Genomic DNA, 127,072 nt, shown 5'->3' on the forward strand with positions numbered 1-127,072 from the left:
TTTCCTCCTTATCACAGAATGGCTGCCTGAAGCACCACATCACACCTTCATACCACACAACATCCAAAGGCAGGGTGCAGGTGCAATCTGGGTGACCAAAAGGAGCTCTCCTTCTATGAAGGAGGAAAATTCTTCTTTAGGAGTCCCCAAGTAGATAACCCCTCCTGTGTCATGAGCCAGGATGGAGTCACAGGGCCACCTCTCACTCAAAGAGAGAATGGGAAAATGAGCGCTTTCTCCGGTCTCTTTATAGAGCAGAAGTCAGGTAAGACATAATGGAAGGAGGGACGGGATGGCCAGAACAGGAGGGCAGGTCTGCCACAAGAGGTCACGGGGAAAAGCGACCTCTGGGGGGCATGGGGGAAAAGGGACAGGGAATGGAACCAGCTGGACTCCCAAGGACGCTGGAGCCCCACTCCACAGACAGAATGCAAGGGGGACCCATGGGCAGCCCCAGGGCACTGGGCCCTCCAGGGAGAAGGTCAGGAAGGGAGTGGGCCAGGACAGACCAGGAGGTTTATTCCCTGGGCTGTTACCTCCAGAGGCTGCGACCAGAGGGCCTGCCTCTCACAGGAGACTGACAAAGTTGGTGGCTTTTCACCTCAGCCAAGCAGGCAGAGGCTGTGGGGGAGATCAGATGGGAAGGGACACAAAAGAGAAGCGAAAACCCTGCAGATTCTCCAATGAGGAAAAGACATGGAGGTCCCCAGAGCACACAGAACACGACACACATGGCCGGGCACACATGGGCACTGTGGCAGGCATGCTGACGTCCTGCCTCCGCCCAGGGCCCCTGGCCCCTGGGACCGTGTGTGTGCTTGTCCCGGCGGCAGGGCGCTGGGGAACAATGGATCCGACTGGCCAGTGTGGAACACGCTGTTCCCACAAAGCTCAATGCCCCTTCCTCTTGGGAACCAGCACCTGTGGAGGCCAGAAGTGCTCTGCCGCACCTGGGACCCCGTGGACAGTTGTCCAGGTTGTGCCCATAGCAAGGACACCTGAGAGGAGGGGCCACTGTGGGGAGCAATGGGCTTGTTTCGCTGAGCTCCTGGGCAGGATGACAGCCCAGAGCCAGTGGCCTCTCCTCGCCCTCCCTGCAGCCCCGTCGGGGCTGGGACGTCTAAGGCTGCCGAGGCTGCCAGGTCTGCGCTGCTGGCCCGCCTGGCTGGTCTGTTCAACGCCTGGGTGTACTTGGCAGGTCCAGTCGGCCTCCTGCCCTTCCATGTTGCCTGTGTCGGTAGTAAGGGGACATGAGCCCTTCGTATCCTTCTCTTTGGGGCGGGGGGTGGTTCTTTAAGGTATCAACTCATGTCATGCTCAACAACCTTTTATTACTAACACTATCAGACTCCGCTGTGGGTTTTATCTCCCAGTTTCCACCTGGGGGGATGGAGAGAAATTGAAAGGTAGTTTTCTCACATGGCAGCTGACCATCCACAGTGAATTTTCCAAGAACGTTAACAGAGTTTGGCGTCTATTATCCTGACTTGAAAGGGGTGTGCCTTGGAGTTGTTTCTTAGACTTTGCAGTGAATGGCCTTGTGCATGGACCCCAGCTGCCAGCAGCTACGGAGTCAACTTCCACGACCCTGTTGCCTCTTCTTCCTCTTATCTACCCCTCATACCTCACCTGAGGTAGTGCGAATTAATGTATAAACCAAAGGGAAAAACAGGACACTTCTCTTTGAAAGAAAGGAAAATCGTTTATATTTTCTCAAAGAACTAAAAGCGAAACTAGCATTCATCTGTTTTCATTGTTAGGCCAATGCTGAGCACGAAAAATCAGCAGTCAATCCATGTGGGGAGCTAAGGGCCTGCCGCAGACGGGGGAGCCCCGAGACGTGCGTGCGGTGGCAGGGGCGACGGGGCTGAGCTGTGGGCGCCGGGAAAGGCCGTTCTAAGTCCAGACGTGTGACTTCCACCGGGACAGCGGCTAAAACACACACTCCTCTGAAAGGGGAAAGGCGGGGGCGGAGAAGAGATGTGTTAGTGCGAATAAGGATGTTCTTTCACTCTTAAATAATTCCAGAAGATTTGACTTGAAAGTTGCAATGGGGAGAGTCTTTAGAAAACACAGACTGTCTTCATATTTTGTCTTTCCTTTCAGTCCCACCAAGGTAAGCATTGCAGGGATGATTCCTCACTAAGTTTGGTTAGAGATGTGAAGAAGAGGCAGGGAAAAGACAGGGTTCCTCCCCAAGCCGTCTCTCAGCCCTGTCTTTCCACCTCGAGACCTGAACTCTGCCTGGGGGACACTCAACCACTTCTCCACATGCACCTCATGGCTACTGTTCTGGATAAAAACACAGCTGGCCCTGTGGAGTAGGGTCCCGTGGTCCCATGTGTTTTTTTCTCACTGATTCTAGACCGTCAGCCCCTACAGCGTTGTCATGGACATACCTTCTGGAACGTTGTCGTTGATCTTCAAAGGAAAGAAGCACCATGGGTAATTGGGGATGGTGCTGTCAAAACAGCAGCCCCTCTCTGCACACTGGGAAGGCGTGACACCAGGAAAACCACAATTTGTTCTTTGTTTCGGGTCCATGGTACATGTCTCTGAAGGTGCATGGGGCAAGAGGCAAAGGTAAGTCATAGGCTGATGCTGACCCAGGACTCGGGGTCCAAAATGGACACCTTGTCCTCATTTCATGACCTGAAAACACGTAACCTCAGGGAAAACCCAAGATGCCCAGGAATTATAAACCTTGTAACTACCTGGACAATTTATTCATTCACTCTTTAATTTCAACAAACAATTATTAAACTTATTTACTCAATCAATATATATCTACTGAGCACTGTGTGTGTACACGCGCGTGCTAGAAACAGGATGTCACACAACAAAAACAGCACAGGTCCCTCTGAAATCAAGCTCATGCCAAGCTCCCTGGCAGGTGGTGGGGGACTGAGAAATCAAAAATAGAGACATATTTGTTAAGAATCCAAAAGTCAAGTAGAGGAGAAAGCCAAGTATGTGTACCAAACAGCAGAGTGAGACCATCCCAGTGTGTCCAGGGCAAGCACAGAAGGGACAGTTGACAATAAGCCTGCGCAAAGCAAGGAGCTCTTCCTGTAGGAGGGGGCTGGCCACATGAGGATGAGGCAATGGGTGTTCCAAGCAAGAGGAGCAGAGTACTCATTGGCAGTGAAGGGAGAGAGCAAGGCGGGTTCAGGGGGTGTGAGTCCATCTGCAGGTACGGTGCAGAGGGTGGGGTGGGATTGATCTGGGCGGGGCCAAGCTGAGGCCCAGGGTGGACGGTCTCAGCCCGAGAGCAGCAGTTTTCCCAGGAGAGCAATGAAATGACCCAAAGCCGAGTTTAGCGGTCAGGGCAGATGGGCCAGCTGACAGCTCCCACGCGGTCCGGATGCAAGATCTGCAGGGTCTGCAGCCAGGGCCAAGGGCTGGGGCTCTCAACAGGCAAACTCGGCAGGCCAAGGCAGGTCATAGAAGAGGAGTCCGGAACCCCTTCCCTGTCCCTGTCTTGGAATTGGGGACATAGGAGGGTGAGAAGTTTCTTTCTGTCACATGGGCTCGGAGGTATTCACGGCTGTGTGCCATGAGTGAGAAGACAAGGGGGACAAGGAGCAAGGCCTCGGGGGCATCGATAGTAAAGGGACGGTGGGGGCAGGGGGGATCCTGAACGGAAGCGGGAGGAGAGAGAGAGACGTGGACTGAGATTCGGGGCAGAAGTGGTCGCAGCTGGCCTTGACCTGGGGCATCGGACTCTGCGAAAGACAGCCCCTCCAGAGACAGGGGGCTGTGGGACACTGCCTGGACTGAGAGGGCCAGATGCCCACACTTATTCCTTTGAGAAATCCTGCAAAGCATTCTTGCAATAAGAAGTAATGTTTATTTAGCACTTTGTAGCTTGCAAAGCACTTTTTGTGAACACTGGCACACCAAGTGTTCTCGGCAACTCTCTAAGGCGGACTATTGATCAGACACTGAAGAGAAAGGCGATGAAATACCAACAAGTTCAAAGGAAGCCCTCTCTCACGGGGCCACTCCTGTGGACTAATATTGATCATGTACCAATGGGACAGGTGGTTTGGGGTCTGGAGAACATGGGACCCAGGAGAGCCCACGCACATGCCAGAGAGGTTCTTGGGCTCCCACCCATGGAGCAGGCACTTGGACACATGTGCAGGCTTTGAGCAGGTCCACCCCCTGTGGTAGCGTTTGGCTGGGACCCTCAGAAGCGCTGTTCCTGCAGCCTACATCAAAGCTTGCTCTTTGAAACGCAATATTCAAGAACAGCATAATATTCCAGCATCTGTACTGGAAGACAGCACAGACCAAGGGATCCACTTTCTCACAGCAGTTTGCAAAGGGCTCCCTTTCCCCTGAGGCTCTCACCGCCTGCTTTTGCCTTCTAAAATCTTTCAAGGGCCTAGAGCAGCGCTTGGCTCAAAGGTGACACGCTGTGAAACAAAGGCCCCATCGAGCTGCCTCTCTGTGGCCACCGAAAAGCGGGAAGGGGCTGTCTTACCGGCCTGGCCCTGGGCCTGGGTGCTGAGGGCCAGCGAGAAGACCACGAGCAGGACACAGATCACCTTGGGCTCCATGGCAGCCTCCACCTTCTCCTCTCTGTTCCCCAGGAGACTCCAAGTCAGGGGTGAGAGCCTGTCGGAGCCCTCAATTTTAAGCGCGGGCTCTGTTTGCCGAAAGAGCATTGCATTTGCCTAAGGAGGGTCTCACAGTCTTTCATGCCAAGTAATCTCCACTGATTACAAGGTGTTTTCTAAACACGGGCAAGCCACACGGACAAGGTGGCTGATAGAGGAAAATCCCTGTTGCGTAGTCATCTTGGGGAGGGATTTGAGAGTCAGCACATCGCGCCCTTATCCGTGGGAGTCTCCTTGGTCGTGACCCAGTCCGGGTCCCCACTGTATCGGCTAATGTCAACATTACACCCACTGGAAAGTGATTCATAGCAGGAGATGGCCCACAAAAGGCACAGGTGTGTCAACAGTGGCTCACGGGGTCCCTGCTGCACAATTCAGGGGGAAGGAGAAGGAGCAGATGAGGCCAGCCTGCCGTTCCATGTGGTTGTGCAGCCATTTTCAACTAGTTTGAGACTCCAGGGCCAGGGAGGAGGTATCTGAGCCTGGCAAGGCGAGCAGGAGGATGACAGGCCTGCCCTCCACCCACTGCCTCTGCCCAGGACTTGAACTGCAAACTGCATCTTTCCTCCCTTTGTGTTGTCTTGTTAGACGTTTCCCTGGCAAATTCGTGTGAGAGCAGAGCGAGGAAACACACATGCGCGGACGGGGCTCACGGGCCCACTGGCACTGGCGTCCTGTGCACAGGAGCGAGTGAGCATTTTTACTTATTTATCTAAACTCCCTTCTTTGCTTTCCTTTTCTTTTCCTTTCAAAAATGAGGCTGTGTGCACAAGAGCAGATATGGAAACTGATAAAATGGGGGTGCTCTCCCCTCTAGCGGGATCCCTCTCCCTGCACCTGGGGGGTCTGTTGCTCGCGTCCTCCCAGGGAGGCCCCCCGGGACACAGCAATACAAGGGCCACCTCCGCCCCAGCTGCTCTGGGCCCCTGCCCAGCTCTGCCTGTCCCTCGCTCGTGGCTCTTACCGTCTTCGGATGTGCAGAGAGATTTACTCACACACTGCAAGTATGTTTATCACTCACTGCCCCTCCCGCAACAGAGTGGAAGGGCCGCTGCGGGAGCTTCGCCTGCTCTGTGCATTCAGGTGGCCTCAGCTCCTCCGATGAGGCCTTGTTCAGTACTTAGCCATGGGAGAATGGACGACTAAAGGAATGTTTTTCTTCAGTGAGAGATTGGGCTCCGGGGAAAGTGACTCTCACCTGGGAGAAGAGCTTACTTTTAGGCAAGCTGCAGCCCCTCCGGGTCAGAATAGGGCCGCCAGACTCTTCCTCACTCCCGGTGCCGCCTGGCCCTGCCCGGCCCCGCCCGCCAGGGCTGCGGCTCCTGAGCTGGACACAACTCAACAACGCAACACAACGCGATGTGCGGGACCGGGGGAAGGACCAGGGTCCAGAGAGTGCTCTGTGGGCCTGGGTACTGTTTGCCAGAGACAGTGGGGCCACCAGACCTGGGTGAGGCTCATGATGACGCAGAACCACCATGCTCATTTCTCACACAGACGAAGACAATCCTTGCAGCATGATTCGCCACAGTATTTTTTAAAGAAAATAAATAAAATAATAACAGAGAAAAAAAAGTAAAGAAGAGAACGAAAAATGGAAGGAAGGAAGGAAGGAAGGAAGGAGAGAAAACAATATAAATATTCATAAATGTTCATTATCAGAAGAGAAAAAGAATCTATATATGTATATCCTATACCATATATGTATAGGATACCTTGCAGAAGATGAAAATGAATAAATAAATTAAAATAAATAAACAAGCCCTGGCTGGTGTGGCTCAGTGGATTGAGCACCAGCCTGTGAACCGAAGGGTCACGGGTTCAATCCCCAGTCAAGCCCAAATCAAGTCCCCAGTAGGCAATGTATGGAGAGGCAACCATGCATTGATGTTTCTCTCCCTCTCCTTCTCCCTCCCTCCCCCCTCTAAAAATAAATAAATAAAATCTTTTTAAAAATAAAATAAATAAATAATAAAAAGGATAATTATTGAAAACAAAGTTAAATTTAAAAGATAAGTTAGGAATGGTTCCTAAAGTATGATATCATTTATGATACAGATTTCTGAAATATGTCAAACAATACAGCATGTTCCTAGAAGGGCATCCAGATGAAATACAATGAAAAGAACACAGAAGGAAAGGGGACCTTCTGACCTCTGCCTCACGGGCCCGCGTGGGAAGGGGAGGAAGGGAATGGGGTCAGGGAGGGCACAACGGGCCTCCAACTTATGCGTAATGTTTTCTTTTGTTGAGAAAATATAAAGGGAATATGGTACAAAGTTTGGCATCTATTAAGTTAAGGAGGGAGACATGGATTCATGGATGTTTGTTACATCATTCTCTGTATGTGTGAAGAATGATCTACTTTTAAAGCCCAATTCTTGCCTCCTTGGGGAACAGTTGAGAAAGGACCTCCAAGGGTCCAACTCTGCCTTCCTGTGTGGGCGGTGTGGAGGACCTACAATGCTAACACAAGATCCCGTGACAACCGTACATGTCCTATTTTAAAACATGACATGTTAGGGAAGAGGATACACTGAGTTGAGTGCTGGCCCAACGTAATGAACTGGTCACCTGTACAAGTATTTTAATGACCAAGTATTTTAATGTCCAGTTCCTGCTGGACACCCCCACTCAACGCATGGAAGCCTCCCTCCTCAAAGGAGGCTGGCAGAACCCCACCCCTGGGATCTGGATGAACACACTCCTTCCCAGACCTCATGGAGTCAGATATACATTCTAGAAAGTTCCCAGGTGCTTCATATGCATGGTAGGTGTGGGGGCCGGTGCTGCAGCCAAAGAGGGGTCCCAAGCTCAGGGAGGCTTCAGTGCAGGACTGTGTCTGTTTTGTGCACACTTCTCAGTCACCCAGGAATGCCTAGAGGGTGCTCCCACCTCTCAGATGAGGGGCTACCAGCATCCATCACAAGTCCTGGGGCTCCTCCAGCCTTCGTAGGCCAGAGGTGACGTGGGGCTCAGTACCTAAACAAGAGTGGAAGCCAGGTCCCTTGGAGGAAGGGCTTTACAGCAAGGCCACAGTGCATGTAATGAGCCTTCCTCAAAATGAGCTGGGCCATTTACTAGAGCTGTGAGTTAAATTGCATCCCCTCCCTAAAAGGTGTTGACGTTCTAACCCCCAGTACCTGGGAATGTGACCTTATTTGGATATAGGGTCTTTGCAGATGATCAAGTTGAGATGAGGTGATGGGGTTGGGTCCTAATCTGACTAGTGTGCTTATAAAAAGGGGACATTGGACGCAGACACACACAGAGGGGAGGGGAGGTAAAGGCACAAAGAGAGTGCCACCTCTAAGCCAAGGAACGTCGGAGGCTACAGAAGCTAGGCGAGGGACACCGGACAGAAGGACGCGATGCTGGCGACGCCTTGATCTCCAACTCCTACCTCCCAGGACAGTGAGACAGTAAGTTTCTGTTGTAAATTCAGTTTGTGGTACTTTTCCACAGACCTAGGAAACTAACACAACAGGGTGGCTGTGTGCTGGTGAAAGGAAACTCTCTGGACTTTCTGAAGGTCATTAACTATTCGCTCTGAAGGCCATGAAACATTAGCTCTGAAATGACACTCATCTTCAGAGACCCAGACCCTACATGGCTCACCAATCAGAGAAACCATGAATTTCAGGATCTGTGAGACAGAATCTTGGCCCAAGTCTGTCTCGTACAGATGCAGTGACGTCCCGCCCATCCTGTGGGGACACCCCGGCCCAGAGGAGATACACGTAGGAGCTACATCACTTCTATGATCTTTGGAGTGAAGGCTATTACAGTGGAAGTCCCTTTCACTAAGTGAACAAAAACCAGCATCACAGTCCAAGAGGGAACTGCAGAAATCAGTGCCACCATCAAGGGCGGGAGAGTGTAGCACTGGTCCTTCCACACACCCGCTGACCGCACCTGTTTGGCCACGTGAGTTGAGGAAAACGACTTTAGAGCAGAGTCAGCACACTTCCGCGGTAAATGTCCAGATAGTCAATATCTAATCTTTATTCTCTTTTTTATGGCCTTAAAAAATGTAGAAATCATTCTTAGTTTGCAGGTTATACTAAAACAGGCCACAGGACTTGTCATTTGTCAAGCCCTGTGTATAAAGTATCACACGTTTAATCAAGTGGTGATGACAATAGCAGCTGGGGAGCTGGGTGTGGTGTCATTCCCGGAGCAAATTCCCTGTCACTTGATATTGTCACTATTGACCTAGAAAATGTTTGCTTCCCCATTCCTTTCAGGAAAGATGATCAGATGTATTTTGCCTTCACATGGCAGGGGAAACAATATACCCCTAAGGCGCGGACTTGGGTTATGTCAAGTCTGAGTACGCAGAAGAGACATTGAACACTTTGCTAAACGTCTTTCTGACCCATTATGCTGCAGACATGATGTCATATTAACTGGATTTGGAAAACAGAAGATCAGGTGTCTTGGTGAAGCACCCATATGTCAGAGGTTGGAGCTGCAAAAGTCCAGGGACCTGGCCTATTTATTAGTGGACAAAGCTTCTCCAAAGGGAAAGACAAATTTCTCTACCTGTACCACTCTCCCTGGTAAATACTCAGGGCTTCATTGGATTTTGGAAGGAATAGATACTACATCTGAATACACTGTTCTGGTTCATTTACCGGGCTTCCAATAAAGTAGGAAATTTAGAGTGGAGTCAGAATTATTAAATGGCTCTGCAGAAATTGGTTCAGGTTGTCATGCAAAACGCACTGCCACGTGGGCCCAGAAGTTTCTAGAGCGTGTGAAGTATTTGTGGCAGGTATCAACATTGTGTGGCATCTTTGGAAAGTCTGATGAGAAAAACATAACACAGGTTCTGTATTAGTTCTCTGTCACCATGAGACAAATGACCCCAAAACTTAACAATTTAAAACAAGAAACATTTATTATCTCGCCGTTACTGTGAGTCAGGTCTTTGGTAACAGTTTTGCTGGGTTCTCTGGCTCACAGAACATAACCAAGGGGTCAGCCTGGGCAGAATTCAAATCTCCTGGATGTGAAGATGTCACCTTTCTTTTCCCCCGCCATGTACACACGCAGCCAATTAAAAAGTAGGGATGGCGGCATAGGCTCGAACCTGTGAGGTTCCCTCATTGTAACTGACACCGCTTCAGAGTCCCCACCCTTCCAACGGCATGGGCTGGTGCATGATCCTAGTTATGGCCTTGTTCCCCAGGCACAGCGCCTGGCAGCCTAGTGGCAGTTCAGTTCCAGGAATCTCCCTATTACAGAGGGGCAGGCACCGCAAGTCTGGGTTGGGACACGCCCTTCCTCTGAGCCTGCAGCTGCTGGCCGCCCCGGCCCTGTGCACTCACAGAACGTGTAACCCAGTGCACGGGATGCGTCACGATACATTTTAGGGTAAGGAAATACAGCAACGTCCAAGCAATTCACTGGCCTTTCCAAGAGCCCATCACCCAGGAGCAGACAGCTCGATTGAATAGTGGACTCGTCTGCTCAGCAGGTGGGTTCCAATTCAGCACGCGCCTGACACCAGAACAATGCAAGGTTCCTTCTCCCCCAGTGTGCACATGCCCAGAAAGCAAACGACGGAAGCAGGAGTGACTTTCCTTATCATCGAACAAAGTAACAGCTGGAAGAAGTTTTGCTTTCCATCCCCAAAGCTGTGGTCTTTCTTACGGGTTGGAGTGCTGTTGTCCCAGAGAGACTTGGGCCCATTGACTCAGCAGGGGAGATGCGCCCTTCTGGCCTCGTCATGCCAGTGGACCAACAGTCGGAGGAGGAACGTCCCTAGAGGGATCAGTCTTGGGTACCACGGGAACCTCATATAACTGCTCCACAGCGGGGGTGAGGAAGACGATGCTTGTAGCCCAGGGGAGTCACTGGGGCTTCCTTGAGTGCTTTCCCACCCAGTGGTCCTGGTCAATGGGAAACTGAGGCAACTCAGTAACTATAAAACCACATCAGGGCTCAGAGCCAATAGGTGTTAAAATTTGGGTCATTATCACGCTATCAGGCAAATAACCACATCCCGCTGAACTGATAGCAGATGATAATGGGGCATAAAATGGGAGGGGAGCTATGACCACTGACTTTGACCTCTTGGCCAACAACTTAAGCAGTGGTTGCAGCAGCTGTGTTTTACATAAATTGAAGAAAATAACAATAAATACTTAACTAATTTCTGGAAGATTTAGGTTATTTCTAAGCCTTCTAACAATAAAGAAATCATCTAAATGTATATAACACATGGAAGCAGGGAGCATATTTATGTAAAATATTTTAAACTTTGAATATAAAATTTTTTTAACTGTAATGAGTTTATAGTATATATGATGAACAAAGGTTTAAAGACATTAGGATATAAAGAGCTCACACAAGTTGAATTTTAAAACCCTGGAACTCCAATAGATAGACAGAGAACATGAACACCAAATTCTTAGAAGGCAATATACAAGTACCTAAAATTGTAGGAAAGATGAGAAAAATTATTAGTAATCAAAGAAATAATTTAAAATAATAATGTGCAAGCCAATCAAACTGTCAGATTTTGTTTTTTAATCAGAAATTTCAATGCTGCTGAAAGTCAGGTGAAATAGAACCTCCCATATTTTTCTGTGTATAATGTGCACCCACATTTTTGGCCCAAATTTTCAGGAAAAAATATCTTTCATTTTAACTTTTTAATTCAATATTTTATTTATTCATATTCAGAAATAAAACCAATTATCATATTCCAGGGTATTATTTTGCATATGGATATTGTTATTGTTTTCTAGAGTTACACTTTTAACACATGAGCATAAATAAAAGAATTAACATTTATATAGATACCCAATCAGTACTACCCATGTATAATCCACATCCTTATTTTTCCTCAAAAATGTGGATAAAGAAGGGCGCATTATACACAGCAAAATACAGTGCATCCGTAGCGGGACGGCTCACCTCGGGGCAGGCAGCACAGTCCTTTGTGTCGGGGGCCTTAGAAAGAGCACACGCTCTGACCCACTAATTCTACTTTGGGGGGCACCCTACAGAAAGAACCCTAAACACAGAAAAATCATTTTGCATGAAAGTGTCACCAAAAGAAATCCTAGCAATTGTAAAACATGGCAGACAACCCAAATTCCCAGTAACAAAACATTGGTAACAGACATTGGTGTGATGCCACATGATGAAATATTCGGCCGCCATCAGCGCTGTAGTGGTATAGAATTTGTAATAGCCTAGAGAATTTTCATGCTCCAGTGTTAAGTGAAAAAGAACAGGATAAAAGTTTACAAACAACTCAGTAGAAAAAGGAGAAGAAAGAAGCCACACCAGTGTGTGGCCTTGAGGGGCGGAAGACTGCCACGCTGTTTTCTTTGGACTCCCTTTTCCTAGTCATTGAAATGCTTCTGTAGTGAGCAACCCCTTTTGTCATTGAAAAATACTGCATTTTTAGAAAATTAAATGTAATGGTTTTGCTGGCCCCAAGCAGAAAGAAAGAGGAACATTCCCCCGTCTCCCCTAGTCAGTGAGCCATGAGTCAGTCATGGACCCCATATTTGACCTTGGAGGGGCTCCACTCAGTCCACACCTCACTGACACGCCTGCCTCACAGCCTGCTTCCTCCTACCGTCCCTGAAGTCAAACACAGGAGTGGGGCTGACGTGAGCTGCCTGTTATCTCTTAGATTTCAGCAACCCCTCCATTGAGGTCGCCCATTCCCACCCACTCAGTCCTCGTCCCACCCAGCAAGTCCCAGGCTCCCATTCGGGGCCTGCCGGTCAGAGGCAGACTTGCCCGGGAAGGGAGCAGGACACTCCGGGTCCAGCAATGGTAAAAACAGGGACTTCCCCCGAAGCCCCTTCACACTCCTCCCCACTGCCCCGGCTCGAGCGTCCCCGCCCTTCTCGCCCAGCCCCGCGTGGCGGAGCCAGGGCCCCAGGGTCCCTTCAAGGCTCCCAAGCCACTGTTCAGTCCTAACTGTGGGTCCTGGGCGTTTAAAACTAGGAGTGAGAGATGGGGGCTCGGAGACTTCATTCCTCACTTCCAAGCCGTCCCGGCCGGCCCCCTGACTCTGCCCACCTACAGCCACTTAAACCTCCAATACGCAGCTGGACACCCACCTGGCTGAACAAAGCCCCGTTCCTCCCCGCAGAGGAGCGTGGGACGAATCTGCTCACTCCTGGCATGGGTTCCGGGGAGCCTGGGGTAACGGTGGGCACTGCACCTTCCCTCCCTAACCTGTACGTCAGTCTCCGTGGCGAGCAGGCTGGCCAGCGCTCCCCCGGGGGGCTGACTGCGGTCCTTCCCGCCTCCCGCCTACCCTGGCTGGAGTTTGCCTCTCTGGGCCTCAGTGCCTCACCTCCCCGGACCATGGGTGCTGGCTGGTCCAGCCCAAAATCTCCTGCTCGCACGATCTGCATGTTCCCTCCTGCATCTACCCCACCTCTGATGGGGCCCTTTGAGGTGGCTCTTTGGTCAGTTTCAATCTATGTCTACCCAGATGCAGGTGTGTGGGCAAGTTTTTTATTTCAGGTATGAGGATTTTCTATCTGGCCTGGACCAAGGGTGAGCAATCCTGCTGAGAAAAGAAGGAAAAGAATTACAAATGTGTAAATTACTCCTGAGTAAAGCTTCCCAAGGACGCCAGTCACCAGTCCCTGTGTTACATAGCTATACGTCCCTAGCAATACATCCGGGGACTGAGGCACAGGGAAGAGAAGGCCAGAGCACCCGCTGGTTTAGGGATCAGTCACGGCTGGCCAATAGGGAGACTTTCATTGACTGAACAAAGGCTGTGAACTTGACCACCTCTAAAAATCCTCACTAAAGTTTATTTCTGTTTTGTACCTTTCATTCATGTCTTCCCATTTTTAATTTACTTTTTCTCAGTATACTTGCTGAGAGCAGGCTCTAGGACTCAGGCAAATCTGATGGTGTGCCCGCCGGTTGGGTGATGGTGTATAAAGGATCCTGATTCTCGGGCCGGGTCCATTCTCATCGGGTGTGTCCTTGTCTGGTCTTTGTGACCCTGCTGCGCAGTCCCTTCCTGAGGACAGGGGCCCCTCCTGCAGATACGACGCTGGTCAGAGCGGCTGTGGAGTGGGCCAGTCTCCGAGGTCGTTTTTGTCAGTGTTCCAGCTTCTGTGCAAACTTCCCATCTGCTGGAGACAAAACCAAGAACGTGTATGCCGCTCTCATCGTTAGAGTTGCTGCTGGGAGTTCATTCAAAAAGAAACGACAGGAAGAGTCTCCCCCAACAAGGGTCCTGCCTCCTCATCCTAACAATCCTAAACGTTACCCAACACAGCTTACATGGGGGGGTTCCAGGGGGCTGGGGCGAGGTTAAAAAAATACCTGAGCCCTGCGGTTGCTCAGAGACAGGTGAGACCTGGAGCCAGGTTTCCTCCTCCCCCCTTCATGTGCTGACATCAAAAGGATAATAAGAGAATATGATGAAGGACTTTTATACCCGTAAATTTGACAACCTAGAAGAAATGGGCTAATTTCTTGAACACTACACAGACACACACAAACATGCACACACTCAGACACATACACACACAACACACAGACACACACTCAAACACATACACAGACTCCCATAGACATAGACACACATAGGATAGTCATCAGATATGTGAATATTTAACATAAAAAACTGCCAAACTGCAATCTAAAATAATCGTTCGCTTTCACACACCCACCTGGAATGGGTAAGAGCGCCGTTTCTTCCACACCTTTCCAATGTTTGGCAGAGTCAAACTTCTGAATTTAGCCTTTTAATAAGCAAACAGTGGTCTTAACTGCATTTCAAGACATTGGGCATTTTTGTCGTGTGTGTTTGGTCGGTCTATGGATCTCCTTGGTAGGAGGTCTGTGCTTATCTTTTGCCTATTTTATTGTTTATGGGTTGTGGCTATTTTCCTTTCCATTAACAAATAAATAGTTCTTTTTTGTTCCTTAAAACACACATATATACACCCTCAGACACATAGATACACAGAGACACAAAGACACACACACATACTCAGACACAGACACATACTCAGGCACACACAGACACATGCCCCCAAACACACAAGTGCAAGTAAGACTGGAATGTTCTGAGGTCAGTGGACTTTATCAATGTCAATATCCTGCTTGTGATACTGTTTCACAAAATGTTATCATTGGGGAAAATGGGACAGTTTATGAGACACTCTCTGTATTGCTCCTTATGACTGCATGTGACTCTACAGTTATAAAAATTTCCATTGAGACATGCATTAGTCCAATAAGAATGTTTCCAAAATCATTTTCATTTTTTATTGACACCTGTCTGTGTGAAGACTCCTGTCCTGGTGGAGTGAGCATGTACCCCGAAGCCGCAGAACCGCACCCTCAGCCGCGCTATCTCTGTCCCCGGGCACGACTGTACCCCGACCCCACTTACCCAGGACCCGCGGGGGAGTTCCTGCCCGAGCCTTCAGGAAGCCAGGGCTGCAGGCGCGTCCCTACGATTCCCGGCCACTGGCTGGACTTTCACCTTGGGGCCCCGACGCCTGCCTGCGGTCTCGCCCACTTCCTATGGCTGGCTGTGACTCGGGTAGGCACCTCCGGCTATGGCCTGGTGGCCCCCAGCCCTGTGCCATCCCCGCGTGTTCCTCCCCAAGGGGAGCTCTGGCTCTAGAAAGTGGGATAAGGCACCAAGGTCACAGGTCCAGAAGGCGGCTGCCTGCCCCCACCCCCGACCTCTGGGAAACAGTCTTGAATTTTCCAGGGACCAGAAGGAGTGGGTGGGCATGGCTGCCCCCCCCAGGGCCCCACCTGGTGGCCAGACCTGGGAAGTTTCTAGGTCCCTTTTGAAGAAGGCTCTCGATGTGGGCATGACGGACCAGTAGTCACCTGGGCCCGAAGACCGTCCCTGATTCTGCCCCATCATTTTCCTTGCCTTGCCCTCTGGTGTGTCAAGACAAAAAACAAAATTCTGAGATGCTCTAAATTAAATTACAGTGCGCTGGAGGGTGCAAGGAAGAGACCAGGGAGGTTAATCAGTGAACAACCCTGCTCGCATTCCCAAGTGTGTGTGGGAATTTTGAATTAGATCCCAGGTGGCTATTTCTGTGATCGTATAAAATAACCAGGCACCACCGACCCCTAGCAGCCTCCACTCCTTGCTTACATATCACAGAACTTTCCAGACTGTTATGACCACCAAACCAAAGGAGCCAACAGTTCTTCCTTCTGGACACGCCCCGTCTCAGAACTGCACCTTCCCCTTCTCCCATCCTGTTTTGTCTACAGCCACTGTGAATTCTTTCAAACCAAGTTACGTCCTCCTTCCCCAGACTGTTTCCATCAACTCCAGGACAGCGCCCCTCCACCTCCTCCTGGCCCTGCTGCTGGTGGCTCGGACGGCATGCTCCAGGCCCTGGTCCCTTTCTGGGTGGCATGTGGCTCAATAAACCCTTTCTTTCAGAAAAGCTTTCAGCTGTGAAAGTTTTTTGTTTACCAGGGCTTTCAGGAAATGAGCACGAAGCGTTAACACCGGGCTGGGAACCACACGTGTGTACAAAATCAAACGCACTAACTCGGGCACCGACTGCCGATGGCCCTGCCTGGAGGCGACCGCCTTCGTGGGGACTGGTGAGAGACAGGAGAGGGCACCTCGCAGGCACAAGTGCCACATCTGTCCACCAGCCCTCCAGGGGCACAGAGGGGTCTGCAAGTGACCCAGGCAGATGGGAAGGGCAACAGCAAACCCAGCTTTCCCGGCAGCCCTCCTGCCGTCCCCCACCCCCGGGGGCGGGGGGAAGGGTGGCGGCCTCTCGTTGGCACCTAAGCTGAAAAGGGAAGAAAAAGGGGGAAAAGTCAAAAAACACTTTTCGAGAAAATATGTCTTCAGAGTCCCTCTCCGCAGCTCTGAAAGTGTGATACCGAGTCTTAGTAGGTGGATTTTTATCACCATTGTTTTCTTTTCATTCTTTAAAGAAAAAACCTCATTTTGCAGTGTCTCACCCCTTGGGGATATTACTTGGACCATTTTGCTGTGAAAGAGACTAGGAGTCATGTTTGTTTTGTTTTGTTTTGCATGATTTTGTCACTCTGAGGCAGGTCAGAAAACAGGAGAGCAATGGAGATGTGGCAATTTTCATTCATAGAGTCATTTTTTGTACGTGCCAGGGGAGAAAGAGGGAGACCTTTTAAAACCACAGTATTAAAGTATAAATGTTATCTTTAAGTTGATTTCACCTCCTCCCAAACCCAACGTGTGCTGGCTTATGGAACAACAGAATCTGCACCCAAGTCCACGTTGGTGGCGTGTTTATCTTATTGTCATCATTCACGTGTTGCAGCTGTGTTCACGGGCAGCCCTGGTTCCCGGGCCTGGGTCGGGTGCTGGGCAGCACAGGGGAACGGAGGGCGAGAACAGCCTGTGTCTCGGAGAGCTCCCGGCGTAGGCAGACAGACTGAGGCAGAAGCAAGTGATTGCGATGGCAGTGCCACTACGTGTGTACACACGCACATGCACACACACACATACACTAACAAATGCACACACGCACGCATGCAGACCAAGTCCTAAGGGAGCCTAAAGAATGATTCCTTTCTCTGGGTCCACAAATTTGCAAGAAAATTCAGATTATTTAGGCAACACAGAAGAGGTGCTTGAACCAGAATGCCGCACGTCTCCAGACGTCGCCTGGGAGCAGGTACACAGGTGGTGGCCCTGAGTGCTGAGCCCAGCCGGCCACCATGCAGACACAGAGGACATGGTGTCCCAAGTCACCCAGACAGCAGCCAGCTCAGCGAGGTTTTCTTTTCCACACTGTGGGGGAAAATGTAGCCCAATAGGTAAGTGCATCTAAATCAATGGATTTGAAGCCGGCGTTGTTTAATATCATGCAGTGGGAACTTTATTCTTCTTGGTTATCTCTCTGTTTCTACATCATGGTTGTGTCCCTGTGCCTCCCAGTGGCTGGAGGCCGGGTCATCAAGGACTCATATCTGCTTATGTACAGGACACGGTTCCAACCCACAATCCCGCACCCGGGGCTACTGTAGTGGGAGTTCTCAGACGGTACCAGCCTTCGGACACTGAGAGCAGGACAATGGCCCCCACACCTGGCACTTCTTGGGTAGTGGGTGGGTGCCTGTGACAGGTGACAGGTCTTCACACCCAGACCTCCGCGTACCTTCCTGCATCACTCCAGGGGAGGAAACAGATGTCAGCAGGTGTCTCAGATCCTGGCTGGACGACCTCCTCTCAAAAGAGGGGGACAAGAGACACATTCCAATGGCCAACTACAGCATTTACGTTGTTGACCAATTTTTAATACTTTTCCCCCCAAATTTCTATACTATCGTTAGGTCTTCTATAATTCTTTTTAAAATGTTTAAATAAGGCCATATTAAACACTAACGTACAACATGAGAGAGAGGGAGAACATTTCCCATGATCCCACCCTGGCTCTCTGGGAGCAGGTGGGGTCGCCTCACTCACTGACTTGGGACCTGGGCTCCCCATTGTTGCTTCTTCAGGTCCAAGCCACGTGGCGCTGGCTGTTTCTATGGCTGCATGTTAGCAGTGCTGTAGCTGTGACTCTCTCCTTGGGCTCCCGTCCTCGCCTGGCTGTGAGGTGTGAGGTAGGGACCAAGCAGAGTCCGGGGAAGAAGGAGCAAACAGCCCCACCATGACCCTGCCGCTTGAGCCAGCAGCTGTCTCCACTGAGACCAAACGTTTCTGGAGGAAGGGGAAGCGGATCACGAACTTGGATGATTCATATGTCTCAGAGGGGCTCAAACTGGTGCTGCAAATATCAAAGAGCGTAGTTTTGCAATCTGTTAATTGCTTTAATTCCTGCTGGTATGATGTGCTTGGTGCGAGTCCTGAATGCCCCACCGGCCTTGGGAAAGCCACTTCACGGACATACTGCAGTGTCCTTGTCTACAGAATGGGACTATAAGGATTCCTGTCTCACAGGGTGGTTGTGACAATAAAACACGTGGATATATGAAGCATGCGAAGAACGGTGTCAGGCACGTGGCACACACTGATTAAATCGCCTGCCTTTAGCATCACCCAAGGCCCTTTGGAGGAAGATCTAAGAGAGCAACTACCTCCTAGGGAAGCTCAGCCATAAGTAAGGACAAATGAAACCACGACGGGCTGAAAACGCACGTCTGCCGACCCTGCCGTCAAGTGTTCTGAACCGAGGTTGTTGTCACATGTAAGATCTGTCTTTTCAGTGCTTGGATCCTCAGTCCATGAGCTAACACAGCTTTCAAAGAGACCTGGGCAAAACCACTTAAAACGAAAATAGGCTCGTCCCTTTCTGACACACACAGAGGCCTGCGTAGCGACCCTGAGAGGGCGGGGTGCCTCCCAACACGGTTGAAGACTGGTATTCCTTCCCCTCCTCCCTCCATCCCCACCTCCGCCTCAGACCACCCAGGAGGGTCTCAGGAGCAACCACTGAGAAACTCCCCACCCTCTGTTGCCTCAAGGCAAAGGAGCACGTCAGCATGCTCATGACTTCATCGGGGAGGGGGCATCCCATTGATTACTTACTGAGTAACCTCTGTGCGCTGTGGGGACCACAGTGTGTGGGTCACAGAAGGGGTCTCTAACCCTGCAGGTGCCTGGTAGATAAAAGAGACCCTGCAGAGAGGTACAGAAGGCTATGGCCCCTTGAGGGCACGTGACTGTCTGTTCTGTTTGCCTCAGGACCCACTGTGCAGGGGGAGGTGGTCCTGGCTTATCCCTGCTTCTGAGTCTCATGCTACCCATGATGCATGTAAAAGAGAGCAAAGTCATCGAGCCTCTGCAACCAAGCTGATGATTTCCATTTACATGGGCAGCGCGCGCGCATTCAGACAGGCTCCGACTGAGTGACCGAGGCACGTGTCCGGTGGAAGCGAGGGGCAATAATACATCAGGGACCAAGTGCTGCAAAATAGAATAGAAATAAACCTTAAAACCAGTCACTTGGAGTTTAAGGTACCACATGCAGAAAGAGATCTCGGAAGCGGGAAACCTGGGTTTGGTTCTGGTGCTTAGGGATAAAAATGTGTGCACGGTGACATCTACAGCGACAGGGTTCCTGCAGCTCTGGGCCGGCCCTTCTGCACCGCGAGGCGGGCAGTCCGTCGCTTTGCATGGGGGACTTGCTTGTGCCACCACCCGCGCCGAAGGGCGGCTGTAGAGAAAACCTAATCAACAAGTGGGGAAGGGCAGCACTTCGGAGACATCCCTGTCTTTGTTCTTAGTGAAGGTCAGAAAGGCACTTCAAGGTCATTTTAGTCCAACGCCCCAGTGGCTTGTCAGAGGTGTTAGAGGCAAATTGTTCTCAATGTGGGGGGGCTCCTCCTTTCGGCTCTGCGGTTGGTGCCAGGAAGCCAAGCGCTGAAGGCATTTGCTCACGTCCAAAGTTTCCAGCCAGGAATCCATGGAGGGACGGGGGCGTCTCCATTGTGGCAGGAACTCAACGTGGTGGCTAATCCCCTTTTGCTTCAGGTTTTCAGGTCCCTCTAGAAATGAAAACATGGGCGGTGTCTTTTTCAGCACACATCAGGAGCGAGGGGGCCCCTGCGTTCTACCTGGAGTGGAGCGTCCGCTGTCCTCCACGGTTAATGGGGACAGGGTTGGCCTCGGCCGCAGGACGCTGCCAGCTCTACACAGATCTCAGACTAGTGTCCCCAGATGAGGGTGACATAGCTCTCGTCCCCGTGTGCACCTCCCCTTCCCCCACCCCCACATTGTCCAGCAGCAGCCCCATATGATTTCCATTGTCCCCATGGGGATGTCCCAGCTTTTAGCTTCATGCCCCCAAGTCGTGGCCTGAGGCACAGCCATGTTGTTTGAAGCCCCAGTGAGAGAGAGGGAACCAGCGGAGGAAATGAAGATAATCTAGCAGGAAGTCCCGTTCGCTAATAAGTGGGCATTTCCCCTCGAGATGTGTGGGGGAGAAAACTTTTATCCTTTGCGACAGTATGGCCAGACCTGGAGAACACTGAGCTGAGTGAAATAAGCCAGTTAGAGAAAGACAAATGCCATGTGATCTCAGTCCTGTGTGGAATCTAAGGAACAAACTGAACAAACAAGCCAAACAGAGACAGACTCCTAGATGGAGAGCAGGCTGACAGCAAAGGTTGGAGGGAAGGGTAGGCGGTAGAGGGATGGAGCAAAAAGGAAAAAGGACTCATGGACAACAGTGAGGTGACTGTGGGGGGCCGAGGAGGAGGAGGGGGCTAATTGGTCATCGAAAAACACAAAAAACATGTGAGCTCTTGGAAGGCCCTCGGGTCCACATTCCGAAAGAACAGCTGACAACGCAGACCCCCAGGGAAAGGCCTCATGGGAAGGGAAGCCGCTCTGGGTCTTCCCCGGGGACACCTGGAAAGAGCCTGGCAAAAGCGGGAGCCTCACGCTGGCCTTCCAGGGGCTGGAAGCTGCTGAATGCTCTCAGGCGTCAAGGGGGCCACACACCTGTCACAGATGAAACGGCTCCGGCAGCGTCATGGGAAGTGGAAGCTCTTTCTAAGCCTGATGGGGAGCCACCTGGCCCAACTGTGTTCTCAGAGCCTGCCCGGAAGACCCTGCGCATCCAGACCACCAGGGCCCTCACCCTACACGCCCTGCCACGCCCTCTGGAGAAGGGTCCTGGGGGCTTCAGTGTCCACAAATACCCAGGGACGGTCCGGTGCACCCCCACATTGGAGAACTGCCAGTTCTTCTGGGCAGCATGTGCCGGGGCTGGAGTTGCTCTCTGGGGCCTTAAGCAGGTCCCCTGACCTGCAATAGGAGGCCAGTCCTAGGACCAGGCCTCCAGGATGAAGCGGCGGTCGGGGCGGGGCGGGGGCGGGGGGCGGCGGAAGGGGCTGAGACGTCATGCAGCGCCACTGTTAGAGGCTCTGCAGGTGACTTGGGAAGCTTGCCCCTCCCCGGCCCTCCTCCACAGCTTGAATACTGGGGGTTGGTTTTTCCACTGGCACCTGTTCCAAGTTCAACTTTCACGACCAGTAGCCTGGCCACATGGACCCTCAGCCTCTGCGTGCAGCCCCACGAAGGGCGCACCTTCAGGGCTTTGTGGGTGAATTTGGGCGCCTGCTCCTGCCTTCCTGCCCTTCACCCACCATGCCCACACTGCTGCCCACACCCCAGGCCCCCGTGCATGGGCATCGAGGCCACTGCAGCGAGAGGGCTGCTCTTTAATCCATCTTCTCTGGTACTTTGTTACAGGCTGATGGGTTGTGGCTGAATTTCATGCAAAAGAGCTGAGTGCTGAGCCTGTCTGCCAATTAACAACACAACGAGCACCAGCGGATGCCTCCCTGCCTTCCACGTTTGCTGCCCCAGCCAGCAGCCTGCAGCCCGCAGCCCGCAGCCAGCGGGGCACGAGGCGGGGACTGCCTGCCCCAGCAGAAGGCACACAGCTGTGTGCATGTGGCAGGGCTGGACCGGAAGCCACACTGCATCCCAGGCCTGGGCCTCACCTGGTGCAAAGGGAACCATTAGAAACTTCTCATTTAAAGCCAAAGTGCCCAGGAAAGACATGGAAACGGACAACCAAGGCACATGAGGAGTCTGCTGTCCTTCTTGGCCTGTTGTTTCACGTGAAAAAAAGCCTTTGAAAAAGTGTTTGATCCACAGGGACAGAAAGCAGATTACAAGATGCCAGAGGCTGGGGGAGCAGGCAGAGAGGAGTGACTGCTTAATGAGTTTTCATTTCGGGGGTGACGACATGTCCTGGACCCGGAGAGGCAGTAGCCGCACGACACCAAATGTGTTAAATGCCGCTGGACTGTTCACCTAAAACTGATCACTTTTTTGCTATATAAATTTTGTCGCAATTTAAAAACAATAAAAAAGCTTTTAGAAACTGGTCCAAAGCGTGATGTGGGGCTCAGAGTCTGAGACAAGGCAGCAACTATTTGCTGAGTGCCCACGAGGCGCAGGGCACCTCACTGTGTGGGTTCCTGTGTGGCCTGGCTGCCCCCCGCCCCCCACGGCCTCCCCGCCTGAGTCCCTGGGGCAGGTGTCACCAACACTCTGCAGGGGGCTGTGGCACTCCCTCCCCTTCCCTGGGTAGCCCATTCTTCCCCCCTCCATCTCCAGGGTCCCCTGCCAGCATCGCTAACTTGTCCCTCCAGGCCCCCTGTCCAGAAAGGCCTTCCCAAAGCACAGAGCTGCCCAAGCTCCTCCTGGTCAGAGACTTCCATCCCATCCCTGGCTCCTGGCAAGGTTCCAACTCGTCCGTGGACACTGGGTGGTCTGCCCCCACCGGTCTCTCCCTCACCCGCCCTCTATTCCACGTGTGCACATGCCAGCTCTACTTGTCCCCATCCCCGAGGTCCTCACTGCTGCCTCTCCTCCTTCCCCTGATTGGCAGAGATGCAGTCACCCACGTGTGCCCACCCCGCCAGGGCCACACCCACACCCACACAGAGCCTAGCGGTGGGTGAGCCTGCCCACATCCGATACCGAAGAGCCACAGAGTCACTGCTTGATGAATCATCAGCTGACTGGTCACTCCCTGCCTCTCTACAGTAGGACTGCGGTCGCTAGAGGTGAACTGAGCGGGACCCGCGGGCGCAGGGTGGGCACTGCCCCCACCTCCAACTGCTCGTGGATCCAGTCCAGGAAGGAGGTGATGCGGGTGTAGACCCCAGGCTTGTTCACGTCTGCACAGCCGATGCCGAAGCTCGTCGCTCCCACCAGCTTCCACACCCTCCTCTCCTGGCACACCAGGGGTCCCCCGCTGTCTCCCTAGACAGCAAGGAAGAGACTAAGGGCAACAGAACAGGCCCCGCCATAGCTGTCCCTTGTTCTAGTGCAGGATTCCCCTCCCACCGCATCACAAAATCCAGCGTGATTACAGCTCCGTGCTCCCCTCCCACAGCCCTTCCAGAACTGACTCAGCATTTCTGATGGTAGGTCCTTTATCCCTCAGGATGAGCCCCCTGCCCAGCCCTCTCCTTGCCAGATTCTGCACACACTAAGCCCAGGAAGCTCAAGGCAGCTGTGTGCAGCTGAGGGCATTCTCAGAGGGAGGGTCTGCCTGGCCAGGGGGCCTCAGCTGAGCTCTGGACACAGGAAGAATTGGGGTCTCACCCACTGTGGCTTTGGAGGCCCACATTCACAGGTTCCCCCTGCCATCCACCCCTTCTGTCCCCTGCAAACTCTGGGAGCTGAGGTCAGCATCCTCGAGACCCCACCTCCCGCCCAGCGCCTGGGCGCTGGGCAAACACGGGCTGGCCAGGGAAGGGCCTGATATCTTGAGCAAACTTCTTCACCACACCCTGTAAATTTGCTTTTCAGTCAGCCACAGGGAAATGCTGGCAGTGGCTTGTCCCACGGGCTGGGTCACCATAACAGATCCTCCTTCGCCTTGCCCGCTGCCGTGGCCCCTGGAGGTCACCACGGGTCCCTACCTGGCAGCTGTCCACACCACCTTTCAGGTAGCCAGCACAGACCATGGAGGGGGAGATGATGCCGCCGTACACGTCCCTGTGGTTGCAGACCTTGTTGGAGAGTAAAGGCACAGCTGCGTGGTTGAGGACTGGGGAGGCGTCACCTGTGTCAGGGGGGAGGAGGACGTGCAGTGAGGAATTCAGAGGGCCAGGGCACGCCACAGACGCTTTGATGGCGGAGACGGCCATGCCTGCGAGTGGACGGTGGGGGGTCTGCCACGGGCACCAGCCGGCCCCAGGGCTCCCTCCTTAATGACAGGTCATGCAGGCCCTGCTGCTTCAGGCCAGAGCCCCACACTTCCTCAAGGGGGCCAATGTGGGGGGAGGTGAGAGCACCTGTCACCACCGTGAGCCTCCCCCGGGCCCACCCTGGGTCAAACACTCGATCACGCCAGCCTGTTTGGCTCTAGGGCAACCCAGGTCACAGAAGGGAAACTGAGGCTCAAGAAGGTCACACACAGTTCTTGGAGGAACCTTGGGGTGGTCAAAAGGTAAACGTCCTCCCAAAAGCACCCACATCCCAATTCCCAGAACCTGTGACCGCGTCACTTTACATGGCAAAGGGACTTTGCAGATGTGATAAGACCTTGAGATGGGGACATGATCCTGGGCTATCTGGGTGGACCCTACATGCAATTTCAAGCTTCCAAAAAAGTTTCAGAGAAGGATACGTGATGATGGAAGCAAAGATCAGAAAGGAGAGAGATGGAAGGTGCTGAGCTGCTGACTGTGAAGAAGGAGAAGGGGCCACAAGCCCAGGGGAGCAGGCGGCCTCAAGGCAGGGACCCGACTCCTCCCCAACACCTCCCAAAGCATCGCAGCCCTCCTGACACCGGGGACCCAGCCCACCAGGACTGGTGGGGGACTCTCAGGCTACACAATCCTGAGAAAACGTGTTCATGTTGTTTTAAGCCACTGAGTTTGGGGCCATTTGTTGCTGCAGCAACAGGAAACTGATGCACCTGCCATGGATCAGCCCGAGCACGAACCCGGCAAAACTGAAACCCTCTAACTTGGCCTGTGTGTAAACCAAAGTATGTGTACACTTTATAGGGTTATAGCAGAGCGTACCCCACGCTCATTCCTACAGCACGTCTCTGCAGGGGCGGTCTGCACTCCCCAAAACCCTCAGTTTTACTGCTCTATTAGCATGAGTTACACCATGTTTTCTGCAAAGGCTTCCCCAATCTGCTACGCAGTGGGGACCCCCTGTCCATGGGCTTGGGCTGAGATGGTGGTACCTGTCCCTACTCGCTACACAAAGGTCCACTAAAGACAAGACAATCCTCTTCAGGCTCTCCGAGGTCATGGATAACAGCAAAAATAGGGACATGGGGGCAGGACATAAAGAGAGAATCCCAGACCTTCCACTACCTGGTCATGTGAGCCCAAGCAAGGTGCTCAGCAAGATGGGCAAGAGCAGCATGCTCCCCTCAGGGGCTACTGGGAGCACAGACAGTAGTGCCATGTCGTTCAGCTCTGCACCTGGTACCCAAAGCCCAAAGCATTCTGGGAGAAGCTTCCACTGCAGGTAGGAAGGCGTGGTCAGCCAAAGGCACTGGGGTGGGACCGGCCTTTAGATATGGTTAAGCCCCACGTGCCTCGGGCATGCAGGAGGGGACAGACTCAGCTAGCAAGTCTCAGAGGAAAATTCTGAACCTTCTGCCTTGGGTTGAATTGTGCCCCCCTGAACATGTCTGCCCGCACCCTTAGAATGTCCGGGATAGGGTCTTGGCAGGTGGAGTTAAGGTAAGAACCTCAAGATAAAATCATTCTGGATCAGGGTGGGCCTTAACTCCAAAGACTGCTGTTCTTATAAGAGAAAGGAGAGGGAGATCTGAGACAGGGACACACAGGGGTGGTCATGTGAAGACAGGGACAGAGGCTGGAATGACGTCTCTACAATTTGAGGAGCACCAGGGAGTGGCCAGAGCCATCAGGACCTGGAGAAGGGCCAGCATCGCCTTCTCCCTCCGAGCTGGCACGGAGAACCAGCCTGCCACACCTGGGTTCCAGACATCTGGCCTGCAGAACTGAGAGTGAATCAGTGCCTGTTATCTTAAGCCGCCCTGTTTGTGGTAATTTGTTACAACGGCCCCAGGAATCTCATACTCTTCCTACTAACAAGGGAAGCAGTCAATGGAAAACCCAAGAATTGCGACTCCAAGTGTGTCCCATGCTGGTGAAAGGGTGACACAGGTTTCATTGGCATGATTTGTTTTTTTTTTTTTGTTACCATTACTGATTATATTATGATTATAGCAATAAGGTCCTGTTGGTTTGCTCTTTCTACTTGATCTTTGTAGGAGGAAATAACATCTACCCAAGTCACCCAGGACAAAAATTCCTCACCAGTTACAAATTTGTCTTCTGTATAAACCTTGGGAGGGGTCTCCACCAGGTGCCCGTGCACTTAGTTAACACGGCTGGAGAAAGAGGACAGACGAGGGGGGAGGGGCGCCCCTGGCGTGTCGGTGAAGGTCTCTCTGTGGAGTCCTGTCCACAGTTCTCCTTCGTAATTAATCTCTCTCCTGAGAAGGTCTGCAATTTCATGACCCAAGACAAATGGAACCGCGACTTGTGACCCACAACGACTTGGCTGACTGTGTGGACTCATACCCCCCAACAGGGACATGTGGGTGTCCCACAGGAATGTGACATTGGGACCTGGGAGGGGAATGTGTCGGCGTGGACCTCTACCCTGGCCCTCTCAGTTCCGGGCTCCCTGGACTCAGAGTCCTGATTTCAGGCCACTGACCTCCTTCCTCGGTGGCCCCCCACCCTGACGTCCAGCACATTTTTCCATCAGGAAAGTACTCTTCAGAGTTGGGCAGACAAACTGGTTGGATCATCTCTGTGTAAAGAGGAAACGACAGCTCTCAAATCTGTCTGGGAAAACAGTTAATCTCATCAGCGCTTACCTCTCTGAGGGGTGCTCGCCAACTCCCAAAGGAAGGTCAAGCCCTTGGTCATTTGAAAGCTATCAGCTCAGAGCAGGGACCCTCCCCCCCAGAGCCCCAAAACCTCAGAACAACCCTAGACTCTGGCAACTTCAGTGAGTCTAGACCAGGGGTCAGCATATCTTCTGGAAAGGCCAAATGCTAACTATTTTAGGCTTTGCAGGCCAAGCGGTCTCCATGACAACCACTCAACTCTGTCACAGTAGCATAAAAGCCCCCACAGTAGCATAAAGGGTCGTATTTAGCCCATGGGCCACAGTTTGCCCACTCCTGGTCCAGACTGTGGTACCTTGCTTTACAAAACACACCTCCACGGATATCCTTACCCATCCTGACACACATGGAGGCAACAAGCTTGCCTGTCCCTGTGGGCTGTCACATAAGCCTCTGCCAAAGTCAGTGTCATGGCTGTCACGGAACTTTCACATGAATACAGTCTGACCTGTGCTAAGCTACTCTGGGTATGACAATAATGGAAAGGTAGAGAAAGACTAAGGGGTGAGTTCATTTTAATTTTATCAAAGTACAAATGTTGACACCTCATTTGGTATAATCAAATATCATTAATAATAATTAACCAACGAGCCCCACCATTACAATTCCTCTTTGTTTCTCTAGAAGCCTTTGTTTCAGAGCATTACGTGCAGAGCGCTGCCGGTGCCATGTGGCAAGCGCGCTGACAACGGCCAGGTCAAGCCTGCCGCTGGTCTGGTGCCGGGATTCTGCTCCAATACGGGGCCTTGTCATCACACTGCCTGCACCCCAAGCTGCTGCGACCCTTGGGAAGGAGGAGGGAGGCTATAACTGATTTGGGAGTAGGCTCATGATGCTTTGTTTTCAGGTGCAAAACGTTTGGAAGTTCTATCCTGTGTGGCTTTTTCGTAACCTCCAGAGGTCAGGTGTTGACATAGAGAAACGGAGCCTGCTGAACTCCCCAATCAGCAGCTGATTGGGAAAGAATGTTCCTGAGTATTTTGGGGAGCTAAAGATGCCCAGTATATACCAGATCATAAAGAAATGGCTGCAGGGAGGACCACACTACAACAAGCTGGCTGGCCTAGGAAGCACTTGCTGTACCAGTCAAGACTGAAACACAGGGCACTGGCAGGAGACCTCCCCACAAAGCTCTTTGTGCCCACAGGCAGGAGACGCCCTTTCACCACCTAGAGGCACACCAGGTGACCTGGCCTGGGCTTGTCCCTTTTATTTCCAGGTGGCACACACAGGCAGACGGTGGCACCAGCGGGAGCCCCAGAGGGGCCAGACGAACCAAATTGACCCAAGTGGAACCACGAAGGCTCTGAAATCAAATTATCATCAAGACCTGCACAGTGAACCTAAACTGGGTGACCGCCTGCTAAGACTGAAGATGTACGTAGGACCCAGCGCCTCTTAACATACTAGCCTGAATGTCTGGAGTACAATGAAAGGTTTCTCATCATACCAAGAACCAGGGGAATCCCCACTTTCATGAGAAGAGAATCAACGGATGCCAACACTGAAATGAATCAGATGTTGGAATTTCCAGACAAGGACTGGAAAGCCGCTGTCATAACAATGCTCCAACAGTCATTGCAAATTCTCTGGAAACAAAGGAAAGCAACAGAATGACAAAGAACCCCGGGCGTACCATTGAAGGCGAGTGGCTCCGCCAGCTTCATGAGGGCAATGTCATTGCCCAACCTCTTCGGCTTGTACTTGCTGTGATAGATAATTTTTTCTACCAGGTGGGAGGGGGCTGGACTGTCCGGCAGGGAAACTAGTCCCACCTGGATGGTCCATGACTTGGGGAGGTACAGGCTGCAATGAGAAGGCTGAGAGGTAAAGAAGGAAAAACCCAGCCACTTTAAACCCCTGGACCTCAGGTGTCCCCAGATCCAGCACCAGGGGGATGGCCGATGTGTCGCGGGCCTGCTTGCCTGTGTTTGGATCTGCCTTAGAAGCATGGACCCACACTATGCATTTCCTACAGCGGCCTCCCTCCCTGCACCTCTGAGGGAGGTAAAAACAACAGGGAGTACAAACAGCCAGTATTTTCTGTGGTTTTCTTCTATGGTAACTTCCCTAGAGAGAGAGAGAAGACTGCTCTGGGGAGACTCTGCGCCACCCCCCTCCCCCCGCACCATCTCTCACCTTCTCGCACAACGCGGTCCGCCACAATTAGCTACAGGGTGGTACGTCTGAGACATTTACGTGGGCGGGTTTCCTCCTGCAGGAGAGCTTCCTTCCTTCTCTTCCTACCTTTGAATAGCCGCGGCTCTAAGAGCTACACAGCCAACGATGATGGGTTCACGGTGAGAAGGCAGGGTCCCTCCACGCAGATATTACTTGTGAGGAGTGGTCTGTTGCCTGTTTTCGGGACCTGCCTGGCCACCCAAATCCACCCTGTCCCAAAGTGGTCTGGACTGGACGGGCCTATGGGAGACGAGGACCCCACCCAGGAGGTCAGGAACACTCACTCATAGACACAGTGGGCAGCGGTGACAATCCACACTGGGGTGATGACAGAGCCCCCGCACAAGTGGTAGCCCTGGAACTGAAGGCTGGCCTGCCAGGGCCACTGCGCAAGCGAAGACATGTTTCCACCCACGATGCGCGAGCTGTAGCCCATCCTCAGACCGCAGGCTGCCGGGGGAGGGGGCAGGGTTGGGGGCCCATCCCATAGACCTTTCCTCTCCCGGACATCCTGCCCCCGCCCTCCCCGCGCAGAGCTCACAGCCCAGGAGGACTGGGAGAGGAAGCACAGGGGGCGGGGCGGGGGCAGCTCAGGCAAGCATGGGGGGGGCGGGCACGGCGGGGGTTGTGGGGGTGCAGAGGGAAGAGTCCACCAGAGCACATAGCCTGATGCTGGCAGTGCCCCTCTGCCAGGTGCCCATGCCCCCAGGATGGTGACAGCACCCAGGAGCACGGGGAAATTCCCACAGCCCCTCCTCACGAACCCTCCTGGCTGGTGGCTGCCTGACTTCCCCAGACCCCACCCCCGCAGCGTGCTTGCTGCACCGCCAGGAAGAAGGATCACCTGCCTGGAGGCGGGGTCTGGCCTGTGCACAGCTTTCCCTCACGTGGGGGGCAGTGGTACAGGGGGCAGGAAGTCAGGCCCCTGGAGCCACGACTGTGACAGGACATCATATGCCATGGACCTGTCTGCTGCTGGGAAGCCACTGAGGGCCGTCTCCCCCTCCTAACAGGGCTGCCCCTCCTCCGAGGGAGAGTCCACAGAGCGCCCACCTGGGAGGAAGGGACCCCGCCAGTCGGAGGAGGGGAGGGGCAGGAGCCTGTGAGCGAGCTCTTGCTTCCATTTGTCTCTGTGTTTTGAAACTCTTACCTGTGCACTTCAAGGTGACCACACGGCCTGAGGGGCATCCTTCCCTAAAGTGGAAACAGAGTGGGCTTCATGATAGATACCAAGTCCTGCGCAGTGAACATTGTTTAACTTAATCTTGGAGCAAAACAAAAATATCCTCTGTTCCCTTGCTCTTCAATACAATTCATTTAAAAAACAAAAACAAACAAAAAAAAAACCTCTTCACGACAGCGCAGTCCTGTATAAATGACAGGCCTGGAGCACTTGTCAGCTTTGCGGGGCTGATGTCAAAGGGCATCACAAGCTGCCACGTGTGCCAGGGTGCTGGTGTGTCTGTTTTACGCCAGTGTTCTCCACGGCCCCTGGGGACATGAAGTGCCCACTGACAGATGGCAGGCTCTCCTGGCATGAAGTCCTTGCAGCCTGGGACACACTCCTGGGAGAGGACACCTCCCAGAGCGGAGATGTGACTGTCCTGGGAATGACAGGCATCCTACCCGTCCAGGGTGGATTTGGGTGGCCAGGCAGGTCCCAGGCACCTGCTCTTCTCATAATCCACCTGGATGCCTTTGTAACTTTTCCTGCCTTCGGAGCCCCGGTCCCATCACAAGACCAGCTGTCCCTGTGCATTGCATGTGTGTCCGGGGGTGGGTATCCCTTACAAGATGGACAAGCTGCCGAACTGCTGTTTCCCAGAGCCGAGGACCACTCCTCTTGGGGATTGGCCAAGATGCCAGGAAGAGTGCCTGGAACCTGGGTTCAGCACGCCTGGTTGTCTCCACTTACCAGGCAGGTGACCCTCTAAGCTTCAGGTGCCTGCCTGTCATCTAAAGATGCCTCATTTCACCTTCCTCATGAATTGTTGGGGAAAACATTAAAGGGTTTTGTGAATAAAGACAGATACATTTTTTCTTCATCTTTCTTTCTAGTTTTCTCCCCTCCCTCCTTCCTTCCTTCCGAACACATTGAGCACCTCCTCTGCGAGGTGCAGGACTGCGTTTATGACGCACACCCCGCTACTACTCCTTTACCCTCCCTCCTCCCTTTCCCTGCTGGCTCATGGCTGGCTTGGGGCTGGGTTCTTGCCATCCGGGGGTGTGCACGCCCAGCCTAACCACGGCGGCCCCACCTTGCACTCACGCCTTCCGGCACTGCGCACGGCACAGCAATGGCATGATGACAGGGCCGACTGCCTGGCCCTTACCTCAGGTACACCGAGTGGTGCAGAGCGGTCACTTTGTCGTCTGGCAAGAGGTGATTGATGGAAACAAAGACCTCTTGGAACTCTTCCTCCAGCAAGTTCACTCTGAGGGTGTCTGAACTGACGTAGCTGCAAGCACATGGAAAGGCAGGTGCGGCGTGACAGTTACCCTGCGCTTCCAGTCAACCCGTGCCCCGGTCATAACATTATAGATATCCTACTGAGGGACACATCACTGTGTCCCCCCAAAGCATCAGCCTGCCCAAGGTACACCGTTACAGGCATACCAGGGGCATGTCACTGTGCTCCCCCACACCACCAACCGTTTCCTCTTGCCAGCACGTCAAGGCATTTCAAACCCGGTGGAGTCTGCAAGGGTGGACCCATCTGGCCCCCAGCCTGTGGCTCCATCCATGAGCACAGGCTCTGGGCCCCTGGGCAGGAGGAGCACTTCTGAAGCAGCTGGGTGGGACACCCTTGCCACAGTCAGCCGAGCTGACCTGCTGGGCCTGCAGGGGGCCCCGGAAGCAGCAGAATGCAGAACTAGGCCGGTGTTGTCAGGGGGCACCGCAGCTGTGATGCTGAGCACCCCAAGAACAATAGGCTGGGGAAAATAATCTCCCAGTCTGCCCAGAGTGAGCCTGCATCCCCATGACAGAGACAAACACGTAGAAGGAAGAGAGTCAGGTGACACCAGGAGCAAGCAATCAGTGAGAGTGCCAAGAAACAGGCCTTCTGGAGAGCAATGATAAAGAAGGCCTGATTTTTAAAACATCAAGTGTTTCGAGAGTTATGTGATGGGAGGCAATAAACAATGGCCATTCTCCCCTTTCTCTGCGCGATGAACAAACCAGCCCTGAAGCAGCCGCCTTGCTTCATGTGCTAACGCACCGTCTGCGTGGAACACAAAGTTCAGTCAAGGTTGAGCCAATGACCTGCCCAGCCCTCCCAGGTCAGTGCTCACTGCTGATAGGGCCTGAGCCCTGAGAAAGAGCCCCTTGTCACCGAGACGCAGGTCCTGGTGCGGTGGGCTGGGCTACTCACAGGCCGTGAAATGCAAAGGGACCCCAAATGCTGCAACTGGAGTTCCATAAGTCATCCAAATCTCCAAGTGCAGTGACAACTACAGGTACAGACCCCACAGACTGCCTGTGTGCCGGGCTCAGTTCTACACACTCCAAGGTCACTTGACCCTCGGGCGACCCTTTAGACTGGTACTGTTATTGTCCCTATTTTTGAGGGACAAGCTGTCGAAGTGGCCTGAGTGTTCCCTGGGATTTGAACCCAGGAAGTCTAATCTGACAGCCTCTCTCCTTTGTTAACCACAGATATCTGACACGGGGTACAGCAGAGCAGAGACAATCAAAGGAGGCCCCAAAGAAAGAAGAGGAATAACCAGGAAAGAACACAGAAGCTAATGCCAGAATGGACGCAACAGACAAGGAAGAAAAGGACAAGGTGACAGCAAAGACATCAGGCAATGTTGAGGGAGACCCCCCCCCCCCGCAGGAGGGAGCTGTTCCGGGCGGGAGGGACCATTCCACCAGATGGCTGAGGTGGACGGAGACACAAGGGCTGCCCAAGAGGAGCAGGTGCGGGGAGAAGAGGGGACTAAAACCTGGTGCAGAACAGAGGGGCGGCCTGGAGGCTGGGGACAGGGGCGATGCTCCAAGAGAGGGAGGGGGGCACCAAGACGGAGGACACCCCCTGATGAGCCTGGAAAAGGGCCTCCAGAGAGAACAGAAGCCCTGTCTGCAGTGGTGGAGTGGAGAGTGTGTGTACACACACACAGGTGTCTGAAGTGTGTGGGTAACGTGTGTGTATGCATGTGCACACAAAAGGTGGGATGTGTGATGCATGTCCACTGTGTGTGATGTGGTGTATGTGGCATGTGAGTGGGGGTATGTGTGCCTGTAGTGTGCAGGTGATGTGTGTGGTGTGCCTGTGTGTATGCATGGATATAGGCTGTACGATGTGTGTGATGTGTGAGTGTGTAGTGTGTGTGCGTGGCTTGTGTCTGTGTTATCTATGAAGAGAAGGTCTACAGGCGCCTGAATGGGGATGTTTGCTGTTGCTACCAACTGGAATTGCAGCTGATTTCTGAGTCACCGGGGGAGACAGAGGCAGGTCTCAGGGGTGCCTTTGGGCTGGAGGGCCTTTGGGGTTTCACTGGCTTCAGGGAAAGGAGCAGAGAATATGACACGGGATTTGAAGTTGGAGACTCCTCGGGGACTCGGAGCAGCAAGGCTGTCACCACTTAACTCGTTTCCTTGGAAACAAACAGGAATGGTTTTCAAGTTCACCCTTGTCACTGTGCTCACTTCCTGGGAGGCACATGTAACTCAGGAGCCTGCCTGCTTTGAACTCAAAATCAAGAGCAAAGTGGGAAGGGTGACATCCGGGCCCCCATGGAAGACAGCGGCTGTCATGAGTCAAAGGAAGGGGCAGGAGAGGGAAGGAGGCCCCCACCTCAAGGAGAGAATGGGCCATTCCACGGCCAAAAGCCACACAGACAAGAGCAAACACTAACATGTGAAGATTTCACTACCACAGTTCTTTCTCCTACATGTTGCTAAACTACTGTGTTTAAATAACTGTTTTCACCCAATTGCTGACTGTTTGCACCTGCCAGCTGTTCTCTGGGGCTCCCTGGGGAGAGTGTGTGTGGATGAAGACATGACCCCCAGGTCAGAGCGGGGTGGTGTCAGGGGGCGGCTCTGTGGCTGTGGCCTGAGGAGCTTGGGGAGCTCGCCCTTGTCTCAGAAGCTCTTCATCTCATGTTTGCATCTGGGCCTGTCCTGGCCCTGAGACACTCCCCAAAATGCCATTTCTTGTGTGACCTTAAAGTGCGAGTGCTATCCAGCATTGCGGGGTTACCATGAGGATGCAGTGCAAGGGGAGGTGAAGCACCCTGTGAGCACTCAACTTACAACAGCCGTCTGTCTCCACTATGATCGCTAGCAATGTTTACCCGTCGCCCAGAAGTGCTCTTTAAATTACCTTGGGTACCCCAGCTGGGCACAGGCGATGTTAGCGTGATGACTCTTCCAGTCGTCAGAGCACACGGTCCTCCAGGCGGCCTCCGTGAACACCTGGAGCACGCCATTCTGGCCGCTCACGCGGACTGGCCGGCGCACAGGCACGACAACCCGTGAGTGGCCAGCAGAGCCCTGAGGCCGGGGCAGAGGGTCTCTACAGCCGGCTCAGACCCTCCTCTGCGGAGCCTGGCCTGCCCCTTGCCCACAACACCCCACCCTCCAAGACCTTCCCACTGCCAGGACCCCCCCCACCGAGCACACTCAGAGGTCACTTATTGCTCAGGGGGTCTCCGCAGCCCGATTTCAGCTTCAAGGAATGCCCCTCTCTTAACACCCAGCCTGGGATCTCCTGCGGGCTGGTTGGATCGCAGTTGAGGACATAACTTGACCCTGGCCTTGCCTCAGACCCATTTCACAGATGGGAAAGGCCAGGGCCAGGTAGTGCTGACTCCCTCCCGTGTCCATAGTGAAGAGGCGTGACCTTACCACATCGGTACTCATCCTCCCCGGCTTTGCAGTCTGAGACACCGTCACATCGAGCCGTCAGTTCAATACACTTAAAAGACGACCGGCACCTGTACTTCCCGGAGCAGTCGAAGTGGACTGAGGACAGGGGAGGACAAGAGTGCGAACAGAGGGCTCCGTCAGTGTGCGGCGCTGGCCGCTGCCCACTTGCCCCACAGCCTTGCCCTCGCCCTTTAGCAATGAGGCTGCATTGAAACTGCACCCAGTTTCTGTTCCAAATTCCAGAGGGTGGAGCTGCTGCCCCCGACTTTGTCCCACTAAGTGGCCTTGAGGCACAACTGGAGGTGAATTTAGACGCTGCAGGGCTCCAGGGCAAAGGAGAAAATGTGTGGCTGCAGACTGGCCAGCTGAGCCAGCTGAGCAGGGAACCCTGAGTGAGGACTCTCACCCCCAGCGCCTGCCTCCTGCTGTCGCTGACTCAGGGCAACAAGCGAAGGGACCACAGACCACACACTCCAGCAGGTAGAGAATTACACTGATCTGTATTCCAGTTATTTGAAAGAGAAGATGCGAAACCATTCCCTATGAGAAACCATCCAAATGACTCACTTTCTCAAAAGCCACGGGCACCTTCTTTTAAAAATAGCAGGCGTTCCTGGCCTGGCCTGAATGGCCTCCTTGTCTTCGCCCCCCAGCCCTGCCCCGCCTCTGCCCGAGGATTCTATTTCATCAGCTGCCCTCCTCACTGGGCAGGTTCCCTGGTGACGAAGCCCCGAGCATGGCCAACGGCCCCTGTTGGGCCCCAGTTGGCTTCACATTCACGCAGGCAAATAAAACTGAAAGCCAGCAAACCTGAGGGCTGTTTGCCGCCAGTAATTAAGGCCGGGTAGGCGCCCCGCGCAGGCGCCGGCGGAGCTCATGAAAGTTTAAGTGCCTGAAGGGGTAGCAGAGCGCCTACTAAATAATGAATCATACTCACTGCCCAGACCGATGGCCAGAGCTAGGATCAGTGCAATGACCCCAATCACAATGATTGGGAAGAACTTCAGCGGCAACAGTGACAGGATCTGTGCGGCCACAGCATCCGCATCTGAAAACCAAAGAAGAAGGGGGAGGGGCCGAAAGCCACAGAGCAACACGTTTGAATAAAAGGAAACTCAAAATGTAGCTATTCATTTTCCCTCTCTCTCTTGCAGAAAATATTTCAGCTCAAAGAGAGGAGCCTCATGCAGTGAAACGGCCACCAAGCAGAGGCATGTTCTCTGGAAGCCCAGCCCCACCCTTTCCAGCCCTGACCTAATTCCATTCACCTTGAGTTGAGGGACAATATTATGGATTGAAGGGGGTGTCCCCAAAAAGATACGTTGAAGTGCTAACCCCAGCACCCAAGAATGTCATCTTATTTGGAAATAGAGTCTTTAGGAAGGTAATGAAGTTCGAATGAGGTCATTAGTCTGGGCTCTAATCTGTCTGGTGTCTTTGCAGAAAGAAGTTTGAACACAAAGGCGGACACACACCCACACACACACACACACAAACACACACGAAGAGACACAGGGAGAGGCCATGTGAAGGTAAAGGCAGAAATTAGGGTGATGTGTCTCCCCGTCAGGGAGCACCAAAGATTGCCAGGAAAACACCAGAACCAGGGAGGGGCAAGAAGGATTCCCCCGCAGGTCTCGGAGGGAGCGGGGCACTGTCAGAGCCTTGGTTTCAGGTTCCTGGCCCTCAGAGTGGTGAGACAATATTTCTGTTGTTTTAAGCCGCCTAGTTTGTGGCACTTTGTTTCGGTGGCCCCAGGAAACCGAAACAAAGGGAAAGTAGGACGCCAACGTTCAGGGCCATTTTCTCACAGAGGAGGGTGACATGTAAAATCCAAATAGGGTACTTTCAGGAGAGGGAGAGCTGGGACCTCTGAGAGGGTCACCAGATGACGTAGCAGCCCGTTCGTCATGGGTCTGGTGCACAGAGGCACCGATGGCCTTGGTTCCAGAACATCTTTCCAAGGATGTTGGCAAAGCAAGCAGCCTTAGAGAACAGAGATAGAGCAAAGTTTGTGTAGGTCTGCTTGTGTTCCATTACAGAGATGCAGGTTCCCTTCGCCATGGGTTCCTCAGCTGGAATGCAGACCCCCTGTGCGTGCAGCGTGCACTGGGCTGCTCCACGTCACCTCCATGGGGCTTGGTGGGCAAGCATGACAACTCGAACAGGAAGTATGTACCACTTGTGCTGTGAGTAATAAAGTCCTTTGTGTCTGACCCAAGAATCTAGTGTCTTCTGCCAGCATCCATGAAACTCTGATACGCTGACTTGTTAGTTCGCGCCAGACTCTCCCCAGTTGTGGCCTGAAGTCCCAGGCAGCTTGAGGGGAATGGGGATGTGAGAATCATGAAGACACCCAGAAGTGCGAGTCTCTGCATAACCAGGAAAAGCTCACCAGCACCCTTTACTCTCCGAAGAACGGGCCATTCCATGCAAATCATCTCATCAGTCCTGAAAATATGTCCACGCCCAAGGTGTCTTCCTAAAATTAGGAAGATTGGAATGGAGGAAGGGCAGAAAGCCTCCCGGGGGCCATGCCATCGCTCAGGACGGAGACGGCCTTGCCTCCGCCTCTCTTGCTCTTGGAGATGTTGAGCTGAGAGGTCTCCCACAGGAGACTCAAAAAAATCTCTCCCTGCCTGTCTCCATGCACACCTTCACCTTCTGGCAACAGTGTGATTGCAAAATGGTCAATATCACTGATGGCTGCCTTAAAAAGACAGAACTTAGATACAAATATACTGGGGGAAGAGGTGGAATAGGAGGGAAAGGAGGAAAGAGTAAGCAAAAGGAAAGGGTAAGAGGGAAAAGGGAAAACACCAAGGGAAACACGGTAACACATGCTACTGTATAATCATCAGTGATCCTGAGGGACCCAGAGCAAGAAAGGAGAACGGACAGAGAGACGAACAGTAAGCTCTTTGCTTTGGCCCAGATGAGCAAACGGTTTGTTCTCAGTTGTGTTCTCAGCACCTAGAACAGCACCTGGCGCCTAGTAGTTCTTGATAAATATTAGTAAATTGAAGAGATGGATGGATAGATGAATGAATGGATGGCATCATGATAATGAAAGCTGTTTATCTCAGGGTTACAGACCAATTCCTTTCAAGGCAACAGGTGCCAAGTCTTGAGTTCGCAGAGCAGACGCCTCTTGTCCCCATTCCCCATTCCCCATCCCCCAGAAGCCTGCACCAAGTGAATAAGTCTCCCCTGTTGAGATGTGTTCTCTCCATTTACAATTTAAAAATCAGCAGGAACCCCAAGAAAGACCTCATATCATTCCAGTTGTTCTTAATTCCAGTTGAGTTAGTTTCAGAAACAACCCAGACTGTAAAGTCACAGATTGTTGTTCAGTTAGAACCTCTGTATGAATTCATTGGGCCCCTTCACGGCTCTGCCCGGGTGTCCTGTGGGCGCTACCATAGCCCTACCCGCTTTATCCTGCCTTTGAGGGTACGCTTAGAATAAAGAGCAAGATGCATAGCATCTCTCCAGAGAGGAATGCAAATGATAAATAAGCATAAAGAAAAAACCTTTCAACCTCTCTGGAGGTGAAAAAAACAAATTAGCATAACTACCTATCAACTTCCCAATACAGTGTTGTTGCTGCTGTTGTTGTTGTTGTTGTTATACTCACTACAGTCCAAAGTGAAAGGAACCGGACTTCCACATACAGTCAGTAGGAATTTGCATCGTGTGAACTTGTTGCCCGTCAAATGTGAAATATTGTTTCAAATGTCTAAAAACGGATGGAATTTTTGACCTAGTAAATCCACTTCCAGAAATTTATCCTAAGATGTCACCATAGGTATACACAAGTGTCTACCTACAAGGATGCTCGGAGGAGTGGCGTTGATAATACCAGTGCATGGGAAACAGCCTCAATGACCAGCGGAAGAAACCGGTGAAACCGCAAACAGGAGAGAGACACTAAATGAGAGAGAAGGAGGTCGGCAAGCTTTTTCCGCAAAGGACCAGATAGTAAATATTTTAAATTGTATGCACCGTATGGCCTCTGTCACAACCACTCAACTCTGCTGTGGCAGGAAAGCAGCCATAGACAACGTGGGAATCAATGGATGTGTTCCAATGAAACTTTAGTTATCAAAGCAGGCAGCAGGCCAGATTTGGTCCATGGGCCATAGTTTGCCAAACCCTGCAGAATATCTAATTATTAAATGTCATGGAAAAATTAACATGATACTGTTTAGTTTTTTCAAAAAGCTTCAAAATGATGCAAATAATATATGTCACAAAGGGAAAAAAAATGCGTTGATAGGAAAAAGGCAAGAAATCCCCCATAAAGTGCTGATAGAGTCGTCCCTGAGTAATGGTGAAACTGGGCAATTAAAAATAAATCTTTTTGAACTGCATTTTTCCAAATTTCCATCATGAACAACACATTGCTTTATTTAAAAAGAAAAGTTTTAAATAGCTTTTGTTCCTTCCCACGACTAGGAATTAATCATGAAAAAAATAATAGAAATTAGCATAGAGAAAAATGTATAATGCTCTTCATGTTCAGGTTATTTATGTTATAAAAATATTAGAAACAATCATATGTCAAACGATGATAAAATGGTTATGTAAACTACACATAAGCTTGAGGGAATGATGTTATTTTTAAAAAAGACATTTATGAAAACCAAGCAGCACACGGAGGAACACCTGCCTTGGTCAGCACTGCGAAAGGAAGCCTATTTATAGGCAACAACAGAAGAAAACCAATGCAGGTACAGAAACCAGGTAAAATTTGGGGGACTGGGGACTGCAGGGCACTTTTAAAATTTACATGTATGTCAGTTTTGGAGAAGTTGTTTTAAACTGTGTATCTTTTACTAGAAATATCTCCTCCCTCCTCCCATCCTCTCCTCTCCCCACCCCACCCCCACTGAACATTAATTGTGGTTTAAAAGGAATCATTAGGGTAACCCCCAACTCACGCTCTCTGGAGCCTCAGCCAGAGCCCGCAGGCGTCCCCCTTCCCAGCCCCAGGGGCTGGCATTCCCGCCTGCACCCAGCACCAGGAGTCCCTGCTCACTGGGACAAGCCCTTGTCATAGATTCTTACCATAAAGATCCTAGCTGGATGGGCATCAGAGAGTCCCCTGTTTCTCCAAATATTTGTAACCTGTTTACAAAACCAGCTCTGTCGCCTGCTGTTGGATTTTAATCTAGGCATCTAATCCTTTCAGTGAAGTCCAGCTGATTTTAAGTTTTCTGGAAGGGCTGGTGAGCAGCGGGTTCCCGGGACTCCCAAGAGGGCTCAGAGGTTCTGGCCAGCATCTGACCCCTAACTGCCAGGACCCGTTGGAGCCTCCACTCCTGAACCTCTTCATCCAGAGAATACAAACACCCGTGTGCACGGAGTCAGCAAGGGGCTGACCAAACCCCTCTCTGATGCCTCTTCTCTCCCATAGTCTATCAGCGAAAGAATCGCACGTGTTCAGCGTGTGGGGAGTTAGGACTCCTGGTGAGACATTTCCTCAGAGGGAGACTCAGCCCTCAGCCACAATGGCCATCTAGATGGGGGTGGGGGCACGGAAACCACACCTGGTTCCACCTACCTGGTGTGACAGGACTTATTTTCAGATCGTCGAGGCCGAAAAGGGATCTGAAGGAGAAGGGGGCTTCAGCCTCCGGAGGGTCGTTCTCCCCCATGGTGACTATTTCAGGGCCTCTGAGGTTCGGCTCCACCTCCACCTCCACCTCCTTCGCCAGGAAGGACAGAAAGTGTTTGCTTCCCTCTTTATAGTCTCAGCATCAAATGCATCTTTGTTGTGCTAAATCTTTGAAAGCTGACAATCCACACATTAAGCAAATTCAGTACCAATTAATCAAAACTATTTGACTGGTGAGAGCGCATATTTTTTCTAAGCCACAGCAGATAACAGAGAAACGACTAAAGTTAGCAAAAAACAACGTACTTAATTCTGCTCAAATAATGACTTCCCCAACGTTCGTTCGACCAGTCTTAAAATCAACTGAGTACACCTCTCTAGAGATACGTCCTTTTGCCAGTTAGAAGTCACCGTATGATGATTTTACAGCAGATTTTCAAGACACATTCCCTCCCTTTTTTGTCATTGACGTTTGTCTCACATAAACGCGACCCTTTGCCTGTGTGCACAACACACCTACCATAAACATAAGAAGTTTTGATACTCACATAATGTCTGCGCCCCTAAAATGTCAACGGCACCAGGGAAGGGACACTCGCTCAGAGTATTTGTAGCTTTCCTGGCTCCACAGCCATGACCTAATTAAGGATGAAAGTATCCCGGACCTTGGGGTGCCCAGGCCCCGCCCCACACTCACAGAGAAGGGAGGAGTGGCTGGCGCCCCGGAGCTACACTGGGGCTCTGTTTCCTCCAGGAGAATTCCTCCCATTGCAAGGCCCCAGAGGCCAGGGCCTTGGGAAGTCACTCCCGGTAACTCTAAGAGGGGTGGAGGGAGCAAGGGAATGGCCCAGTGTCCCAGCAGCATCACGGGCCGCTGTCCGGGGCAGTGGGCATGACTTCCTCAGGGACCCGCTGCCTTGTCTCACAAAAATCCAGAGGTTCCCACAGGCCCCGGAACATAGACACTTAGAGCGTCTTTTTTATTTTATCTTTGTTTACTTGTTGTAATGTTTGATACTAAAAAGGGGACTATCACGCTATTTAAAACAAACTTAGCCCTTGTGCTGTTTCACGTGGCCACAGGTAAATCTATGCAAGAGTTGCACGCTAGAACCATTCATTTCATTCCTCTCCTGAGAGTAGCTTTGAAGAGCATCTTAGAAAGCTGCTGAGTTCATGGTCGGCACTTTCGACTTTGACTCTTGCTGACACTGGCTGACTGACTATCAGCATGAAGCCAATTAGACAGCTTAACTTCACGTCCAGAAGGCTAAATGATAAAATGCTTCCTGAAACATGGAACCTAGGGGAGGAAGTCCCTCCCCAGGCAGGCCATCGTTGACAGGTTTCACACACCGAGAAATGTTGAGGAGCCTTCGCTCAGCAGACTCTTCTTCCCCCACCTCCCACTTTACTCACCATTTCTGGAGCCGCCATCATTAAAAGCAGAAATAATTTCCTTTTTCATTATAAAAGCCAGCAGGACGGTGAGCAGGCGCCAACAGTTCAGTCCAATCGGGAAATGTTTCCACCAAGTCACTCAGCCTTGTCGACTCAGTCATCACAGCAAATGGCATGGTCGCGGGCAACTGTGTAACCCAATCTGCATGTGGTATCAGGTAGCCATCGGGGGTAGGACCGCAGGGACCAGGGAGGGGAAAATGTGGCTTCCCTTTAATTAGTAAGTAAGGTAAGCAAACCTTTGCAGTAACTCCACAGAAGGGAGTCTTTGGAACACAAGCTCTCTTCTTATTTAAAAGAGCGTGTAGGTCCTGCCCCGTGCTCAACAAGCACACCGAGAGGGCAGGAGAATGCCCCGCGGTGGGTGGGGGGTTGTTCTGTCCACCCCGCCCCCCACCATGTGACCAAGCCCAAGTGCAGACTTGCAGCTGCTCTGAAGACAAAAGGCAGGGAAGCTGACATGTCCTTGCGGCCAACACTCCACAGAGACACAGCACACTCCATTCTTTAGGGGCTGCTGTGTCCCAAGGAGGCTTTGGCACACAATGCAGCTTGAAGGTGTTTTAACGGGAGAGAAACAGCGCTGCCGCTGTGGGCTAGGGGGCTGAGAGCCCCTTCGGAAGGCGGGTGGGTGTGAATGAGGTGTTCATTTACTCAGCAAATATTCACGGGCCATCTGCCAGGAGCCAGGCGTCCAGACACAGCGCAGTGGCAGAGGGATCAAAGCATTCACCTGTGGTCTCAGGCATGACAAACGCTAGGAAGGGATGAGGCTGGGGGAAGCCAGTGAGGGATGGGACAGGGTGCTGGAGGAAGGCCTCTAGAAGAAGTGACATTTCTGGCAAGGCCTCGGCAATGGGCTGAAGTGGGTCTTGCAAGCGAGGAGGGGCGGTTGTTCTAAGCGCAGGGCCATCAACACCGAAGACCTTAAGAAGATGAGCTGGGCTGAGGAAGACTAAGTGCCTGTGGAGGCTGATGGGCAGACCATGGAGGGCCCTCCCTGAGAGGAAGGACTCTGGTGGATATCTGTGTGGGGAAAGCCGCAGAGCAGCTGAGCAGGGCAAAGTCTGCCTCTGCGCATGTGCAGTGAGTGCAGGAGCAAGGGGGGCGGGGGATAGACAGGCAGAGAGTCAAGAGGGGCTGTGGAAAAACTCCGCCCCAATGGCTGTGACTTGGCAAGAGGTGCCAGCGGTGCAGATGAAGATGAGGGCTGTTTGGGACTGTTTTGAAGGTAGAGTTGGCAAGAGAGTTGGCCATGGCAACAGTAGCAAAAAGACACGGTCGGCCGATCATGGTTTAAATTCAGTCTCGTGTCCCTGCCTCCAGCACCTGCCCCAGCACCTGTCCGTGTCTTTCGGATTTAACACAGATTATACTTCAAGCTCACAGTCCCTTCTTCACATCTTTCCTAATTACTCTCTCCATTCCCTAAATGAGCGTTCGCCCTCCCAGACAGAAAGAGGAAACATAGAGCCTTACTTTTGCTGCCTGTACCTGAGCGGTAGGCACTCTCACAGTGCCTGGCACAGCAGAGCATGTGACGGGCCTCCGTGTCCACTGATGATCTGATCGTAAACCAAGGTGGACTAACAACCCTTTGTAACACGCAGAAAACCAAGAGCCGTCAGGAGGTCACATGGGCATGCGTTAACATGTTGGGATGAGTGTAAGACAGGTCAAAGGGGCAGCTAGTTTACCAGCGAGGAACAGGGAGAGGACCCATGCGGGTGCTCAAACATCCGCCACCACAGAGTAGCCTCTCCCGGCGTTCACCTGCAAATCCATTTCATCGAGCTCATCTGATTTTTCTGTGACTTTCCTGGTCTTAGTGCCGAGAGTTCCCAGCCCAGGAGCCCTCTCAGTCTCAGGTACAGGAGGACAGTTGGTCACCCTAAGTGTCAGAATTATTTTGGCCTCATAAATGAGTTGGGAAGTATTTCCCAATTCTCTGAGTTTTTGTAAGATTGGCATAATTTGTTTCTCAAACGTTTGAAAAGCTTTACCAGTAAAGTCATCTGGGCCTAGAATTTTCTGTGTTCAGATGTTTTAAATTATGAATTTAAGTTATGTAACAGGTATAGGAGTATTCTTCTTGTATCTGTTTTAAGTTGTTCTTCCAAAGAATTTGACCATTTTATCTAAGTTGTCACATTTCTTGGCATAGAATTGCCAGGTCTCCTTTATTTTCTTTCAGTTCTATTACTTACATTTCTGTGTCTAGGTCTTGCAGTATTTGTTAGATTATTCTTAGGTGTTGGGTCATTTTTTATGCCACTGTAAATTACATATTTTTAAAATTTCACTCTACTGTGAAATGTTCACCCTAAAACCTAACGAGGAAATTATAAGAAAGGAAAACAACAGGCCAGGCTAATTCACAAATATCAATGCAAAAATTCTAAACAAAGTATTAGCAAATTGAATCCCGCAGTACATGGCAAGGAGAGCATCCTGTGACCCAGCAGATTTTATCTTAGGAGAACAAGGTTGATTTAACATTCAAAAGTCGATTGGTCTATGTTACCTCATTCCCTGAATAAAGAAGGAAACCAATGTGATCATCTCAATAAATGCAGAAAAAGCATTTAATAAAATACAATATCCACTAATGAATCTTTGCAAACACCTTGGCAAGCTAGGAGCAAAAAAGAATTTCCTTAATCTGTTCAAGAGTAGCTACCAAAAAAAGGTACTTTTAGTCAACATTGCACTGGAGGTCTTTGCCAGAATAATATGGCAAGAAGAGAGAAAAAAGTTTATAAGTATTAGAAAAGGAGGGGGAAATTGTCATTTACTTGAAGATTACATAATTATGTACATATAAAGTGCAAAAGAATCTACAAAATATTAGAATTAATAAGTGATCTGAGCCAGACTATTATGTGATCATCAATATAGAAAAATTAATTGTGTTTCTATACACTGGCAACAGACAAATGGAAATAAAAAATGTATTTAAACAGTAGCATCAGAAAGAAGAATAAACACATAGGAGTAAACTTAGCCACAGAAGTACAAGACACCAGAAACTATAAAACATTTTTATGAGAAATTAAATAGAAAGATATACCATATTCGTGGATTGAAAGATTTAATGTTGTTAATTTAATCTATAGATTCAACATAATCCCAAATAAAATCCCAGCAGGCCTTTTTGTCTTTTTTGGTGTAAATTAACATATTGTTTTTTATTGTCCTAGTATTTCTTCCTTTTCCTTTTTTATTTTATTTTTTTCTTTTTCTTTCTGGAGTATCAAGTTTATTTTTTTTTAAAATTTGGAAAAATCAAATAGTTTAAGAACCACCCCCACAAACATGGGAGCAAAGGAGAGCAGGGGAGGGGAAAAGGGTCCCAGAAAAAAACAGTCCAGTCTCTGGGTTTCATTAGGTGGGGGCTGAGGAGTGGACCCGTAGTGAGGGCGGCCTCTCTTCCTGACCCCCAGAGGGTTCCAGGCCGTCCTCTCAGCTCAGAAGATACTTAGGATAAGATGCTCCTGAAGGCCATGGAGAGGCTGGATACCCTGCTGATGTGACTCCCATGTGGGAACGTAGCGGCGCTTTGCACACCTCCATCGTCCACTGGACCGGGTCCTCTTGCCTGCACATGCATTCTGTGTTTCTGGCACCGCTCGTACCTACAGCTGTTTGCGTCCAGCCTCTGGCTCATCTCCCGCACCGGTGGCTGGCCTCGCTGGAGTGTGGCCCTGGCTGGTGTGGCTCAGTGGGTTGGGTGTCATCCCGCAAGCCACAGGGTCCCTGGTTCGATTCCTGGTTTAAGCGAAGGCCTGACCAAGCCCCTGCTTCGGCCCTAGGGTCCTCAGGTTTTTCTTGAAATGCCTATGCTTTAGGCCATCCACAAGTTTAAATTACATTGGTCTGACTGTTGTTCTTTTTGTGATGGCGCCTGTGAGTGGATGGGCTAAAACATAGACATTTTAAGAAAAACCCAAGGACCCTCCTAGCCACCCTCCCCCGGCCATGGCTGGGGCCAGACTGGGCGGCTTGTAGGCAGGACCTGCCGTTGCGGTTGCTGCAGGCGGTGGCGGAGTCCCCAGGGCCACCCCGGAGGGCTGGGAGCGGCGTGGTGGTCCCGGGCCCTGGGCTGTGCGGACTGGCTGGGGGGATGGCCATCCTTGACGGCAGGCGGAGGTGGCTCAGGGGAACCGTCAAGGTGGTGCTTCTGCCCAGGCTCGGGGGAAGAGAGCTGGCCCTCCTTGCCATGCGGGGCCGGGGGCTGGGCACCCTTGCTTCCTTGGAGGGTGGGAGGCTGGCAGACTTTATCAATTTCTTCCCTAAGGCCTGAACCCCCTTGGCTTGTGGCAAGACCGCTGCTGGGGTCAGGGGAGGTGAAGGGCCTCCCTTGCCCTTCATTTTATTTTTGCTGTTGTACAGGAGGATCCTGTATGTGCCCGTGATATTACTGTATTTTCTTTGTGACACTGAGTCCTCAACGTCTTCCTTCTGAAATCCCAGGTGTTCCATGGTTTCTATCACTTCGGGGTCGATGCCGCCCCGGGATGGCTCGTTGTATGGCATCACTGCCTCCTCCGGCCCAGGATTCGTCCACTGATGGCTCAGGACACTGTCTGCAGTGGTTCTTTGCCTGGGGGGCAACAGTTGGAATATTCTTTAAGGGTCTTGACAGCCTACAGATAAAAACTCCGGCATCTGGAAATCGCCCCTGGGTATCTTGTCTTTTCGTTCCACGTAGCTCATTTTCTTAAACGGCTATTTCCCCGTCACCGTGCAGTACAGGAGGGCACCCAGGCTCCAGGTGGCAGCCTTCGGGCCTTTGTGGGGCTGGTGCTGCAAAATTTCTAGGGCCGTAGAAGACATGGTACGGCAGAAGGTGCATAGTTTTCAGTCTGAAAATTTTGTGCTAAAACCAAAATCCACCGGTTCTATGTTTTTTCTCACCATCTAGGAGGATGTCCTCCGGCTTGAGATCTCGATGGGTGATTCCTTGAGGGTGGCAATAGTGTACCGCTGCTGTTATTTGTCGGAACATCCTCCTGGCTTCCTCCTCCGGCAGGGCACCGTGTTCCCTCAGATGCTCAAGTACACTCCCTCCGCTGACGTACTCCATTGTAAGAAAAGTTGGGTCTTCGGGGTTAATCACCTCGAGCAACTGGGTGACGTGGGGATGATTTAAGCTCTGAAGACTAGCAGTTTCCTGAAAATCTTCCCAAGAGACCTGCCTATCAATGATTTTTCACAGCCACCGTGGTGTCTGTGACAAGATGACGGGCCAACATCACCTGGGAATAGGACCCCTTGCCTAGAGGGCTCAGCAGGACATATCCACCAATGTGGTGCTCTCCGGTTAGAGGAGGCTGCGGAGTCACCAGACATAGTGACTTTAAAATAAAAGCAATAAACAAACAAACAAACAAACAAATAAAATAATGGAGAAAAAGAAAACAAAATATAAAGAAAATAAACCAAAACAAAAAACTGAGAAAAAATTAAAAATAAAAAGCAAAATAAAGATAACAAATTAAAACAAAAAATGTGAAAAGGAAAATAAAAAAACTGAAAAAAAATAAAAAACAAAACAACGTCCTTAAATTTAAGGAAAAAGGAAAAGAAAAAAGAAGCAAGAATACGAGCGAATTTATCCACCTCCAACATGTCACCACAACTAGCTCCCTGGGCTCTCAGGGACAAAGGCCTCCGCCCAGCCAGGGGCTTATATTATAGGAGCCGTTGGTGACCCATCACAGTGGCACCTTATGAGGTCAGAGCGGGACGTGGGCCAATCCTGGCTGGGGACAAACTACAGTGGTTTTCTCACTTTTTGGTCTCATGATAGTTATACTCTGGAAAAAAAGAACATAAGGATCCTCAAAAAGCTTTTCTTTATGTGAGATATTAAAGACTGATATTTACTTTATAAGAAATGAAAATCCGTAAGATGCAAAAAAGAAAAAGAAAGAAAAATCTGACTTGTCCCCATGCACCAGGCCTCCGTTCAAATACCAGCTGCTTGGAGAGGGCGTCCCGGACCCACTCACCCTACCCGCCTCGCCTCGCCCCGTTCATCATGTTTGTCATCTTCACAGCACTGACCACAGGTCACTGTGGTTCTTGGTCACTGTCCGTCCTTCCCGCGAAGGGAGGAGCATGACTGCAGTGGTCGCTGTGTCCAGCACAGTGAGTGGCTACAAAGTAAATGTTTAATAAATATTCGTTCACTGGATTGCCAATAGAAGAGTTTGGGGGAACAAAAAAAAACTATGTCCAACTATTGAATCAAGGTGATTCTTAAAGTATCTTAAAAATTCATGTCTGTCCTCACTTACTGTTGGGACATTAAATAGGAAAGAGGGAGGCTGAAGGCTGGGCTGCCAGCTTTGTGGACACTCAGTGAGCCTGGCGAAAGGCCGACTGGAAGGAGTCTTGCTGTAAAGGTTAAAGAAGATGATTCGTCCCTCCCTCCGGAGGCACTTGCTAAGGATGCGATGAGTTTGGATCTGCAGTGAGGCTGCAAGGTGCTTTTACACTCTGAACATCCATTCGCAGGTTCCACGGGGGCCTTGAGTAGCCGGTTAGTAAATGTCTATGCTACTGAAATGAATCCTCTATTTATGAAACTCAGTTCCTGAGCATAATGGTCTCTGTTGCTGAGCTGATTAGGATCCACTGGGCTCCACCCTGCCAGCAGCTTGCACAGTGGGCTCTTCCAGGTGTGTCCAGAGCCAAACAAGCTGTCTTCCGGAGCAGCACAGGTGAAGGCCTCGGGCTCTTGTCTTTGCGCTCACAGAGAGGAAGGGCCCTTTCTCAACCTGCGTCAGGTGTAGGCCTCGCTGGTTTCCCTTTGCCTAAAGATCACAGTACTGTGTGTTTCCAATGTCGGAAAACAGTTTTGTTTTGTTTTTTCTTTTTCCAGTTTGTGACTCCATGGTATCTGGTAATAGAAATCAGAACTTTTTCTGTGGAACCTTCTGGACTTCGGGATGCTGTCCATCTTCTCAGCCTCCTTCACCGCGAGGTTCATGGCCTTCCTCAAGGCCAGTGAAGCCCAGCTGTACGTGGAGCAGCACATGCCGGACGACACACTTCACAACGTCTCTCTCCCCTTTCCTTTGTTAAAAATCAGGCTTAATTTTCATACTATAAAATGCACCCATCTGTTCAGTCAGACTTAAAGATCTAGGCACCCATATAGTCACCACCAAATGAGGTGATGAACCACCACCATCACCCCCTAAAACTCTCTCAGGTCCTAGCTTTGGACCACCATGATCTCCTTTCTGTTTGTATAAATTAGTTTTTACCTTTTGTAGAATTTTATTTCAATACAATTATATAGTACATATAATCCTGTACTTGGCTTCTTTTATTTGTCAACACAATGTTCTTTTAAATTCACCCGTTTGTGCCTGAATCAGCAGTGTGCTCCTTTTTACTGATGAACATTAACCATCAATTAAAAATACATAATTTAAGTATCTGTTCACCAGTTAATGAACATTTGGCTTCTTTCCAGTTTGGCTCCACTGTGAATGACATCCCCATGGACATTCATATAAAGGTCTTTGTATGGACATACACTTCATTTCTCCTTGGTAAGCAGCTTAGAGTGAATTGGTCATATGGAAAATATATGTTTAACTTCAAAAGAAACTATCAAACATTTTCCGAAGTTGTTGAACAATTTGGCATTTCCACCAACAATGCATGAGTGTTCCAACTATTCCACAGCCTTGTCAACACTTGGTATCATCAGTCTTTTCAATTTTATCTCCTCTAGTGAGTGAGTTGTGGTATCACACTGTGGTTTCAATTCACATTTTCCTGATGACGAGTAGTGTAGAATAATCTTTTCACATCCTCATTAGCCATTCATGCATCTTCTTTTGTCAAGTGACCATTTAGATCTTTTGCTTATTTTTAAACTGGATTTTTTCTTATTATTGATTATAAAAGCACAGAGACACAATAAATACATATATAAATTATGCTGTATTATATTCTGAACATGCTGAATACAAGTCCTTTTTCAGGTGTATATATAGTGATACTTTCTCCCAATCTGTGGCTGCATTTTTTTTGTATGTGTATGTCTTTTAAAGAGTAGAAGTTTTCTATTTTGATGAAATCCAATTAAAATCTTTTATGATTTATGCTTTTTACATCCTAAGAAAACTTTGCAAACTCCAACATAGCAAAGAGTTTTTCTTTTAGAAGTTTTAGCTTTTACATTTAGGTCCACCACACATTTTGAGTTAGTTTTTGTGCATGATGTGAAGAAAAGGTTGAGGTTCACACTTTTCCCATATTAGTCCAGAGTGTTCCAGCATCATTTGTTAAAAATATTTAACCTTTCCCCTATTGATTGCATTGACCCCTTTGTTGAACATCACTTGACTACACGCGTGAATCTTTCTGCACTCTCCAATGGCACACTACAGCAGTGGGATTTTCATATTTATATGAAAATGTAAGGGTCCCTTCAAGGTAAGATAACCTTGAAGAAGACAATATCAGAGAGATTGGCCCTATAGTAATTAGAGCAGTGTAGTATAGACACAAAAATAAACAAATCACACAAGTGAACATAAGAGAGTCAGAAACAGTCTAATATACAAGGTGGGGCAAAAGTAGGTTTATAGTTGTTCACATGGAAAATAATACATATTTTTGTATTATTAATACAAGAATAAACTGTGCTTCATGTAGTCATGATTGTAAACCTACTTTTACCCAACCTTGAATATATAGTCACCTGAATTACAGTAAACATTCTAGTGTGATTCATTGGGCAGATAATGGGCTTTACAATGAATAAAGTTGTGGTGAAATACATGAACCTTACCCCTACCTCACAACCATACAGAGAATTAATTCAAATGGACCATAGAGATAAATGTGAATAATAAAAGTGGTACAGCTTCCAGAAGAAAACTTGGGAGACCATCTTCATCAATGTTGGATTAACAATGATTTCTTTTTTTTTATTATTGTTGTTCAGTTACAGTTGTCCCTGTTTTTCCCCATTACTCTCCCCTGCCCTACCCACCCCCCACTTCCCACATTCAATCCTCCCCTGCCCCATGGTCTTTGTCCTTGGGTCCCTTATACATGTTCCTTGACTTGACCCTTCCCTTTCTTTCTCCCATTATCCCCCTCCCTACTCCTCTCTGCTTACTGTCAGTTTGTTCTTTATTTCCATGTCTCTGTTCTATTTTGCTCACTTGTTTGTTTTGTTGATTAGATTTCACGTATAGATGGAGATCATATATTTGTCTTTCACTGCCTGGTTTATTTCACTTAGCACAATGCTCTCCAGTTCCATCCATGCTGTCGCAAATGGTAGGAGTTCCTTCTTTCTTCCTGTTGCATAGCATTCCATTGTGTAAATGTACCACAGTCTTTTAATCCACTTATTTACTGATGGGCACTTAGGCTGTTTCCAGCACTTGGCTATTGTAAATTGCACTGCTGTGAACATTGGGGTGCATAGATTCTTTTGAATTGGTGTTTCAGAATTCTTAGGGTATAATCCAAGCAGCAGAATTGCCAGGTCAAAAGGCAGTGCAGATGGCATAATAGTGTACATAGAAGACTCTATAGACTCCACCAAAAAACTACTTGACCTGATAAGTAAAGTTGGCAAAACAGCAGGATACAAAGTCAATATTCAGACATCAAAGGCATTTTTGTACATCAACAATGAAATATCAGAAACAGAAATTAGGGGGTAAATCCCATCTGCAATAGCAATGAGAAAAATAAAGTACCTAGGAATAAATCTAACCAAGGAGGTAAAAGAATTATATGCAGAACACTACAGAACACTGAAGAATGAAATTAAAGAAGATGCAAATAAATGGAGGCATATACCATGTTCATGGATTGGAAGAATTAACATCATCAAAATGTCCATACTACCCAAAGCAATTTATAGATTCAACACAATCCCTATTAAAATACCAATAACATACTTCACAGATACAGAACAAACATTTCAAAAATTTGTATGAAACCATAAACAACCCCAAATAGCCTCAGCAATTTTGAGAAAGAAGAACAAAGTAGGAGGGATCACAATATCTGATATCAAACTATGTTACAAGGCTACTATACTCAAAACAGTCTGGTACTGGCATGAGGATTTACAAAGATTTCTTGAACAGGATACAGAAAGTTCCACCCATAAAAGAAAATATTAATAAATTAATTTTCATTCAAATTGAGAACTTTTATTCCACTGAAAGGCATTCAGAGATTAAAAGGGCAAACTACAACCTGGACATAGTTATTACCATTAAATGCATTCAACAAAAGACTTATACTTGGAGTTCCCTCAAATTAATACTAAAAACCAAACAATCCAATCTTTACAAGCCTGACGATTTGAACAGGATCTTCCCCAAAGTGATTATTTAAATGGTCAATAGCCTGTCTCATGGTGCTCAGTGTTGCTGCCACTTAGGGAAATACAAATTGGAACCACAGTGAGATACAACTACATACCTACAGACTGGCTCAAACTGAAAAGGCTGGCACTGTCGAGTGTGGACCAGGATGTAGAGCAGCCGGAAAGTTCCCCCACGGCTGGTGAGAGGGCAAACGAACCACTGCTTTGTGAAACCATTCCATAGTTTCTAATGCAAGGCGCACATACACTGGGAGCTGCAACTCTCGCCCCTGGATAGTTAACCTAACAGAGGTACACATCGGGCACCAACAGGCATGTGTAAGAATGACCTCAGCAGCAGAACCACTAGAAACCACACCAACGACATAGACAGGGAATAACCCATGGTGCCCGCATCTCATAGAACCCTACCCAGCAATGCAGCGCTCTCACTGTGGCTACACACAGTAATGTGGACTAATTTCATAGATGTAATTTTGGGCAAAAGAAACCGGACAGCAAAGAGTACCTGCTGTACAGTTGTATTTGTATAAGATTCAAAAACAGGCTTAGTTGATGTACAAGTTCGTAGAGCGGTTACCTTTTTAGGGGAGGGAGAGACAACTAGGAGGCTGGGTGGGGCCGGAGGACAGGGCAGCTCCTGAAGTCCTGGCAAAGTTCCAGGGCGGGGTTACTCAGCTTTGACACTGTTGGTGTACTGGGCTGGACCCTTGTTTGCTCCCACCCGCCCTGCAGCATCCCTGGCCTCCTCAAAGGCTGGATGCCAGTAACAAACACCCCCGCCTCACTGGGACAACCAGAACTGTCCCCAGGCATGGCCGTGGACCCTGGGGGAGGGGGGCCAGAATTCTCCCAGTTGAGGACCACTGATTTATTGCTGGTCCTGGGGGGGTTAGGGGTGTATGCTCACTTTATGGAAATTCACTGAGCTGCACACATACAATTCAGCAAGCTTCCTACACACGTAAAAACTTTTTTAAACTTCAGCATTTTAAAATTGGAAAAAATAAGTCAATGAATACTTAAAGGACCAAAAGTTTTAGAGGGAGAATGGAAAATAGGTACAGTGCTGTGTAATATCTTGTCTGCACATAAGGAGGCTGGGATCCAGGGCGTGAGGGATTCTGCAGCAGGGGGCCTCAGGGGAGAGCCCCCGCCCCAGCTCCTGCTTCCTCGCCTCTCCCCCTTACCCCTTCTCATGCAGACTTGCTCCCAATGCAGCCCACGACTGAGCAAAGGCTGGGTCTACACAGGGACCTCTGGAACCCGAACCCCACTGTGGGAACAGGGTTGATGGATGCTGCTCCCCAGCACCCTGCAAAAAGAATTCTGAAAACCAGTATCTTGAGCAAACAGGATATTAGCTTTTGTCAGAAAGATCAAAAAAAGTCTTGAGGTTTTTCTTCACAGCCTCAGCCTCTCCCTCTCTGGCTTCATCTGCTCATTTCAGCGTGCAGGCAGGAAGAGATGGCAGCCGGGGAGACGCAGGTCTACGCAAAGGTCAACAGCAAGCTCAAGGGCCGCAGTGCCGCCTCGCTCCTGGACCCCCTGGTGGGGATGGGCTTCCCGGCACACACCGCGTGAGTACGGCCCCATGGGCGCCTGCCCCTGCCTCCCAGCCTGGCCCTTCTGAGGTCCCTGCCGCAACACAGCGGGCGGCTCAGAGCACCTACTTCCTGTAGAAACGGTGTCCCTGGAAGGGTGAGATACTGGCTCTACATCAGGCGCTTCTCTGCCTTTTATAAACCATATGATCAGGGCAAACTCTGCTGGCTGGTTGGTGGGGGGCCTGGATTTGTGGAAATGAGAGGTCAAGTGTTACAGCAGGACCCTGTTTCTCGGGGTTTGGAGGAGCTTGGGACCTGGTCATACCCTCTTTGTGAGGCAGTGCAATGACTCTGAGGTGACATTTCAAACTCTAATTTGAAAGACCCCAAAGCCCAATGAGTCTCTAATTCTATCGAGATGAGAATGTCTCCAAATGGTGCTGGTAAATCGTTTGTCCTTAGGAAAAATCTCTTGAATGTTCGATAATGGAAAAAAAAAAAAAAAAAAAAAAAGGCTAGGAAACTACTGGGTTAGCACGATCCTACTTGCCCAAGGAGAAAGTCCACATGTAGAAAACTTTACCTTTGGGAGTTACCCCTCTCGGAGAGAGAAGAAACCCCCAAAGCCATGAGCTGGGATACTTACCCTGGGTTACAGCTTCTGTGGGAAACTGATTTCTTAGAGCTGGTCCTCTCAAAGGGTTACCCACACGGAAAACACAGCAGAAGGCCCCGTGGGTGACCCTGGACTTGGAGGGGGGCAAACTGTCAAACGTTAGAACCAGTGCCCAACCACACTGGATGAAACGATGTTGAAGCTAGAGCTGTTTCTTCTGCAACCCAAACAGGACTTTGTCCTCACGTTATGTTCTCAATAAAACGGGGCCTGTGAAACGGGGAAGAGAAGTCAGCGTGAGCAGAAAGCACGCGATGTGCCAGACCCCGTCCTGAGCACTCTCCATTGGGTGCAGGCGGGGACCCTGAGGCCAGACAGGGCAGGTGAAGGTAGAGCAAGACCCGAGCCCCACTCGCTAAAGCAGGGGTGTCCAGCCCTGTGGCCTGTAGGCCGCATGCGGCCCAGGATGGCTATGAAAGTGGCCTAACACAAAATTATAAATTTACTTAAAACATTATGAGTTTTTACTTGTTACAGTCCTGATCTGTAGCATGATCGCATGTTCAAAATACCTTCTAATTTAATCATTAGCCACATGTTGCGGGTAGGAAACATGTGTTAAGTTTCTCACTAGTCTGAAGCACCCCATGCAAGGCTCCGTGCTGAGGCCTCTCTGTGGGAACCTCGCCAGGGGGCGCGTCCGTCAGCGCTGGCCTCGGAGCAACACTGGGCTGCAGCCTCCCGGCTCCTAACCACCCTCAGCTACTGCAGGCTGAACCCCTGAACAAATCCCCTCAGCCACATCCTTGCTGAACGGTTTGGTCTGGTTCAGTTAAATTCAGCTCATGTGCGTATGTCCTGGTTAAAATGCTGAGGGAGGCACAGCTGGGCCTCTGGGACCCGCAGTCTGGAAACGGAGGCAAATGGACATGATCTCATTGAGCTGATAAGCGTGTCGACCGTGTCTGCCGTGGGGAAACAGAGGGGCTGCACGTCTACCCTGCTCGGTGGTTTGAGGAGGGCTTCCTGGAGGAGGGGGTGTTCGAACTGAACATGGAAGAGCCATGGACTGTTGGCCCAGGGCCAGGTTTGGCAGGGAGACACAGGCAAGCCAGGGCTCGGGCCCTTCACAGCCGACAGCCGCATCTGAGGGTGGGTCCCTCTGGCCCTGGCGCAGGGTGCCTGGGGCATGGCGGGGGAGACGGGACTGCCGGCGTGGGTGGACCTCAGGGCACGAGCCCTTGGACTCCAGGCCAGGGATTGGAGCCGGGAGCCCTGGAAGGAAAACGAGCAGGTGTGCATTTTCCAAAACCACAGTGAGGCCGTGAAGGGGACAGAGGCCTGGGTGCCGCATGCAGCTAGGAGATGAGCCGCCGAGAGCTCCTCGTTGCAGAGGAGGGCTGCCTGAAGGCCAACATGAGGCAGGGCTGCCCCTGCCTCCCACCCTTTGCCCAAAAATGGAAGAGAAGGTTCTGAATGCTCCTCATGTTCTGCTTTCTTGTAGGCTGAAGGCGTTGGCAGCCACCGGGAGAAAGACAGCAGAAGAAGCAGCTGAGTGGTGAGTGCGGCGGTCTTCGCACGCTGGACAGTGTGTCGAGGGAGGACTCTCCAGGGGGACCCCGCGAATTGCTCGGTGCTGTCTGGACAGCGTCGGGGCGGGGGGGCCACCTCCGTGCATGCCCACCCAGCACTGAGGGAAAGGAATAAAGAGTCTGCGTTTAAAATGAAACACGAAAGAGCGAGAATCTCAACAAGGTTTCCTTCACTTAAAAATCTGATTTAATCCAACTGTGGTTGTCCAGAGAAAAGAATTCACGTGGTTTGTTGAACACAGGGGAGAGCCCTTCTGCTGGTATAAAATAGAGGCCGCCGCTCTCTCTGGCTGCCTCTGATGGGGAGAGAATTTACTGGGGTTGTGAATGTCCTCCAAGGCGTCGATTGGCATATTGCATCTTAAGAGGCGCCATGTGGCCTGGGGGCGGAACGAGGAGCTCTGGTTCCAGGCAGCACCACCACCCACAGGCTCCGTGGCTCTGCACACCGCCCACAGCCCTGGGCCTCAGACATCTTATCTGGGAATCTGGAGAAGGCACCCCGTTCTCTGAAACCCAGTCCCGCCTGAACGTGCCATGATGCCATCCTCCTGCCCCAAGGCGGGAAGTCCCCTCTCACTCTGCCCCAAAATAGCCATAGTGAAACTCAAACAGTAATAGCCGGGTCCCGCCAGGCTGCGGCGCCCTCGCAGAGCAGGATGGCGGACACCCACAGTGGGTCTCTGTGTGTCCAGCATGGTCTCCGGAGGATGCCCTTCCTCCTCCAGAAACTCTGAGCCGAGAGCCAAGCAGGCGGCCCCTCTGGGACAGAGAAACAGCAGGACCCCGGGCCAGACCAGCTCCAGGCAGCTGCACTTGAATTAGAAACCACGCCCACTGCTCTGAGGGCCCTGGCTGGTCAGCCAGTAAGACTAGGAGTCCCGCCAGGGAACTGGGAGACAGTAGGATCCCCTAGTCTCTGCCTAGAGTGGGCCCAACCTCACTCATAATCAGGGAGGTGCAAATGAAGACACCGTTAAAAACAACAGGCACCTTCACAGGTTGGGGAGGAGGAGGGGTGGTCACTTCCTTTCCTGGTTGCAATCCGGGCTGTCCATCAGCACTGAAAGTGTGCGTAGCCACCCAAACAAGCAGTTCCGAGTCTATGGCCATCCTCTGGAGAATTACAAAGGGCCTAAAAAACATATACAAAAACCTTAATTACAGTGTTAAAAAGAAAATTTAAATGCACAGCAGTGGAATGACTGTGCCAAGGTGTACATATGTCCGTAATGACATGTTGTACAGCCCAAGAAAGTTCCCGCTCAACTAGATGTATAGTTATTAATGTGGAGGAATCAAGGAAACACTGCTGAGTAAAAACTGCGAGTTATTGCCCGGGCTGGTGTGGCTCAGTTGGTTGGGCATTGGTCAGCAAAGTGGAAGGTCACCAATTTGATTCCTGGTCGGGATGCAGGCCTGGGCTGTGGGTTCAGTCCTCAGTTGGGGCGCATAGGAGAGGCAACCGATGGATGTTTCTGTCTCTCTTCCTTTCCCTCTCTCTAAAAATAAATAAAATCTTTAAAAAATGCAAGTGCAGAGTAATTCAAACAGTGGCTGATGATATAGATAAAACACACACAAGTGCTACTTATGAATATTACTCAAATGTCTGGAAGAAAACAAATCAGCTTACCCACTGAGGTTGCCTCTAGAAGGGAGGAGTGAGCCAGGGTGAAGAGGGGTGGGTGCTTCCGTTGGTATTTTTTATTATTAAGGAGATGTATGTGCATGTAAATAATGTTTTCCCAAGTGGTTGCATCCTGTGTTCTAAACTTAGTATTGTCTCACAAGCACTTTCCTGAGTCATTAGCAATTCTTCAAAACCACAATTTCTAACGAACAGATAAATAAATGTATTATCATTCATTTAGTTTTTCCTTCTTATTATAAATAACTCTATCATAAATATTTTATATGAGCAGTTTTCTTTTATACTTGTTGTTTTTCTACTTTGGTTAAGCTTCTGGAAGTAGAAATATTAGTTCAAGTGGTCTGGGTATTTTAAAGCGTTTAACATGTACCGGCAAATTGCCATACATAGAGATTGCACGAATTCATCCTTGACTCTCCCTGTACCTTTGACACAGTAGAGCCAAACTGTCACCCTTTGGAAAACATTTTGTTCATTTGACAAATGAGAAAAGTGGTTGTTTTAATTCTCATTTTTATTATTAGTAAAAATACACTGGAATTATGGGTTGTATGTTATTTTCTCTTGTTCCTGAAATAACTTTTTGTGAGTTGGAAAAAAATATGATAGGCCCCTAAATTTTGTCTCATTCTTTGTGGTGTTGATTTTTACGGTTAATTTGAAGTGTGAGATAAAATTAAAATGTGAATTTTTTTTCCACCAAATTTTCAATGCTAAGGAGCTGGCTGGACCACAGCGGTCATTTGAAGACCAGGTCCTGAGTTTCGCTGTCACCTTCCTCTCATTTTCTCGGCCTTTGACCTGGGAATCAGATGCACCTGAGTCTGAGACTCAGGCGGCCACACAGAGCGCCATGGTGGGTGTCCCTCACCATGAGGGGCCGGGGGACCGATGTGCGTGGTGCAAACCACGTACCGTGATCGGCATGGCCCGTTGCTCTGACTGTCCATCGTCCAAGGGGAAAGAATCTCTTTGTCACGACACCAGGTGAATGTGACCTGTTCTCTGTTGCAGGCTGCGCTGTCATTGCAATGACCCTTCTCTAGACGACCCCATCCCCCAGGAGTTTGCCCTGTTCCTCTGTCCCACGGGGCCCCTGCTGGAAAAGCTTCAGGAGTTCTGGAGAGAGAGCAAGCGTCAGTGTACAAAGAACAAAGCGCATGAGGTCTTCCCTCACATAACGCTCTGCGACTTCTTCACGGTGAGTCGTCCCCTGCCTGCCGTTAATGCTGTTACCCCAGCAGCCCAAGTCATTTCCTGCAAAAACTAGGCAGTAATGGGACCAAACTGAGAGCGGCCACACAATTTATTTTCATGGGGTGGGCTGACTTCTTCATGTGAGCTGTCCTTTACTTTCTTCTTCACCTTTATCTGGTCAACTCCTATTCATCCTTCAGAACCCAGTTCATTTATCCCTTCCCATTTTTAAGTCTTTCCCAGCTTCCCAGACAGAAGGAATTTTTGCTCTTTGTGCTCCCACCTTCCTTTTGTTCCTGTCTCTAAGTGCCATTTGCCCTGTTGTCTGACAATGTGCCTGGGGCATCTCTGCATCCCTCGCCAGAATGAATCCCTCAGGTGAAGGTGCCCCCAGAGGTTAGCGGGGGGCCTGAAACAGAGGAATGGGTGGGTTTGCACCAGTCACAAACGCAGGACTGTTCTCCACCTAGGGGACCAGCCCCGACTTAGACAATGGTCACACAGACAGCTCCACGGGGTCCTGGGATGGTGAGAAGGGCCTGGGCTGCTCTAAAGACAAGGAGATATGAGAATAATGTGGGGCAGGGGTGGGGGAGGGGACAGACACCACTTCCTCTGAGGTTCCCATCAACCTGGAGAGGACACGCCCTGGCCTAGCCCTGCTGTCAGCCAGCTCTGTGGGCTCCACCCGGCGGTGGCCGCGGTCAGGCCAAGCCGTTTAGACGATCCTCTCCAGGTGACAGAAGGGGGCACACCTGCAGCTTTGGGGTGGGGAGGGGCACTGTGGCACTAGGAGGGGTGTTCATATGGAACTGGGGGTGCGGCAGGGAGGCGGGGTCAGAGTCTGTGTTGGTTTACGGTCGTCCTGGAAGCAGACTCCAGGCTGAGCAGTGCCAGAGGTTTCTGTGGGTGAAACGCCCATGAAGGACAGAGTAGAAGGCAGGATGGGCAGCGTGAGCCTCGCGGGCTTGACACCTGTGCGGGGAGCGGGAGGAGGGCTGGGGCCCAGAGCCTCCCGGGTGCGTGCTGCTCCCAGAAAGAGGGGAGCCTGAGAGCCGAGACCCCCTTAGGGGCCGTGACCAGCTTAGTCCCTGCGCACGCGTAGCCACCAGCCCCATCGGCAGGCCAGCCGCCGGGGACACAGACGGCCCCCTCTTCGTTGCCTGCCGCACCGTGGCTGCCTCGGAGTCTGCGGAAACCTCCAGAAGCTGAATGACGCCCTGCCGGGCAGAGCTCTGGGCCATGCCCAGAAAAGGGGCGGGTTCAGGCTATGATGCGGGCAGTGAGGGGCTGTGGTTAAAGTGACAAGGAACTTCCCACCAGGGCATTGAAAGTATATTCCATTCCACAAAGAATCTTACCCGAAATCCCTAAGAAACCGAGGACCAGGTATAGAACAAATCCGTGACCCCAAATACATGAACCAGGTAAATTACGTTATAGCTACAGCATTGTGAACAGCAAAGAGGTTTGCAGGGCTGCATAATTTTCATTAATTACATTAATAGATGTTTAAAAATAATAAATGAGCTACTTTGAAACAGAGCCAGGGCTGCCGTCCCGGAGGAGCTGCCCCGCCCGTCTGATGCCTCGAACCTCAGAAGCTTAGACCAGGGCGAGGTCACCTTTGACCCGGCCTGAGCGGCCTCATGCCCCCAAGGAACCATTTGCAAGGCTCACAAGAAAGCAGATGTGATGACTGCTAGCTTAAAATTGTTTTGATTATTTAGAAGTACATGATTGTGGTATGTTACCTGCGCCAATAGCAATGCCTTCTTTCTTTCGAAGTCATTGTTCCCCTTGCCTTTCTCATCAATACCTCTGGCCTTTGTCTTCTAATTGGAACAGCATTTGGGCTTTTGCCTCAATCAGTGCTCCCCAAAGAGCTGTTCTTCTCTTTGATCTCAAGTAAGTGCTCGTTGCCTCCCACTTGGAGAGGCCTTTTGTTTGAGGCTAACATGGGGGATCTTATAACGAGACCTGAGAAAGCACGTGGCTGCCTCTCCCCTTAGTGTGAAGACCAGAAGGTAGAGTGTCTGCACGAGGCTCTGAAGAGAGCTGGAGACAGGATGCTGGGCTCCTTCCCTTCGGTGGTCCCTCTCGTTCTCCATTCTTCCATCAGCTACCTTGGCTTCTTCGTGACTGAAAGCGCGGCAGAAGTCATCCGGGAATTCGCCACGATATTTGCCACAGAAGCAGCCACCTTAGCAGGTAGGCAGCCGCGACCAGTGTACCCACAGGGCCTGGTTAATAGAATGTGGCCCGGTTCTGTCCGGGGCTGTGCTCGCCACACTGGGGCACAGTGGGTGGATCGCAAGGACAGGAAGCACATTCCTGAACACAGCGATGGCCAGACAGCTGTCCAGGCTGGGCTCAGGGGTGCACCCCCGCTTGCCTGGGCCACATCTGTCCCCACCTCTCCCTGGCCAAGGAACTTCTTTGATACGGCCTTAACCCAAGGCTGAACAATTTCACTAGATCCTCCCTATTTAGCCCAGTGTCCTTATAAGGGTAAGCAAACAGATTCTGAGAACCGGCAGTGGTCTTGTCTCTAATTAGGAAGAGCCTTGTTTGCATTGATTTCAAGGTGGTTTTCCAAACACTTGCCGTATTCCAGCTGCCGGGGAACTGTCCCGTGGGAACGTTGCATGGCTGTGTAACGACAGGGATTGTAGGCTGGTGCACACAGAGGGGGATAGGGCCACATCCCAGCTCCATGCCCAGCTTGGGCATCTCTCCTAACCACATCGGCGCTGTGTATAAAACACAAGCCCCAGCTGACTTATTTTAATTTTTTAACATTGAGCTTAGCCCTCTCTTCTTGGCCTTTTGGGGAAAGAGTATCCAGACTCACTCAGGGAATCAACACCGTTCCCTTTTCTCCAGACGCCACCCAGGTCTGGAGCCTGAGGCCGTCTCTGGCGGGCATCGGTGGGGAGAGTTCTCTGGGCTTGACTTCGAAGATGTAAATTGCTCCTGCGTCTCTGGTTAGTGATGTGCCTGAATCACAGCACCTCAACTCCCTGAGTCATTTTTCTCTCTCTGAAAAATGGCGAGGCTCTCACTCTCGGAACAACGTAGCCTGTTTTGGGGGAAACTCCCTGTTGTTCCTGGTGCTGCTCAGTGTTGTGGTGATTTGTTAACGCGGAAACTCAGAGGACACAGCCCTGGCGGGAAGACCCCTCCTCGCCCCTGCTCAGGTGGCCCCTCTGCCCTGTCCTCAGACGTGTATGATCTCAGATCCATGGCTCTCAGATGTCCCCTGGGAGGCTGCCTTGTCAAGTCTGGGGATCGATGTGCTGGATAATTATGAACTTACCCACCGTCTCTGTGGATTAGTCTCCTTTACATAAATGTGAGCTCAAAAGTTGGCTCTTTAACCTTCTGCCTCTGAAAAGACAGTGTGGTTCTTGTCCCGGTGCGATGTGACAGCCACTTGCCTCAGAGCTGGCACAGTGCTTCACTTCTTCTTTACTTCTCCCCCAAAAGTGGGTCTTGTTGCCCATTTCACAAATAGAGAGACCTAGGCTCTGAAGGGTAATATGGCTGCCCAAGGCCACTCTCATGGGTTGAATAGTGTCTCTTAAAATTCATGTCTCCCCACAATCCCAGAAAAGGACCCTACTGAAAATAGGGTCTTTGCAGATATAATTAGTTAAAATGAGGTCATACTAGAATAGGGTGGACTCTAAACCCCATGACTGGTGTTTTTGTAAGAAGAGAAGAGGACACAGAGACACAGGGAAGAGGCCACGTGAAGACAGAGGCAGGGATCCAGTGTTGCAACCACAAGCCAGGGAACACCTGGAGCCCCCAGAAGAGTCAGGAAGGACCCCCCCTAAAAGGCCCACAGAGAACAGATCCCGCCAACACCCTGATTTGACACTTCTATTGTTCAGAACTATGGGGGAACAAACTTCTGTTTTAAGCCATCCAGTCTGTGGCAATTTATGACAACAGTCCAGGAAACCAGCAGAGTCCCCTCCCCAGTGGGTGGTGGAACTAGACCTGGAGCCCAACTCTCTCCCACTCCTTACCAGCTGGGTTTCATACTGAGCAGCCACAGGGCCTGCGAGATAGGCCTTGACCTCAAGTCTGTCGATTGACCCTGAGCAGGCTCCACCCTGCCCTTCCACTGCCTGCGCCCTGCGCCTGACCCTGAGGGCTTCACAGCTCTGTTGTCCCTCCCCAGTGAAACGTCCCCATGGGCATGGGGACACAGAGAGAAGAAAAGACAAGAGCCCATTCAGGAGTCGGAGTGACTCACTGATGGCTCCGATGACAGCAGCGGTGGGTCTCGGGCCACTCTGACTCATGTGGCGAGGCTGCCCTGCCCCTACTGCTAAATGAAGGAATTTCCCCGCCACCCACTCACTCTCTTGCCCCAAGCTTCTCACCTCCACAGTGGTGGGTGAAATATGGGCGGGGGCTGCCACATCTGGGCTCCAGGAAGTGTTCACAGCACCCTCGACACTTTCCAGAGAACAGATCCTGTCTGTTGCTGTGTGTCGCCTGTGGGAGGGGAAGCAGGTAGCTGATATTAACTGAAAGACTCCTAGAGATGGTGAGTTCAGAGACTGGTTTCCGCGGCAGCCCCAGCAGGCCACCTTCGCCATCCTCATGCCGCTGCGGTCCAAACGGAAGCCGAGCCAGGCTAAGGTGGCCCTGCCAAAAGGGGCAGGGTGGGCCTAAAGCCAGGTCTACCTGATACCAAACTCTGAACTATTCCCGTTGGCCACTGCCTCCCCAGAACATGGAGCATTTTGTGGCCCAGCTGAAATCAGACCCTGGCTGGCCTGAGAGCTCCCAAGTGAGGACCGAGGGGCAAGACCCCTAGAAAGACCGGGGCCAGCCGAAACAAGCCGAATGTCAGAGAGACTGTCATGTTCAACAGAGTTGTGTTGCCTCTGGCATTTTCTTCCTGAGACTCTGCAGCTGAACAAGAGGCCATTGGCCTGGAGAGTGTGCCCACTGGGCCAGGCCACTGAGTAACGTGCACTCCCCAGGGAATGCAATGCCGGCTTCGTACATGTTCATCAACTGTTTGGGCAACCAGCTTACAAACTAATAGGTCCCCAACATCCCTTCCCCCAAATTCGCATCTCTACACCCACCTCTTTTATACATCCTTGTAGAATCTGCAGGTACCCAACCATCTCCTTTATAAGGTGAAGGTTGCGAGCTGGCGTAGTCTGGGTGGGGTCCTTGCCTGGCCAAGGGAGCCCTGGTGCAGAGGCTGGGCGGCCTCGTGTACAGGCTTGTGCTGATGAGCCTGCGCGCGCATAAAACACAAGCCCTAGGTGACTTATTTTAATTTTTAGGTTTGTGCTTAGCCCTCTCTTCACTGGGAGCACAGTGCTGACGGCGGGCATCCCTGTGTTTACCCGGTTTTACAGACTGCACCGTGAAGCCCTGCACCAAGCAGCTGCATCTCACACTGGCCCACAAGTTCTACCCCCACCACCAGAGGACGCTGGAGCAGCTGGCCAAAGCCGTGAACCCAGGTCACAGCTGCCAATGGACCGCAGCCCTGTACTCACGGGACATGCGCTTTGTACACTACCAGGTGAGCGGCCTGGGCCGGGCGGGCGGACCGCATCCTCCTGCAGAAACTAATGCATGAATGGGCTTCCCAACCAAGCACTTACCCCAGCTGCCCTCCTGGAGGGATTTTAGTGGAAGGAAGAACTTCTTTCTCTAAAATTATTTCCTTTTTTTTTGTGCAATTTGCAACTAGCATTCTTATACACACACATACACACACGCATATATATATAGAAATATATATAGAAATATATACATATATATATATGTGTGTGTGTGGAGTGGGTGAGGCAAAATAGGTTTAGAGTTGTGAGTACATGAAACATGGTTTATTCTGTATTTATTAATTATTGTATTATTTTCCATATGAACAACTACAAACCTCCTTTTTTCCCATCTTGTAGAAGTTGCAGGCACACAAATTTGGGGGAAAAATGGAAGCATTTCTGGAAACAAAAAAAGAACTATTGTAAAGATTTATTAGTATGTTGTGTTGCTTATTACTGTATTTTGCCTCATATAATGTACACATTTTTGCCCGAATTTTTGAGGGATGTTCATTATACATGGTCAATACTAATTCCATATCTATATAAACATTTTTAATTCTTTTACTTATGTGTTAAAAATGTAACTCTAGAAAGCAATAACTAGTATGCAAAGTAATACCCTAGAATACGATAATCAGTTTTGTGTCTAAATATAAATAAATAAAAATTGAATTAAAAAGTTAAAACAAAAGATTTTTTTCCGAAAGTTCAGGCCAAAAACATGGATAGGCATTATATACAGCAAAATACGGTAATTTGCTTAGACAGTGATTTGGGTGAAGCCTCATTCCAAGACTTTCTCCCACTAAAATGATTCGTTCAAATAGAAACCATGCATTGCTGCTTACAGACCCACAGAATCAGTATGAATGAATCCACTGTGTTCTGTGTTGTAAAAGAAGCTATAAAAAACTTCACTGCAAAGAAGGTAGATGTGAAAGTTTGGTTATGCTTTGAGATATTTCATATAAGAAATAAGTACAAAGATAGATAGGTGGATAGATGGGTGGGTAGATAGATAGATAGATAGAAGATGAATGATAGAAAACTAGAGAGATGATAGACATTATAGAAGGATGGTAGAAAGATAGATGTATAGATATATGATAGATACATGTATGCATACATGCAGAGATGAATGATAGATGATAGACATGATAGAGAGATGATTGATGATAGATGATAGATTGATGATAAATACAGACATATTGTACATACAAACCTAGACAGATGATAGATACCAATATTCATTTCTAAATCTAGCCAGAGACTTCTGTGCTGCATTTTGTTATATTCCACGCTATCTCTCATGAGACAAAGGCTCAGGTAGCGCCTTGGAGACATGCAGCCCATGAGGGAGGCTGAACGCCAGAGACAGACATGAGTCCACTACCTTTGTCCCTCCCAGCCCAAGTCCCTGCTTGAGACAAGAGAACATTTTCCTCTTTTCCAGACCCTGAGGGCCATATTTCAGTACAAACCCCAGAACGTGGACGAGCTGCCACTAAATCCTGGTGACTACATCTTTGTGGACCCCACCGAGCAGGAGGAAGCCAGCGAGGGCTGGGTCATTGGGCTCTCACAGCGGACCGGCTGCCGGGGCTTCCTGCCGGAGAACTACACGGAGCGAGCCAGAGAGTGTGACACCTGGGTGAAGCACAGGTGAGCGTCGCCTCGAGAGGCAGCCCACAGGCCCCTGCGTTACTGTCTGAGAGTGTCCACCTGAAAACAGTGGCCACGGTGTTTGCATGCTTCTAGACCATTCCATCGTTGGTATAAATTGCAACATTATCCCTGCAGGGGTGCAGTAAGGATCTTGGTTGACTCATGGTTTTCTGCTGCTAACATTCAGAAAACATAAATTATTATATATGGCTTCTGAGGTCTTAACCTCAAAAGACTACAAAATACTACTTCCTTATTAAGGACATAAGTTACAATCAGAAGTCCTGTGCTTGGTTTTTCTTATCTCTTTACCCAGCCGCAAGGGCGTCCAACCTTTTAGCATCTCTGGGCCACACTGGAAGAAGAAGAGCTGTCTTGGGCCACACGCTAAAAACATTGCAACACATAATCACAAAAAAATCTCATACTGTTTCAAGTAAAGTTACAAATTTTGTATTGGGCCGCATTCATAGCCATCCCGAGCCACATGCAGCCCGCAGGCCGCAGGTTGGACACCCCTGTTCTAGAGTCCCCTGGCACATTATTACTTTCCTATTGTTATATAACAGATGTCCTTAACCTAACAGCTAAAACCATATACATTTATTATCCCGCAGTTTCCACGGGTCAGGAGTCTGGGCGTGGCTTAGCCCGGGGGCTCCCAAGGCTGTGGTCAGTTTGGGCTGGGGCTGGAGGCTTCCCTGAGGCTGGGGGGTCCCCCACAAGTACACATGATTGTTGACAGCGTTCATTTTCTTGAAGCTATAGGACACCCAGTGGTTTCATGTTCAGCTGGAATTTCTTAATTGTAGCATCTTTAGCATCACCTGAACAGTCTGAGGATTTTCAAAATCACCAAATACTGGCTCCTCTTATTTAACAATTCTTCCCTCAATTTCTCAGACTCCTCACACCTCTAACACTTGGCGTGGAAATGCGCTTAGCTGCATAACCAACTTCCTCACTTACGAGTTCTGCTTTCCACGCATAATTTCACTAAACTTTTTCCCACTGCATAATAAGGACCCATCTTCCTTCAATCTCCTATGACCTATGCCTCACTCCTTCTGAGTCTTCACCAGCAACGCCTTTAACATCCATATTTCTATTTACAGTCTGGCCAAGGTCATGTAGACTTTATCATGCTTCTCAAAATTCTTCCAGCCTCTACCACTGCTCTGTCTCAGGTATTATAGCAACACCCTACTCCTGATACCAAATTTAGTATCGATAAAGGTTTAATCAGAGAATATTTATATTATAGATATATATACACACATACATATTTATAATACAAATACATATAAGTATATTTTATATTATTCTATACATATATAAGTATTATTTATAATATAACTAATCTATATTTTGTTATATTATCTTGTTTTATCTGTATTATATGCATACACTGCAAGCCATGTATCTACATACACATGCATGGATTTATTACAGGGGATTGCCTTGAGCAGCTTTTGGGGCTAGCTAAGCAAAAGCAGGAAAGAAGGAAGGGAAGGAGCCCAGGGCAGCCTGGAAACCATGGCCGAGTGAAGGCCCCTGGTCTAGGCGGGACAGCTGGGAAAGACCACCCACCCGTCTGGTAGACAAGGCCGCTGCTTGAATCTCTGAGCTCAGGGAAGCCCAGGCCTTTTTAAAAGACTTTTGAACTGAATAAGTCAGGCCCAGCCAGGACACTCTCCCTTTTGATTAACTTCAGGTCAACTTGATTAAGGACTTTAATCACATCTGCAAAATCTCTTGCCAACAGCACCTAGATGGCTTTTGATTGGATAACTGGAGAAAAAAAAAGTGTGTGTACGCTTTCAGCCCTGACCTAAATGCCTATAGAAGAGATACCTAAATTTACAAATAAGCCAGTGAAATAAATTGTGGTATAGCCGCACAATAGAATACTTGAAATTTTTTAAAACAGTCATGAGGAAGTATTTTAGGTACTAATATGAAAAAGCCCTAGGTACATTGCAGGACAGTTGATATAGTACTGTTTGTGGGGAAAGGATGAAGCTAAACATACTTATTGGTGCATCTATAGATTCGTGATGTGTATTTATATACAAGTCTACGCATACAAGTTCCCTGGAAAGGAGACTCTTTAGAAGCTTCTAACAGTGGCTACCAAGTGGGGGTTGGGGATTGAAGCTGGAAGAATGAACAGGAATTGGACAAAGACTCTTCAGTACCATTCCATAATTTTTAAATTTTGAACCATATAAATGTATTACTTATTCAAAATAGAAATTAATCTATGTTAAATGTAAAGAAAAGAATACAAGGAAATTGGGTCAAAAGGAAACAAGTGAGACAACCCAGAGCTGGGGTTTGTACACTAGGTGCATGCTGGGAGATCCCTGCTCCAAGCTTTCCCACAGCCGAGGTGAGCAGGGCTATGGCTGCTACCATCACAGCCACGCCATGAGCGGGTAGACCAGTTGTTCAGGGGAAGCACAATTTTGCAGATGTAGACAGGGTCATGGGTCCCCTGGGCCACCACAAAATCACAGGATGTTGGTGCCACCTGGGACTGCAGAAATAATCAACTACCTCCCTCCCCCTGGAGGTTCTGAGCACTCTCGGACTCAGGGGGAGGAGGGGCTGGATGTTGCCACTCATTTAAGGAAGCACTTGTTTCCTTTTAGTACCAGCTCCATCCTCATCTGATCCAATACACGGTTTAAGGAAAGCAGCAGAGAGATGCTGGTTCCACCTTAACTGAGTCTCGGAGTTCCAGAGGCGTGGGGCATCCCTACTGCTCCCGTCCTCCAGCTGGTCCCCCACTCCCTGCTCCAGGACAGGAGCCTCACCGTCACCAAGCAACTGGCAAACCTGGGTGTTTCTAAAACTAGGCAGTCAAGACTCAGTAGAAAATAAGTTTGTGGCTGTAACATCTTTTGCTGCACAATTAATCTGTCGGTCCCCTGTCACCAAAATAATCATTCCAGCCTTTAAGCCTGATATTTCTGGGACTATTCTTCTTAGAGGTATGTCTCCCTCAGGAATTAATAAGTGTGAACAAAAGCTGCAACAAAAGGAGAGAAAAGTAAGTGCTAGGCGAGGCTGGGGAGTGTCTGTGTGGCCTTGCTTTGGAAGCACCCCCATCCTCCCTGGAGGAGCAGTGAGACAAACTGTGACATGATTGTTGGCCAGAATGGCAGGTGTCAGAACCAGCCTGCTGTCAGACTCGGGGGCCCTGGCTCAGAGTTGCAGAACTGCCAAAAACGTGCTTTCTTAAACACCGAATGCTTTTTAACTTAGGCAGTGGTCCGTGAGTGTCTCGACATCACCAATCTGTTGAGTAGCGGAACATGTAGAAATGAATACCCCTGCAGGACTCACCCTCTGCGTGTGCGACCCAGGCCGCAAGAACTGCTGGCCTGACAGCACCTGCGAGCAGAGTACAGGCCTACGGGGAGGATGCCCCCGGCCTCAGGGGACACGCTCATAGGTGTGAGTTTGCAGCTACAGTGCCATGGTTGCCCATCGCCAGTACAACAGCCTCAGCTCATATGTCCGTGGTTCCGGGAGCCGGGATTCCCTCAACGGCAATCCACATGGCAAAATTCGTGGGTCCCTGTGAAGGGAAAGGGCAGAGGTGATCGGGGTGACCATCCTGGAGGAGTGTTTTCCTGAATCACAGCACTTTTCAACTCTCCACGTGGGAGAATGTATGCAGGATAAGCGTAGGACCAAGAGCAGGGGGGCTTGAGTGGCAGGACTTAGAGAACACCTTGTCACCCTCTCACCAAGATGCGGGGTCCAACAACAAAGCCCTACAAGCCTGTAACTTCGCAAAACCACAGGGCGAGCTGGAGACAAGTAGCTCCAATGCAATAATGGTGGTGTGCTGGGCTGAGCTGTGTCCTCCTAAAATTCACACAGCAAAGCCCTGACTCCCAGCCCCTCGGGGTGGGACTGTATTTGGAGATGGGATCTTTACAGAGGAGATTTGGTTAAAAACGAGACTGTTGGGAGGGCCCTAATCCCGTAAGACTGGCGTCCTTAGGAGAAGAAGAGATCAGGACACAGGTGCACACAGAGGGACCACCACGTGAGGACACGAGGAGAAGACAGCCACTCATAAGGAAGGAACCAGCCCTGCCAGCCCTGTGAGCTGGAATTTTCAGCCTCCAGGCTGTGACAGAATACATTTCTGTTGTTAAGCTGCCAGCCCAGTGTATGACATCTTGTTACGGTGGCTTTAGCAACTAACACGGCAACGTCATCCATAGGACCCCACAGACTGCAGCTGAGCCCCTTTCAGAAACCAGAGTGGATGCAACTACATCGAGGGTGTAAGTTAACCATGAAGGGTTCCTTTTAAGTTAAAGAGAAAAACAGAAATATGAAAATGCAAGGTCCTTTCCTTTCTCCTCTCGTGGCCCACATCCCATCATCATTTTGATGGCATTGCACTTGAAAGACTGGCAAGAGAAAAAAAAGTCGATTCTGTCTCTAACTGTAAACTGCACAGGTGTTATTTATAGATAAGGAGGCTTTGCGCTCTGCACGGTGAGCCGCAAGCAGCGTGCTGGTGTCCCCGCCTCGCCTCAGGAAGGCAAAGCCGACCAACATTTCCCAGGTCGATGGGGGAGTCTATGAATAGCACCCTCGCTACCAAGAGTGTGTTCCTTTGAAGAGGGAAATGTCAATGGTTCGAATATAACATCAGTGTTCTGAGTCTCTTTATGATCAACTAAAGCTCACATTTTTTAAAAAAAAATGTTTGTTTTTAGAGAGGGGGAAGGGAAAGAGAAGGAGAGGGAAACATCAGTGTGTGGTTGCCTCTTGTGCACCCCCTACTGGGGACCTGGCCCGTGACCCTGACTGGGACTCAAACCTATGACCCTTTGGTTCGCAGGCTGGCACTCAACCCACTGAGCCACATCAGCCAAGGCTGAATAGCACATTTCATGCAAGCACAGTGAGTCTCTGACCTAATTACCACTGATAGGAGTTTACAGCTCAAGACAGGACAGGCACCAACATGGAAAGAGAAGGTACAGGCTGCAGACAATTTAAGAAATGCATTAACTAAAGCAAACCACCGCGAGGGCAATGAATGGTCCAGGGCGTATGCAGTGGTGGTGAAAGCCGCGACCGGAGGCTGTGGGTGGTTGAGATGGAGGACAGATGGCCCCTGCGATGCTCCCAGCTCTGTTCTCCCTGAGGGTCTCTGGATGGAGGGTGGGGAGCTATTGGTTTAATGAGAATTGACGGGCCCTGATGCCTCTGTAAGAGAAATGCAAAATCTACAAATGGGCTAATAAGTAGAAACACACCACATTCATGAGTCAAAAGAAGAAGAAGGAGGAGGAGGAGGAGAAGGAGAAGAAGAAGAAGGAGAAGGAGAAGGAGGAGAAGGAGGAGAAGGAGAAGAAGAAGAAGGAGAAGAAGGAGAAGGAGAAGGAGAATCACGAACATGTTCATGTCTCCTGGAGTCATTTCCAGGTTTAAAGAAATTTCAGGAAAAAAATCCCTGTGGCATTGTTTTCTAGAACTTCAGTGAATGACTGAAGAGTTATCTGGAAGAGTAAACAGGGGAGAAGAGCTGAAAAAACTTCAAAAAATAAAAACAATCAGAGTAGAATGTTACCCTGCCAGATGTTAAAAATGACAAATCTATGACATGGCTTTGGCTTGAGGGAAAGAGAAGAGAGAGAACTGGTGTAACAGAAAAGCCAACAGACAGGAGACCTGGCCTGGGGCAAGTTCACGTCTAACAACTGCATCAGGAATAGGGAAAGAAACGGTATAGAATAAATGGTACTTTACGTGACCTCCCATCAACGCCAAGAATTATACACAAAAAGAAAATTATTTAAAACTAGAAGGCAGTTCAAAGGAATGCATTTCTGATTTCTGGACTCTGGGGAGAGGTTTGAAAGCATAGAAGCAATGGAGGGGATCTTAAAGGGACATTTAGTTCTGCCTTTAATAGTGATCATTAAATGCTTGAAGTTTAATGTTTCTCTGTGTTAAAATTCACAAAGAATACTATGATCCAAAGAGCCAGGTGAGAACAATGCTTTTAAGAAAATAGTAGCAAAGGCGCTGGTCCCCTACCGGTCACCCACATGATCAGATTACCTGCCTCCCTCTCTTGCTCCATAAATCACACCATCTGTGGCCAGGCAGACCTGTATACTCAGCCCTCGGGCCCTCCTGCCCGCCAGTTGGCCTGTGTCTAACTTTTCCATTTAACCAGAAGGCCATCTACTGTATTCTTCATTCCTACTCACCATGACAGCTGAACAGTCAGAAGAGTGTCCACCAGCTGTCGCCACCACGCCACCCGCCTGCAGCCTCTGCTCCAGCTGCCCTCCTCCGTCAGACTGTCCTGCCCAGTGCGCTGTCCCAGCCCAGGGCCCCGGCCCATGGTGCCTGTCTCTGTCCCTCCCGGGCAGCCCCTCTCTCCAAGGGCATCATGCCAGTGTCACCTGCTGTTCCCAAGACCTTCCCAATCATTCCCACCAGCAAACAAACATGCTGTTACCTTAAAAACAAAATCGAGCACAACCCTTTTTCCCATGTCCATCTCTAGTGTCTTCCCCATTTCTCTGCTCTGCTTGTAGATTATTTTAAAATTGAGTTTATAAAGATGACCTTTCCTTTTACAAGATGAACTTCTCCCCGGGGGACATGATCGTTTGCCTGCTCTTCCCCTTCCCAGTTCCTTCCAGACACTTGCATGTAGGGCACCCTGCCGTCATCAACCCCCGCGTATCCTCAGTGTGTGTGTTCTTTTCTCTCAGTCATCCCAGAGCCCCTGAACCCCACCCACCCCTGCACCTTTCTTGACTCGCACGATGGGTAGCAGTTTCCTCACGGCCTGCAACACCTGGGCACTGTTTGTACCCGCCCTCCCACACCATCCGTCCCTTTCCTATGTGTGTCCATAGCTCATTCCTCCCGGCATCCCAACCACGCCTACCTTTACACTTTCGGCCACTATCGAAGGTGATGCTAAGAGACTGTTGCATTAGTCTGCTCAGGATGCTGGAACAAAGTACCACAGGCTAGGCGGACAAATGGTAGAAACCTGCTTTCACAGTCTGGAGGCTGGAAGTCCAGGATCAAGGTGTCTACAGGGTTGGTTCCTCCTGAGGCCTCTCCCTTCGGTGTGCAGATGGCTGTCTTTTCCCCGGCCCTCACACGGTCGTCCCTCTATGTTTGCCTACGTCCCAGTCTCCTCTTCTTACAAGGACACTGGTCATATCGGATTAAGACCCACTCTAACGACCTCATTTTACCTTAGTTACCTCTTTAAAGTCCCCCTATCTCCAAATACAGTCACAGCCTGAGTTCCCAAAGGTTTAGGACTTCAACATATGGACTTGGGGTGACACAGTTCAGCCCTTCACAGGTGGCACTATGGTGACCAACAGCCACCATTTACTTGGGATTTTTTATGTGCTGAGCACTGAGCTCTTTGAACTCATCATTTGGCTGGTCCTCACCATGACCTTCTGCCTTATCATGTACATTCTTGAGCACACGCATGACCCAGTGCTTCCCACGGCCATCATGACTCAGGCTCTTGTTTCTTCACCCACAGGACATACACCTTCAGTCTAGCCATGGACCTGAACTCCAGAAAGGATGGGGAAGCCAGCAGCAGACAAAATGGGGAGCTCCATCCTCCACCAAGGCCCCGGGGTGCCGGCAGCATGCAGGCTTTACAGGTGATGGGCTCCCTTTTTTGTAAAGTGAGGGCAGCAACATCACCCTTTATGTTAACTCTGCTTAGACACAGCCTCACAGGTGCGGCTTTTATAGACACACACCCCCTTGCTGCCCCGGAGCAGAGCGCAGACCCGGGCGGGCTGGCAGGAAGCCCTTCCCTCCGGTGCCAAGGCACCAGGTTGCCCCATCCACCTGGGCACAGGGTGAACCCCCGATGGCTGTGAGCCAGCCTACACCCCACAGGTACCTGCCAAGTGTGCGAGAACAGGGAGCACGTGGCTGTAACTTGGTCACGGGGCCAGGACACAGGGCAGGGAAGAGATGGGGACACAGCCCTGCCAGGAATCCAGAGCTCTCGCCCTGATTCTCTCATTACCAAGCTGGGTAACTGTGATGGAGTCCCCCCACCCTTGGGCCCTAAAAGATGGAGCTTATGAGCTTTCAAGGCAGGCTGGGAGAGACAAGGAGGCTCATGCTCGGTTAACAGGGGGCAACGGCAGCCTCAACAACAGGATCCTGTGGACCCTAAATCTAATCACAATTGTCCTTGTGGGAGGAAAACAAAGGGAATTTGATGCACAGAAGACGAGAAGACGAAGACACACAGGCAAGAGGCCATGTGCGTGTGAGGCAGAGATTGGAGCCATGCAGCCCAAGCCAAGGGTTGCTGGGGCCACCAGGCACTGGAGGACACAGGAAGAGCCCTCCCCTATAACCTGTGAGGCAGCGCCTTGATTTTGAGCTTCCATTATCCAGAGCTGGGAGTGGTTAAATTTACTTTGTTTTAAGCCACCCAGGTGGTGGCCCTTGGTTACGGCAGCCACAGGACACACATACTGCACTTTACGACTGAGGAGTCACGGCAGCCCTGTTGCCCTGTGGACCCTGGGGTTCAGCCCATTCCATTCCCCGTGGGCTTTTCACCGTGTCCTAATATTCTTGGTGCCAAGCTCTGCTTTTCAAAGTTGAAATGCTGCAGGCTCTTCCACGGAAAAAAATGCCCCAAATCCAGAACCTCAGCCCAACACATTCATGGTACTTCGAGGATGTCAGTAAGCAGACGGCAGCTGGGAGCACATGTGTGCCTTGCTACCTACTTGTAGATCAAGTAGGGACGAGAGGACAGAATGAGATATTTTCATATTCTTTCTTGAAGGGGAAGGTGCCCTGGTGTCAGCATAGGTGATCCCCAAACCACCATGCTTCAAAACTGTAAGACAACAAGACAGCCTTCCCCCTGATGCCCTGCCCTGGGAGGGAGCTGTTTGCATCCAGAACTGAATGGCTACACACTCCATCCAGTAAGAGACGGTCATGCTATTTGCTTTGCCTTGTCTCTGTGCCCAGTGTGATGGTGTTAAGAGGTGGGGGCCTTTGGGAGGGGCTCCGGTCCTGAGGGTGGAGCCCTCATGAACGGGATTAGTGCCTTTATGAAAGAGACCCCATCGCTCCCTTGCCCCTTCCACCATGTGAGGGCACTGCAAGAAGCCTGCCACTAAGAAAAGGAGCCTCGCCCTGATCTATGGCACTTCTGACCTCAAGAACTTGGAGAAATAAATGTCTGCTGTTGTCAAGCCACCCTACTGTGTGGTATTCTGTTAGAGCAGCCAGAACAAACTAAGACAAGGGATAAGGACTTGGGAGAGACCGAAGAGCAGAGAAGTTAACGTGCTATGGTTTGGGGCATTCCTGCTTCTTTTCATTTCTTTTATAAGGTTATGATGCCCAGGAAATAAAAAGTTGCAAGAAATTAAAGAGATTTCCAGCTGCAATTCCTAGTCCTCTTCCATTGCAATGCCATTGGTAAAATGGGATGTAGCTACAGAACAAGAAAGGAAGGGGACCATTTCTAGGCCAGTTGTTGGATGACTGAGAGATGCCTTTTTTAAGTCTAATAATACGGGTGTTAATGTGCACATTTTAACCACGTTTGGCTACACTTCTCAACTGATGGACAGATCTTTGAACATGTCCACTGCTGACCGCAACTTCTCTTTCCTTCCACCGCCTTAGGCCACCATCGCGAGGAGACATGTGCTGGTGGTGCGCCATGGGGAGAGAGTGGATCAAATCTTCGGGAAGTCATGGCTGCAGCAGTGCTCCACTCCGGACGGTAGGTCAAGTCCTGGCGGCCTCCAAACCCAAACACAAGATCAACCTGACAAGTGAGATCACCGCCCGAGTCTCTGAGCTACATTCCCCGTGGTACCATTCTTTAGAATGACTCCATATAGATCGTATGTATGGGATGGATACTCGCTACATCTTTCCCTGTAGGCATGACATGGAAGCATTCCAGTGTATATGTTGTCTTTGGCTATCTCAGGCCAAATGCTTTGTGGAAGATGGAGGAATGGTTTCAATAAGAAGCAAGTCTGCTGGCGCGACACAGGGCCAGTCCCCTCGATCCAGTGCCACACAGGGTACTTGGGAAGTGGGCGCAGCACTGACTTCCGAGCAAGCCACCCTGGCCCGTGCTCTCTGACCCCTCAGCTGCTGGCACACACCCTACCTCACCATCTCATCGCTCTATCTCTTCCAGCTAATCTTCACTGCGGTGGCCATTTCCGTAAATTGTTTGGTTCTCTTTCTCAACTGAAGGATATATTTCTGAACATGTCTCTTGCTCACTCCAGCTTCACCCCGCTAGATTCCAAGAACCAAGGACAGTGCTTGGGAAAAGAGCGTACACCCAAGCCCGGCTCTGTTCTGAGGGCCCACATCCGTATCTGTGCTCATCTGTCCCCTAATGGACAGCCACAGTTTCTAAGCCAAGACTAATTGTGCACATGAAAGTATTGAATGAACACAGTGATGAAATCCATTCACCACGGCTGAGCTAGCCGGGTCCTTTGGGATCCCTCCAGAAGCCCAGCAGACCAAGAAAGGGGGGCATGAATAGGGGAAAAACAGTGGCAAGTGCCCAGCATGCACCAGAAAAATTCTGAGCAGATCACATCATGACCGCGTATTTCTCAAAGAACCCATGGAGACAGTGCTGTGGCTGTCTCTATAAAAGAAGGTCAGGTTGAGACACAAAATCTTGGAAAAGAAACAAGAGGACAATAGGTAGATGTGAGGAAGAGTATTTGGTCATCTAGAGAAAAGATCAAGCCACCTGTTAGGGAAAATATGTTAAGGCACTGGAAATTACCAGGTTAAAGAAAGCTGCTGGTGGGTCTCTTTACAGGGTAAAGAATCCCTTAATAAAGTAAGAACTGGCAGTCTAATTCATCTGCATTTCACAGACTGTACTGTTGAATGAATTACAACAGGGCATCTGGGGGTGCTGCCAGCCTCTTCTTTGCTTCCAACTTTCCTCCTGATTCCTGTTCACCTCTAGCCCAAGCACCCACCCCCTCGTATGATCCCTCATTCCCAGTGGTGCTGGCCCAGGGCAGCCCCTCTTCTGCAGATTCCACTTCCGTCAGAACTTGACCTTGCCCCATAGCCTTCTCTTCTGAACTCTGCTCTCTGCCTCTCGAAGTGACCACAAATTGTCACTGAAGGCAAAAATACAAAATGGAGCAGCTTGACATCTTTCGAATCACAGATGCCTTTGAGAATAGGATGCAACTCAGGGGCCTTCTCTTTGAAAAAAAAAAAAAAAAAACTTCCTTTCCCAGCAAACACAGCTCATGCTTTGGCATTTAATAAAGGTCTTTAAGAGGAAATGGGTGGTCCTTTCCAAAAAGCCAACAAGATGGTGCAAATGGAGCAGAAGAACAAGTGAAACTTCCACAGATTCACCTACCGCGGGTGGGATTTATCAGCTGCCTGAGCACGTGCACAAGGCCCAGAAGGAGGCCTTGCCCATGGAGAGGCCCGTGGTGATAAAGACACATCTGCAGGACATCGTCATCCTGTGGGAGCCGGTGGGCAGCTGGTGGGCATGTCCAACAGCAAGTCCTTCAACCAGGTGAAAGCTTGAGATGACTGGCCACTACCTGGGCGACGTCTCCATCACCTACAGGCCCGGGAGCCACCACCAGCCAGGCATCAGGCCCACCCACTCCTCCTCTTCATCCGTCTCTAGCAGCCAAAAAAGACACAGACTTCTCTTAAAGTCTTTGCCAATGGAATTTCCAGGGAGGGGGCTTTCATAAAAATCATGCTTGGAAACTAAAAAACAAGGCATGCGCACTTGCCGTTGCCCCCCCACCCCCATGCACTGGGGAAGGGCCAGGGTCCGGGTGTGGGGTGCTCGGGGCCCGCTGTGTGGTATGTACAGGCCGCAGGAAAGGTGGCTAGGCTGCTAGAACCTGCTGTGCAAGGAGGTTTGGGGGTGACTTGGGTGAATGCGAAGGCTTGGTGTGGAGTGGTGTCCCCTGCAGGGTAATTGATAATCTGATAATGAGATCAGACTTACCACTTCTTGACTTCTTACGGGACCTGTGTTCTGGGCATTATCTCAATAATTCATCAAAACTATGTTTTCCCTTTTACTGATAAGGAAGATTAAGTCATTTGCTTCTAATCACACAACCAGTAGCTGGTGGTGCCAGGATTTGCACCAGACTGTCGGATTAAAGCTCAGACTGTCAGGTTCAAGCTCAGGGTCAGAGGGCACCACGGCACTTTGCAGCCTCTGGGTGGGTGGGTGGCGGGGGAGAGTCCAGGGAATCCTCCAGATTCCAGTCCCGCCTCAAGCAACTGACTGAATAATGGACAATGCAGGGCATCTCCGGCCATATGGATTCTGTCCCCATAGGCAATACGACACTCGACACTTGTAAGCTGTGGGGATGGGTCGAATTTCACCTAATTAATTAATGCCAACTTGAGATTCTTATCAAGTTAAGCTCTGTCAGTCATGGAGACACTTGGTTCTTCATTAGGAAAACTGTATGAGCGAGGCGAGTCCTCAGGAGGGGTCCGAAGAGGACAGAAGGGTCTCGGGATTCCTGGGACCCTTTTCTGTATTTGAGGAAATGTGTGCACAGTAAAGCAGCATTTTCTCCTGGAATTGAATCCACATCACAGAGCACTTTCAAGAAAAAAACACAGTCGACAACAATTTAAATGCTAACGCTGCTTCTAACGTGTGTCTTGATCTTGGGTGTGTTGTGAGACAAATATGCACTAACTTGAGAGGAATGAATGTCTGGTGTGTATTTGTGCTTTAGGAAAATACTACCGGCCAGACCTGAACTTCCCTTGCAGCCTGCCCCGACGGAGCACTGGCCTCAAAGGCTTTGAAAACGATCCGCCATTATCGTCTTGTGGAATTTTCCAATCCAGGATGGCAGGTACGTTGGAGCGCCTTTCTAGTAGGGATAGTAACGATAACCAATGGTTCTCATTGATGTGTACTGAGCCCTTGCTACACGTCCTTTGAAGTCAGTATTGGCATTATCCCCAATACTGCTGATGAGGAAGCTGGGGCACAGGGAGGTTAAGTAAGTCACCCAAGGTCACACAGCTAGTAAGTGGAAATTCCAAGATTTGGCCCAGTAACAGATGGTTGGGGAGGTTGGGAGGCATGAAAAATATGGAAAGAACAGAGAGGGACAGAAAAAACTAATGACTACTGTATACACTGAGGATGTCATTTTTTAAAAATTTTTAAAATACATCCCCTCTTTGATTATATTTCAAAATCTGTCATGTTGGGCCTTTGTTTTATGTCTGGGGCAAAAGTATGGTTGACTTTTGGGAACAGGAGAGGCCATTGGGTTCATCTGGTCTTCGTTTTATGAATTAAGAAACTCAAATCTAAAATCAGGAGGGCACGCGGGCTTCCCGAGTCACACAGCTGGTTAGCAGAAGGAACTCGCTGGAACCTGACGTTCCCAGTGCCTCACAGGTGGCCTGGTGTAAACATTTAGTGCCAATGATCTGGGCAGGTGGTATAGCTCTGATTTGTAGCATTTGCTGAATTCAGGGATGTAAATAGTGTGCTCATACCCAGATGGTGTCAAGGCCACTGATGTGAGGTCACTTAACGTGCAGTTAGGAGACAGGACACAATTGGGACTCCCATGGGTCAGTGTGACCTGCTCTCCACCACCTGCCCGCGCCCCTTCTCCTGCAGCACACGGTGGTGTATGTGTGTGTGCTATGTGTGCTGGTATGGGTGTCTTCTCTGTGCAGTGCCTATGCAGTGTGTGTTTCATGCCTAAATCCTCACCTGGATGTTTGTGCAACCTCTGCGTGTGTATTTGGTATGTCTGTGAGTGGGTATATACGTGGTCAGTTGCCGGCCCCCATATGAGCTTCCTGGGACTGCCATAGCAAAGCACCGCAGACCAAGTGGCTTCCTCAACAGAAATGGGTTGTCTCGCAGCTCTGGGGAGATGCAGGTGCAGGCAGGGTGTTTCTCCTGAGGCCGAGAGAGAAGGACCTACCCCAGGCCTCTCCTCTTGGCTTGTAGACGGCCATCTTCTCCCCGTGCCTTCACATCAGCTCCCTCCTCTGTGCGTGTCTATCTCTGTGTCCAATTTTCCCCTTTTTATAAGGACAGCAATCAGATTGAATTAGAGCCGCCCTCATAACTTCATCTTAACGTGATCACTTCGAAAGGCCTCGTCTCCAAAGCGAGTCACATTGTGAGGCACTGGGGGTTAGGACTCCAACATATGAATTTTGGAGGACACAATTCAGCCCGTGGCAGCATCCACTAAAACCTCCTGACTTTGGTGCTGTGGTTGTCCTACTGAAAAGGCCCCCTTCTCTACCAAAGATGAGGTCCTCTGGCGTTGTGAGAGGATGCACAGCTCCCAGACTTGTGCTTCCATGGCTCGGGCAGTCTTGAGCTCTCCATCACTTCAGAACAAACTCCCAGGAACTGAACGCAGCACCCACCTGTTCAATTGACCAGAAACGCAGATGCAGCACAGTGGGTTCTCTGTTCAGGGCCCTGAATCCTGAGATCAAAGTGTTGCTGCACTGAGTTCCCAACTGTAGGCTCCCGGAAGCAGTTTCAATCTCATCAGGCTATGGGAAAAGTCAGTTCCCTGTGGTTGTAGGACTGAAGTCCTCCATCCCTTGCCACCATCAGCACAGGGCCACACTCAGTTCCAAGGGACCATCCACATTTCTTGCTACATGGCTCCTCCATCTTGGAAGCCAGCAGTAGAGTCTCTCACATGTTGAATCCCCCTGCCCTTGAATCTCTCTGACCTCTGTGACAGCCGGAGAAAATCTCTGCTTCAATGGGCTCACCTGAATGGCTCAGGCACCCTGCGGTGATCTCCTTCCTCCCAGAGGACATAACACAGTTACAAGAGTGCCATCTCCCCCTATTCATGGGCTCCACATACTGCAGGGGATTGTACAGCATGTGTACGGCAGAGGATGGAAATCTCAAAGCCACTTAAGGTCCTACGTCTCTCGTGTGGCAAACCGTTGTGGCTGCCACTGCGGGAGGTTATCATTATACAGAGGCATTTTCCGCTTGCTTTTTTCCAGGAGAAGCACTACTGGACAGCGGCGTCCGAATCACCTCCATTTTCACCTCCCCAGCCCTCCGCTGTGTGCAGACAGCCAAACACATCCTGGAAGGTCAGTGAGAACTCAGTGAGCGGCTCAGCTTGCCTTGACCTCGTAGTTGTTCTCCAAGGGGCGAGGGAGTGAGCAGAGGTGGGAGCCAGAGCACTGGCAATGGACGGCCCCTGAGTCATAGACAGTTAGGGACCCGCCCTCTCAGAGCCGTTAGCAGGCACTGAGCCCCTTGGCATTTCGGGAATGCCAGGGTGGTAACTGAGGGCTGGGGCCTGTCATCGCACGGTCCACCTTTGGCAGCTTTTGCCATGTGGTGGCTGTTGTTTTTTCATTTTTTGTTTTTTGTTTTTTAATTCTGGGGAGCGGCACTCAGAAAGCCAGAGAGCTGAGAAGCGCTGTGGTCCTTCGAAGTCCACAATGCATGCGTGACTCCCAGGACCCGGGAATCAGCTACCGGGAGCTGTCCAGCGCCATTGAAGGCTGATGTGGGTCAGAAGCCGCTGGCAGAGCTTCTGGGGCTTCCACCGCAGGGGGAAGGAAGCTCCTGCCAGGGCAGGGCAGCCTGTCCTGGGGGCCTCGGGTCTGCTCTTCCCTCTGAACCCCGCCCCCCGCCACTGCCCTCTTTGTGTGCAGCAGAAGGATGCGAAGCAGCTCCCCCCCAGGGGCACAGGCCGGCCATCCACAGTGATGGGACACAGGGAGAGCGCGTGGACACAGGTGCAGCCAATGCGCAAATGTGGAGGCGGGGCTTGCCTCGACTTTCTCAGAGACACAGGGGTCAGGTCACCAGCTGAAATCATTATGACGGCTTCCTCTTGAGTCTTAAGGTCTTTTTCTAGCAATGACCTTAGTCTTCGTTTCCCTACACAACCTCCCTCACCATGGTGACGACATCTGAATAAGGGGATGAGGGTGTTCTTCTGGCCGGCCTCCCTAATAAGAGAAGGGTTGAGAGCTTCAAAAACATTTTTCATAACTTTACCCCTCTTACATCATGATTCATGGCCATGGCTTCGTTATTGACATATTTGTTCTAATTTCTGTGAATATTTTTCTACGATTTGGGTCTCTTGCATCTAAAAATAAGTTCTCGAAAGTGTTTTCTGACAATGATAATGTCAGTGTCTTTACCGTGATCCATAATTGACTTTTGCTTTATCTGCAGATAATTATTATCATTATTATTAATATGCCTGTTAAAGGGCACAAGTTGACACACCCTATGTTAATTCAGAAAAACAAGGGTACTGAGCCTTCTTCATGGGTGTTCATACACGACCAGCTCGGTTTTCAGACTGACATCTGAGACACTACGTGCTAGACTTTATTTCAATGCTGTGCCAGTGAACATCCAGATGGACCACTTCCCCAAGTGTGACCACAGAACTGTGGCCTACACGATATCCTCGAAAGGAGGAGTAGCTTCAATGGGCTACTTGGCAGACTCTCCGAACTGTCCCTCTGTGTGATCTATTCGCAGTGAACACCAGCCCTTCACAGGCTGCAGGACAGCTCGGGGCCCCGATACCCTGGTTTCACTCTTTTCTAAACCTGTTTGCAAAGGAACTCATTGCATGGACCGGGGATACATTTTGGGGACGGATTTTATTGCCAGCTTTTGAGTTTAATGTCATTCTCTCCAATGCAAATAAAGACACTAAGGTCTTTTTTTCTTCCACACAAAAAGAGATAGATGGCCTTGCTTTATCAGTCTTTTGGTCAAGGTATAAAATGCTTGGGAAGGATGAGTTGGGGGGAGTCAGAATGTTCCAGAAGATGTTGTATTGTCAGGCTGACATCCCATGTGGCTGACACCCTCCGAGATCAGTTGCATCTTTTGCATGGATCATTGGGTTGGCCAAGGCCCCATTGGTGTGCTCTCATCCTTGACCCATGGGCGAAGCCCAGTGCCGATCTGACAGTAGAGTTGCACCGGCCAATCAGGACGAGCTGGTGGTGCAGGGAAATGAGGAGGCTTCCCTTTCCTCGTGGACAGAAGGTCATCACTCCTCTCTCTGACACCTTCCAACTCTCTCATGGTTTTTGTCTCAGAAATGGCACAACCATAGGTGATCACAAAACAGTATTGGCCAAAAAAACAAATCACATTTGGAAAGATATTATTTAGGCCTGGGAAGAGACCTATTTACATAAAGCCAAAATGGAAACATGGAAATGATTAGCACTTGTATTTTGTTCAACACAGAGCTCAAACTGGAGAAAAAAATGAAGATAAAAGTGGAGCCTGGAATCTTTGAATGGACCAAATGGGAAGCCGGCAAAAGCGCCCCTACCCTCATGACCCTGGAAGAGCTGAAAGAGGCCAATGTCAACGTCAGCACTGAGTACAGGTGCGCCGTTCGCACAGTGTCTCCGCTGGGGTTTCCTCTTCCTAAGGGTAGTGAGGAGGGCCCCCACACTGAGAAGTTGCGTAGGGGAGAGAGATTGGACCCAACTCTGGATGTAATAAGAACAAGGGGGGATTTGTAGCTGAGGAGGAGAGTGTGGGTTTGGTGGATGAGAAAGATTTCTAAGAGGGTAGTGTAATTCTTATTAGACTGACCTAATGGGATTCTTGCTAAAGGCAAACCAGGATGATCAGACGTGGCGGGGGCGGGGGGGACAGACTTTGCTCAGCTATCAGGAAGAGGGATCAGATACCCAGGGTAGGGGATTCTTACTAAACTGACTTAACAAGATTCTGCTAAAATGGACTCTGCAAGGACAAGCACTAAAGCCCAAGGTGTAGGTCTATTGAGATGAGGGCTCAGAGGAGCCTGACTAGAGTTTGCTCAAAGCGAGAATCTTTGTCACTCTCGGCCAGTGGCCAACTCTTTGTTGTCACAGACCCCATGTGGTCTTCAGTGAGAATGGATGTTGGGACTAAACGGCAGCCCTTGGCCAGTTTTGAGCACAAAACTCGAGCCTCATTGCCGACAGGGAGCCCTGCCTGGAGCAGAGCCGACCTGGAGAGTGTTCCTCCCGACCACGCGCAGCCCTGACCCCACCAAGCAGGCCAGGGCGGCAGCCATTCCCTCTCTCCCCCTAGGCCCGCGTTCCCTTTCGCCTCCCTCTTGCCAGCTGAGAGCTACAACGAGTATGTGCGCAGGTGCGCGGTGAGCGTGGACCGCATGGTCAGCAGCTGCCCTCAGGACGGTGAGTGCCCCCACCGTGCTCGGAATGAGCCACCTGGGGGGTCAGGGTCTTCCCTCAGGGATGGCAACCAGGCCCTCTTTTGAACTTAACAAGTCGCCAGCCCCTTCCTCCCCAACCCCAGCAACTGAGCATTGTGTTGCTGCCCCTGTAGCTCCCAAGCACACAGACACACACTCCCTGTCCCTCAGGCCCTGGGTCCCCAAGGACAGCCTGTGGGACCCAGGACAGCGGGGTCAACACAGACCACCTGTGCCAGATTCTTAGGAAACAAAGAGAACAGGAACCAAACAACTAAATGGCAGGACATGTTTGAATGACAATGGAAAAAAAAAATCTGTATAAGTACAATCAATTGTTGAGGCCATTAGGGGAATAGGAACATGGAAATCTTAAAGAAATGTTGTCGGTTTTGTTAGGTGTGATAAGAGCAGAGCGGTTGTGTACAAATGCAAAGTCCTCCTCTGGAGGCACAAACTGAGCTCCGCTCTGTGGGCTGGCCTGATGTTTGTGATGGGCTCTAAAGTAATATTGGGGGGGAGGGTAGAGAACAGATGATACAAAATGCACTAAATACGGACGACTGTTAGAGCTCCATGATGGGTATGTGCGGTTTCATCAGACCCTTCTTTGGTGGATGCTGGAAATGTCCACAGTAAAATGTTGGAAGTCGGTTTTATAAAAAATTAAGTCAGCAAGTGTGTATTGAATACCAGCCATGTGGTAGACATCAAACAAAACATCATGAAGAGTCTAAGTGAAGAAGACACACTCTACCCCCAAGGAATTGGGAGGTGGCTGGGGAAAGGGGCACAAGCATCTGGACTATTATGAATATTAATAACACGAAGAAGAAGAAGAGTCTCAGACAGAGTCTGTACGAGACCACCGAGCCCACTTCCCCACCTGTGTTCTTTCCCGCCCTGTCCCTCCTCTGAACATGCTCTGGGGATGAAGAACTTTGCTGACAAGGAAAACAGGGAGGAGCCGAGCACCTGGCCCCCTCCTGCAGAGTCCCCAGGGCACCTGGGGTACGTGCGCCGAAACACCCTGCAGGACGAGATCCCAGGGCTTGCTGAATCCAGCTCCCCAAACACACTTGGCCCTGCGGATGCTTACATTGCTGGTTTTGACTGACATGAACCTGGGGAACATACTTGGGGAAGCCATGCTTTCGTGACATTGGGTTAACTATCAAGCACCTGTTGTTACTCACAGTCATTGCCACAGGACCTCAGAGGAGGGAAAGTGACATGTGAGCCCTCCCCTGCACTTTTTGGGATCCCACCCCACCCGCCCCTTTCTGGCTGTCCCACTTCAAGCCTCCACCACCAGCTGAGTGTCTGTGTCCAGGGACGGTCCTCCCTCCCAGGACTCCCTGCAGCTCTTCAGGAATGCAGATGCAGAACCATCTCTCGGTCAGCCCCGGTGTCTCCTAAACACCGTGTGTGTGGCACTCACCGCCGGGAGCACAGCTCATCCGTCCAAGCTTGTGGCAAGCGGCCGAGGCACTGAGGATGCGGCCCTGAGTAGCAGGAGCAGGAGGATTGGGGCCCCATGTGCCCCTGGAGGAGGAGGAGCACATGAGCAAGGCCTGAGGGTGAGAGGGGTGGGGAGCAGCAGATGGAGCAGCAAAAAGTCCAGCTGGGCCAGAGGGTAAAAGCTAATACCTAGCAATCCCCTGGCACAGGTGGGTCCTTCACAGATATTACCTGTTAACTCCTTGCCTTCCTGTGGGGTCCAAAATACAACCTCTGTTTATACTGTGGGACTTTGAAGCTCAGAGGGGCTGAGAGACTCGGGTGCCCGCATCACTCTGCTGGAAAGCACAGACCAGGGGTCAACCCTGGGTCCCCACCTCTCAAAACAGCATCCTAACAACCAACTGTGAATTTGGGGGCCATGGATACAAGTATGAAATTAATAGGAAATATCACAGGAGCTTCAACCTAAATGTCACATTGGAGAATTTACAGTCATGTTAGTAGGTGACAAGAACAAACTTCTCTGTGTCAGCCTGGCCTGCGAAGGAAGCCCTTGGTCTGATTTCCTCCTCTAGATGGAGCCAGTGAGTCTGGGCAAGACACCTCCCTGATTCCAAGCCCATTCCCACCTGCCTTGAAACTCCCCAGCTCTGCTTTCTCCTGGCTCTGGCTCCCACGTCCTGTCACCTGAGGGAGACTCACTCAGCCTGTGGACTCTGGATGTCCTTATCCAACATGAGTCATCAGCAAGCTCATTGTGCTCAATCCGCTGATAATCCTCACGCTAATCAGATCAGGCCTGGAGGGAATCCACCAGGTCGTCCTGTGAGAGGCGGCAGCTCAGATCACACACCGCGGCTCAGATCAAGGCAGGGTCCCATCCCTGAGTGGCCAGCCCAGACCCTGCCTGAGGACATGACGTGCTCTGAAGAACCAGCCGAATACAATGCGAGGTGGGGCTGTACTACTGAGCAATTACCAAGCACACCTGGTCTACCCCAGGGCCTCCCCCAGGGTTTTGGGGCACCCGGAGGTCATTTCACCCCAAGAACCTTGGGGACCCCCAACCTAATAAAAGATGCTCTCTGTGTCCGCTTGGACCTTGAGCTGTTCCTTATTCCACAGCAGGTGTTGTCCTGATAGTGGGCCATGGCTCGGCGCTGGACGCCTGCACGCGCCCGCTCCTTGGGCTGCCGCCCCGGGACTGCGCGGACTTTGCCCAGCTCGTGAGAAAGGTATGTGCCCGCTCCTTCCACCTGGGACCCAGAGTCAGGCACCCCCAAGGACGCAGGTCGTCACACTCCCTTCTGAGAAGGAAAACAATTATTCCGACAGCCCAGGGCTGTGGGGACCCCCCCTCCCCCCCATCCTCTACGAATGTGACCACCAGCTCTTGTGCAAAGGGCAGGCTTGGGCAGGGGGCTGATGGGAGAGTTCGTCATTTGGACCATCACTCTGGCAACTTAGGCCACTTGCGGCCCTGATAACATAAAAAACAAGACACGGGACTTTTTAAAAGGTCAGTTCACATGATAATTCCTTACAACTCCAATAGTTGAGCAGACTGTCCAGTAAGGAGTAAACAATTTGGGTAAAAAGAGAGAGGACAATGGCTGGGTTGAGCTGGCTTGCTCTGGGGACCTGGGGGAGAGAGAGGAACCCCCACCCCCTTTCCTGGGGAGCCATCCAGCCACGCAACACACAAGAGCTTGTTGTAGTTGCCAGCGTGCTCAGTGCTGGGCCCGTCTGTGTAAACACTTGCAGGAAAAACAAGCAGGTGACTGGCACATAGAGAAGGATAAGGGGTGCGTGGGCCACCGTCTGGGATGCTGCCAGCAAAGCAAAGGTTGCTTTTACCTAGTTAGTGAGATGAATCGGGGCAGCAGGCTCAGAAACTGAGACCCGCCTCCTGCCCCTGCCCAGAAAATCTGCTCAGGGTTGGATGTGACCTCGGCCCTTGTCTTTTTGTCAAATCGACCAATTAACTGACCAATGGCCTTGAGCCTGGGAGTGCAGTGGTGCAGACAACACCTGGGATAGGAGATATGCCCTCAACACTGTCCCATCACACAAGATTGTCATGGGGCCACCAACAGCCGCAGCTTGTTTGCCATAGGCACGGGCAGCAAAGCACCGCCCAACCCCGGAGGGGTCGGGGGCTGCAGTAGAGCCCAGCCAACGCTGCCAGCTCTGTATCTGTGCAGATCCTTTGGCTTTCCGAGCCCCGCCCCGCCCTGCCTGAAGGAGCACGTTCCTTCCTCCTCTGGAGAGAATCAGGGAGGCCCTGCACGTGGTTGCTCCGCCCCCAGATGCCGCACACGCCCTCTCCTGTCCCAGTTTCTTCCGGACCTGAGCCAGACATGCCCTAGCCCTCCGGGTTCCAGGGCCACCAGCTGACCACTGTCCCAAAGGTGGCTCGAGACCCCTCAGGCCACCCTGGGAGGCTTCCCTATAAATTTTCTCAGGTTCTGGTCGGCCGCAGTACCACCTGCTCCCTGAGGGTTGCTGTTGCTCCCACGAACATCACCGCCCCCCGCCCCCCACCCCCCCCCCACCCCCGCATGCTCTGACGCTGCCCGCCTGCGTGGCCCCACCCCTCCCCGCGGCCCCCGTCTCCACGCAGACAGCAGCGCTGCATGGGCCCAGTGTGCTGGCTGAGAGTGGCATGCGGTCGCTGTTCCGAAAACCCATTCATGTTTGTGACCAAATTCCCAGCCACACCCCTGAGCCTTGGCTTCCCCTCTTAGGAAGCCAGCTTTGAATTTCCAAACTGCTTCAACTTTCTTATGCTGCTGAGTTGGTGTCCACCCACCCTACCCCCCAAATAGGCTGCACTTGCTCTTGCCTGTCAAGAATTCATCAAGGGGCTCTGCCTAAACTTGGGCCTTCCAGACGGGGCGCCTGGAAACAGACCATTCGGGCCCCGCCCCCCGCACCACATCTTCCCCACACACACACTCCCCTCCCCTGTCTCTAAGCACAAGGAGGATGTCATGCCTGAGTCAATTCCGCATGGTGAAATTTTTGCAAATTTTGTCAAACCAAGGGATTTCTAGACATTGAAAAGAGAGAGGAGGAAAAGGAAAGCAAAACATGTAAAAAAGCAGGAAAAAAAGGCCTTAAAAACAAATATCTGAAAACTCAACACCTATACTTTTGTGTGATGCTGAATTTGAGACCATCGGCCACTCTTCAAATAATACACAGGGTTCTCAGCCTCAGACTGTAGACACGCGAGCGGGATAACGCTGTGTTTGGGGCTGTCCCGTGTGTTGTGGGACGTTAGCAGCTCCCCTGGCCTCCCCGATGGAGAGCACCCCCAGCCGATACCGTGCGCAGGCATTCCGCACGTCCCGGGGCGGCTCCCCACAGGGACCGCGGCGTTCGGGGCCAAGTAAGCAGTGCCTGTCGAAGCCCATCATGCCGCCCCCCGGGTGTGCCCGCCAGCTGGCTTTGGAACACGCCCAAAATCGATTGACCTGGTATAAAAATACTAATAAGCAAGAGATTTAACTCTGTTCTAGATCCCTTCTTTGGGAATGTGCTTCTGCGAAGAAAATAAAGAGGAAGGAAAGTGGGAGTTGGTGGCCCCTCCCGTGAAGACGCTGACCCATGGCTCCAACTCCGGGTTTAACTGGAAGAACTGGATCCTGGGCAACTGAGGGCCAGCGTCAGGTTGGCACAGGTTCACACGAAGAGGCGAAACGCGGGCAGAGGCCGTGCGACGCTGCGATCCGAAGGCCCTTAACCTCGTCTGATGTGACTTGTAGAAGCACGAAAAGCACTTTTAGTTTCCAGGAAGCCTGCCGTGGCCCTCGTGGGTGTTGCTGCCACCTGCAGATCTGTGACCCTGCAGGCCCAGTGGCAGACGCCCCTTGTAACACGTGTCTGCCATGTGGCTTGGAGGGAAAAGAGAACTGGGACTCTAATTTCCAAGAATTAAAGACCCACCCCACACACCCCAAAAGGATATATCCATTTGATCACTTTATTTTATATATTCTTATTCGGGAATTTCCCTGCCATTCTTCCCTTCCTATTGTGATCACGCTTTGGCTATATCCACACGAACAGAAAGAGGTAGAACATTCACTAAAATGAAATGCGAGACCGTCTACCAGATCAAAACCAGGAGGAAACTGCTGCTTGGTGTCCACCCCCCCCCCCCCCCCCACGTAACCCCACTCCAGGTATTAGTTTCCTGTTGCTGCTGTAACAAATCACCACAACAGAGTGGTAAGGACAACACGCAGTTTAACTCACACACACACACCCCCCCCATTCTGCTGCGGTTCTGGAGGCCACAAGTCCTAAGCCAGGTCAGCAGGCTGCATGCCTTCTGGAGGCCCTGGGGGAGGAGCCATTTCATTGCCTTCTGCAGCTTTTAGAGGTGCCCCCGTCCTTGCCCCGTAACACCCCCCTCCAGCGGGAAGGACAGCAGTGTCACCTCTTCACATCTCTGTCTCGTCCCTCTGCGCCACCATCACGTCACCTCCTGCTTCTGACCCTCCTGTCTCCCTTTTATAAGGTCTGATGACATCTGGAAACGGACAGCCTGTCACTAGGGACCCCCCTCCAAACCGCCCATGGCCTCCTCTCCTTGACTCTCTCACCAGATAATCCAGCATAATCTCCCCATTTCAAGATCCTTGACTTCATCCCATGGCGAAGGCTCCTTGGCCTCGTAAGGAACACGTGCACAGCTGTGGGGATGAGGACATGGACAATTTGGGGGCCACCCTTGAGCACACACCGCACTCCAACACATCAGGGCTGTTATTACAGGCGTAAGGATTTGATACTCTGGTTTCTCTTCAGATTATATAAATGCCTTTTACAGGTGTAAGGATTTGAAACACCGCTCTCGGGAAAGGTCTTTTTTCACTTCTCCTCTATCTCTTTTGATCAAGTGGAGGGGGGAGGTGGGCTTCGAAAATGGGTAGAATGGCTCCTTCCATGACTAACAGGCAAGACAAACCAGAAAGGGATCTGCCCAGGTGGTGCGAGTAAAACGGTGCTCCTGACTTTGCGAAGTTGGTCCAGGTGGTTGATGGGGGTCTCCCAGTGGGGTCCTCTCAGCCCATCCCTGCTGAAGAAAATGAAAAGCTCACCCAAGGGCGCAGAGATAGGACATAGTCACCACAGGACGGGCTGCCCCCGCCCCGCCCCCCGTCCCTCTGCTGGCACTCTGGGGTAGGCCCGTGCCACACTGACCTTACTAACATAATGGTGAATAAAAACTTTGCAAGTCAAGTTCATGGCATGTGGAGTGGTCCACAGATGTCCGGATTCCCCCTCTCGGGGATGAAGCTTCTGAGTCTCATGCCCCTGGGTAACAAGAGGGCAGACAGTGACCCTTGCGAGGGACACCGCGATGCGCTTGCATCTCGATCTCGAGGTCAAGTGTACAGGAAACACCATTTTGTTTATATTCTGTAATTCCAGTTCTGACCAGACACCACCCCCGCCCCAACCCATTTTGCCGCAGTGACAGAAACACCTTGTTTGGCCATTCCTAGCTTCCAGCATGAGCCCCGCTGTAAGGGCGGGGTCCTGGGAGCAGCACTGGGGAAGGCAGAGACCGGAGCGTCTATGAACACTGGTCGCTATTTGACTAAGAGTTCAATTCTGTGAACTAACAAGAAACCAAAAATTAAAGAAAGGTTTCTGACCCACTCTCCCTTTTCTCCTTTCCTGTGCGCGCTGGTCCCGTGTTTGTGAGCTTAGTCTGACCCCTGCTGACGGCCTGTGGAAATGAACGTCCTGTTATCTAATCTTGATTCTCTCACCGCGGGGCTTGAGAACACAGATCTGGAAAGGAACTCTCTAGGATTTGCTTGCCTCGCCCCATCACTGGGGAGGTCAGTGTTGGTCACATACCTTGTGGCACTATGACTGGGGACCTTCGCGCCGCCGTACTTGGTTCTTTTAGAAGATGAAGGTGGAGAGAATGGGAGGGGGCTGGCCTCAGGCTGGGCCGCCAGGGAACGGAGGAGCCTACCTCTCTCGTGGAGAAGGGCATAAGATCAGGCTGTTCCCTGGCCAACACTCACCTGTGTTTATCTGAGAAGAGTCCTCATAACTTTCTCCTGAAGTAACTCTTATTTTAGAACAAAATTTGAAATGTTTTAGGTATGATTCATGTTGGTGAATTTTATGGACTGAACTGTGTGTGTGTGTGTGTGTGTGTGTGTGTGTGTTGAAGTCCTAACCTCCAGCATCTCAGAATTTGGCTTTGAAGGGGTAATTAAAGTAAAATGAGGTCAGTAGGGTGGGTCCCGATCCTATCTGGCTGGTGTCCTTCTGAGAAGAGGAGATGAGGACACAGATACACAGAGAGGGAAGCCTGCGCGAAGACACAAGGTTCCTTCTGAGGCCTCTTCACGCGCACGAGAGAGGCCTCAGGAGACACCGGCCCCGCTACACCTTGACCTTGGGCTCCCCGCCTCCAGAACGGAAAGAATATAAATGCCTGTTACTTAAGCTGCCTGGTCTGTGGTTCTTTGTCACGGCAGCCCTAGGACACTAACAGATGAAAAACATCAATATAAACACCGAAAACATGTCCCTGTGGAGGGCTGACCATTGGCCCAGTGGTGCCGCTCAGCACGGGCACCTGATAAGCGGCCCCCTCATGTGAATCTGTGCAAAATGCCCCAGACCCACACACTGCCTCCCTTGACCCTTTTTGTACTTACTTCCACACGTTAAACATAAAACTCTGATTCCTGGGAGCAGGTTTTGTGAGGAGTAAAGGCAAGAGCACGGGGGGCCCAAATGTGCTCCCGCTCCCAGGCCTGGGAGGAACGAGGTCCACTGACGTCAGCGGCTGACCGCCTCGAGCTCCTCGCGCCCACCCGACATGTTTCCAGGAGACCCCAGGGAGCTCATGGGGGCTCAGGAAGGAGTCCATGGGACACACGCAGCCTCTGAGCCTCCCCCAGCGCCCACTGACCTCCTCAGCCTCTTCCTTAAGAGACCTCCAGTGGCTTTGCCCACCTGCGCCAGGAGGAAGGCGGGCACCCGGCTGGGGTCACTGCCCAGTGCTCCCGATGCCAAGTGGGGCTGCGGGGTCTCCTCCACTCCGAGCCCCTTCGTCACTGGTCTCAGGGCTCACAAAGTCCTACAAACAGCCCGCGCTGCTCCCTCGCACTTTTCCAGGCCCCCACATGAGCCTGCGGGGCCGTGGAGGGTAAAGGGAGAGAACAGAGGCCCCCCTCCCCACCCACATACAGAGCCCCCATCCCTCCAGCCCACACATCGAAGGCCTGTTGTCAAGGTCTACAGATGCCGGTCCCACAAACCTGGAAGCCAAGAAAGCCGCCCGAAATCCTAACACTGTGAGAAGAGAATTCAGCCAATGGCTCCGCTCAAGTTCAAGTTCAGACCTCAATCGCTTTCATTTATACCAATGTCATTAGGAGATGTGATGACAGAAGGTGTCCCGATTGCACGGCTGTGACAACAAACAAAACGTGCCTAGGAGCGCACTCACAGGAGCTCAAGAGGACTTCCACACCCCGCTGAGGGGCACAGGGACCGAAGGGTTGGAATGGCATGCGCTGTCATCACGTAGAAAGATGCAGCATCGTAAAGATGACACGTCCCTAAATGAATCCACAAAGCCAGTTCTAAAGTTCACATGCAGAAACAAACATCCAGGAAGAACTAACGTAATCCAAAAACAGTAATGGGATGATAACATATTTTAGAGCTCAAATAACTACAAGCGTGGCATTAGCCCTGGGTTGTAGATAGAAAGTTCAAGGGTAGAAGTAGAAACACCAGCAGCCGGCCCCGAAACTTGTGGGTGGTCACATGCGGGTGATGGGCAAGCTAGGGGAGTTAGAAGATTAAGTCAATGGTGTTGGAACAATAAGGCCATCATCTGGGGAAAAGAAAGTTGGAATCATTCATTCCTCACTCATTGCACATACACACAGAATCAAAGATTTAAATGTAAAAAAAAAAAAAAAAGAAATTGTGAAACTACTGGTAGTCATCATATAAGAATCTCAAAAAAATTATTGGAAAGAGGGAGGTTCTTTGTAAGCATGCCACAGGCATCCAGAATGTCAAGGGAGAAACAGATACATTCGACTAAAACATCTTTAAGTCTGCTTTGTAAAAAACACCATAAACAAAGTTTAAAAAATTAAAGGTAAGCTGGCAAAGCGATGAGCCCCTCTTAGATGCAGTCCAGCCTGCCCCCTCCACAGAGCTCCCCTGTCCATCCAGCCTGCGGAGCTGGCTCCCTCTGGACCTCAGGGCGGGTTTGTCTGCAGGACCCTGGTGTCATTAGTCACGTCCTGCCTTGCCCTCTGTTCGCTCTCACTTGTTTGTGTGGGCATTGTTTCTTTCGGCACCTTGTGATTGTGAGTGCATCAGGTTCGGTGCAAGCTCAGGACCTGGGCAGGGACTGGCACATAGTAACAGACCGTGATTCACCCACAAAACTGCTCTGTCCGTGTAGTCCAGGATCTCTCAGTCTCAGCACTGTTGACATTTGGGGACGATAAATAGTACCTCTGGTGAGTCATCCTGATACCCTAGTTCTTCTGATCTGAATGAACTGGAGCGGTGAATTTGGCTAACCACAAACAGTTAATCTAACAAGCCTTTGGCTCTAGCTTCTAGAATGTAAGAAACAGGGGATAGAAGAAGTTAAGGGAACCCAGATACTTCCAGGAGATATTCTACCAGGTAACAGCTCAGTCTCTTCCAAACCAGTGATGCTGGGGACAGTACAGAGCATGAAGTGGACCGGGGCGTGCTGGATGCTCACCAGCCTAGGGCCCTCCCAGACCTGGACGATGTGGTCAAACAGTTATGGGGTTGTGTGTATTTTGCAGAAGTGATCACCGTAATCACCTAAGTCCTCTGTCTCTTTTTTTCTGACACATTCAGACCCATGTCCCCTCGTGGTTGGTGGCCGGGAACAAGCAGGGGCAGGCTTAGAGTACCTTTAAGGAAGCACTGAGTAAGCTGAATTAAGGATAGACTTAGTGTTTGGGTGGGTAAAATATACGTACATTCCTAGCTTTTCTGCAGTGACTTCCATGGGTAGGTCCCTAACTGCTAGCTGTTCTGGAATAGCTTCCAGAAATACTCCTGTCACCCATTTTGTTAACTTACAATGGTGACGTAGAGGTGTGGGGTTAAAGGTCAAATCTCACTCAGAACTCATCCCACAGATCCAGCACCAGAGCATGTGACAGCAGAGAAGAAACAAGGCTGGAACTGCACGAGGCCGGGCACTGGTCTGTGGGAACCAATGGTGGCCTTCAGCCGCGTCTAGTGCGGGGGTGGTTTCCCACTAACCCCGGGCAAACAGAGTAGCCCAGGTCAGGAACAGGAGGCTGCCGCGTGCAGTTCTGACAAGAGCTGCAAGCCCCGGGCTCAGCTGCAGGCATGTGGGAAGGGCCCAGCCTTGCAGCAGCTACGCAGCAGCAGCTACGCAGCAGTAGCAAGCGCGGGCGTGGATCTAGGTGTTTCATGCCCTGACCCCTCACTAGGGAACAAACAAGCTAAAGGAGCAGCTGTCCTTGTCTTGCTAAGCTCCCTGTCAAAAGCACTACAAAATGATGGTCAGAAGAGGGGGCGACCAAAGTGTACGCTGGCCAAAAACATGGACAAAGAAGGCACAGAGGATTGTATTAGACAGTGAATGAGTAGTAATAACCTGATAGTTTTCTAGATGTTGCATTGTTTGTGAATGTGTCAACATTTTAGTTTGTAAGTTTTTAGAAATTTCTTTTAGTCTAAATAAAAGTTTGTTTTAATGTAATTTTACATTCGTAATGCTGTGTACCTTTTCTTAAAGAGGCCCAGATACTGTGTTCACAATATGTTGTTCTTAAAGAGGCCCCGTGTTTAGGGACATAAACACCAGATGCAGGGCATGGCCTGGGGTTGGGCAGACCAACTACGAAGGACATTTAGGGGGAACTGAAGACGCTTGCCCCCTGAGTGACTCTGGGGACAGAGGAGAATGGGGGATGCAGAGCTGGCCAGATGGAAGGCAGGGTCTGAACTGGTGCTGCAGGAGGAAGGAGAGGCTGGGATGGGCTGATACACAAGAACTGTGGAGGCACACAGCCTAGGGGTTAGGGTCCAGGCCACTGGGAGACCGGAGGAGTGTACACACAGGCCAAAGCCACGCCTGCAGGCAGCCCTGCCCCTCGGCCATCGGTGGGGAGCCCAGTCAGGGAGCCCCGAAATCACACTGACAGGCTGAAGCCGGGGGGAAGGGTGGGGGCACGCCCTCCAGTGCAGCTTCTGGGTCTCGCCCGAGCCTGAGGCATGCTTATCATGTTGTGGTTTATGAGACTCACACACAAGAATTCTTATTGTCCAGGTGTTTTCCTTGCTCTCTTGAGGGCAGTTGGAGAGAGGAAATTCTGTACTAGCTCAGCCAGAAGCCTCCCACTGCGGGTTCTGTGAGGCACAGTGGCGTGGCAGCTCTTTATCCTAGAAGACGCCACTGAAAACCAGGGCAAAATTGTCTGGCAACTTCAATGTGAAGAACTTGAAGCACAGGCAATTTCGTCAACAAAGGAGAATGAAGAAATTTATTTGCAATTGTAAACCATTTTCACAAACAACTAAGTAAGAAAGATTAGTAACTGATGAGCGTTGACACCCCTAGGGACAGGCACTGTATTGCACGGTCCGTGTTCTTTGGGCCCCGTCTTAGTCTGGAGGATCAGACTGTCTAATGTCATCCTCTTCAAAACTCACATTTCCTGGGAAGGAAGAGGAAATGTGAGTATGTTTGATAGTAACTTTTTTCCAGTTTAAAACTCTTTATTTGCTGGACTGGAAAATCCTGTGTGGGGACCATTCTGTGCGTCGTAGGACATCGAATAGCAGGATGCCTGGCCTCCACCCTGGAAGGTGCCGGCAGCCCTGCCCGCCACCCTGCCCAGCCCCCAAGGCTCCAGGCACGGCCACGCGTCCCCCGGAAGCCAGGCCCCTTCTTTAAGGTGAGTCTCAGAAACCAGCTGGTCTTGGAGTCATGGGCGGAACCTAATCCCTCCCAGCCTGGTTCTCCGATTCCTCGTGCTGAGTATTGCACGCACCTGGCCCCCCTTTTTCTCCCCCGACCATGGCTTCTGGGCGGAGAAGGTCTTACTTCCTTGGAGTGGAGCCCCTGCCTCTTGCCTGGCCCCAGGGCACACATCCCCCCCACCAGCCCCGGAGGAGCTCCCGATTAGAAGCTCACTCCCCACGGTGCTGAGGATCAAGTCCGAACGCCACCGCAAGCCCTCAAGGAAAGGCCATCAGAAAGGGACCCTGCCCTGCTCCCCACCCAGACTCCGCTGTCTGTCTGGGCAGCATTTCCTTCTTGGTTTCGATGTTCCTGCCACCTGCAGCACTCCCAGCTCAGCTGCAGGCGCGCCCTCTCTCGGATATAATTCCTAAAGCTGCTCCAGGGGAGCCATGCACCTGTCCTGTACCCAACAGTCACATAGAGGTCACACGACGGTCACACAGCAGGCACAATGAAGTCACAAGGCAGGCCGGTCACTGATGTCCCACGAGCTTTCTGCCCATTCCACGGGGGCTGAGCAAGCACCATGTGTCCAGCCTGCCCAGAACCTCCTCCCACTAGCATCTCTGTGCTGGTGAGACGCTGCATGGATGCGAGCCATGGACACTGTGCCTCTGAGGGGTCACTCTCCTCTGCGTTATGCAAATGAGAGACAATCAGTCGCAGGCCGCTAACTGGGAAAGCCAGGTTTCTGGGCCCCGGCTCTAAGCCACGGGGCCGCTCAGTGGCAAACAAGTCTTTGGTGCATTGCTACAGGGCTGGGGAGGGTGTGCCTGACAAGAGTCCAAGTCTATGTGTGTTTAAAGCATTTAGACAGAAAACAGCTTTCTGTGGTTTAATTAGCTCACATATTATTTTCAAAAGAAAGAGCTCTTAATTTATAGCGGAAACAAGCCTTGTTGCAGGGGCACCAGGCGCAGCGACCACAGATGCTAGGCTGTTCCCAGACCACTGGGGGCCTGTCCACCAAGATATCCCCTTCCCATCAGATGTAGGAAACTGTTTTGAAAGCGGAGAACCCTCTCCGAGCTTTCCAGCCATGCTCTCTGCACTCAGGATGAGACTTATACAGATTCCAGGAACCGGAAGCCCCAAGAAGACCCGAGATCACATCCCTGTCCCAGGACCTGCAGTGGCAGAAGCTTCCAGATGAATGGGTCCTTCAAACCCACTTAAACAGGGCTGGTTCCCAACCCTGCCAGCTCCCACACGTGCTCCTGTGAGTCAGCCCTGGCAAATCATGCAGCAACACACAGCCATGCTACGCACTTCTAACGGGACGCTGCAGCCTGAGGCCCGCTCTCCTGGTAGAGACGGCGATTAGCAAAGCGCAGAGAGAGAGCAGGCTGGCACCCACTACCCCTACCATTATGGGAGGCTTGTAAGAGAACCTGGGAGGCAGCAACCTTCCTGTGGGTTCGACATGAGTTCACAGAGGATCCTCAGGGACCTTCTCTAAGCCCCACAGCCCACGCCGGCGTGAACGCCGCCTCCCCTCCCTCCTGGCCTCCTGCTCCCCAGAGCTCACCCTGTTCTAAGGTGTCATAGCGGAACTCATCCCGGCTGTACTCGCTGCCCTCCTCCCTGAAGGCATCAGGGTCTTCCTCTCCGGGCCTCGTGAGTTCAGCCTCCCCATCTGAAGCGTCCTGGGCCTCCTCCGCAGGCTCTCCCCCGCCTGCAACTTAGCAAAGGAAAGCAGTGCCCAGCAGAGCACGGGCCTGGCTGGGGTGGGGGGGCGCTTCCTCGCCTGTGTGGCGCCCCCTCCCTCCTGCTGGGGGCAGCACCCTGTTCCTCCCTCAGGGGACCACCCCTCCCCAGTGCAAGTGCCCCAGCTCCAGCCCAGGCCTGGCCAGCAGAGCCTTCCGTCCCCAGCCATGGTGACGGGCTCAGGGATGACGACTCTACGTCCCAAGGGTTTTGATGACCATCTTGAGAAAGAGAATCTCTCTGTTCCCCGGGGTTTTGGGGCTGATTGGGTGACAACTTGAACATTAGTCTCCAAAGGGAAGGGGGCAGAGCCCAGGCCTGCAAGAGCAGAGAGCAGGGAGCGGAGGCCTGACTCAGCCACGCCCGATGCTGGTCCACCGGACCTCTCCACTTGTGTGAACCAAGGCATCGGTATTATTGCACTCAGGCCCACTTGACTCAGCTTTGAATCACTGGCAATTCTTCAGCATCCCAGGCAGCCTCACTGCTTCTCAGGAGGACCATTTTGATGGATGTGGGGCCGTGCGGCCCAGACCCTTCTTCAGCCTGTCACCCAGCTGCGGTCAGCAGGCTTCCCTGAGGTCGCGCCCACAGCTAACCACTGACCAGGGTGGGGGGATATGTTCCCAGGGACGCTGTAGCTCCAGGGTTTCCCATGGAATCAGCCGAGGCTGTTGAGGGCCTGAGCCATGGCTTGAGTCTGCCCGGTCAACCCTGCTGATCACCGCCCTTCCGCGCCCCGAGGGGCTCAGGGCCCGAAGGCTGTCCCTGATATCCTCCTCTGCTTGCGCTGCCCAGGAGACCGGCCCACAGCCGGCCGGTGCAGAGGCTGTTCTCAGCACCCCCCCGCCCCCGCCCCCAGCAGGCGCCTACCGTCCGGTCCCGGGGCCTCCTCCTGGCCAGGGACATCCATGGGCGGCTGCTCCTCAGCAAGGGTCGGCGTCCACAAGGCCAGTTCAGTGATCTTGGTAGCTTTCCATTTCGGAACGACAGTTACTAATGCCTCCTCCTCCTCTTCCTCTTCCCCTCTTTCCTATTTAAGTTTAAGAAAGTGGATTTGCCAACATGTGTACACTCAGTGTGGGATACTTAAAGGAAAGGGAGAGAGGACAGGTTCGTCATTGCGTTTGAGCTTTTGTATGACACTATTCAGTGGTCAGATCAGTTGCCAACTCTCCAGGTACAAGGCAGGGCTGAGCACGGCTCTGGAAGGAGCTGGGATGAGAAGCGGGGGCACAGGGGACCCGCGCTCCCCCTGCGACACCCAGGAGGCCTGCGGGCTTGCATGCCCCCGCTCTGGAACTATGAAGACGGCCAAGACGGCACACGCTTTTCAATGGCTCAGCCACATTTTCCCGCGCTGGGTTCTCTCTACAGGATAGAGCTAACCTCACAGTAAGAAGGGCCCAAAAGCAGGCTAAGACAACCTTGTAATGACATCAAAGGAGATCAACACTAAAGCTCTCATCACAAGGATTACAGAAAGAAAACACAATTCCAGAGCAGCTGCTTTCCATCACTCAGCTCACGGGAGGAAATCCACGGCATGTCACGACCCCGTGCCGCGAAGTGCAAACCTGAAGCGAAATCCACGTGCTTGTCTCTATGACCAACATCCACTTGAGATTTTCTATTTTATTCTATTTCAGTTTTTTAAACATTGCTCATAATCAACTGAATTGATATCATGACTCATGAATGGGTTGCAATATGTACTTTGAAAAACATTGCTCTAAGACTAGCATCAGTAAACTTTTCTGTCTACTCCTTGGGGCTTTGCCAGCCACCCCGTGTCTGTGGCCACCACTCACTCTGCTGTTGCAGTCTGGAACAGCCACAGGCGATATGCAAATGAATCGGCACGGCTGAGCTCCAATAAAACCTTATTTACAAAAACAGGAAGTGGAACCGTGAGCGCTGCTGGTGGGAACGTACAATGGTGCAGCCACCGTGGAAAACTTTGAAAGGTTCCTCAAAAAACTAACCGTAGAGTTACCACACGACCCAGCAATGTCACTCATAGGTATACACCCAAAAGGGCTGAAAATAGAGACTCAGACAGACACTTATACACCAATGTCTGTTGCAGCATTACTCACACGAGCCAAGAAGTAGAAATAACGCAAGTGTCTGTCGATGGAATATTTTTCAGCCATAAAAAGGAGGAAATTCTCTCACCTGCTACAATGTGGACAAACCTTGAACACATTATACTAAGCAAAATAATCCAGGCACAAAAAAACAAATGCGGTGGGATTCCATTTATATGAAATACCTAAAATAGGCAACTTCGTAGGCAGAAAGTAAATCAGAAGTTACCATGAGTCTGAGAGGAGGGGAAAAGGGAGATAATGTCCAACAGAGCAGCTTCGGTTGGGGAAGACAAGGAGACGCTAGAGGGGACAGCGGTCATGGCTGCACAGCAGTGTGAATGGACTTAATGCCACTGGCCTGCACACTTAAGAACGGTTAAGATGACAAATATTATGTTATATGCCATTTACCACCACTGAAAAAAAAATCAGAACAGGCTGCCACCAGTCCGTGGGCCGGAGCCTGCCACCCCTTCTCCAAGGGAATGCATTCCCCTTCTGGGGCCAAGTGTGAAAATTTAGGCTCTTCTGTTTCATCACAGTCAGGCCATCGCCCAGAGCATAGTGGTGGTCGTGGACAAAGGGCCTTGAGTCGTGTGCATTGGTTCATGGGTTTATTCCTGAATAGGAACCGTGGTCCGCGCTTACGTCAGGATTTCCCCCCTTAGATGTTACTGATGTTCGTCCTACTTTCTTCTCATCATCTTGAAATACCAACTTCTAATGTATATTTTGCCTGGAGGGCCTAAAACTGAAAACTAGTTAATAAGACATGTTTTATTTTTATCGCGTTTTTATTTTTATTTTAAAATAACCGCTCTGTCCCCAGTAGGACTTACAAAGGCTGGATTTGTTACTAGCGGCAGCGCAGCAAATTCAGCAGACAGGTTCCTTCAGGGGCCAGATTGGAGGCTTCCAAACCCAGGAAGAGCAAAAGCCATAAATAGTCACTGTCACAGTCCAGCAAAATGCCAGTCAAATGCATTGAGTTCTTGACTAACGTGTGGGTTGCACACACGGAGACAAATGTGCTGAGTTGTGCGACCTCCTGGGAGGGAGACGCGTCCCTGATGGCTCCTGGAAACCCTCCTCATCCTCAGACTACGTGCCTGGGGACCAAGAAGGCACGATGCTCCGGGTGGTGGCGCCTCGTTTTTAGCAACAACATCAAGCATTTTGGCCATTTCATATTTTATAGTTAGCTGGGGAAATGGCCACGATTCATGGCAGCCAGAGCAAAGGGGCTGTGAAGCAAAGCAAGGGAAAAAGGCCAAGGGGACAGGTTGTTGACATTCTGGTCACAGCAAAAAAGGCGGACACCTACTCGCAGACCTTGGGGAACCACAGGCTGTTTGGGGGAGCAAAGCGACTGTGGTTGGAGTGGCACACAGGAAGTAGACGCCACAGGAGAAGGAACCAGGAGAAGGGGGGCGGGGGGCCTGTGCGGGTGGTGGGCGCCCTGGCTGTGCCTGGGGCTGTGGGGGGTGCTGGGGGTGCCCGAGGTCTTCTACTAAATTGCCTATTATCTAAGGCCTTTGCCACACAATAGCGACAGGAATACAAACACAGACACACCCTCCCCCAACACCCCCCAACACGCACACACATATTTGGATGCCTAATAACGACAAATTAGCTGGTTAATCTGAATACGAACCACAGACTCTCAATTCAGTATTAATAGCAATGCTAAGCATTGGAAAGAAACAAAAACTTGAATTGGTGCGAGTCATCTGAACACACTTGAAACACCGAGTTATTGTATGAGTTTGGTGACATCATGGTGATACATTTCAGTCGTCATTTCTCGGACCTAACTGTCCAGAGCCCTCTGGCTGGCTCCAAATTAGCTGGTCGCTTTGAAGAAAAACTAGGTCTAGATCTCAATAATAACTGTGGGATGATATCGCTTAGCTGTAGACAAATGCAGGCAAGCGAAGAAGGAGCAAGGAGACAGGAAAGTCCCCCGAGACCTGGCGAGACCTCCCACCTGTCCGTCTCCGGGCCCGGTGCCTCAGAGCAGCTCTCCTGCCCGGAGTGTGGGAAACGACAGATTGCCTGCCACTCACCACGTCTGTGAGCTGATACTCCCCATGCTGCTCGCAGCCGATGTCAAACACGTACTTCCCAGGGCCAACGGGCTACGGGCACAGAGAAACCAAGAGGCACTTCACTCTTGAGAGCTCGCCCCCGGTCAAAAGTCCAAAATGCTTTAGAAACGTTACCCCCGTAAAACCAGCCCCATCACACGACGTGGGGAAGGCCATTGGGGATCAGGGAGCGCCTCTGTGAACTAACGGCTCAGGGAGTTGCAAAGCATAGGGCCTGTTTTGTTTGATTTTTAAAACTTAGCTACATTTTATCTCTTCGTAAAAGCAATGGATTTATGACAAAAATTTCACTGCGTGAACAGCCATAGGCAAACTAGATAGAGATAGAACTGCTAATAATATTTTGATGTAGTCTCCGTAGACTTGCTTCCAAAACAGAAAGCTTATTAAAAATCTGATCATAATTATAAACATGTATAATGACTCCTACTTTATTCTTACTTGAAATATGGCATGAATGCCTTCCTATATTTACAAATATTCTTCCACCATACCAGTTATCAACCTGGCATTTTATTCCATCGGAGAACCATAATCTATCTTACTTATTTACTGTTGCTGATATTTGGTCTGCTGATACTCTCCTTTGACAAAGACTACTGTAGTAAACATATTCTGAGTTAAATCTTTGTGCACACTTTTGATAGTTTCCTCAGGGTGAATTTTCAGAAGTAATATGTCTGGACAAAAGTGTGTACAGTATATACACACGAGAATAAGGCTTTAATAATTTTCATTCCCACAACAGCATTTGAGCCTCTTTGTCATCAAAACCTTGCTTTTCCCTGGGCTGGAACATTTCATTCTATTTTTACATTTTTTTTAATATGTAAAAACATCATTTTAAATCGTATCTTTTAAGTTATTTGTAAGGTTGAACTTTTCTCCAACATGTTGACCATTTAAATCACATTGATTAATGGGCTTTATCTATTAAATGTTGCAAATATCCCAACACCATTCACATATAACTCCTAACTTTTCTTTATAGTGTTTTCTATTCTATAAGGATTTGTTTTTATTGGGCAAAATCTCTTGGTTTTTCCTTTATATTTTGGTTTAGAACATTTCTTTCCTCATTTTAAAGTTAATAAACATTCACCTATTTTTTTCCTCTGTGATTTTCTTGTTCACATTTAAATCTTTATTTCTCCTAGAAAGTATCTCTATCTATAAGCTGGAGGACAAACTCTGATTTCAATTTTCTCCCAAATGGTTACCGAGTGGTCCCAGCCCGTGTTTTGACTTCTCCCATCATTCTTTTATTAATTTGAAATGATGGCTGTACCGAGCACTAAATTACTATACATACTTGGATCTGTCTCTAGACTGCCTGCTTCCCTGATGCAAATCTCTGTCCTAGAAAATACCCCGTGAAAGTTTTGCTGGGAATCACATGCACAACGTGTAGATTGGAGGAGAATGAGCTGCTGTACAAAGACTAAAAGGAGAATCTGTAATGGGGGCATGAATTACACGTAAATGAAAACTGAGTTTTAAGAGAGTCGGAGGCTGTTTCACCCACTCAGTTAAGCGTTGCCTGTGTCAGTCTCTAACCCTTTAATTTGCTCCGCAAACCCTTTCCTCCTCAGGGACAGTGTCTGCCCGGCCCCCGATCGGAGCTGCGGCAAACGCCAGGGCGGTGGCTCCTGAGTTAGTTGGGCTTTCCCTGCGCCCGACAAGGGCTCGGACCAAAGGGCAAGAAGAGCCACAAAGTTCTCCCAACAGAGATGACCTGTGTGGGTCCCCCGAGCCGGGGGTCCCCCTGAGCTGGGGGGCGCTCGGGCTTTTCTCCGGTCCCACAGCCACCAGGCGAGGAAGAGTTCGAGGCCTTCCTCCCTGGCTGCAGCCTCGCGCCCCCCAGGGGACACAAAGTCAAAACCCCCGTATGCTCAACAGCAGAAAATATTTAATTCTTCCCAACAAACAAGGGTCTCCCTTCTGACTCCCTGGCCAAGCCCCCACCCCACTCTGTCCTCCATGGGTATCGGGATGCTCGCAGGGAGGCCCGGCTGCCCTACTTCCCAAATGCAGAGGGAGCAGAGGGTTTCCCCAAGTTATCAGCATTCTACGTTCACAGGGTCACACGGGCTGGGGAGGAGGGCGCTATGTATTTCACTGGCAAACACCGCTTCCCGCTGACTTACGTTTTTGTTCAAGAACTTGCCCTGGTACCTGTGGTTCAGGTGAATGAGCTCAGCTGCGCCCTCCTGCTGTCCGTTCACCCAGGTCCCCACATACTTGCTGCCGGTCTCCGCATAGACGTAGGTGCCTTGCCCGTGCCTGGTCGAGACAGGGAGCAGAGAACCTTTCATTCCGCTGCTGTGAAAAGCCTTCCAGGTGCATAAGGCAGGCATTTCAATTGAGGGTGGCCTGGGTGGACACAGGCTCACAGTCATCTGTCTTCTATGGCTGCCCCATCAAAGTGTGCCTCCTGCTCGCTGTGCCCCAGCATTGGGAGGGCATCACCTGCCCGACAGCAGGGACCCTCCCTTGGATCAGCTGGTTCTCATTCGGAAGCGGCAGCACTCCTGGGAGCTGAGCCTCAGCCTCCAGAAGGTTCTTTTTCTCTGCCCTCACGCCCCCGGGGCTCTAAGGTGAAGGACCCACGTATTCTCCCCCACGAGTGTGCACCTGCCCCATAGTGCATCATCCCGCCACCTCGCCTTAAAGCCATGCAGGGTATGAACTGCCTGGCAGAGATGGCTCATGGACTTCGGTCATGATTCTGTTTCCTAATAAGACATCATGATATTCTCATCACATGAACCAATCTTCAGGACCAAAGAGAGAACCAAACCTTTGGTGAGCAAACCAGTCTCCAGTGTAGGTGTCGTTATTGACATAGTAGTAGACGCCGTGGCCCTGCCTTAGGTCATCCACCCACTCCCCTGGAAGAGAGGACACAAAAGCAAGTCCTGGTGAGAAAAAGAGCCCGCCCTTCACCCCCATCTCTTTCCACCCTGACTTCCCTCCAGCCCCGTCCCTGCCTGTCAGCGGGAGGCATGCAGTGGGGAGCCGGCTGGGGGGGCAGAGTCAGGGGGTCGCTGTGCACAGCACTGGGCCCGGGCTGACATGTGTGCTGAGAGCGGGTCTCACAGCTGGCCAGCTGCCCAGCGAGGGTGCAAGCCAGCGTTCGTCTGCCCTGCCGCCGGCAGTCCCAACACCGCACTTCTCTGCCTTGTGTGTGTGGTTAGTGATCCAGCAGTCACTTCAACGCTCGACCCTCGACTACATGCCAGCATTTCGCTCCATTCCCACCTCGCCACCGGGCTCCAACGCCTCTTTCCGGCCCAGCCGCCCAGGGCAGCCCCACCGGCACTCAGCTTCGTGCGAGTGGACACCGTGCCTTTGCCAACTGGGCCTCTGGGTGGACTCCTCCCTCACCTGGGTGTCCTTTCCTACTCACCTCCGGGCAGGGTCCTGCTCGCTTTTTGCTGACTTGACGGAATATACTGTAATTGGTAATGTGACCATGAAATTCCTAACACACTTCTACCACTAGGACAACAGCAAACTAACAGGTCAATGAGTGCCATCAGTTAGAAGGTACTGAAGGCGATTCTTCACCGAAATCGCACAATGTCCTCAAATCTGACAGCTCACATTTGCGAGAACCTTAACAGAGGTTTCCAAAGTCCACTACTACCCTAAAAACCAACACAGAGGCTGAGCTCCAGGGTTGTGTGGCATGAAAAATATGTTAAATATTTTGCAGAAAATTTCAAAAGTGAAAGAACAAAATAAATTGCAAAAGGCACTAAATTTCAAGCCAAGGAGAACAGGTAAACAAATATTTGTAACAGTCCCAGTTCACCTAACAATGCATTAGAGGCCCTGCCCAGCGGATTACAGTCCAGTGATAACAATTTTTGTCATGATTATCTTGGGATGACAAGCAGTAAACTGCACAGACCGAGGAGGGCAGCCGAGAGAAAGGTCACCTCCTGGGCTGGTCACAGGCAGCTCCGAGTCAGGGTCCCTTCTCTGAAGTGAGCGCCCTGTAACAAGTTTATTACCGTTGCTTCAAATTTAAAGTTAACTTTTTGTTTTTAGTCTTTCTACCCCTAATCCCTTACTTTTTCATCATTCTTGATCATGTCAAGAAGAAAGCGTTTTTCAACGAAGTTTCTTTTCAAGAGAAACCCCTTGCAGTTGGTGGGTGGGTGGTGGTTGGGGCTGCATTTTTCTCTGCGAGAGCACTTGTCAGTTATAAGGCTCTCGGCCCACCTTCTCCCCCATGGCTCCCTCCGGACTGGGGGCTCTGGAGATCAAAGACCATTGAAAATTAAAAGCCTCCTACGATAAAAGAGAACAAGGCGCCCTTCCCCCATTTAAAGCAGAGTTAGTCATTGGTTTGCCCTGCTGGCTCCCCCCATCCACCCATCCCCACCAGCTTGGGTCTCACACTTGCCACCTCACTCCAGATGTGAAAAACCAAAACACGGTTTTACAGAGGCAGCACCAGAAAACTAGAGAGATCAATCATATGGCCCAAGGTCACTGAGCAAAACTAAAAAGATCAGGGCTTGTTTGGTTTCAACGTGTCATGCCCTCTTCTCCACGAGCACCTGAAGAGCCAGGCACTGGCTTCCTCCTCCAGCTCCCGCCATCTGAGAGCTGCCAGAAAAGCCAACTTCAAGTCCCACCATCTCGTTTCAGCACAATTTTGTTATTAAGCATCGTCCTACTATCGGTCGCATTCGGCAGGCCGCGGGACCAGCGTGGAGAGTTATGCTCCCTCCCTCTCCTTCCCCAACCTCCTGGCCCTCACTGGCCCTCTGTCTCTGACACCCATTCGCCCCTCCAACCTCACTGCCCACCCCCTGAGCCTCCCCACTTCCCTGCCTCTGGCCGAGCTGCCTGCCCACCTAAGAATGCCCCAGGTCCCTCCTGCCGCAGCACTGCAGCCTCTGTGCATTCCTGGGCTCCCTAACCAGATGCTGCTCGGCCTCTGGGACGCGCCCTGCGCCCTATGCCTCAGGCACAGTTTGAGCACATGCGCTCACCCGCAGAAAACCATTCTGTGTCCCTACGATGGCAGGCAGCCAAAAGACAGGTGGGAAGAACTCAGCTTTGTGTTCACTTAGACGTTGTGATTGGTGGGTGGTTCACTGACTGAGATAAAGGTAATATCGTAGCTTCTGACTTCCGAGAAGGAACCGAGTAGCCACCTCACCCTGCACACTACAAAACCATAGGAAAAGAACACAAAAATTTACAGCTGTTTCCAAAGAAGCTTTGTATGTTAGCTGCCCTTCATATTAAAATGGTCTTCAATCCCTTTTTCTGAGTATCTTTTTTATATATTCTTCTATGGTACTCAAACTGTATTAACATCTACACCAAAATAAAAAATGACAACTGAGATTAGGTTCATAAGGGATTTGGTAAGAAATAAATTAAACACTAAACTAAATTGTTTAAAGTCCATTTAAAAAGCAGGTCTGCCCTGGAGCAAGCCTTCTAAGATCTACGGAAACAAAAGAGAAACTCCATCTCCGGCAGGAAGAACGTAACACTCTGCAACTTGGCCTCGGATTCTGGCAGGACCTCTGTTTTAGGATTCGTGGGTTCCGGCTTTATCTGGCAACGAGACAGGCAGCTCGAGCTTGCACTCGAAGGATGTGTCACCTTCATTAAGAGGTGGCGGTTAGTGATCACACAGGTACATGGGCACCCAGCCAGCGGGGACTGAGTGCTTCCCTACCGCCGGGAATGAGTCTGAGCATCCCGCGTGTATTAATTCACTGCCGATGAGAAAACAGAGGCAGGGAGGGATGACATCCCCTGGACGAGGTCACACCTACGGTCCCACAGTTCCAGCCCACAGTTCCAGGGCTGGGCTCACAGATCTTTTGAGAAATCTGACGAAACTAGACAACTTTTTCCCAGAAAAGAAGCCCAGAACATAGAATTTTGCACACAGTTTCTGAAGGCTCACGCCCACTCCCCGTTGGTCTCTCCTCCCAGGTTCGGAACTTCCTCCGTCCCTCGTGGGATAAGACTACCACTGCCAGCACGCCAAGCGGCCATGGGGTCTGGGGCAGCAGTGAGGCTCTTGGAAATAAGGGGACGAGAATCTTCCTGAGACATAACACTGGCATGTAAAGAAGTGTGGCAGAGACAAGAACGCCAGTTTAACAAGGCAGAACGTCTCTCTGACAAGAAGCCCTCAGTGAAGACACCAAGGTCTAAACAGCCAAAGTGCTCATCAGAAGAAGGGTCTGCCAGAAATGGAAACAAAAAAAAGGCAACTTCAAAGAGGCAAATGCCACAGAGCACCTGACCCCGCGGGCGTGGCCCGCTCCCTGCGGTGTGTGCTCGCCCAGCAGCCGACCTGCCTTCGCTCCTCCGCGCACAGGCTCGCGGGAGAGAATGTGCGGGTCACAGCGACAGTCACATTTCCCGTAATTACAAGGCTTTCTCGTTTCTGCACCAGCCCTGTGAACACAGGCACGCAGTTTGTGTTTGTTGAGTGGCTGACTAATCTGGAGAACTTTAAGCTTCCTCCCTCATCTCAGTATTCACAGACAAGTTCAATCCCCAAAGAAGACATCTGCAGCACAAAAGTCTGCTTTGTGAGAACACGTTACCTTCATATCTTGATCCATCTGGGTATATAAAAGTGCCTTGACCGTGCTTTTTATTTTTAACATATTCTCCAATGTATCGAGCACCATTTTTAAATTTGTAGGTCCCCTGAAACACATTGATTATAGGGTTCATATCATTCCTGAGTTAAATACTCACTCACAGAGCATTGAATATAGAAAAACACCCACTCAAGTCACCGATTCTGACCTGGCCGTGTCTTTTACCGTGTTCGTAGCTCCCCTCATACGTGTCCCCGTTGGGCAGTCGGGCTCTCCCGTGACCGTGCCTTTCACCTGCCTCATTCCGTTCCCCTTCATATTCCTGGCAACAACAACAACAACAAATAAACACAGTTACAGCTGCCACTTTTTAAGTGACAACCATGTGCTAAGCATTTTATAAATAGTTGTCCATTGATTCCTCCCAGTCCTTGGCCCAGTCTTACAGGTGAGGCAGGTAGCCACGCCTGGGCACTAAGAAGTTACCAATCCAGTGGGGCCATTTGAGGAGAGAAACGAGAAAGGTGACTGGGCAGGTGTTGTAGCAGACCCTGAGCAAGTGACTTTTTTTAAAGTGCTCCCCAGAGAAACCAGTAAGAGGGTGGGGAAACAGTGAGGAAAGAGGAGGTCACCAGGCACACGTGACATCCAGTGACGTCCCAGGCTCAGCTTCTTCCCACAGGGGATCCGGGGTGCAAATCAGAGCAGCTTGTTCTGGTTTTGAGCACTAGCTGCTGGCTGCGGGCAGGGTGGGGAGTAACTCCCAGGCGCTCCTGGCTCTCCCTACTGGCCAGGTGGCTCCAGTGCGTGGAGGTACTCCCCCAGCAGCAAAGCAGGTAGGAGCTGGGAGATAGATGCACAGAGCTAGCTAAAGGGTCCGGGCAGCCACGGACAGCATCTATCACAGCAGAGGTGCTAGATTTTTTCCATTAATTTGAAATTATCTCAACCTTGTATGCAGTGCACACAGAGAGGCTGTGGCTCCAACCTGTCAGCTAGGAAATGGCTCCCCTCTGGCGGAGTGAGGTTCATCTCCCGGCAGTGCATATATGCTCACACAGAGCCCAGCTCACCTCACTGGCTGTGCATCCCTTACTTCCTCTCTGCTGTCTAAACCAAGGAGTAATTCCAACGACCTGGGTCAGTTTCCACAAGAGTGAAGAAATCACATGTGATTATTGACCGATATGGTAATATCTTTAGGAAGCCTTCGCTGAGGTTGAGGCCTCCTCAGCATTGCTTGAAGGCTGCCAAAAAGCAGCTTTCCTCATTCAGCTGGGTCCGAGGAGCCAAGCTCCAGTCCAGAAATACTTATTCAAGAGCCTAATGGCAGCTTGGGAGGACCCAGCGGTCCAAGAAAACTGCCTGGATGGAGGGTAACAGCAAGGAGGAGGATGCTTGGGCTTTGACTTGGAAATCTTTGCCTTTAATGGGAGGGTCTGGGAGGGAGCGAGAAGGGATGTGGCAAGCAGACGTCATAACGTTTTACCTTTCACCACCAACTTCCAAAATGCAGCGCCTGCAGTGGCCAGCGTGGTCTTCGTCCCTGGCCGGGCCTTCCAGGGGACTGAACTAGTCTCCAGACCTCCCTACTATGCGAACCGGGCCTCTGGGGAGATCTGCCCGCCACACCGCACGCCAGGAAGCTCCCCCTCACCCGGAGCTCTCACCCCAAGATCATTTTCTCCCTCTTCCTCCAACTCCTCCGAGCCCAGGTCCGACATGGCCTCGTCTCAGGCTTCCTGCTCGCCGCCACCTTCTAGTCGGTAAGTACCAGCAGCCCGCCACCGCGTCTTTCGTCACCATGGAGACGCGGCCAGCCCCGCCTACCTCCCGGAGAGAGAAGTGGAATGGGAGGGCGCGGGGAGGAGCCACCGGGAGCCTCCCTGTGCTGTCATAGCAACGTGACGCATTGGCCAATCGCGGCCCGCGGCGCAGCGTAGCTGACCTCGGTAATACGTTTATCGGCTGCTAGGTGATGTGGCAACGACTAGCCACCTTTGAATCAGGCCCCTGAAGAGGAGGGCCGCAGGATGTGCGCCGGGCCACCTCTGGAGAGTGTTTCACCTCTGCCTGGCTGTGGGCACTGCCCCTTCCGACATCCCCCCGCCCCCGCCCCGCCCGGCCCCGGGCTTCCTCCGGCCCCTGCTGGCTTGTCCATCCTCCTCACCTTTCTAGGCTCTTCCACCCCAGTGTTGGTGGTCCACAGAGATGTATCCTCCAAGGTCTTTCCTTGTGTTCTTAAACATCTCCTCCTGATTCTAGGGGGCAGCTTTGACCTCTTAGCAGATGCGCGTTCCCACACATACACACTACGCGCGCACACGCTCAAACATACACATGCACATTCACACTCCCACTCACTCGCTAATGAGCCCTCTTCCTGTCATCTGACAGTCTCCTCCAGACAATTGACACTGCCTGCACGGGGCCCCTCGTGATCTGGATCCCAATTCCTTTTTCTTGGCCGAACCCAGGCCTTCTTTTTCGCCCTGTAAACTCTGACAATAGCCTCTAATTTAGCCTCTGGCTCTCCTAACTGCATCACACTGCTCCGCAACTCAGAAACCCACATGCAGGCCAGTCTCTCTTGCTGGAATTCAGTTTCTCCATGTTCAAGGCCCAAGACTTCTTCATAGACTCGTCACCCCCTTCCCCTTCCTATACTCGTTATGTGCTTCACACAAAACCAAACCACAGGCACTTCCCCCAGATGCATCCTTCATTTCCCCACTTCTGGGCCTTTGCCTGTGCCCTAACCTTTCCCTGAAATGCTCCTTTCTCCCTGCTTTATCAAAAAACTTAGCCATTTTTCAAAGAGTAGCTAAGGGGCCACTTCCCAAAAAAACACCAAATGCTTAAGGGTGCCCTCAGGGAGAGAGAGGGGAATGGGACTTGGAGAAGGAGGAAGGACTTCAACTCTATGTGTCACCCATCTATCATCCATCCATCTATTTTAAAGGTCCGAGTGTGACAAAATGCAAATTTGAACTTTATGTGGTGAGTTTAATAGTATGCAGTATGCATATTTTTCTGTATCTTTAATTTTGTACTTAAACATGTGGAACCTTCCTTCAGCTTCTATCCATCCTTCCAGTTAGATGTGCTTGCTGTCTCTCTTAACTCCCATAGTACCTCAAATCATCTTTGTCACACACACGTTCTGTCTCCTGTAACAGTCATCTGGGTGGTTATCTGATTTCTGGATACTCAGAAGCCATGCCCCCTTATCTTCCTCTCCCCACAACACCTAGAAAAATGTTTTCCCACACTCAATGCTGCACCAAGCCAGTGCAACCCAGTCCATATGGGCCTTTAGATCCCTAGTGAGATGAAAATATGGTTGGGTTTTTTTTTTTTTATCATCTGTTTTACTTCATAGACTCTTTTCATGTGTGGAAATAAACAAAGACCATCCAAGTGAGAACAAGCCATGACTATGTATTCAGAGCTGGCTACAGCAAGGGAGTAAGCCATTATCATTTGCCTTTGGCAGAGACTCCAAGGTAGGCAGAGAAGCGGGAAAACTTTATAGTGGAAAAAGGCAAGGTTCCGGGTGCACTCTGATTGGAGGCTGCTGGCCCCAGGAAGTGGCAGGACAGCTAACTAGAAGTAGGGCGTCCAAGGTGACGGGTGAGCGTGCAGAGTCAGCTCTCTCTCATTGGTCCTAAGTGGGAAGTGTGGGCAAAAATTAGAGAAACTCTCAGTTATTAGTCAAGTCCTGGCCTTCAGAGGCCAAATGTAGACAACAAAATTTAACAGTTTCTCTTATGGGGGAAAGTGAGGAGTTTGGAATAATAGATCATTATTTTCTCCTTTAAACTTGGCAGTTGCCACATTTACTGCAACTGAGCACGTCTGTAATAAAACATCACAAGAATTTTAAATGTTAGAAATCTGGAATGGTAATCAAGAATGTGCAAGTAAATCTTAGCTTTTTGCATATAAAAGTAAATGTGAAAATTTCAACTCTCAAGTTTGCTCTGACAAGGACAGCAACTAATATTTGCTAAGTTCTGACTGTGCTGGTATGTTTTTAAGAGTTTTATAGGAATTATCTTGTTAAATCCTCATGGCCGTTTCCCCATTGTACAGCTAAGGAAAGGGAACCATGGAGAAATAAAGTCATTGCTCAAGAGCTGACGGCCAGGGCGATTCAGGCCAAGTCTTCTGACTCAAGAGCCATAGCTGTTAATCACTACCCTCTACTGCCCCCCAGACCACTGATTTAAAGGATTAACTCTGGTTTTCTGGAAGTGACCTTAAACCATCTACCAAGCAGAGAGGCCCTGGCTCAGTAAGCCTTAGACTGAAAAAACAGAACGTGGCTCAAGCAAGTGCTGCCCTAAATCACATCACTAGCAGCTGGGTGCCTGGCCACAGCACTAGGGAATCCTAAAATTTACCATTTGTGGCCCATGCATATTAGTCCAGAGTTCCTTCCAGGAAATCTTTCAATACAATAATTTCACTAGACTCCAGGTTTCGCAGTTGTCCAAATAAGGCAAAAATGAAGTAAACAACAGGACTGCCTCCCAGCCTCCAGCAGCAGCCAGTGGACAAAATCCAACTCCCCATTCCAGAAGGAGGCCTCGCCCCAGCTCAGGCCAGGCACAGGGCCTCACCTGCTCTCTTCCTCCGGAGGCCTGGGGAGTCCTAGGAAGATCAGGCCTACTAGACTCCAGGTACCCCATCCTCCCTGACCCTCTCACCCCGCGGTGACTTGGACGTGCTTGGTGATCACAGAAGTAGCGCTTTCAAGTGTGGAAGCCCCTCCAAACACTTGCTTAACTTATCTTCCTCCTTTTTCGCCTGGAATGAGAGGCAAAAAGGGAAGGTCACCCTTTTCTACCTTTTCAAGGACTTGTCGGGAAGGCATTTCCCATAATCCACCAGCAGAGGTCTCCCAACATCCCCCCACCAATCCTTCCCATCGTCCCCCAGGAGGGGTTTCCCATCGCCCCCAGCAGGGCCGTGGTCCGATGCAGCCCTTGATGGAGAAGGGTGGATCGAGGCTGCAGGGCCTTGAGTGAGTGGAGGGGAAGAGCGCCCACGGTTCCGCCGAGCTCCATCACCCCAGTAGGAAATTCTCTTCTTGCCTTTCTTACCTGTAAGTGAGAGATATCCACCCTCTCTACCTAACCCTCCCCCCCACCAAGTGAAAAAGGAATGAGTAAATAAACGCCAGTTGGGCCAGCCATAGTCCATCTCCGCTTCTGCATGGGACTGCCCCAGGGGAGAGAAGGTATCTTGGAACCCCTCCTGGGGTCCCCTGCCTATCTTCACACCTTTATGACCCACCTCCGAGCTGGGGGCCAGGCAGACCGGCAGTTGCCACGGCAACTGGCGAGTCCCTGAGCCTTTCTTCTAGGCTACCCAGGACAACGCAGAGAAAAGGCCTTAGGAACTGAGGGGAACCAGAAAAATGCAAACAGGGTATTTATTTATTTATTTATTTATTTATTTATTTATTTATTTTAAATTTATGTAAGTGCCTAGCAGCTGCTCAGATGAAAAGCGGGGGCTTTCAGCAAAATGAATTCAGGCCCATCTTAACTATGGAAATGTGAGGTTATCAAAATATTTGTATTACAAATTTAACTGTTATATATGCACTTATATAAGCATACACATATAGACATATGTGTATATAGCAATAGATATAAAAAAGACAGGAACTGCAAGTCCTTTTTTAAAAATAGAGTTGTTTTCATGGTATTTAGTGGATAGGAGTCAGACCCAGGATTGGAATCCCAGCTCTGTTTACTTCTTTCTGAAACCATTTACCCGTCTGTACAATGGAGGCAATGGCGAGCTTGCCCTCCTGGCACACATCCACTAGTGAGGTCTAAATAAGATGCGTATGATGAGCGTAGCGCAATGCCCAGCACAGAGTAAAGCACTTGGTAAATGTTAGCTGTTATCATCATTATTATCAATTGTACTGTTGACGCTCACAGAGTAAGCTAAGCACCTTCTGCCCATCAACAGGTCTCTGGGGAACTTTTGACAACGGTTTTGGCTCATTTTCAATCGCCATTTCTTCCCGAAGAGGATCAAGCTGCTGAAGCTGGTTCAGCCAGGTAATCGTGACAATCAGAAGTTAGTCTATGATTAGCAGATTCTATACTAATATATATGAGGGTGGGGAGAGACTGCAGTTTTCAGAAATATATCCACATGCAGATTCTGAACTGTAAGTTTAACTGTTCAAGGGTGTGTCTCCTGTAAAAGTGGCAACCAACCAAGAGGAAGTAACCAGATATACATGTGCACACCTTCCCTGAGTCACACGGTTTATGGGAGGATATTGAGAATGCGGTCATCAGAGAGGAAACAGAAATTTTTCCGCCCAGAAAGTCAGATTATTCAGGAATGCGTCACACCAGTGGGGCGGACCTGTCAGTGGGGTCGGCCAGGGTGCAGTGAGATGTGAAATCCAGCAGACTCACATTCCACGTCGGACAGCAACTCAGGGGGAGAGACCCTGGCTCATCTCTGCTCCCCTCCCCCACCACATAGCATGGTGCCCAGTGCATAGTAAGTGCTCCATCAACATATGCTGATGCATCAAACATATGCATCAAACTGAATGTTAGATACCATTCTATCACAGAGCTGTACTTTATGCAACACTTGGGAAAGAAAAAAGTAAAGTAAATCGATTTTTAATCTTTTTTATGATCTTTTTTAAAAATTCTTCTTAAGTCAGATTCCATTTCCCAGGGGCTGCCTCAGTACCTCAGTTAAATAACTACAGCTGGGTGTGCTGCGTCCCTAGGTCAAATTCTAGCGGGGGGTGGGAGGGTGCTGTGAAGAAATGAGAAAAAAATTACAGACCCATTTGGGGTAAATTCTACATTGATCCCTGCTGTTAAAAAAAAAATTAGCAAAACTGTGATACCTACCACTACATGTCAGTCCCTCGTTCTAAAATGGATGTCACTCTTCCCTACTAGTGGATGTGTAAGGTAGGTTCTACTTTTGATATCACAGATGGCCTGGCTTTGGCCCATGTGGTAGTGGGGGACCCCATGGCACAAAGGGCTGCACCTTCCAGGGCCTCAGGATGGGTCAAGTTCTCCAAGGCAGGGACAGGGAGGAGGCTGCAAGCTGAGAGGTGTGTGCACTCTTCTCTCAGAGTACGGCTCGCCCTGCCCCACTAACAAAAATATCCAAAGGATCAAATAAAATAATGAGGGTTAAAATGCTCCAGAAATACCAAATGCTATATAGATGTAATGTGTATATTTAACTCAGGTTTTTACATCATTGATTATACAATATTTGATGTATACAGAAGAATACATGTTATCTTATGTAAGTAATGTAGCAAAGTAATGCAATGGAACACCTGTGAAGAAGCCACTCCCCAAAATAAAGAAATGAATGAATGAATGAATAGAATCGCTGTGAACATCTGAGTCCATAGATCTCTGTCCACATCTCAAATCCAACTCTAGAGTTCAGGTAGATAGATAGAAGAGTGGCTGAGCTGCGGGGAGGAGCAGTAAGACTCAGCACATACTACTGCATTGCCTCCTAGAATGGCCGGCCCACGCTACTCCCTCCAGCAGAGTGAGTGATCCCTGCCGCTCCCTCGCCTGCTGTAAGTAGTTTTCTTTCTTTGCTAATTTGATGGGCAGAACAGCGTCTTATGGTGCCTTTACTTTGTACTGCCTTGGTTATTTGTGAGGATAAACCCTTTTCCCCCAAAGCCTTGTTCTTCATCTACATTAACTATTGTTAGTTATTTAGATCATTTTTCTGATGGACACCCTCATCTGAGTCTGGTGTTGCTTCTTTCTGAAGCCGTGTTTCTCTATCTGGTAAACAAGTCTTCACCTTTACTCTCTTACCCAGATGTAACTTCCTTGGGGACACCTTTCCTAACAGCTTCAAGCCCCTTCGGAGCAGCCCTCCAGTTCTGCTTCTGTCAGATTCCCTGCACAGTTGTGACGTGTTTCCTGCTCAGCCTCCCTAAGTATGCTCAGGGCCTTGACCCCCAAAGCCTAGCACAGAGCCTGATCCAGAGTCTAGGCTCAGACTAATAAAATTACTAAATGCCATTGGTAAGTTGGGAAAATACAGTAAAGTATAAATAAGAATGTGAAGATGACCAATTACCTCACCTCCCAGAGACGGCCACTGCCGGCCTTCCAGTGTGAGTCCTTCGGAATCTAAGCTTTTCAAGTGCATACAAGGTCTGTCTGGAAAGAGTCCAGCCATTGTCAATATAACAAGAATAGTTTGTGTGACATCAGTGTAACCAAGGAGAGGGCAGCCAAGGAGAGTGGAGTGGATGCACATGTGTGAACAATGACGACTTCACTGTACTAGTCTGCAGGGGCGGTAGATGCACTTGAGGGAGCATGTGTACTGTGTGGCCATCACATTCAAAATGACTGAGCGAGTAGCGCAACAAATCTGCATCAAAGTTTGTGTTAAGCTTGAACATTGCTCCGCGGAAATTCTTAGGATGATTCAGAAGGCCGCAGCTGTGGGCAACTGGTGATTGGCAGCTTCATCACAGCAACGCGCCCGCTCATGCATCCCGTCTGATGAAGAGTTTTTGGCAAAACATCAAATCACCCAGGTGACTCAGCCCCGCTACAGTCCAGATTTGGTGCTCTGTGACTTCAGGCTTTTCCCAAAATAAAAATCACCTTTGAAAGGGAAGGGATTTCAGACGTTGATGGGATTCAGGAGAATACAATGGGGCAACTGGTGGCGACTGGGGAAACTTTGTGAGGTCCCAAACTGTGTGAGGTCCCAAGGTGCCTGCCTGGAAGAAGACAGAGGCATCATCGTCCTATGTACAATGTTTCTTGTGTCTTGTATATTCTGGAGTAAATGTCTCTCTCTTTCATAGTGCATGGCTGGATACTTTCTGGACAGACCTTATATATTTTTTTACTTTATTTCATTTACCACCTGCCATGATCGCGGATCATGATGTGGTAAAGATGTCAAAACTTCTTCAAAAGTGTTTTAAAAAACTAAATAATATTTCACCTCAAGGATATACCAGGTTTATCTTGACTCAGTCAAGGGTCAATAAAAGAATGAATGGAAGTATTTAATACAAGTTTGAAGGAGTTACGGGCCTTACTTAAGGATATTGTGCTCCATTGTGTATTTAAGAAAATACCATTTCAGGTGTCTTTTCTGGGTACTTCCTCATCCCTGCTCTGGGATGACTACCAGAAGCCCTTCCCCAGCTCCGGGTGCTGGCCTCTCCTCTTACAGCTCCGACAAACCTGCATGCTTGTTTCTGTGTCCTTGTCTCCCCTCCAGAAGTCTTGGCTCCTAGGACAAGCCTCTGAGCAGTTAGGGACCAAATGCAGTAGTCAGGAGAGCCGAACGGGTCACTTCCCTCCCCCGTACAAAGGCGAGACCCGGCATCTTGGACTGGCACCCGCACCCTCTGAACACTGAGACCTGGCACTGAGAAGACCCGGGCCAGGACCCACTTTGGGCCACGCTAGGCCCTGGCTGCCACCGCCAGGCAGAGCGGGGACTCGTCAGCTGAGTGTTACTTATTTATGGCCCGGGGTGCAGGGCCTCAGTGCAGGGACCCTAAACGTTTCCCGTTGAACAAGAATGGAAATGAGAACGCAGGCGTTTATGAGGTCCGGTCAGTTAGGCGAAGGTAACCTCTCTTCACCAGCTGACTCCTTTGATTGGTCCCCTTAGTACAGTCAAGAGATGGTTTCATAAAAATTACAACAGCCCCAAAATGCATAGTTTTTCCTCTAAAAGTTTTAAAATTGATAACACTACGACATTTATAACATGTTAAGGCTTTGGGGGGATTTTGAGGTTATGTGGCCTGAAGTTCTCTAGTTTTGTATCAATTAGAGTGTGAGCTCCCTGGGAATGGCACCTGTCCTATTCGCTTTTGCAACAAGGACAGTGTCTTACAATCGAAGCCCTCGGGGACCCTACACTGAAGAGCAGAAACTGAGGCACAAAGAGGTGAAGGAGCCCCCACCCAATGCAGCGCATCCAGGCAGGGTCGGCGTCGGCACAGCAGTGGCTGCGGCGTTGCCCTGCACTCGAGGGACGACGTGCGCACTGGCGGCCGGGCTCCACGTGGACGGTCCTCCGTCCAAGTGGCTTCCCAGATATCCCGCTGGCAAACACAGTAATCTGGGGAGTAACCCCTAGGAACTTCATAGGCATATTTGGTTTAAAAATATCTATTAACTTCATGCCATGTAGCCAACCCTGAATGGGATTTATAGGAAAGATGAGGAGCAGAAAGTCCAAGTCCATTTGTAGAAGAAAATGGCAGATCACCAAATAAAGTCGCTGGAAGGGACTCTAGTTCTGCCTTATACCCAGCGCCCAACGTACGTCCTAGAACCATTCCACACTCAGGCTGACATGCCGTGCTCCTCGTAATTAGAGGAGCACACAGCTGCTCACTGACTCCGTTCCAAGCGCTGTGGGACGAGGCATTCAACAACAGAGGCGTATCGAATGTCTCCACGGTGCCAGACTAGAGTCCAGGTGATAAGGATTCACTGATGGCTGAGACAGGTGACAAACCTCTACCCTCGTGGAGCCCACATTCTAACAGATGACTTCTTCCACCCTCACATCAGCCCCCAGAAGTCACAGTAGGGAAACTGGTGCCCAGGAGAGCCAAGTGACATTCCCAGGGCCCCGCAACAGTAAGGGTGCGATCAGATCTGAACCAGCACCTTCGGATCCCGCATCCCCAGCCTGTCCTCCCAGGCCGCCGCTCACGGTGGGATCGTAACCGGTGTTCGAAAAGATGATCTTGAGTGACAGTAAAGGGAAAACGTCAAAGCCAATAAGTTGCATTTATTATTGAGTTACACAAGTCTATTTTTAGAAAGGATGTCAATTATGAGAACTAAAAACAAATGGTTTCAACCGTAGGAGTTAAACAAGAAGTGAAATAGAAAACATAGCCCCTCAGAGGAGCCCAGGGCCCAGCCTCCCTGTGGCCACAGCGGGTGCTAAGGTCACTAGGGTGGGCTGTGAGGGAGACCGGGCTTAGAGCACCCACCCACCCACCCCACAATCCGCCCCGCCCCCGCCGCCCCATCGATGATTGGGGTGAATGCAGCTAACTGGGCAGAGCCGCGCCCCACAAAGCCAGACTTTCCCAGACTCCACGTTGGCCGGGAAGAGCGGGCACCCTGGGAAGAGGACCGCAGAGGTTTGGTAGAGAGAACGGGAGCGGCTGCTGTCGCAGCCCACCAGGCCGTTGGCATAGGGTCTGAAATAAAAGTGCCTTCTCTCCCCCTGGGGAGGGGAGCTTTAAGGCACAGCCCCTCCGTTTAAGCCACATGTTTCACCAAACCACGCTCAGGCTGAAGACCCCACAGAAACGCCCCAGCCAGCTTGTCACATTTTCCCCTGCTAGCCCAGGGGAGGGAGGGACTTCCTACTTCCGCATTCCTGACCGATACCTATCCTGTGAGCTGAAAGTGAGGGGGAATTCACAGCTCACAGGCTGGGCAGCACGCAGGCGCGAGGGGAGCCGGGCAGCCAGGGATGGGAGCCCCGCGTTCAGTTCAGTGCGGCCCCCCCGCATGTGGTCCCCCGCAGGTGGCTGGGCTCTTGTTACCCCCAAGAGGCGCTCGCCTTTCTCAGCGCCCACACCCCTTACCTCGCATGCTCAAGAAAGGTCTCTGCGAGGAACGTGGCCAAGGGTCCAAGGCTACAAAATTTCCTCCTAAACAGGCAGTTTGCCAAAGGCCCCCCATTGTCAATGGTCAGTGGCCTCCAAATGGTTCCAGGCAAAGGTTCCTCTCACAATACGTGTCCCTAACGCAGGCATCACAGGGTCTAAATCCTCCCAGCCACAGGCTGTTACCCAAGCCACCTTCTCTTTTTTTACATCTATTTTTATTTTACTTGAAAATACACACCTGTCATTTTAAATCAGATGGGACCCAAAGGGACAGCCTCGTCCCTTCTGCTGCCCGTCTCACAGCCCAGAGGAAACCGCCTCCTGCTCTCGGCCTTTCCTCCGGTTGCCACTCCGCGTTCCCAAAGACGGGGACCCAGACTGTTCCGTCTGGTTTAGACCTCTCTGACGTCCCCTCCCGCTCCCCTGACCTGGTGGGACCAACAGACACAGCTCCTGAGGGTGACTCTGCAGATGTTGTTCAAGGCTACGGCCTGTGCCCTCCCCACCCAGGACGAGAACCTCTGGGGAGAGGAGCAGTTACAGATCTACTGATGAGTGAACCGAGAGGTGTGCCATGGGGCAAGGGGCGGGGCAGGGACAGCTCCTCTCTGGGCTCCTGCAGGACCCGCAGGCCAGCAGACCGGCTTCTCTACACAAGGCAGGGCTACCGCCCCCTGGCATCTAGACTCTTGTCTGCCTGGAATACAAATCCTGCTTCTTAGTGGGGGCTCTTCATTCCATTCATCATCAGCATTAGTCACTAGACAGATTTCCCGTCAGCCCACAGGCACTGCTAGAATTCTTGGTTTTTGATCAGAAGAGATAAAACCAGCTTCTCTTCTCTATACTGGGTTAACAGGTTCTCATTTTTACCTTTCCTTATCTCTCAAGTACCGGTTGACGCGTTCCTGCTTTCCAACCTTGAGGCGTTTTGTTTTCTCGAGCTCTGGATGAAGTCCAGTGTCCTCAAAGCACCCTTCAGGGAGGCGGGGACAGCTAGGCAGGGCCTGCCCTTGTGCCTCACCCCTACCCCCTCCCCTCGCGGGGAACATCTGCTCCTCACCTGGATGGCCCTCCCACTGCACCTCGTGGTTTGCCCAGAGAGACTGAGCTCCTGGACAGAAGGTCCCGTTTTTAAAATCTCACTTCTTACAACCCTGGCTACGAGCTTGTTTTGCACATTAAAGTTCTCCTTCGAGCACCTCTTGCAGGAATGACCAAAGCTTCCAGTAGGTGTCAGAGTTGCCTCTTTCTTAGGACTAGGGAAAGGGACAGGCTCTGCCCAGCCAGCTGGGGGGCTGGCGGGAGCGCTCCCCTCCCGTTGCGCCTGCCCCGCTGTTCGTCCGCTCTGAGCACTCCGGCTCCCTGACACACTCACGCCCGCACACAGATGGGCACGGGCGGAGGTGATCTCAGAGCTGCCGGCTGCCCTCTGGTCGGTGTTCTCACTTGTCACCCTAAGTCCTTTCGATTTTCCTCCAACACCAGAGGCCACCTCCACTCTTCACTTGCAGCTAAGACCTCACCTTCTGCAACGCGGGAACCTCAGTGAGGACTCTCAGCTCCTGCCGCCCCACCTGCAAAATGATCTGTCTCCAGATTATATCTTCTCCAGCCTAAGGCTCCGTCTCCCTCACGTGTTTTGGATTCCTTTTCTTTCTGCCTTGAAGGGCCATGTGTCCCTGAGCAGGCAGCCTCCTTTCCTGGACAGCCCTTCTCCCGTCCTCTCTTCTGACTTCTTAAGGACCTGGCCTCCTGGGAGAAATGGCAGATTCCAGGTCTGGGGCAGAAAGTGTATAAGAACACCTTGCCACAGGAGAAAGCAGGGCGCTGGCAAAGATACCAGGGTCACGTCAGGAGGACTCGAGATGATTAGAAGAGGCCCCCACTGACCAAAGATGGGCACTTGACATTCGGTAAAGCGCGTCACTGCAGAAGATCAGGACACATCAACGGTGACTCAGTCCACCAAGCATATAATAAAACGCAAACGAAAACGCACCGATAACTTTCGAAGAATACTAGAAACCAACTCATTTTTTTTTTAAATGACGGATAAAAGAGGGAGTTTGCATTTATCCTTCCTTTCCTATGCAAACTGGAACTAATGGATAGTAAATAGTTGACGAGGAGGAGTTCCTCATTGCAGAAATATACTAACAGAGAAAGAAAGAAAGAGTGAAAATAGTTTAGCACAGTTTTACCACGTCTGTGAATTCTGACTTCCAGTGAATTAATGAACGTAGACAAAGAACATCTAAGACTTCAGAAACAGCTGACCAGATGCCGTGTGCTGGCCTTGAATCTCCCCAACTCTGATTGAGCCTCTCAGCCTCATTGCCAGTTTCAGGAAACACAAGGGGAGTAAGAGCATGTTAGACCGTGTCATAGATGGAGCCAGCACAACGCCGAGTGCAGGAAACTGCACAAGGAACGGCCTGGGCTCTGTAAAAAACGGTGGCGGCGCATTGCTGGGGCAGAGGGGGAGGGGCCAGGCAAACCTGCAGTTGGAGAGTCCTCGGAGACTCATCAAATGACACCCGTGTGGCCTGTTTGGATTCCCACTGAAAGACAAAACTGAGAGCCAGAACATCATGGGACAGTCAGGGAAGCGAGAACGCAGGGTGGATCCCGGACGCCATCACACAGTCGTTCTTGTTGAGGGAGCCCGGACGATGGTATTGTGGTTGCGTTTAAAACCGTATCTTTCAGAGATACATACTGAAACCTCACAGATGAAATAGTATAACACCTGGAATTTGCTGCAAAATAATCCTGGATGGGGCAAGGGGGAAGAAAGTGGGTCAAAACAGAAAGGGAACGATATTGGCCATGGATTGGTAACCAGTGCAGCTGGGGCTGCACTGTAGTGTGCCCTCGACTTCTGTGTGTGGCTGAAAATGTCGGTATGTTTAAAAATACCCTTCCTCCTCCCGCAGTCCCTCTGCAGCTTCGGGCCCTTCTCTGCTCTGTCCTGACGCGGCTGCCTGCTCCCCGCTGCCTCTTCTTTCCCGCTCTCCACGCAATCCCCGCAGCAGTCAGCCGCCGCCCACCCCGCCCCAGCCCACCCCCGGGGAGCATCAGCCCTCATCTTTTGGGTGAGGTTGGCAGACCCTGACTTCTTCTCAGCATGCGACTCCATGGCCCACTGCCCGCCCCCCCGCCCCCCCGTTCTGGAGACACCACCCTCCGTGACCGTCCTGGACACTGTGCTCTCCTGGCTTTCCCACTGCTCCCTCCGTGGCTCCAGCGCCTCCTCCCTGCCTGGCCCTGAAATATGAGCCCCCCTGGAGGTTCGGTCTAGTCTCCTGCCCGCTGTCAGTTGCCATCAACACCAGGCCCGCCTTGCCAGCCCAGGACTCTGCCAGAGACTCCGACCCTCGTATCCAACCCTGGTCAACATGCCCACCGAGAAGCTCCCCAGGAACCACACTCAACAAGTACAAATGAATCCCTAGCCCAGCCCCCGCCCCCCAAGCCTGCTCATCCTTTGTATGTTTCCTCTCTTCACGGAGACTCCATCATCCTCTTAGCGGCCCAAGCCAGACACCTGGGGGTCATCCTCTCTCTCCCTTGGCTCCTTCCTCTCACCTGGACCTTTCCGGAACCGGCGCTCCCCAGCACCCGTCACCCCGGCTCTGGGTTGCTGCCGGAGCTCCCCGTCCCCCCAACCCCCGCACGTGACTTGCACTATCAGCGCTCCCCAAAGCAGCCTGCAGCTGGCCTTGTGCTTTGGCCAAGTCCTCCCGTGCTCCTGAGATGTCACCTCCTGTGACCTTTTAGTCTGGGTGAGGGGACCCTCTCTTGCACCCCGTGGAGTATCCTCTCGTATAATGTGTGACGCGGTGTTTGGATTGCTAGTCACCTGTCTGCCGCTTTCATTGAGGGAAGGGGCATCAGTGGGGCTCTTGGCCTCCACCTCTGTCTTGGGGGTAGGTCAGTGTGGGGTAGAAGGAAAGGAAAGGGGGGCTGTTTACTCTGCGCTCCTTCCCATCCCTGCTGGGCTGTAATTTGACGGCCACTGCCTTCCCTACCATAGCCTTCTCCGATTCCCACCCCCCCCACCCCCCGCCGCCCCACAGGCTCCTCTGCAGCCTCAGCTCTCCAGTCCTTCAGGCTCTAGGGAGCTAACAGCTTCCTGATGTTGCCAGCCTAGGGGTGCGTTTTTTCACTGATTTCCCCACACCCCGCTTCACCTTATGTAATAGCCCAGCACTGGGTCAAACCGTGTCCCCCTACAAAACTCATTTCCTTTCTGGAACCTCAGAAAGTGCCCTTATTTGGAAACAGGGTGGTTGCAGATGTAACTAGTAAAGTCGAAGCCCTGCTGGAGAAGGGGGCACCCTAAATCCAACCTGACGGGCGTCCTTATGAGAGGAGAGACGCAGACCCACAGAAGGATGACGATGTGAGCACAGACACACAGGAAGTCATCGTGCATTGGCAGGAGTGGACCAGAGCAATGCAGCTACAAGCTGAGAAACACCAGGGGTGGCCAGCAAGACCCTTGAGCTAAGAGGACGGCCTGGATCACACTATGCCCGGAGCCTTCAGAGGGAGCACGGCCCCGCCAATGCCTGACCTTGGACTTCCGGCCTCCAGAACTCTGAGGCCATAGATTTCCGTAGTTTTAAGCCACCCAGGTTGAGTTACATCATCAGGGCAGCCCTAGGAAGTGAATCTAAGCTCCTTTCTCACCCTCACGTCCGCGTCCCTTTGAATGGACCACCTGTTCTTGCCACCGGCCTTTTTCTCTAGGATCTCTTCAGAGGCAAAGACAAGGACCCCTTGCTGCCTGTGAGGCCTTGGGGCGGCAGGGCTGGCACCTGCCTGCAAACACCTGTCGGAGGCGAGTAAACGTGTCTCTCCTTTCATCTGTTCACTGAAATTAAATAAAAATAAATGTGAAGCTCACGTGGAAGTTTCGGGTTAAAGCAGGGTCCTGCCCAGGCAGTGCGCTCTGCGGACAGGCCCGCATCTGGGCAGCGGGACACACGTCTCCGGGACGCTGGCCATGGCGGTGCCCGCCGCTGGCCTGGCCTGCTCCGTCATGACTTTGAAGTACCGGATGTGAAAAGCCTACCGAAATGGAAATTCATTCGATTCTCACTAGAAGTTTCAATATTACATGTCAATGAAAGAAAAAGAAGAGTTGTTAGATTCTTTAAATATTTCAACTGTCATAAAATCTGTGTAATCGTAAACAACAGCTTTCAAGTTATCTACTTGCAGGAAGAAAGTGTCTCAATGGTGATGGCCCGTCTGCCTGCTCTGTCCTGAGCTCGTGTGCAACCATTTCAAGCACAAAACCTGGACATTCATCCACACAATCGCAAGTTTTCATTTCAGAATGTGAACTGTTTTGTGTGATGGCTCTGGGGTGAAATGGGAGCTGGCTATGGAAGGCACCCAAAGCGGTGGGAGTCAGGTGCCAGCGACAGGGGGTCAGGCTGGAGTCCCCCAACACAGCCACGGGAGCCGCCTGTGATAAAAGGTGGTTCGACACAGCCTCTCCTTGGGCCCCACTTTCACTTCACAGAACGCTAGCATCATGGTTCTGACCCTGGCGAAGGGGCAGTAGGAATAAAGCCCAGGAGGTCAGGCAGGTCCTTTTCAGCGCTGGTCTTTGCTGGGGAATGCATTGCTTTGCCGCTGTTGGGTGAGACCTCCCTT

The 127,072-nt window shown here is 50.8% G+C and overlaps 4 protein-coding genes across 5 annotated transcripts; 1 reads left to right on the forward strand and 3 right to left on the reverse strand.

Annotated features, from left to right (window-relative positions):
- Positions 1-1,932: 1,932 nt before the first annotated feature.
- On the reverse strand, positions 1,933-4,565 carry TFF1 (trefoil factor 1). Its single transcript, XM_054577516.1, has 3 exons — positions 4,490-4,565; positions 2,400-2,555; positions 1,933-1,949 (listed from the first exon to the last, which is right to left on the reverse strand). Exons 1-3 carry the CDS (start codon positions 4,563-4,565, stop codon positions 1,933-1,935), a joined length of 249 nt encoding a protein of 82 aa, XP_054433491.1.
- A 15,472-nt stretch (positions 4,566-20,037) lies between these two features.
- TMPRSS3 (transmembrane serine protease 3) lies at positions 20,038-41,295 on the reverse strand. Its single transcript, XM_054576222.1, has 13 exons — positions 41,229-41,295; positions 40,627-40,771; positions 35,998-36,108; positions 35,040-35,156; positions 34,516-34,639; positions 31,519-31,644; positions 30,336-30,379; positions 29,470-29,635; positions 28,641-28,810; positions 26,809-26,904; positions 24,012-24,154; positions 23,194-23,346; positions 20,038-20,108 (listed from the first exon to the last, which is right to left on the reverse strand). The coding sequence occupies exons 2-13, from the start codon at positions 40,718-40,720 to the stop codon at positions 20,091-20,093; spliced, it is 1,362 nt and encodes a 453-aa protein (XP_054432197.1). The 5' UTR covers positions 40,721-40,771; positions 41,229-41,295; the 3' UTR covers positions 20,038-20,090.
- Positions 41,296-53,992: 12,697 nt separating this feature from the next.
- Positions 53,993-89,830, forward strand: UBASH3A (ubiquitin associated and SH3 domain containing A). Its single transcript, XM_054576234.1, has 14 exons — positions 53,993-54,105; positions 56,193-56,246; positions 58,949-59,135; positions 61,144-61,342; positions 64,528-64,697; positions 66,179-66,387; positions 73,961-74,087; positions 76,102-76,201; positions 79,215-79,337; positions 81,499-81,591; positions 83,738-83,882; positions 84,581-84,687; positions 87,294-87,403; positions 89,693-89,830. Exons 1-14 carry the CDS (start codon positions 53,993-53,995, stop codon positions 89,828-89,830), a joined length of 1,875 nt encoding a protein of 624 aa, XP_054432209.1.
- A 7,030-nt stretch (positions 89,831-96,860) lies between these two features.
- RSPH1 (radial spoke head component 1) lies at positions 96,861-111,509 on the reverse strand. Of its 2 annotated transcripts, XM_054576246.1 has the most exons (9): positions 111,399-111,509; positions 109,937-110,050; positions 109,729-109,834; positions 105,933-106,023; positions 105,280-105,415; positions 103,091-103,162; positions 99,802-99,961; positions 98,750-98,896; positions 96,861-96,913 (listed from the first exon to the last, which is right to left on the reverse strand). In XM_054576246.1, the coding sequence occupies exons 1-9, from the start codon at positions 111,450-111,452 to the stop codon at positions 96,861-96,863; spliced, it is 933 nt and encodes a 310-aa protein (XP_054432221.1). In that variant the 5' UTR covers positions 111,453-111,509. The 2 variants fall into 2 exon arrangements, with proteins under 2 accessions (XP_054432221.1, XP_054432229.1); XM_054576254.1 differs by lacking the exon at positions 109,937-110,050.
- Positions 111,510-127,072: the final 15,563 nt, after the last annotated feature.

The sequence above is a fragment of the Pteronotus mesoamericanus genome, unplaced genomic scaffold, assembly GCF_021234165.1.
Source record: "Pteronotus mesoamericanus isolate MK-2021 breed Mesoamerican mustached bat unplaced genomic scaffold, CSHL_Meso_final contig_116, whole genome shotgun sequence".
In the NCBI taxonomy this organism is placed as follows: Eukaryota; Metazoa; Chordata; class Mammalia; order Chiroptera; family Mormoopidae; genus Pteronotus; species Pteronotus mesoamericanus.

Bases quoted from the DNA above. Each gene is read 5' to 3' on its own strand.
- TFF1 (XM_054577516.1), bottom strand. From the start codon at position 4,565: ATGGAGCCCAAGGTGATCTGTGTCCTGCTCGTGGTCTTCTCGCTGGCC. The intron at 2,556-4,489 runs GTAAGACAGCCC...ATGCACCTTCAG, and splicing joins CCAGGCCCAGGGCCAGGCCG to AGACATGTACCATGGACCCG.
- TMPRSS3 (XM_054576222.1), bottom strand. From the start codon at position 40,720: ATGGGGGAGAACGACCCTCCGGAGGCTGAAGCCCCCTTCTCCTTCAGA. The intron at 31,645-34,515 runs GTAATTTAAAGA...ATGTGCTTGCAG, and splicing joins GCCCAGCTGGGGTACCCAAG to CTACGTCAGTTCAGACACCC. The intron at 28,811-29,469 runs GTGAGTGTTCCT...TTCTCATTGCAG, and splicing joins GCTGCCCACTGTGTCTATGA to CCTGTACCTCCCCAAGTCAT.
- UBASH3A (XM_054576234.1), top strand. From the start codon at position 53,993: ATGGCAGCCGGGGAGACGCAGGTCTACGCAAAGGTCAACAGCAAGCTC. The intron at 61,343-64,527 runs GTAGGCAGCCGC...CCGGTTTTACAG, and splicing joins AGAAGCAGCCACCTTAGCAG to ACTGCACCGTGAAGCCCTGC. The intron at 84,688-87,293 runs GTGAGTGCCCCC...CTTATTCCACAG, and splicing joins CAGCAGCTGCCCTCAGGACG to CAGGTGTTGTCCTGATAGTG.
- RSPH1 (XM_054576246.1), bottom strand. From the start codon at position 111,452: ATGTCGGACCTGGGCTCGGAGGAGTTGGAGGAAGAGGGAGAAAATGAT. The intron at 99,962-103,090 runs GTGAGTGGCAGG...AAACTTAAATAG, and splicing joins AGTATCAGCTCACAGACGTG to GAAAGAGGGGAAGAGGAAGA. The intron at 98,897-99,801 runs GTAGGCGCCTGC...GCTAAGTTGCAG, and splicing joins GGAGGCCCCGGGACCGGACG to GCGGGGGAGAGCCTGCGGAG.